The 117,259-nt window shown below is 44.4% G+C and overlaps 3 protein-coding genes and 2 long non-coding RNA genes across 6 annotated transcripts; 1 reads left to right on the top strand and 4 right to left on the bottom strand.

Moving 5' to 3' along the window:
* Nucleotides 1-11,643: 11,643 nt before the first annotated feature.
* On the top strand, nucleotides 11,644-13,743 carry LOC117586440 (segmentation protein fushi tarazu). Its single transcript, XM_034276478.1, has 2 exons — nucleotides 11,644-12,598; nucleotides 12,711-13,743. Exons 1-2 carry the CDS (start codon nucleotides 11,767-11,769, stop codon nucleotides 13,292-13,294), a joined length of 1,416 nt encoding a protein of 471 aa, XP_034132369.1. The 5' UTR covers nucleotides 11,644-11,766; the 3' UTR covers nucleotides 13,295-13,743.
* An 11,549-nt stretch (nucleotides 13,744-25,292) lies between these two features.
* Nucleotides 25,293-30,410, bottom strand: LOC117586351. The gene is made up of 3 exons (XR_004573993.1): nucleotides 30,374-30,410; nucleotides 25,588-26,012; nucleotides 25,293-25,521 (listed from the first exon to the last, which is right to left on the bottom strand). It is a non-coding gene; the product is annotated as an uncharacterized LOC117586351 (long non-coding RNA).
* Nucleotides 30,411-34,006: 3,596 nt separating this feature from the next.
* On the bottom strand, nucleotides 34,007-40,842 carry LOC117585968. The gene is made up of 3 exons (XR_004573961.1): nucleotides 40,795-40,842; nucleotides 40,337-40,730; nucleotides 34,007-34,019 (listed from the first exon to the last, which is right to left on the bottom strand). It is a non-coding gene; the product is annotated as an uncharacterized LOC117585968 (long non-coding RNA).
* Nucleotides 40,843-41,456: 614 nt separating this feature from the next.
* LOC117585966 (homeotic protein antennapedia) lies at nucleotides 41,457-55,367 on the bottom strand. Of its 2 annotated transcripts, XM_034275774.1 has the most exons (5): nucleotides 55,246-55,367; nucleotides 54,233-55,182; nucleotides 54,046-54,084; nucleotides 53,699-53,918; nucleotides 41,457-43,272 (listed from the first exon to the last, which is right to left on the bottom strand). In XM_034275774.1, exons 2-5 carry the CDS (start codon nucleotides 54,896-54,898, stop codon nucleotides 43,022-43,024), a joined length of 1,176 nt encoding a protein of 391 aa, XP_034131665.1. In that variant the 5' UTR covers nucleotides 54,899-55,182; nucleotides 55,246-55,367; the 3' UTR covers nucleotides 41,457-43,021. The 2 variants fall into 2 exon arrangements, with proteins under 2 accessions (XP_034131665.1, XP_034131666.1); XM_034275775.1 differs by lacking the exons at nucleotides 54,046-54,084; nucleotides 55,246-55,367 and having other exon boundaries at nucleotides 54,233-54,898.
* Nucleotides 55,368-55,404: 37 nt separating this feature from the next.
* Nucleotides 55,405-106,574, bottom strand: LOC117585967. The gene is made up of 2 exons (XM_034275776.1): nucleotides 106,239-106,574; nucleotides 55,405-55,530 (listed from the first exon to the last, which is right to left on the bottom strand). The coding sequence occupies exon 1, from the start codon at nucleotides 106,414-106,416 to the stop codon at nucleotides 106,309-106,311; it is 108 nt and encodes a 35-aa protein (XP_034131667.1). The 5' UTR covers nucleotides 106,417-106,574; the 3' UTR covers nucleotides 55,405-55,530; nucleotides 106,239-106,308.
* Nucleotides 106,575-117,259: the final 10,685 nt, after the last annotated feature.

Here is a 117,259-nt window from a genome sequence, read left to right as displayed (position 1 = left end):
ATGGATGAAAGATGGGAGACTGAAGTTTCAGATGGGTATACCATGTCTACGAGGAGTTGATAAATACCCCCATTTAGGGACAACACACAAGTCGGAGTTAGTTGGGATAGTAAGCGATATGTGGAGCAGGAGCTGCTGCACTTGGCGATGCATTGAGAGATGCACTTCCATTAAAAGCCAATTTAAATTAATTTCCACTCTCTGCTTTTTGGCAGCTACCAGTTTTCCGTATTTTCCTCAACCTTCTACCCAAGAGCAGACCTGCAGCGCAGAGACCCTCTGTGTCTCCTTCTATGTCAGTGTCAGTGTCAGTCCATTCACATTTGATTATGACAAACGTGGCTCAGCTGTCAGGCAATGAGCTACTTAGTGCAAACAAGATGGCTGCCAGAGTGGCCAAGAGAGCGGAGAGGGGAGAGGGAGCAACTCCAAGACCGGGTGAAGTGGTTCTGTGTGGCAGGGCGGAGCAGTAGCCTGGGGACTGGAGGTCATTAGGAGCGAACAACAGCTGAGTATAAGCGAGGAATAAGAGCCGGAGATTGGGTTCTGGTTTGTAAACAGCATTTGGGAGGAGTGCCAACAAATTTGCATTTAAAAACAGATTTTAAAGCTTTGCTTTTCTATAAATAAATCTACGAAAAACCATCAATTATTTAGAAGGAGTCTCAAGTATTCTTCCCCTTTTAATTTTCAGATTTTTAAGCTTGATTTCAAATTGATTACAAATAATTCGCATCAATTTTATCTATAATTTGTAACTATAATTCTGTAATAAAAATTACTTGAAATGGTTGGCGTGTCTGCGAAATCTATTGAAATTCTATAATATGAAATATAAACTATACAATATGAGAATAAAACACAGTTTTAATTATGATCACATGTAAAACATCATTCCATTTCATAAAAACCTTTGTTTCTAATGCATCTTAAGTTCCATTGATGTTTGAATCCTCAAAGCCTCAAAGTAGCATTAAAAAACTGTGCAAATAAGTACTCGTAATGCTGCAGCTAACGCCAGGCCAAACGCCATTTTGATTGAATTTTTATACACATATATATCTCTCTCTATGTATACTACAAAGGACCATAAGGACACATTTGCCAGGCAGCAGCAGCCAGCCAGATAGCGAAGCTTTTTTTGTTGCGTTGTGCTGTGTGCGAAAAGCTTCAACTGTATATTGCTCTCGCTTTGCCCGCAGCTGCTGTGCAGAGATGGAGATGTGGAGAAGGATGGGAGGACGCAGGACGCAGGACTGGGAGGGGACTGTTGCGCATGTCCTGTGGCACAAGCTGCGTACTTATGCGATGATTAATACGCCAGGACAGTGGCAGCGGCGAAAGTTGCTCCACCTACGAGGATGGGTCGGGGACGACAGAGCCGACAAAGCCTTTAAAGATGCAGTAAGAATTGCCTTTAAGTATGAAAATTCCATTCCGTGCTACAAATTTAAAATGGCTGAAAACGAGAGGAAGAGGCAAAGACACAGCTGCTCCCGCTGCACAGACAGCAGCCCCTAGGACTCGTTCTCAGCAAATCCTGACAGCAATCAATCAGATTGCAACAAAAGATACGCAGTCGAAAAAAAAAGAATTTCTATAAATGCCTGAATGGCTGCCTGGATGGATGACTGGATGGAACGGAATGGATGAAATGGAGGGCCAGGGCCAGGGCCAGGTCTAGGGCTGCCTGCCTCCTCCTGGCTGCTCTTGAAATGCTGCGCCAAGGTCGAGCTTGCCATTCGGGTGTCCTTCCAACAGGTCCTCGCTGCCAGCATTGTTCGACATGTTCCAGTTGTAGTTTTTGGCAAATGTTTGCCAATTTCTTACCCTTAACTCCTTTCGCTCGGGCTCATTTGTGTTCATTATCGTCCTGCGGCGCGCCGCCAACAAAATCCTTCCATCCCATCCATCCTTTTGCCCACATTATGCGTGTGAACAATGCGGGCATTCACTTGCCTCGCCGGACAACTCTACATGTGCCTCCTACACTGACTCTGATTCCGACTCCGGCTCGGTCCTGCCACCTACCGCTGCAGCTAATCAGCGCCGCTTTAATTAGTTCAACTCATCAAGGTCACATTAAAGGCGCAGAAGGATGGTAATGGCAAAGGGAAGGTGGGAGAGATTCGCAAAAGGAATAAGTTGGTCACGGCTTGCATGCGGGCTGAAAGTTAATCCGGATAGGTAAACCCAAAAATCTACAACTGTTTTTGAGGCGTAAACAGGTTACGAACTACTGGACTTGGATAATATTTTATATTTTAAAACTTTGTCTAACTTTTTTAACTGACTTTTTGCACCTCACAACTCTGATCAAAGATCTCACAGGTAAAGGCAATTAATTATACTCCCTAAAATATCTAATAAATAAACTAAATAATTTATCTCACAATTAATTTAATCAACTTAATCTAGCCACGAAATCCTGCAATCCTTTGCAACAAATGCACTGGCAACATTTATTGAATTGTAGTCTGCAACATTTTCTGCATTGTCCGGCAGCATTGTTGCTCAAGGACAGCAGCAAGCAGTGCACACTGCATTACCATCCCCTGCAAGGAAACTGGTTTGAGTCCAGGCAAACAAGGGAAAGTGCATTTTCTTCCTGTGGCAGATGTAGAATTGCATTTCCCTTCGCAAATGTAAAGTTGCATTTTCCGTAGAGTAAAAATAGATTTACCCAATAAGCAGACTGGGAATCCTTTTCAACTGTCAATCCAACCAGAAATGGTTGCTTATCCTTGTTAGTTCTTTCCCATTCCTGTGCACAGAGGTCGCCCTTAATGAGTTTCCCAAATACATTTACTAGCACAGACATTAAAGTGCCCAAAATGAAGAAAATTCCTACATAAAACAGACTTTAAAGAGCTCCTCAGAGTCCACGTTCTCCCCCTCTTTGGAAGCTGTCAAACCGACCATCGACCTTGGCCATTAATCCTCGCATTCATGTCAAATTTGTACAATTCAAATGTCAATTGTGTGTCAGAAGTAGAAAGTTTCCAGCCAGCCTCCGTCAGAGTCGGCAGAGAAGAAAAATCAATAATTCGAAGCGCATGAATTTCCATTAACAATTTGTTTAGGCGCCGCGCCGCTCGCATTCGAACTTGAAACGTGAAACCCGAAACACGAAGAGCCTTGAACAGTTTGCTAAAAAATAAATTAGAAAATTCCTCCACACTGCGAGTGTGGCACATGTGCAGGGGTTTTGGGTTCTGGCAGCGGAAAGCCAGTGAAACTTTTGGCCCTTCCATCCACACCATGAGGCCAACGACTTTTCTGCTTAGAATTAGGGTTACAGGGGGAGATGGAAAGGGATGGGATGGGATAAGATGGGATGGGATGGGATGGGTGGTTGGCGCCCTGCCTAATTTGAATACATGCTTAAGGAAAATGCGTGCCGTGCCACTGCCACAGTTGATGTGTGGAGTGTCTGTAAATGGAAATTTTGTGTGTGCGATTCGCTCACTGACTGACTGACACATATTTGGGCATGATCAAAATTAATGACCCGGCACACATATAGGCACAGGAACACACACACGGAGACACCTTTGGGTTGATGCCACTGGAAAATGGGTCAAATTTGGCTTTTGCTTGATGTTTCTTTGGAAGAACTTTGGTTACGGTTTGGATTTTTCGAGTATTATTTTGTATTATCCATACATGAATCTTTCTCTATGATGCACTCTGAGGCGCACTTTCCATAAGCTAACTATAATTCCTGCTGGCATTTTCCACAATTTCCCTGACCACAATTAACACCGGTATGAGGAATTTGCTTCATTTGAATAATTCCTACAAACAAACCGAACCATGATTCGTGGCGGAGACGGCCCTCCCCTGAACAAACCCACTTTATGATCACATCCCCACCCTTGGGTAAATATTATTTCTGCGATTCTTTTTTGCCGCCTTTTGGCGTCACATGCAATTTGCTTTCATTTTGAGTTAAACATTTTCCTTTTTGACCCGAGCTGTCTGTTATTAAAAGTCATAATTGAATTTCTTGTAAACAGTTGTTGGTTGGTTGGTTGGTTGGTTGGTTGGTTGGTGAACGATGTGGCCGGAACATGCAAAAAGCCACTGAAATAAGGAGAACGGGATGGTGGATCCAGCCTGGCGCTGAAAATTTCGAAAGTATGAAAAAAGCAATTAAAACTGAAATAATGAATTCTTTCTTTTGCCTGCCATGTTTGCCACTGTCTCGGCGTGAGGTTCGAGGTTGGAGTTGAAGTTGGAGTCAAAGCCCAAGCCCGTGCTTGGTTGGCTGTTTCGGTGCCTCAGTTCCTCGGCTGAGTGAAGGGATTGCCCCTCCCCCCGAGACCCTGCTCTGGCCTGGGCTGATTAGCATGAGGCGTAACAGTTTTTAATTGCAGCCACATTTGGCTGTGCCTCGCAATGTGCAGCAATGCCAACAACAGCCACAGAAACACTTATCTTGCCATCAGAAAGTTGAAAAAGTTATTTTCTGGGTTGTTTTTTTTTCCTTAATAACAATAATAAAAGTTTTGTCTTTTTTCGGCGGCTCACAAATGTTTTCCCATTTTGGTTGTCGCCTGGTGATTAACATAAAAAATATCTATTTTGCATGTAGAAAATATAATTTTGAGGTGGCTTCAACGAAATGTAGAGGCCATAAATATTAACGGGTATATTTTTTAATGCATAAACCTTTGACGTGAAAGTCTGGGATAATCTTTCTAAATATAATATTGAAATATTTGAATGACAGAATGTGTTGGTAAACGTTTCGTTTTGCCAAGTTAATACCATTTAATAGTTAACGTTCTGCTATCATGCTCTGCTCTACAGCTAATTTAAGGACACCCATCGGGTGTTGACATTATGGCCCTCAGCGTAGTCAAGTTATCTACGCCGCTTGAGGCCTTTGTCGGCGCTGCCTTCGCTGGAACACGGCCAAGGCTCTGCTGAAAAATATATGAAAAAATTGTGACAATTTCCACTGATTGCTTGGGACTAGACCTTGACCGGCATACAGTCAGAGACCAGACCCAGTTCTGGTGAGGGTTCCTATAAAAATCCTCATAAAAATGCTGCTGGCGAAACAAAAAATAAAGCATACAAAAAATGTGCCTCAGTTCTAGTTTAGTTTTGAGAAATTCTCTGTTTATGCCAGGGAAAAAATGGAAACTAGAATACGCGGGACAATAAAAAAAAAAACAAAAAAAACGAGGCGCTGTAAAAACGTTTTAGAGCGAATCCGCTTTTGTATTTTGCGCATTTTGTTGGCCATTGTTAAAAAATGCGAGCATTTTTTTGGGCCGCGGAAGAGAATTTTTATTCGAAATTTGTCTTCCACTTGGCATGGACTTGTCCTGGACTCTCGTCTCTGGTCGCATTTTCCATTTAAAATGCGAAACGCACAAAAGTTTTTCACGAATTTATGATTTTATCGCTTTACGACTCACCGGTCTCAATAAAACTTTATTAAGGCTGCTGACGGTTGTCTCAGTGCCCGAACTGAACTGTCTCCGTGCTCGAGTTTCACCTCCGTCGACCTTATTTGGTAGCCTCAAAACTGTAGCAGGGTCAGAGCCGTTTTCCTCTGGCTCGGCTGGGTTTGGTTTGGTTCCGATCTGCTCTGTCCATGGCATGGATGGGAGAATGAGGATGAGGACTATGGCTCTGCGAATTAAGCCAGGTCCAAGGCCGTGCCCGGTTATGCAAGTCTATGCAACGGATGGGCTTGCATAATAAAGGAAAATATTTGTTTAACTGGGAACTGCTCTAGTTAGCCATTGTCCGCATTGTTGTCCAGGCATCACCCAGGCACCGCCCACGAGCCGAGGGCCAGGATCCGTACGGAGAGTCAATAAAGCACGGCGTAGCCATCACCTTTCACCTCTTGCACAATATTTCACAACAAACTCTTAAATCCGGGGATTAGGCGCACCATCCTCGCGGGCCACAATGAACTCAGGGCATCATGCCCGTCGCGGCCGTCGTCTTTTGCTCTAATTTAAATTACCAATTGCTTTGTCTTCTGGCCATGGTTCCTAAAAACTGACCTAATTTACGCACCACACACCCACACCTTTCTTTACACGTTTTCTCGTGTAAGTCTTTCGTTTTTACGATCATCCTCAAAACGGTGAAAAGTTCTGCGAATTTTGGCTATGTTTTTGTGATCATTTTGTCAGAGTTTTTGAAAAGGTTTTCGAGTTGCAGCGGAGATTATTCAATATGGAAATGAGAAATGGGTTTCGGGGAATGAAGGGGAAATAATGGAAAAGATTTTTAGTTTAAATATCTATGTGAGGCAGAAGGTAAGGTAAGGGGATACAAAAGGTTGCTTAATTTATTTCTAAAAACTATCTAGAAATCAATATCCATTTTTGTTTGATCAGAATATCTTCGTTGAAATGTTATTTTGGAATTGAAAGTTTTCATGCTCAGCTTTCCAAGTTGTGCCTGAATTGCATCGCCAATCAGTGGGACTCTCAATGGCACTTCTATGTAAAAATAAGAGGTGGACTTTGCAACTTAACTGGAACTCCCATTACAAATCAATTTCCTAGTCCATAGACGTGGGCGTTATCTAAAGTAAAGTATGTTTTGGGTAAACATAGATGAAAACCCCTTTGCCCGATGCTCTGTGATTCCCATTTCCACCTCTGATTTCCACGGACGAATCAAGGACTACCTGAGGGTGGAGTTGGCAGGACGACGACGAAGCGTGTGTCTCGCATTAGAATGATGTCTTGTTGACGGACAGGGACAGGGACAGGGACAAGGACAAGGACACTCAGCTCTGCTCAGCTCGCTCGCGCGACTCGAGACGCGACTTGAGACGAGTCGACTGTTTATGGATGGTAAATGCACCGTGTCATGGGTCCTTAGACGTCTTAATTGCCCGCGTATCCTTCGCCAGAGCAGCGCAATTGGTTTCCAAGGCGGAAATATTATTGGCACATCATAAAACTATAAAACAGTCCGCAGGGGGCCCACACAAATATCCTTCGCACTGCCCCGTTCAGCTCCGTCCAGTCCTTCCAGTCCTTGCTGAGCTTCTACTGAGAGACGATCCATTGCCATCAGCGAATTCGACGAACTGCGATTGTCGCGCACGCGCGCGACTCCGATTCCACGGCGTACGACTCGTCAATATCCTACGCCGAACTCCACGGTGTCCTCTGTTCCGATCATTGTTAACAGACACTATCCTTATTAGCTGCTGATATCCCATGAAGTAAAATAGTTACGGGATAAAGTGAGCGTACGAAGGTGACTTGGATAGTGGAAATATTTAGTGCTAAAGATGGATCTACGTATAGAAAGTGCACAAAGATAAGTAAGGCTGACTAAATCTTCCATTTCTACATTCAAAATTGTCCTTAAAATCAGGTGAAGAAACTGCATGAGAATAATACCCTACAGCTCTCTGAGATCCCGACCGATTTTCTTGGGAAAAGTCATTCTGTGCTCTGCAGTAACAGGAGATAAAACAAGCATTAAAAACTGATAAACAAATGTATATAAATCCTAAATAATTAACTAACGAATGGCAGCTAGTATCAGGAAGCTCTTCTTACCATTAGGAGTCCCTGCATGGCCATGAGCTAGAATCGAAATACTTATCGACAGATTGACAGACACTTGGCTCTATTTCCATGAGCCGTAATTGCGATCTAAAAAGCCATCAATCTTGGAATGAGCTCTGCTGGATCGGCTGACACGGAAGGTGTTAACAAGGCCCTCACACCGAGTGTGGAACGTTGAACAATTCACAATTTATATCTCAGGGCCATAAACAGACAGACGCTACAAAGTCAATGCATAATTCCCATTTCATTCAGCTTACGAGGTCATCATGGGCTCAACAATGCGAATAAGTGTGACAGGAGCAATTATTGCCTGATCCTGATGTGATGTCAACACAAATACTAGGAGAAGCAGAGGCTGAGACGGCTCGAAGGCGACGTTGGCAGGCAGTTGACATTGAGAGCTGAGAGGACAGAACAGCCAACAGAAGCCAAGGACGAAGGCGACGCGTGACGCATTGGGAAAATATTTGTACAAAAACATTGAGGAAACACTGTAAAGGAGCACAGCGTCAGAGCAGCCTTGACTTTGATTGGTGCCGACTGTCGACTGTCGACTGTCGACATCGACTGTGGACTATCGTGACTGCCCAAGGCCGGAACGTATGAGGTGACCTCGAGAGGAGTCTGAAGCAGCTTGTCTGTGGGACCAGGCTCTTGAACCAAGGCCAGTGAAAATGTCCTGCACTGACTTGTCCTTCCATTACGCATTCGAATGAGCCATGGAAAATGATTTGCAGCCTCGTTGAGTGAGCAGTACACTGGTAGCCAAAGCTGAAAATTGCTTCATCGCTGCAGGTCTTCAACAACATCTGCCAGATTGATGCCTCCCTCGGCAGAACTCGGCACTAGAGAGAGAGAGAGAGAGAGAGATAACTAACGACTTGATCTGTGCACTTTAATGGGTAAATCAAACAAATCGCATAACGCACACGGAAAATTTTGAATAATTCCCAAATGTTTCTCACTAATTAGCCGCCGATTGAAGCAATCAAATTGATTGCACTCCCGATCCGCGATCCATCGATGATGCTCCAAAGAAAACCTCCTGCTGGGTCCCGGCCTCCTCTTCTCTCTCAGACCCTCTGGGGCGATACTCTCTCACTCGTGTTAGACGGATTGACGCTGATACTATATATAGAGATATCGGAATTGTGGGGGAATTTACACCACTCGAAGTTGTTTGTTTTGTTTGTTGATAATTTCTCTCGGCCCTTTACCATTTTATACGCAGCGGGCAGTCGACTGTTTCACTCTGATAATGAGTGTCGATCTAGTCGATTGTCTCCCCCTCGACTCTCTGTTTACCCTCTTGGATGCCGCACAATTAGCATTTGGCATCGGCGTAATGAGCAATACTATCTAACGATTCTCCCCACTAGGAGGAGCAGGAGGCAGATTCAGCATCGACATCAAAGACAAACCCCACAGCGTGTGACCGACCATCGGCAGCCCCACACACAAACCACGAAAACAAACAAAACTCTGGAGTAGGAACTGAAACTGGAGTATCCCAGTGGAGTGTCTTATGTAATGGTCTAGCTCTAGGGCATCCATTTCCATGGGCAAATCCTTTGAAGTCTCAAATATTAATGGGATCTCAAGCAGCAGGCTCTGCAATTGATAAACCAATTCGGGCACTAGATACTGTAATTATCGTGTAAACTATACAATTTTAATTGGGATTCTGGTTTGGTTTACGTTAATTGGGAATCAAAAAACATTTCCTTAGGCAAACTTCTGCAATTTTGGTGGAAGAATAAATGTGGAAAAATCTGTATGGTTTCTGCAACTGATTTCAATCAGCATTTTTGCTTTACTTGGTTTATCTTGTGCCACTAATGATTATTCTGCCTTGACCAAAAGCAGCAGCTGATGATGCTAAATGATGATGATGGCAGCCGAGAGAGAGATTGAGACTGTGACAATGCCAACGCTGGGAATTAACACACTCGCCTCCTCCAGGCGCGTGCCTGTTCTACCTTCCCGTGCATTGATCAATAATATCTGACCGACCCACTGGCTCTATAGCTGTCTCTCGGGCGAGGTTTACCCTCATGAAAGTGCCAAAAATGTGCAACGCCGCCTGCGGAAGGAAGGAAGGAGGCAGCAGGGCAGCAGGGCAGGGAGAGCGTGGTCCAGGGACAGGGACACACTGCAGCCACTTCGACACAATGGGATGGTCCCGATTCACTGTCAAGGTAATTTATTAATTCGACAATAAAAACGCACGAATTCTTGGGTTGAGATACGAGTCGCCGTGCTGGCTTCGGGCTTGGGGTGTGTTGTGGTCGGACACTCGCATGTGGGCCTTGGGCCTTACAACTCAATTAAAGTTGCCTTGATCCTGGTCCTGGTTCTGAATCCTAGTCGTCTGTCCCCTGGCACTGCTGCATTTCTTTTGGAGAGCATTTTATGGCCATGTGTGTTGGGTTGGGTTGGGTTGGGTTAGGGTTAATCTGTGATGTTGAGCGAATGGCAGCCAATCAGCCGTAAGTGAGAAAGTTAAGTGGTCTACGGGCAGTAAAATAAATGCTCAATTAAATTTAATAAAAGTTAGATACATATTATGGTGGGAATATCAAATGATTTATGGCTAGAGAACCTGTGAAATCAATCAAATACAGATAAAGATGTGGCTGAATGAAACTGTGGAATGCAATTACTTTAAGAATTATTCGTTGCTTTCTTTGCAACAATTTCGATTAATATGTAGAACTCTCAGTGTTAAATCTACTCTTAAACCAGAAACCAAACTCATATCCGTTACCAATGGAGCAATCACAGGAGTATGAGGAGAGTGTGGGCTGCTGTTTGGCCCTATTCGGGGTCCGATTCCTCTGCTGTCAAGCTGAAAAACGCCATAAATTTAGTCCAACAATGGAAGCTGTCGCAATGCACATGGGGGATGGGATGGGATGAGATGGTACGGGAGTACGACTGTGGCAGGGGTAATATTCGCACATGCACCAACTGCACACATATGTTAGGACTACGACTGTATATTGTGCATCCTAGGGGATGGCTGGCCTACGGGGGTGGCTGTGAGTCTGCTGCCATGATACCACTGCCCTGCCACGTAAGCCGATCAGAAAGTCATGTAAACACAAAAAGTAGGCGAGAATTGGCTTGCTATATCCGTGGGTTATTGTTTTTTTTAGCAGTCAATTTAGCTGAGCGGCTTTTGGGTCGACTTGCGAGGGCTATGCAAATACAAGTGCTTCTGAAGCAGGAGGAGTACTGCAGTGGGAGATGGCAGGGAGTTGCGCACTTGCTGAAGGACTGTGTGCCGGTGGCCGCGAGAGCAAACAAAAAGCGCAAACACGCGACCCCTGGCCCAGGAGCACGCGCAATCCTCGCAAGAATAAACGTAATGTTATCCTTTTGGCAGCCCATTTCAGGACGAGGCCCGAATCGATGCTGAAACTACATGCGTGGATTCTGAGAACAACTGGCATCAGCTTCCCGGTTCAGCTATGGAAAAAATCCAGAGAAATTTTTACGAACGGCCAGAACGAACCATAAATCGGGCCGAAGGGAAAAAGCCCATTGTTCCTACAGAGTTTCAGCAACAGTTTACAGTTCCTTTTTATGTCTTTATGATTATTGCAATTAGAGAGAGGAATGCGAAAGCAGCCGTCCCGCTCGCCCACCCATCTATCTGTAGCTCATCTACCTATCGATGGCCATAATTACGACAAGGTCCTGCGCACGACAAGCGTCTCAAGGCTCAAGGCTGGAACCGATGCGATCCGATCTCTGCTCTGCTCTGGAGGGGAAATGTTCTCGGCTCTCGGTTCGGATAAGTTCGGAGCGCTTCGCGATGATAATGGGCGCGATGGGTAGGTAATAAGCAGCACAGCAGGTAGGCTCCTCAGCGGATAACTTGCTGGAACTCACGAACGGATAAACTCTGCCCTGCTACCCCTCTGTCGCAGCAGCAGCAGCAGCAGCAGCAGCAATAAACTCCAGCAAGGACACAGGGGAGGGGTAGTTCTCGGGCCCAGCATGTGTCAAAGTGCATGCGCAGGGATATTTATGCGCTATGACGACGAGCGTGTGCCGGGCATCAGTGGAAGCTGAGCAGCTCAGTTTGCTATATTAGGCAGGATCTGTGGCAGGAGTAGCTCATTCGCAAACGCATCAGCGTCGCGCACACATCGCACACACCCAGAGCAGAACAGAACAGAGTCCAGCAGCCATGGCCACCACCAACAGTCAGAGCCACTATTACGCCGATAACATGTACAACATGTATCACCATCACAGCCTGCCGCCCACGTACTACGACAACAGCTACTATCAGAGTGCTGCCACACAGAGTGTGGCCGCCAGCCAGTGGCAGCCCGCGGCAAGCAGCTATCAGAGCAACTACGGAGGAGCAGCCTATGGCCAGGAGAGCTACTCCGACAGCAGCTGCTACTACGCCCAGAGCAGCTACAGTCCCATAGATGCCACAGTGCCACAGATGCCGCCAGCACTCCAGCAGCCAGAGATCCCTGTCGCCTCGCCCGTCAAGTCACTGAAGCGCAAGGCGGAGGACACAGCCGCAGTCATTGCCGCCGTCGAGGAGCGACCGAGCACACTCCGTGCGCTGCTGACCAATCCCGTGAAGAAGCTGAAGTACACCCCCGACTACTTCTACACCACCTTCGAGACGGTGAAGAAGAGCCCAGCCCAGGCCCAGATTAAGGCCAGCTGCAGTCCCGCTCCCAGCTACGAGCAGGAGTACGTGGCAGCTCCCACGCCCAGCGCCTCCGAGGATGTCGACTATCTCGACGTGTACTCGCCACAGTCCCAGAAGAATCACAAGAATGGCGAATACGTGGCAGCCACACCACCACCAGCCTCTACACCAGCCACGCCCACGTCCATAGTGGAGGGCATCAGCACGCCACCCCAATCGCCCGGCGTAAAGTCCGCCACGGCATCGAGTGTCAGTCATGAGATCAATCATCGAATTGTGACAGCTGCCAGCAACGGAGTCGCCGCCGAATTCAATTGGTCGCACATCGAAGAGAGTCTCTCATCAGGTAGGCATCGTTTCACAACAGCAAATCCATACCCATGCCTCCATCCCCCATAGAATCATCCAATGAATCGTTGACTAACCAAGCATTTTTCTTTATTTTTTGTACCCTTCAGATTGCAAAGACTCGAAACGCACGCGCCAGACCTACACCCGCTACCAGACCCTGGAGCTGGAGAAGGAGTTCCACTTCAATCGGTACATCACGAGGCGGCGGCGCGTCGACATTGCCAGTGCCCTCTGCCTGACGGAGCGACAGATCAAGATCTGGTTCCAGAACCGACGCATGAAGTCCAAGAAGGACCGCTCGCTGGAGGGTTCACCCGAACACTGCAGCACGGCCTACGGTGCTCTGCTGGCACCGCTTGAAGCCACCTCCGCCGTAGCCCTGCCCATGCCCGCTCAGCCACAGGCCATGCCACAGACGATGCCCTACCATGCCACCGCTCCGTATCCCGCTTATTTGGCCAGCAGCCACAGCCACAGCCACAGCCATAGCCAAAGCCAAAGCCATAGCCATGGTCTTGGACACAGTCACGGACAGGGCTATGATTACACGCAGCAGCAGCAGCAGTACGAGCAGTACGCCGCACCGCAATATCATCAACAGACCCAGCAGCAGTGCAGTCTCAGCAGTGCCTACCACCAACAGCAGGAGCTGACCGCCTCCAACCAGGCGCTGTACCACCATCTGCCCTAGGCCCAACCCACACACACAAACACACAAACATCTATCTGCCACAGAGCGGAACCGAGACGCACACAAGCACTTCTCTCGACCATTTGCCGGTGACACGCAAATGCCGAAGCCGAGACCGAAGCTGCAACCGCGCTGCAAGGCGCGCACACAGAGGAGAGCGCACTCCCTACGGTGCCCATCATTCGGGCACAGCACAGGACGAGTGCGCTGTGCGCCTGCGCAGGGACACTGCCAGCGAGGGGCAGAGGCTCCTTGCCGGGCCGTACTGCCGCGAGCCGAACCCAGTGGCTGGCCATGATGGGTTCTCAGCGATCGATTATCTGCGGGCCACAACCAACCAACAACCAACCGATGATAATGATTCAAGATCTTGGAGACTGACACACACACACACACACACATGTTTTTTGTTAAGCAAACGAAAGTGCTTCACTGTACATTTACTCTTAGTTGTATTAGCAATATTAATATTTATTTAAATATAATATATTTTTGCAAATAATCGAATTTACAAGAGAACAAAAGAAAGGAAATAATGAATTTTTATTGCAAAGAAAGGATATAAGGATATTGGAGGGTTTGAAGCATCCTCCTCGCTTATGGGAAAATAAAGTCAAATGAATATTCAGTTCAAAATAAATCAATTGACTAGGAAAACTCATCGAACTTTAACATCATCTGACTGAAAGTATTTCTTTTACCATGTCACCTCCAACATTTTGAAATACTACCAAATATTCCATGCACAGACCTACAAAAGGTCCACAAATGATAGATAAATATATACGTTACGAATTCTATATCCCTGACTCTGACTCTGGCAACCACCCGAAAAATCGATGCTCAATAAATACGAAAAACAAACGCTTCGATTTAAGCACGAATCGTGCAAATTCGAGCAGCTGCATTTTCTTGCTCTCATCGAAATCGCCCCTTCCCCTTCCAGGCGAACGTTCGCCCTATCTCTCAGATTTTCTATAAAATGCACTCTTTTTGGCTGGAGGAAAATGTCACATTTTGGTCGGAAAAACGGGGTCTATCTACCACCGCATCCCCCCGGTGCGACCGGCAGCCCTACGCTGTTTACCCATCTATTCAAGTGAGACATTGATTGGTCATTTTTCATTGCACACCCATGACAGTTATGGGTAACGCAACGTAGAGTCGAAGCCGTTGCCAGATACAGATACAAAGAAAGCGGCAGAGGCACAGCAGTCACAGTCAAAGGAGCCATGTGCACGCGCATTTTCCTGGGGCATCATTTATACGACTCATTAGATAAGAGTGGACTGTGGCACAGGATAGAGGATAGAGAGCAGGGAAACACCATCTGTGGGTGCCGAATAGATTTCGATAGAGGTTGAAAAAATGGGCCAAATTCTATCTAAAGTAATAAGGTTGAATTAATTGATCATTTCTGCAATTCTTACAGAACTTTTCCTACTTTTTGGAAGGATACTGAAGGCCGTATTGCTTAAGCATGTAAAATTCTCAAAGGCTTTCCGATGAATTCCCAATTCAATTCTCCCCTTCCAAAGTATTTCCCACAAATCTCTGGCCATTTCTAATCTATACCTAAACCTCTAGCTAACATTAAGCAAGCATACTACAAAGGACTTTATGATTTTTCCAAGAGTCAACTTTCAACAGGGAAAGAGTCAAAAATGTTCCCTGCAATATTTTTACAATTCTCGGGGAGTAGTAAATGTTTTACGTGTAAATTGCGAAAGAGTTACGTTAACTCTTCTAACGTCCTTCTGCGAATCGAAGCCTTTGCCGACCGTTTTTTATCCTTTTTATTCGAATTTCGCTTTAGTGGAAAGACTAAGGACACTGCTTAGGCCACAGGCGAGGATCAGATTCGCGGAAAGTGTCTTTGTGGGCGGATTCGTCTGCAGACGGGGAATGGGATGAGTCAAGGCTGCAAAGTCAATCCTTTAGCGTAATCCTTTAAATAGCCAAAATAAAGCCCGCCTTTGTCAACACAGTCCGCAGGGCCGAACTCTCTCTCTCTCTCTCTGTCTCTCTCTCTCGCAGAATTCGCATTCGCGAATAGGCGTTCTATTGTGTCCACTTAGCCGGACACGGTACCTGCCTCCTACCCTCATACTCCTACCCCTACCCTTGCTCCGGCCTCAACCATAACGATCGTAAAGTTATCCTTTCGCAAACACGAGCAGAGCTACTCAGATGCTCGTAGGTGTACAGCCTTAAGCCTGGCGAAGGAGTTACAAAGTCATAAAAACAAAACACCTTTGTCCGCGCTGCATTGTCGGTTGGCGAATTATCCTTTCTGTCGCCGCTGCCGTATCCTTAATCCACACCGTGTGTTTATAGCCAACTGAGAGACAGAGCTAGAGATTCGCAAATTACTGCTCGACCCTGGGCCTGGTGCTCGTGCTGGTCCTGGCCCAGACGAAAGGGGAAGGGAATGGCATGGAAGGGTACGGCATGGCATGGCTGGAAATAGCTGAGTAAGCCTTTAGCTGGAAGGGATTACATTACATTATCCTTATGTTAAAGATAAACACGGGAGAAGTTAAGCCAAAACATTGGATCAAAGCGTGATATTCGCATTAACTAGACTTCGCAGGAGAACTGAAAGGAAGTTTCCATCCATCCGAGGAAGCTGATTGTTGAAGGACAAAATGCAGCTAATTTCTACAGAAATTAAGAGTGTTTCATAAAGTACATAAAGTACATTCTGTACATATTTTATTCCTGTCATAACACAGCCACAGATGAAATCATACTCATGCTGACACAATGATGTGATATGATACCCATCGGGAATCAGCAAGTCATCATAGAGGTCAGCACTTATGTTGTCGCCGCGCCCTTTGTTGTGATGGCCACTTCTGGCCATATATTTATGGCGCTCAAAAAGCAATTAATTGTGACCCAAATCAACAGTTTCCGAATGGCTGGCAACACCACCACACGGGCCTGATCTAATGGCCCGGCAAATGCCACCGATCTCCATAGACCAAGACGTGGCGCTGGCAATTGGAAATGGGTTCGAGCATTTTTGGATATGCTATGCTCTGGTCTGGTATGCTGGATGAGTTATGGATGTTCAGATGTCGCCTCTAAATGCCTCATTTCTATGCATAAACCTTGTTGATTGTTGCTTGTACTCTTTCCATGAACCCTGATGAAATCAGCGCCAAAAACCAAACCTGACCGACTAGTGGCGGCTAGATCAGTGCTGTGCCCCGAACCAGAGGTTAACATCAATATGTTAATGTGCCACCGCCACTGAGAACCACCGTAAAGGCATCCCATCCCCATACCCATACCCACCCTCATGTGAGGCTATGGGGATTTATGAGTCCACCGAATGCTTTATGGCGTGTCGCTTTGACTAATTTATCTGCAAAAGGCGACGGCGCTGGCCACGAATTTTATTGTTAATTTATGATTAAGTTGATTATGCCTGAATCGGTTTTGTTTTTTGGTTTCTGGGTCTCTTTGCTTTCGTACATAAGGTCCAACAAAGGGAAATGTATGGTTGCCAATACCAAAAATATAATCCTAAAAATAAAAAGCAATCGATTTTTGTTATGCAAATTTTGTTATATTTTTATCTGTATTAAGAAGCCGCCAAATCTCGTCTTGATTTTTGCTAATCAACCCTTGAATCTCTGCAGAGACTTGTTCGGCTAATCAACTCTATTGAAAATCTCTTACAATCTAAAAGACAAAAGTGAATACAATGTTTGAGTTATTGTTGTTGCGGGACACAAGCAGCTAATGAAAAAATGCCTGTGTATCAAAATTCTGAAAATGAGAGCGAAATGCGAAAAAATCTTTGGTCGGTTTGGTTTAAATGGGCCGTAAATGATAATTTTAATTTTTAATCAAACATATGTACGGCCAGAACGGAAAAGAGGAGATCCGACCCTACCCAACCACCAACCACAACGACCGAGTCAGAAAGCCCCGGCATCCACCGCGGATTTTTGTGTCAAAGAGACCGCCAAAAAGGCATGTGAGGAGGAGGCATGGCATCCACGGACGACACACAAAACGTTGCACCGCTCGACGTAGCACATCTTGAGTGCGGTGGCGTTGCCGGTGCTTCTGCCTCCGCCTCTGCCAGTGCACTGTACTGCAGTGTTCACGGTCATGGAATGGATAGCCATACGTGATTTCATTTTGTGTAGTAGAAAAATTGCACAAAGAAACTTATGATTCCATTATTTATGGGAGCACTATGAAGACCAGAGTAGTAACTCTATCTAGGATGGAAACTCCTCAAAACTATCCAAATCTCACTGGAAAATGATCTCCAACCAGAACAGCGTTCCAGCATTTTCAAAATATTGCTAACTGTGTTGCATGTAGATGTATCTACATGAGCCTGTAGTTGTGATGCATGCCTACCACATTCCTGCTACATTTTTTAGTGGCGCCACCAGGCCTAATTCCACTAAACCCTTTATATTTAATCTGCCTACAGCAAACAAACAAACAAATAATCACATTTTTTGTTTTAAATTTTAATAGTGTTTAGGCTTCAAGTGTTAAAACGTTTAACAAGTATATTGACCAAACAAAATATAAATTCTAGCCAAGAACACAACCAAAAGCAGTGCATGGGCATGTACAGAAAAAAAAGCAGTTCAAGAACTGCTTGCAGACACTTTTCTGCTGAAATGTTGCTGGGGACTATGTTTCGCGACATTCGTCCGTGTTCTGAGACATTTGCATAGATACATGCAGCCGCATTTTTAAAATAAACAAAAACTGCACTTAATAAAGGTCTACAAATAATTAAAAACTTACAAAAGTGTAATTTTGCACACCTTTAATTCTACCATTCGTACTGTTTACGTTACGCATAAAATACATTTTTGTATGAATTAATTCAATTCGTAAGCCGTCGCTGATGATGATGGTGTATATTTGTATCCATTAGCTAGATCTAAGCTTAGATACTACACGGAGTTAGATATGTACATAAATATGTAAATATGTTGTACATACATATGTCTCTGCTCTGTTCTTCTTTTGTAATCAGATTTCATATCAGTTTCCCTACTTTGTTCTCCTAATTACAGACTCACGAATCAGTTTTCACAGTCCCAGACAATACAGAGCATACATGAAGAAGTACCTATGTAGGTACACACGTATGCATTCATATGTACAGATATACAGATGAAATAAACTTCAAAGACATCCGACATTTTCTTGTCTGTTGCGTGAGTCGTGAGCGTGAACCGGCAAAGGTTTTGTATGGCGGCGGCGGCGGCGCCTATCTACAGCTGTTCCTCAATTAAAGTTTTGTATGGCAGAGACGAGCGGTCGCGTCTCCCTTTCCCGTTGGAGTTCCTTCTTTCCCTTTGGGTTCCCCCCATTTATGCGGAGTGCCGTACAAATATGGCGCAAGTAAACAAAAATATCTGGAAGATACAATTATACGCACGCAATTCGTCAATCAGAACGACATTTTTCTTTTATTTGCTCGCCGGTCATTAAGAGTCCCCCCCCCCCAGCCCGCAGTCCTCCCAACAAGATAAACCTGCGCCTGGGAATGGGCGAACGAGTAATAAAAGTGCCGCAAGGCAGTATTTTCTTGCTTCCATTTTTGTTTTGGTTTGGGTCTGGGGTAATTATTGTTTGTGTTTGGGCTTTGGTTTTGGGGGGACTGGAGCTGCATATCTGGGGATTCCTTGAGCAATTATACGAGTAGTTCTGTTAGATTATGTTGCTCTCTCCTTCTCAGACGGAACTTACCCCTCTCTCTCTCTCTCTCTCGTGCATTGTCAAGAGAGTCGCACAAAAGGTAAACTAATTAATTGATTAATGGCCGCGATCACACGCTTTATCACGCAAATTAATATTATTCAATTTAAAACTGACTTAAAGTCGTTTTCACCACAACTAAGAGTTGTCGCACCATAATGGCGCCCATTTGTTTGTCCCACGGAGACAGAGACAGAGAAAGAAGCGAAGAGATCGGAGGAGAGAGCAGGACAGGGAGAAACCAAAACAGTCAGCAAGATCCTTTTGAGATCTTTATCGCCTCCAGCCGCTCCGACCATCGATAGTCGCTGGGCATGGGCCTGGACTTGGGTCTGGATCCGCTCCGATCCGAGCCGATCCCCCGAATGAATCAGTTGCCGCTTGTCACATGCGACCAGGCCGCAGATAATGCCAATGGATCGCATAACTCAAATCTGCCTTTCGGGGCTCTTTCGCTCTCTAAGCGCTCGGCTCGGCTCGCTGGCTTGGGCTTGGGCTCGGGTGCACATGAGACACACAACACACACAATTAATTGAGCTGTTAAATGTAAGTCTCCAAGAAATGAAAGGGAAAAATTTAAATTGACATCCCAATTAATATTTGGCTCGTTTGCATGTCGCGACGTTCTGCAGGTCCCGAATACCCACAATACTTGGAACACATTTACAGGTTCTACAGGTTTTCCGCTCTGTGAAATCCCCCCGAGAAGTGACCCAAGAAATCGTATCGATTTCAATCAGCTAGGTGTGGATATTTCAATTTCATTTTCAATTTCTTGCTTGATATTTTAAAATGGTTTACGTTGAAGACGCTTTGAGAAGAAATGGAACACTGCTGCTCCATCATCAGATATTAAAGTTTTCAAATTGAAATTACTCAACTCTCCCCACAACTACAATGAGAATTAAAACCAATTAGATGATGGTATTCCTCCATAGATTAATACATTTTAATTACACGCTTCGGTTGGGTTCAGTCGGGCCTGCTCTGCGATATGGATTGGTTCCACGCAACGTTTCGGGAATCAAATATGTATAATGAAAACTTCAACGCCGTTGAGCAGGAGGAGGGTTTTGTGCAGCTCTGACGGAATGCTGTCTAGGGCAGTCGTCATCGTAGTCATCCACCAAGTTGGTAGGCATTTAAGGCACTGCATACACGCACAACACACACACACAATACAACGACAGGCACACACACAGATACGGCGAGTCCGAGAGTATCCTTTTCGCTTCTTTCACTGGCTTTGGCCTCCCTTCAGGGGCGTAGTACATGATAAATGTCGACGAATTCGTCAATGTCAAAATCAGACTGTTACAAAGCAGCAACGGCTACAGTCCACAATGTTGCAAAGAAGGGAACGGAATGGGTCGAGAACGGGAAGGAATCGGGAACAGGAGCGGCAACGGGAGCGTAAAATGAGAACGCGTCCAGGATGCGAGCAGGAGCATCCCAAATAACAATAACCAGAGAGAGAGAGAGAGACGCTTCACATGACCGGCCTGTACCGAATCCCATTTCAATACGAACCAATATTCACTTCATATTTTGAGCGATATTTACCCCGGTTCCGGGTCTGCAATTTTGGCCAAAAACCAATCCAGAGACAATTCCGTGTGCAGTCCATGCAAATGCAAAATCATCGAGCGGAAATTATGTTGACTAATTGCGTAGCATTAATTCTGCTCCTGGCCTCATTCCTTGCTCAAGGAATATGAGTCGATGTGTGTGAGCAAAGGCACTGGCTAGAATTGAATTTGATATGCTCCATTGGCACCTTCCACACACACACACACACACGCACGCAGCCAGCAGCTCCTTCCTGCCTGACTCCGGGATAAAGTAATTAAATAAGTCGGTGGGTGCTGCTGCAGCAGTTTATTCTATTAGTGGCTCAAATTCGATCTGCCAAAAGGTGGCAGAAGAGCGGCAGTGCCAGTGGATTATCGAGGATAAAAAGGGGGTAGAAGATGTTGCAAGATGTTGGCTTTTAATCACTTTTACTTAAAGCCGAAAGATTTAATGTTGCACTTGCATTATAGCCACAGCTTTAGCTACTTGTAAATATTTTATTTGTCTTCAAAATAATACAATAAAAGCACTTTAAAGGTTTATCTACATTAAACAAATACCAATCTCAAATAAGCACAAAAAAGTATGACAATTTGATCGTAGACAGAGAGCCCCAGCAAAAAACGAACAAAATACATACGAGTGTCCTGTGTGTCCTGTCCATTGGTGAGTATTTTGACAAATGGCCCGATTGGACATTGAAACATTTTATCTGCCATGTCGTCGATGGGGCCAATGGGCGTGGGACGGCATGTGGCATGTGGCATGGGGGTGGTGGGCCCTGGGCTATGCGTTGGGTCAGTGCGTGGCATTTTGGTCATTTATATGGACACTCGTCCTTTTTCACAGCCAGTTGGTGTCGCTCCCTCTCTCTTGCTCTCCCTCACTCGCTCCTTCTCTGTCTCTTTCCGCACACATGTGTGTGAGGGGCAACAGCCCCACATCCGTAGCGAACCAGAACCCAACCAGAAGGGCCTCCGCCTTCGGGAGCACATCATGGCGAATGACAGATTAGCAAAGTCCCAATGGACATTTGTAACCGAACTGCAGAATGCCGGCCCCACTCGAACTGGCAGCCCATGTGGGCGGTCAGAGCAGCTCGAGGGTTGGATTCGAGTGTAATTTAAATGGCCTGTCCTGTCCGGCTACCAGAACGCAGCATTTTTGACCGCTGCCCACCTTCGGGTGGGTGTGCGGATGGGAGGAAGTCCCTGGAGACGAGACGCCGCTCGCCTGGACGCTTCTTATCGGCCGTGATTACTTTCTAATCCGTGGCAGCATCAGGAGCGGTCCACGCGTTGACACAAACAAATGACCAACAGGCAGGACAGGGCAGGAGTCTGTAGCTTGGAGCAGGCGCAGGAGCCGGAGCCGGAGCCGGAGTCGGAATGACAGGGCACATCAAACGGGTCAGAGTGAAAGGTATTAATTGCTATCGCCATCGACCAGGTAGGCTGGACCAGCACTAGTCCATCCTCTCTGTGGTGGGTGAGAGTGTTTTTAATGTGAAAGCAATTTCAGCAAATCCCTCGTCAAACGAAAAAGCCGCTCAGGCAGGTCCTGCTGCTGGCAGGTACTCTTCGTCCTAGTCGTACATGTGGAAATTCTTTAGTTATTATGACCAAAGTGGCCATAATTATTTTGATGTTGCTTCGTAATTAGTGTTCGATCAGCCACCACCCCGGGCGTCGAAATGGAGAGTGAATGAAGAGCGGGGAAGTTGGAAAATGGGAAAAGGGAAAGTGAAAAATGGCATTTCATGCGTGGCTGCCTCAACAGGGGAAATTACGCACTTACACTCGTACTTTGGGCTGTTGTTAATCGAAAAGTGAAATTCGTTTGGGAGAAACTAATTGCAGTCATTCGCTGCAATGCAACAAAATGGCCTGCCACCAAATGGATTGGACAACGGGAGGGAGTGGCAACAAATTACAATATGCTGCAGATGATCTATGTGGCAACAGGAGATACATTTACAGGCGGTGCCAATGGGGCTTTCGTTTCAAATTACAATCAGCTCGAGATGATTCTTTTAAGCTTCATAATCACCTCAAACTCTCGTACATTTCCATATTTTAGCAACTTAAATGTCTCTCAAGGCTGCAGGGTATCGTTTCCACGGCCACTCTGATCTTTTGCCATTTGAATGCGTAACTCTGTCGGCATTTGAATAATGGCCGCAACTCCCGTTGACGAGCACAACAAATTTCATTGCATCGTCTCATACTATCAATGTCGGCAATATGTCAAATATAACAGCAGCAGCCGTGGCAGCCGTGGCAGCAGCGGCAGCCATTGGGTGCACAGGGGGGCATGTGGCAGACAACGGGAGTGGCTGCAGAAGCTGCCTCAAAACGTTGCACCAGGCACCGGCAGAGGCGCATAAAAATTCATTTTGAAAACTTCTCCCCCCTGTGTGTACGCCTGCCCCGATGGCGCTCCCGCATGTGAAGCAGAAATTAATAATGACGCGAACAGCGACGACGGCGCGACGAGGCTATATAGCTATATATCTAGATGCTGTCGGGTGGGCAGAGGCATCATCCAGCCAGAGATGACAACGTGTTGGGAGTCTGGAGCCAGACCAGAGATGACTGGCAATACTCCCGTGACAAGTTCGTGCCACGCTGCCATCTGCGGCCTTGGTTGCCATTGCAATTGCAGACATCAAAGACAGACCCCAACGCGTTTTGCCTTTCGCCATTGGCTTGTTTGAGTGACAGATCGTTCTGCTGGCAGCTTTGAAGTGGAACTGAACCCCTGACATGTCTGAGGCAACCGTTTAAGATATAATTAACTCGGAATTGGCAAGGCATAAATGTCGCATCGAAAGACTTTCAATATTCAAAATAAAACAAATGACAAACACACTTTCCCAATATGTAAGAATTGTGTTAACAGCAAAAAACTAATGACAGATGAATCAAAAAACTTTGTCCACTGACAAACCACTCAACTCATTGACATTGAAAAGAAACAAAGAGCCAGAGCCCAGAGCCCAGAGAGCCACACACAAATTAGATTAATTTGGGCAATTTGAAGTTTCGTTGTAATGAGTTTTGTCGGTCGGTCACTCATTTAGACCTCTGCCCAGCTCTGACATTTTTCGTTCATATCATTTCACTTTGTTGTCTTAATTTCGAGGGTCTGTCGGCCACTTCTTTTCCTCCATTATTATTGACATTTGTGTCCGAGTGTGTGTGTGTGGGGCCCATAAAGGAAAACTCAACTCAAACACAAATTTTTATTCAGCTTAGAATTATAATATTCTCTTCCCCTTGTTCTGTTTTGGTTGCTTTATTTATTTGACTGCCCGAAATGTTGAAGTTGCCCATTTTTTGAGTGCCAGTGCTCCGAGGCGACATCAGTTCCGCATTCACAGATTCCGACTCCGTTGCAGTTGCATCTCCCCGAAGATCCCATGCCATACAAGAAGGGGCGGGTGGGGGTGAGCATGTTTCTTATTATTTTTCGCTGATTAATCGATTGTCGGCTGCGTGTCGCTGGCTCTCCCTGCCGCCATATGTCATCCCCAGTGCGCTGCAGCGTGATTCAGACACTTGTCACTGGAAAAATGTAAACACGAAATGCATTTATGTAGAAAAGAAATGTAAAAAAACGTATCTGAGCAAAATGCAAATATCTCGCATTCAGCAGTAGTCTGTGTGTGTGTGTGTGGGAGAGGGGAGGCGGGTGGCTGCAAATAAAAAATTGTTTGACATGGAGCGTTTCAGTTGAGAGACACCCGCTCGGATTTGGAGAGCCATTGCATAACAGTATGTTGAATATTTTAAACTTTTGGCTGTGCTGCAGAAACGATTGCAAATTATGCTTCTTGAGTGTAACTAATGGATGATGGTGTCTAAGTAACACGAAAGTACCTAGAGGAAACGACTGCTTCCGAAGCTCCTAAAATTGGATCTAATTTACATAAATAATTCTGGAAACTATGACAAAAAATAGAACTTTAAACATTTGCAAATTATTTAAAATATATCAAAAGTTTTCTTAGTTCCCATCTTTTTCCATTAGACTTTACTTTTCGTGGCTCCTGTACTCGTGGTTGCTGCACGCGCCGGTCCATGGGCCCGAGGCCAAAAGCTTCAAATTGGAAAATGAAAGCGAAATCTTGCGCAATTCCCAAATGCTACATTTTTAGTGAAAAAGTCGAGGCTGGGACCACGGGCATGGCACAACCACACGACGAGTCAGCTCAGCGCCATCATCCCAGCTCGGATTGGGTTGCCGTTGCCTCTGCCCCTGCCCCTGCCTCTGCCTCTGCCTTGCGCATTGTTTTCCCAGTGCTGCCCTTGCCCGTGTCTCGGGCTCAGGCTGTTTCCCTGCGGGCTGTGCTGCTCCGTTCCCCCCCTTGGTTTCAGATCCCGGCTGCTGCTGCTGCTGCTGCTGCTGCTGGCTCGGTCTGTGCTGCTTTTGATGATGATGGCATTTCCTTTGGTAGTTGCGTACGTCATAGATTAATGACAGCAATTCATCAAAATCACTCGATGGACATGACGAACAGCCGAAAATTCAGGAGAAGAAACCGAGGCCAGCAGTCCCTAAAGAGAGCAACAGAGAGAGCAGCAACTTTTTTGTTCTCTATTTATTTCTGCCTTGTGAACATTTTTTTGCGTTGCAGCTTCTGGAGTTTTGCTGTGAAATTTTATCAGCAACCACCACAAAAAATAAATGAAGAGTAAGCCAATATTGCGGGATTACTTAAAGCCATCTGTGCTGAAGAAGTGGGGATATCGGAGAGGAAACACTGTCTGGATACTTTTGCTATCGGCTCAGATTCAGGGGCGTCAAAGTGCATCGCATCGACGTGTCGTGCTGCAGACTCAATGATTAATCAATTGCCGGAAGAGATGGCAACTCACGGCAAGGTCCAATGACAGCGTTTCTATGAATAGAAAAGAAGAACTCTTCACATACTTACACTTACACTTACACTTACACTTACACTTACCAACCAGATCGTTTGCCATACCACTTAGCATGAATCCGGCATTAGTGTGGATGCCACTTGAGCTGTGGGCAGGGGCATGCATGCCACGTTCAATTAACAACAAAAGTGTGACTGTGACACATCCTCGGGGCACGGCACACAGTGCCACACACACCTCTTCGTCTGCATCTTTGAGTTTTTATTCAAAACTCTTGTCTGCCGCTCGACGGACGGACAGCATTATCGGCAATTGATTAATATCCATTGTCTCACAGCCCCCTCACGAGCATTCCCAAAGTATATGTTCGTGTTCTCCGATCTCCGATCTCCGATCTCCAACTCCCCTTTACTCTCTCTTTGGGCGAAGATCTTATTCTGAATTGTGTATTTTGTCTTGTTCTTTGAGAGGTTTCGGTTTCAGTTTCGATTGTTTCCTGAGCATATTCCTGAAAATAAATGAGAGAGATTTGTGTTAAAAATTTCAATATTTTTCAACTATTTTTAGTAGCTGCGAATTAATCAAACGAATATTTCCCTGACAAGGGATTTCTGCCTGTTGTGTAATGCAATCCTTTGAGTACAATATAATTGTTTTTTAAGTACCGCACAAATTACTTAATCACGTTTCGCTGTAGCTCTGAAAAAAGCCCTGGGCCTAAGACTCGAGACTCCGCCTGAGATTCCCACTTCCTGGGGGACGGCTGACTGGGGTCCTGGTCCTGGCGATTATTCGTCTTTTTTGTTTGATAAATGTTTTTATCACCGCATCGAGTTCATTCATTGCCGGCAGCGCTTAATCTGAATGCCATCGTCAACTGATGGCAGCGCATTAGTTTGCCACGGGCCACGGGAGATTGGGGTTGGGGTTGGGGCTGGGCTTCGCTAGCGGAAGTTTCATTACAGTTTGTCCTGGAAGGAAATGAAACGAATGCCTGCCCGGAACAGCCCCCGTCCCGTGTCCACGTTGGAGGCGCTGAAATCGATGCGTATCTTGAAGGATGATTTGCGGCGTGCGAGGAGCGGAGCCCGACGCAACCGACGAAACTTTCAGTTGAAACTTTTTGAAAACCATAAAATAATTAACACTTGATTATTATTCGGGGAGCTCTCTCCACGCTCTCTGTCTGTCTCTGTGTCCAAAGTTTTGTACAACTTTGCTTAAGTGTCAACATGGGTGACATCGATTTAATTACCTCCCCGCCCCAGCCGAAACTTTCGCCAAAAATAAAAAAAAACAATTTCGTTGCAATCTAAAAACCGATTTAGACTTTTGTCGCTGTCAGCAGCAAGTGGGGATTGTGCAGCGATGGAAGATGCAAAATTGTTGCAGTGGAATGGAATGGAATGGAATGGAATGCAAATCTCAATTTATCAAATTTCAACACTCTTAATGGCGCTTCCCCTTGCCGCTCCCTGCTGTAGCGCCTTTGTTCTTTCTAATAAACTTAAGTGCAAGTTGCATGCCCCAACGACAAAGGGAAGTGGAAGCCAAGACAAAAGACAAAGCAACAAGAATAAAAAATTAACGTCAAACAAAAGAAAATCCACCATTATTATGTGCCACGCACACACACAAATGGAAATAAAGGAAAGGAAAGCGGTCGACTTCGATGGGGGGTTTGAAAAGTTCTGGAAGAGAGGTGACAATGGAAGAGAAGCAGAGTAGAGTAAAATAGTTGTGGATACTTTTACAGTCCTTCAGAATCGATTTCGTAACTGAAACCCTTAATCTTTCTTCCATTATACTCCCATTTATATACGAACAGATGCCTCCCAGACTCCCCTTTCAATAAGAGCTTTTCCTTTTCGAATACTGGCTTCAACTCAACCATATGAACCACTTATAATTCCTAACTTTGTGTGCAGATCACCACAATTTTGCATTATGCAGAATTCTCACAACTCTTTGTACCACCCAGGGGCCAGGACAAAGCGTGAAAAATTCAGCTTTTCATCCCCGCCAGGGAAATTCTTTTCGGGCAACCATAGTTCTTCTGTGTTCTTGCTTCTTTTTGGCTGCGGAGAAACAAGGGTGACATGATGGACAGACGTCGACGTTTTTCATCAGCGCTCGTCATCTTGTGTCATCGTCAGACCGGGACCGGGACCGGGACCGGGACTGGGACTTCGACTTTGACTTCGACTCTGAGCCATGCCTTGCCACGCCACGCCACGCACAATTGTGCGTATGGCTGCCTTTTCCCCTGGCCGCCATTCTTTCTTTCTGTGGCACTGTGGCAGTGGCAGTGGCAGTGGTGGTGTGGTGCCTGAGTGGTTGTTGCTCCGAGGGCTGCCATGGTGGTGGTGGTGGTGGTGGTGGTGGAAGTTGTGCGTATTTTTGTGTCACATTCCAATCTATATCAATCTTGTGTTCGCAATGACGGATGACATTTGTCAATGTCAGACATTTTCGTTTTCCATTTGAGCCTCTAATGGCAGACAGGCAGGAGCACACACACACAGGAAGCAGGATGGCAGGACTACAGCACAGGGCATGGCACACAGGAGCACAGGGTCCCTGGGCCAGCCTTAAAGTCAGCCTTGCCACTTGCTAAACTCAGAACAGGGCCCACTCCCACGCCTCCCCTTCGAGGACGCATGAGTTTGACGAATCTGATGTCAAATATTTTCCTTGTTTCCCTCATTTTTTTATGAAAAGCATTTGCTGGGAATTAGAATTGGCTTTCTCCCCTCAGGAGCATAGCTTTTCGGGGTGGCAGCTAACTTCCCCCCTCTGCAGCGTGTTGGGTTGGTGTTTGCCAGGAATCTGTGTGGCAGGAATCAGTAAATGTGTTTGCACTAAGTGTTTTCGATTCACAAATATTTGCATTCCTGTCGGGGTCTCAGCACTGCTATGATTTGGGGAAAGTCTGGGGGTTCCAGGGAGTGTTATTAGCTTGTATTTTGATAGATGGGAGAGTCACTTACTATTGCAGGAAAAATACTCCTTCACATTGACCCATCAACCCATGAACTCATGCGACTGATCCCTCCTCCAGCGTTTATCCAACCCGAAATCTATATTACACATCACCTCTTGGAGCGGGATTGAGTAATCATTAATCACTCAATGCTAAATGTTTAATTCCGCAGACGGGCTCCATGTCAAAACAAACACTCGACATCATTCAACATTAAGTAATGATAAGACCAGAAACCTGCGTGTTTCCCTGACCACTTCGAACGCCGGACTGTGGAATATGACGAAGGACTGAAACAATGATCAGCAGCTCAAAGGGAAGAGGAGGACTCGAGAGTAAACAGGAACCACCCGCAAATCAACGGCAAGAGGCGACAAACAGAAAACTGTCCAAACCGAAAACAGAACCAAAACCATAACCAGAACTGAAAAAGAGCCGCCGTTTTGTTGAACATCATTAATAACAAAATACAACGACGAGCCAAAGGAGAGACTGGGAATCGTTTTGGGATTAATGAATACTCACGAGAAGGAGAGAGAGAGAGGTGCCCCCGCCAAAGATGTGCTAAACGCACGTCCAGCCCAAGTCCAAGGATCCTGCTGCTGCTGCTCGAGGCGGAAATTAATGAACTTTTGTTGAAACGCATGCCCCGAAATTCAAACCCAAACACACAAACACACAAACATGGAAATAATGAAAACAAAGCAACCAAAATGCATAAACAATTGAGTAAGTGTGATGATTGGGAGGCATTTCCCCATTCCCCCCAAAATCGAAGCTGGAACCACATAGTCTGCCTTGTTGGAGACTTTGTGTATCCTTTGACAGCATTTTAGTAGACTTGATGTCGACGTGGCCTCTTGCTAGATCGATTCGAATGGGCAGGGCGAAGAGACTTTGATGATTGATGAAGCCCAAAGGTGAATTTCACACCCAGCGGATATCGCACCGCACACAAATCGAATTAAAGAGACACAGCCCCAAAACGATTGTAAATTAATTGTTCCAACAAATTCTGATAAATGATTCACGCAGTAATGCAAATTTAGACTCGAATAAAACACAGACTCGGGGACTCTTAGACTTTTCTCTTTGTGTAGTTTCGGATGTGTTGCTCTCCGCTAAAAATAGATCCACACGTGATAAATGATGTGCCGAAGAACGGCTTCAAGTGACGGTGGCAATTATGCGAGGAGCCAACTGAGGCCCAAATGACAGGTCGATTGAGTTAACGTTAACGCTAAACGCTAACGCCTGCTGCAAAGGGAGGATGGGGACTCGGATTGGGACTGGGATTGGGATTGGGAGGAGTTGCTGCACCACCACCAGCTACCAGCTAATTTTAGTGGCTATTTCTGTAGGAGCTTGTAGACCGCCGATCGGCGAACGATCGATCGCCAATCATTAATAATCCATTGGAACAAGCTCTGCCGAGCAGCAGCACCAGCAGCAGACCAGCTCTTAGGTCTTTTAGGTCTTTTAGGTCTTTTGTGGAGCGGAGCACGAGTGTGCCAGGGCCAAACAGGTGTGCCTTGATGGGGTCTCCTCTCCTGCTGCTACGCTCATCAGCTCGGGCATCCAGCCATCCAGCCATCCAGCCAGCCGTCTCTGTCTCTTGCTGTGTCTCTGGGGCTTTCAGAGAAAATCGATCATCGTCACGCCGCTGCCAGAGTCGATTAAAGTGAGCGAATTTTCATTACCAGAATTCATTTAATTTTTTTTGTTCGTTGAGAAAAGTTATAATTAAATATCCCGTTGATTGGGTTGAAGGAATTCAGTACAAAAAATATACGTCCAGACCACACAGAAAATTGGTAATAGAAATTGTTAATAGAAGGGGCAGAAAATGATGTCTAAAGTTAATGGAAACTGAAACTAAAACTTACAGGAGCAGGAGACAGGAGCCACCGATTGTGTCAAGAGTGAAATGGAAACTGATCTACGGCTGTACGGCCGCACATTTCCATTCGCATCTGTCGCTGACTTGGTCTCTGATGCCATAAATCACTCACACACAAAAGGATAAAGTCAAAACACAAAACAAACAGACACCCATCCATCGCATCCATCGAGTCCATGTCCCTGTCCATCCATCGCATCCATCGCATCCTTCCACCCACGCGGCGAAAGGATGTGTGCGTATGCAGAGTGAAGTTTTATGACGGTCATTGCCTGGCGATTGACATTTTGAAGGACATCGACTACCTACGGAGCAAGGATTACAAAGGATTGCCGAACAATTGTATGGCCAATATTTGCATATCAATTCGATACGCCATTCCGAGCATGTCAAGGACATTCCTACTGCTCAACACACACAATGGACAACGCAAAAGTCCTGGGTGAAAAGTCAACAGAGAAAGGGCAAGGGGAAGGGTGTCTTTCAGCATTGTTCTGCTGCAATTGAAGGCCATGTGTTGAATACCTTCGAGTTAAGGGGAAATTGTCAATGCCTGACTCCTCTTCAAAAATGCAACTGGATGGATGGGAACGAGAGGCTCTTGGCCTTCGTGCCGCATGAAATGGTTGCACATTTGCATAATTATTGTAATTATCAATAAATATTCATTAGTGTGAGGCAGATGCTTAAATTTAATTCGCTTTTAATTAGCCCCATAATAATTACACTCTCAACCAGCCAGCAGCAAGCAGCAAGCAGCAACAAGTTGCCCGCATTGTACGAGGATGGGGTCATAATGGATACTTTTTGATAGCTAATGGGGAGAGAGGTGTATGCCATCATACTTTGTACTCATTGCGCTGATAATTTGTTTAATAAAATACTTATACTTTATTGAATATTTATACTGAAAGAGTCAGAGCTCTACAGAGTTCTTCAAACATGAAAAATCGATTTCAAAATGCTATCTCTGCAGACCAGTAGCCTTTGTTTTAGGCCACCAACTTACTGCATTTGAAATGACCAAACGACCAAAACTTAACCTTTATTTAAATCATTTCTTACCCCGAAAATGTTGTAATTAAAATGGAAACAGTAGTGGGGGGGAGAACCCTAGGCGAGGGAGCCCCAGAACCAGCCATTGACCTCAGGCAGCTGAGATGGAAAACAGGTTTTTCCGAATCATTTGTGACCCGTATAGGGTGGGAGAATGCAGGCGATAAATATTCTACCTGTCAATGGATGAGTATGAGCGCTACCTTAATGGCATCCGAGAGATAAACCGACATTTGCCGCTGCTGCTGCTGCTGCTGCCTTTTGATTGTGCATTGGGTGCCGGTGGAAAGACCTTTCTTTCCCTTTCCAAAATGGTCGGTCGATGGACGCTGACCAGAAAAGAAAGGCGAACAAAAGCCAACAAATTCAATTCAGTTCAATGGTTTTTTCATACACATTTTGGCTCGGCTTCACTTAAAACGCCGTTTTCTATAATAACATGAATTATTTAGCGAAAAAAATAAAAATTACTCGATGAGTGCTGGAGCAGGAGAACGGAGAGAGAGAGAGAGCTCCCAAAAACACGCACTAAATGGGGCACAGGAAGTGTTTGTTGTTTGTTGTTCGTGTGTGAGTGGAGCAGTCTGGGGGTAATGGCTGTGTCAACAGGGTGGCCCCTGGCCAGTCGCTGGTGGCTCCAGGCTGCGGACCTGGCAATGAAGTCATTAAAATTTCACCCTTATTATGGCTTTTAAAGTGATTGCAAAATGAGTAGCAGCAGCAGCAGCAGCAGGATAGGGTATGAAATGTCTTCATTAAGCATGCATCAAATTTACGATTAAGTAAAAAGTGCACGCACATTTTCCTTGTGAAATAATCAAGCCAACTCCTCTCTCGTGCTCTCTCTCTCTCTCTCTTTCTCTTTATGTGGAAGGTGCAATGAAGCAATTTCCTGTAATTGCCACCATTCTTGTTAATCACACTCCACATGTGGAGGCAGAAGGTACCCAGCACACATCCAGTAGCCAGTAGCCACCGAGAGAGAGAGAGGCATCCAAGTGCAACAGGCGCAATCTGTTTCTGTTTTTGCGGCTGCCTTCTAAATACGCGATGAAATATTTATGAGATGCACACCATCTCGTGCTCCGTACTGAGGTTCCAGTGGGTTATCTTCACTGCTACTGGAGCCATCCATTCATAATTGAGGTCCTGTCTGCTGACTGGCGTCCAGGGAACTTCCGCTTTGCGCCACAAATCGATCGATTTAGCAACTCTTAATAATATGCCATTAAGTTTTCATTTCATCACAAAGGAAATTAATTTTTTTTGCACTCAAATTATTCAAATTGTTTTTCGGGATTTTTGCCAGAAATTTAATGCTACAATTAAGCCAAAGCCAAAGCCAAAGCCAAAGCTGGACAGGGGGATCATCTAGACGCCATATTTGGCACACAAAAGCGTCGCCATTAATTACTTTAATCAAAAGAGAGCTTTTTCCTTTTTCTTTTCGAGTTTTCAGCTTTATTTTTGTCTCTGGCTAATCTCTGTGGCACTCTCTCTGTCTCTGGCTGTACCCGTAATTTGCCACAATTAACGACTGATCAGCAATTAAAGTTGCATTACCACAGAGAGCCACAGAGACGGAGAGGCTTAATCGGCACCTGGCGGATCAGCGGATCAGCGGATGATGCCGCAAAAGTGCGTGGATAATAAATACGCCGCTTCATGCGATCCATCAGTTTGGTTGGCCAGCCACGAGTACGGTGGGCCGCTGATTGCCGCTCTCTGGCGGGGACATTGCAGCGTGCCACATCAAAAACGAGTTAAGGCCTCCACCGCACGGCCGCACGGCGGCCACTCGCATTTGGTGGATATTTCGTGGCAGTTTCTAATGATGATGATGGCGCAGAGTAGATGCCTCTGGCACATCCACAACCACTTATGGAGTGCAGGTCAAATGCGGCTCTAAGCAAAGCTTTAAATTCCTATCCTTAAACCACATGTTGCTCCACTTAGGATATTACAAAAATGTACACATCCTTCTAGCCGGCTGGCTGGGCGCGCTGCTTTGCTTACGGGTGTAGTAACTAGTCAAGATTTATGGAATTTAATTTCCTGATGCTGCTTTTTCTGCGCTGCCAGCCATGGCCGTGTGCCGCAGGATGTAAACCAGGATGCAACGGATGCGTGGCCATGTGGAGAGTGACATGTAATATTCGCAGATGCCACAGAGAGTGGGCGAGGCTGCTGTCAGCACATGTGCAGTACTGTGGAGGGAAGTACTGTGGAATATGGAAAATGGAAAACTGCAGAAATGAGGAATGGCTTTCTGTGTGCAGAGGAGGACCTAATAACATTAGAGGCCAACACCAGCAGCCGCAACTGTTACCTAAGCAAGGAGCAGCAGGAGCAGCAACAGTAGCAAGGGCAGGGAGAGAGAGAAAGTGAAAGTGCGCCTAGGGCTGGGTCGGAACGCGATGGCAGGCAAATTTCATGCACCATTGCGTGACGTGGAGGAGGCAAAAGTGTGCCGTCTAGCGGCAGGACACCAATGCTTGTCGTTGTCGTTGTCCTTGCTGTTTTGTTGTCCTCTCTGCCTAACAGCGAATGCCACACGCAGGCGGAGGCTAAGGAGGCTAAGGAGGCAAGGCAGGAGCCCAAAAAGCAAACGAATAATATATGAGTGCACTCACTCAAACTGACTAAATTCCCTCCCATCTGGAGCCACTACTCCCTCCCCCGCAAAAACCGAACCAAACCGAACTGAACCGAAAAATGTTTGCTCTTGATCGATTGCCGTTGAACCGTAGCGGAGGCAACGCACGCGTAACAAATGCAATCCTCCTTAAAAGCAGAAATGTGTCACACGGCGGCAATACACTCCCCTAGCCCCTTGCCCCATGACCCCTTCCCCGTGCACCTCTTCCCACTCTAATGGCTGAATCCTTTCAGTGCAGCTCCTTGGGCTCCGCTTCCTTTTGTTGGTTGTTCTCTTGGTTGTTTTCGATTTTTTTTTTGTTGCCTTTGTCGTCGTCATTGTCGCCATTGTTGATGTATCCTTGCAGATCCTTTTGTTGTTGCTCTCCTGCGTTTTTTTATTGTGTGTAAACTTTTTCTGTTTTTATTTTCCATCTTCTGCTTCAGCTTTTCTGCTCCTTTTCTCCTTTTTCCTTTTTCTGGTTCTTGTTCTTGTTCTTGTTGTGCAGCAAACAAAGATAAATTGGTTAATTTCCCTCACCCTCCCCCACCAGTCAGACATCAATCGATGTTCCTGTCTCTTTCCTGACTCCGCTTGCCATCTCCTTCGCTCTGGTAATGGACTTGAGTGAGCTTACGCATTATTCTATTTCCTTGTCTTACAGTTTTTGCCTTAGTTTCTTTGCGTTCTTTTGTAGCCATTAAAATTGAACAGGACATTGAATTAGTTGGGCAATTGACAGTTCGATGGGAGGGCATCTGAAGCATAAAGATATGGATGAAAATATAATAATAAATAATGAAATAGTACCACTAATTCAAGTGCGGAAAGGAGCAAAGAATACCCAGATATATCTCTCAAGTAAATTCCTAACGTATATTCCACCAGCAAAATTCTCCTCCTTCTATGCCCTCCAAGGTCTTCTTACCTTTTTTGATGCTTTGACTGGCAAATGGGCAAAGTCGCGTCTGTGATAATTAAAAGTCAATGTAGGGCCACACTCTTCAGCTCTCCGGCTGATAAGTATCAATGAGGTGCAACCTGCTAGATGTATTACAATCCATAATCGTTGCCAGCTTTGTTGGCAATTCGTCACTCAGCTCCAGCACGAGCAGCAACCGGAGGCACAGCAATAGGAAGCACAACAAGCGACAGGCAGACAGGCAGACAGACAGACTGAAAGACTGAAAGACACTTCATCAGAGTCGAAGGCCACAAGTGGAATATGGATAACTTTCGGAATAGAAATTCCGAGCTGACAACTGAGGCAGCAAGCAGCCTCATCACATCACATCACATCACATTCAGAGTACTTCAATTTCTACGTCTCCCAATCCCTAAATGAAGTTTTCCTGAAATCAGCTACCGGGGTTCCTGCATCCTCGCTCCTGGATCCTTTTTCCACGTTTCCTAGAACAAAAACGGGGCAAAGAAAAACACGGAAAGCGAAACGAAAACTGAAATACGGCTGCATCATTAAATTTAATATGATACTCATTTAATGAAATTGTTGCCGATTTGTTTTGAAATACACGCGCTGGCTCCCCACTCCCCCAACCCTATCACGGAACCACTCTCCCGCACTCTCGTACTCCTCCACATCCACCTCCTGCTGCTGCTCCTTCGAGTCTGACGCCTCTGCCAATGCGAAACAGTGAGGGAGGTAAGTCCCTGCCCCGGCTCAAGCCACGGCTTCAGCTTCAGTTTTCAGTTCTCCTGCCAAATGCGGGCGGACGGACTGTTGGATGCTTGTGGGCGGGACTGGTGATGGGGCTGGGGCTGGGGCTGTGGCTGGAGTGCAATATTGCGAACATGGCCGGATAATGACGACAACGCCATCGACGTGGCTGGCCTCCGCTGACGACTCGGAAGGAAATATGCACTGGCCGCAGGCTGTGAGGAATAACCACGAGAGAACAAACCAAAAGGGAGAAAAGGACAGTGTACACTGCAACGAATTGTGGAATCGATTGGGAAATAATCTAAATTCTTCTGATTGTTGAGAAAACAGTCTAGATTTGGCATTATTGGTTTTGTCATCAGTTCAGATAATTTTAATCGTATTTTATGAATATTTCATAATTCGAATTTGAAGATTCCTGATGCTAGATTGGTAAACATGATTTCTCCTCCGCTATTTCTCTCAGTGTAATTCCTGGCATCGTAGTTAGTGGCAAAAATCAGTCTAATGACAGCAAAACGTAAAAAGCTCTGAAAGTGTTAAGTGGTTCCTCATTAAACTTTATGTACTGCTCGGTTCCGTCTGTTCTGTTTGGTTCAGACCGTTCCTGGGACCCCGCACCCGCACCCGCACCCGCACCCGAACCCTTCCCAGCTCCTCCTGTAGTTTGTTCTTGTGTGTGGGCGGAGAATGAGGATGGGGATGGCATGGATGAGGCTTAAACGATTGCCCGACCAGCGTCATTAGCACTTTTAACCGCATATTAAATTTAGTAAAGCTCTGATTAATGGCCACGCACTTCATTTTTGTGCATTTGAGCGGCTCCAGGTCTTTCAGGTGGTCCCGCTCCTAACCTTCGGTATTGTATCCCATGTAGTGCCTGTTTGCTACCGAAAATCTTATCTTTCAATGAGTCGCGCAGACAAATGACACGTGATTTTATTTGATTTACTTACATCTGCAGCTCAATTTTCAGTTGACTTTCGGTGTTTCTTCTCTGCTCTGCTCTCCTCTCCTCTCCTCTCTCTCGCTTGCTTTTCTGTTGTTGCCATTGGCCTTTCTTATGGCCAACAGTTACAGATACAGTTTCAGATACAGTTCTCGGTGCTCTTCACCGAATGTCTGCTTCGGTTTGGGCCATTATTCGAAATGATTCGATCATTAGCGACATCGTCATCGGAGCAGTCGTGGCAGTCGTCGGTCTCCGGGACTGGGATTGGGATTGGGATTGGGATTGTTGTGTTCTTTGGGCATTACGGGTAATTACTGGAATGTTGTGACAACATTTCCCTCTGCCTTGTCTTCAAATTACTTAATTTTAATGGCCAGCAATATCGCACAAAAAGATTGAGATGTACGGGGTAGACTCGTACTCATAAGGAAATTTATGTGCACGATGTAGGTGTCTGTTCCCACTCTTTACCGACTGATTATCCCCCCAACAGACATCAACAGTTGGTGGCGTTAATTGAAATCGAATGCACAATCAGTTGTCTTTTGTCTCAAAATGGAGGGTTTTCTTTCATTTAAATTGGATGAGTCGGGATCCAGATGGAGTCATTAAGTTATTTATTCTGAGTTCGGAATTTTTCTCCTATTTGAAATCTCCTAAATATGAAATTCTTCCATCGAACGATCCCTTGTCCACTGATGGAAGAAGTTAATTCTGTGCAAGAAAGCAACAAATTGCAAAGAAAGTGCAAAATGGACACAACCATTAAATCCCTCCTATAATTGAAATATTTGATATAATTTAATAATGTTAGCCATCATAAAGATCATCAAATATAAAGAGTTTATTTGACTTCCTAAATGGTTTCAGAAATATATCAGCACATAATTATCCTCCTATTAGTAGTGAATATTCTCCAACCGTAGGAATTTTTCCCTTTTTGTAGTCAGTAATTTGTATAGAAGAATACCTCTAAAGTCGCTAGATATCCATTTAAATGGCACAAACCACTTGAAATGAGAAAATCCAGAACAGTTTTTCAATTTTTATAAACATTTTTATTATGCATTAAATATCAAATCAAATCACAGATGGCTTTCCATAAAATTAAGCATTTAAATAATTTGTTCATTTAAATTCGCATTTCGATCTCGAATCATTTCGTTTCGTTTCGTCGCACTGGCGGCACCGGCGGCACCGGCGGCAAGTGGTCTCCTCCGCTGCGTCGAAAATCATCCAAAATCGTCGGCAAATGTCTGCCTCAGCGCGCGGCATGGCGCATCTGGGCATCGGCAACAACAGCAACAACAACAACAAACAGCAATTGGAGCTGTCAAAACGGCGGCCATATTGAAAATCATTCAAGTATTTCGAAACTCGAGGGCGGGGCCACACGACGCGCATGCGGGTGCGGGTGCGAGCAGGCCGACAAGTGTATGCCACGCAAGTGAGTGCGTAGAGTGCACCTCTATAGAGCGGCCATGCCTGCCACATTCAGAGGCAACATTATGTTGCCTGTTCCGTTTGCTGCGCGATGCGCATGCGGTGTGCGTGGAAGAAGTACTGCTGTGCCGGTCCGAGCCAGCGACCAGGTCCGGGTCCAGGCACTTCGAAAACCATCGAAAACTTCGATGTCGAAATCGAAACCCTTGCGGCAGTGGCAGCGAGAGAGCGAACCCTAGAAATGGTTCTGTCATGGTATGGGTGTGCTCTCAGGTAGTTTGCGAGTGTATTGGTGCGCTGCGCTGCACTAGTGTGGGTGCGATCTTCGAATGTTCGAACATCGAATTCAGTTTCGACTCAAAACCGGACTTCGATTCGGGTCTCGGAACTGCTGGCTGCTCGCCGCCTGCTGCTTGCTGGTTTTCCAGAACTGGTTTGGTCTTGGGCCAGGTTTACCTGCTGCTCGAGAGTCTCTCTCCATCTCCATCTCCATCTGCAGTTCTCCCTTCTCCCAGCCATAATCATTCCTGGAGCCAGCGACAGCGACAGGGACAGGGACAGCGACAGCCATAACCACTGCATTTGGTTGGGCGGTTGCCCGAATCGCTTTTTGGGAGTTAATATTCTATTAGAGGCTCATTTGTGTGATTGCCAGCGCAGGATATGTGTAATGCTCCTGCTCCAGCATGTGAGCTCCATCCTTGTAATTGCCCGACGATTGTCGGGTTTCAACTTTTTTTTGCACTTTTGCACTCGCCAGGCAATTGAATTGGCAACTGGCAATTGGGCAAACATTTGATTTTGGCCCTTCTCTTGCAGTGTTTAACAACTCAATTGAAGTTTGGTTCTTCGTTTCTTATTATCGCTTCTCTCTCACACACTCATGATTTATGTGCCTCAAGCGGACTGCCTTGGACGCTCAATATCGCCCTGATGGATCACCGATCGATTGATGGATTGTGTGAACCCGGTCCCAGACACAGACACGCACTTGTCCGTCCGCCCGCTCGCTGATACAAACATACATAGATACATATGTACAGATGTATCTCGTAGTCATCATTATTGGCTCGAGTGGATTTCTGACATCTTGCTTTGTTTCCTACAATCATTCTCAGCCAGTTTCCAGCTTGCTTTCGAGTAATTAATGATTTATTTCAGTTTTTTTGAAGTGTTGTCTTAATTCCAGCGAAGTGATTATTGATAGTTTTGCTCTCACTCTATATATCTATCTATCTATCGCTCTCGGGCAAAGTGTGAGATGTTTGCAGTGTAGATACAGTTGCGATTGGCCAAAGAGTCAGATGGTTGTTGCATATTCCCAAATGAAAATGGCGATGTGTTACGGGAAGGTAACAATTCAGTTTTTAAAGAAATTTGATGCTAAAAGGTGAAATTCTTTAGGCGATTGTCTGTTAATCTATTTACTTTTATGCGGGAATAGTTGGTTGTAGTTATATTTAAATTAGGATTCGCTTTTGCTCTGCTTGTCAAACAAAAAGAAAAAATATAAAAACTCATAATAAATTGTGTGTTTAAGGCACCCAAAATGGTACCCATTTATATATAGAACTCAAACAATATGTATGAACAATGTCAGGTTGTTATAACAAATAATTCTATACATAATAATCTACGTAAAAACATTTCTCGCATGACTTTCTCTCATAATAATACAATATTTATCGCTTAATACAAAAATTGATGGATAATTTACATGAAATTGCAAAAGTTGTCTCCCACAGAATTAGGCATCTTGGTAATAACCCATACAACTCATTATCACACCCCAGCGAATATACAATTTGCATATCTAGATACTGCACATATAGATTAGCATACAGATATATTCCACCTCTAGGTAGAAATCTTGGGTTGGGCGTGAGGATTCTATTTGGGGGCAAACAAGGAACCATTTTTAATTAACTTCAGCAGACCGAAAACCAAATAGGAAACTCAGAAAACTTGGCAGAAAATCTTGTGGGAATAGCCATGGAATTGCAATATTTACATTCGCATCCGTGAGTACAAATTGGCAGCTGCTCAAGATCCACGAGACTATTTATGACAACTAGGGATGGGATGAGATGGGATGGGGTTTCGGTTTAGTGTACACTTTATGCAAGATCTTCATTTGAATCCACCTCAAAAATGGCATTAGCAGAGGGAATGTATGTACATACGCTCTCTGTGAATTCTGCTAAAATTATTCATTTCGATTCTGCGACATAAACGTGAGCACAGTCACTCGAATTCACTCGGTTTACAAATGGCCAGCAATTATGCAAACAATGCGAATTCAATTTGTTTGAGCTCCTGACTCGCTCGCTCGAGAGAGATGTGTATAGTATGTCCAATGCGGGTTACAGTGCGGGTGGATTGGAGCAGCTGCCGATCGTGCTGGCTGGGGTGCCTTAGCCTCAGTCTCAGTCTCAGCCTCAGCCTCAGCCTCAGGTGTCTGCTGCGTTGTGGCCATTGGTCAGGGGCTTTGTTAATGCCACTTGATTAATCGCTTATTATGATGTCAGATTAATAAGATCGTTTCATAAATGGAGCTCTCGACTTCGAAAGGCCTGCAAAAGAAACGAAAACTTTAGTTCTTTTTTATTATACAGAAATTGTCATTTTGCGGCTTACCCTCTGACATAATCATTGGCCTAGAGTATGGAGATCATTGTTTTCAACTGCAAAAACAAGAAACATATAATAATTAATACAAATTTTTCTTTGGAATAATAATTCAATGGACAGATTCACTTACTTCAACAAATATTCCAGATATTCAAATAAATAGATAACTGAAATCTCCCAAGAAACCCCCTTGTTTTGTAGAAGCAATAGAGGAGTTAAATTTAAATTTTTAAATACTATATTTTTATTATAAATATTACAAATAAAAACAAAATCTCATTTGTAATTTAATTATAGTTTTTCTTTATGCTTTTCCTGCGTTGCCGCTTTCGCAGCACTTCTCCATCCTTCACCTTCTCCTTTTGCTTCTCTTTGTTTACACTAAAATTTAATTTTTATTTACAACAAATTATTTAGCTTCCACATTTCATTTCATTTCCCTTTCAATTTCGCATAAATGTTTGAGTATATATATTTTTAAATCAACGCATTCGAATTTTGTTTCTTGTGAATTTCTACATTCTATTTTCCAATTATCTTTTCTTTTATTTTTGAATTGAAACTTAGTTTAGTTTCTTACAGAATGAGGCCGAAAGTTACGTATCTGGATTGTGTGGAATTCCCGCCTCGCATGGCTCCATATGGTACCTCCACTGTTTTGACTGGGCTCTGGGCTTTTTTTGTTATTGTTTTTTTTTTTTCTTTTGGGATTTACAAAACGAAACTCTTTCTCTACAAAGTTACATGCTTTTTGCTTAGGTGTGTTTTGTGTTTAATTATATATATCTACATATAAACATATGATGCTTTATATTTTTCCCTTGCTATCCATTCATTTTCCTTTCATTTTGCTTTGGTATATGGATTTCCACAGCTGTGGAAATTGAGTTTGAGTTACGTACATACATTCATATAGTGTGGTTTGTTAGGCGTATATCTATATAGAAATCGTTCTGCATTCAAATGGGACTCTCCCTCTCGTTATCATCCTCTAATATTGGTCTACTTTACATGGGGGTTTTTTTTTTATTAATTTATACATACTCTTTGCTTTGTGTTGTCTTCGTTTCTGTTAACAATATCAATTTCATTTTCATGTTTGCCAATATTCTTCGCGTTTTGTTTTGTTTTTATGCATTTCGGTATACTTTATATCCTTTACGACCTAACTCGAGTTTTATTTTTTGCAAGAACTAAAAAATTGCACAAGAAATTAAAAAGAAAACATACATAAAAACGAAATTAAAAGGTCTCTAAAATATCCATTGGGAGAGACTTCCAAAGGTTCAAAAGTTGCCGAAAATATTGTGTACAAATTTTGTTTGTTTTTTTTATGTTTTTTTGTTTTTGTTTTTATTTTTATAATAGTTTTTATTGTATATGTAAAACGTTTTTGTTTACTTTAAGCAACGTCTTTCCATTGGTTTTGGTATTTCTTTGTCTACCTTTGCAGACCCTCCTCACTTAGGGGCAAAAGATCTGTATTATAGTTTTTCTGTCATCTAATTTATTGTGGGGAAAATGGATTTTGACGCCATTTTGGTGTTATTTTTATACGTTTTCCTTTTCTTTTGTAATATTTATTTTGCGCTAAGATTGCTACAAACATTGATTTAGTTTTAGGGTTTTAAAGGGGTTCTTGGGTTGGGTTTATGGGGGTGTATATATAAGTTAATCGTACAGTTACTTATGACGCATAGAACTAGTGTTATCGTGTATATAGTAGTACGTATATATGCTTCATATATAGATTTATTTTCATATATGTAACTCCTTGCCTTTAGCTTTAGTTGGTATCATGTATAGTATCCATAGGTATATGCATTATATTTAAATATAGCTTATTTAGATCTGAGGTCACATGAGTTGGTTTTGTTTGAGTTTTACGCTTTACTTGTATCTTTTATCTTTACTCTTTATCTTCTATCTCTATCTTTACGGCTATCCTTTCTCCATTTGCAATTCGTGTAAAATTAAATAATAAGTAGAAAATAATAACAATTAACTAAGTTGTAGGTATAGTTTTCTCTTCTATTCTTTTTTCCATTTTCTTTTAGGTTTAGTTTCAACGGATTGGATTTTATAGATTGGATACATGGGGTAGTAGATAGATAGTCCTCTGGGATCGAAGTAAATTCTGTTGTTACGCTCTCCAAAAAAAAACATAAATTGTATTTAGGATAGAAATTCATTTAATAGTGTGTGTGTCTCCGATCTTTCGCTCTCGCTCTGTCTACTGCGGACTATTGGGTGGCGTGATCTCATCGCCCTCGCCTCCCGATCCCGGTTCGCCCTTCGTCTTGTTCTCCTTCTTCCACTTCATGCGGCGATTCTGGAACCAGATCTTAATCTGGCGCTCCGTCAGGCAGAGAGCGTGCGCGATCTCGATCCTTCGCCGACGCGTCAAGTACCGATTGAAATGAAACTCCTTCTCCAGCTCCAAGGTCTGGTAGCGTGTGTACGTCTGCCTGCCACGTTTGCGTTCTGTTGGTTCCAACAAAGAAAATGGAAAAATATTCACAATTAAAATCAATGCAACGCTTCACTGGCCACCAAATTAACAACATCTACTATATTTCTACAGATCCACAATCCAACTACAATGCATACGAGTACGCGTACAACAACAAGAGCAGGGATATATACACATACATAATATACACATTTTTTGTTGCTGTATCTTTTTGTTCTTTTCTGTGCCCCAGAACGAGGGGGAACGGAATCCGAAACCACATGAAGCAAGGCGCTCAGCGCTCGGGCCCAGGCGAAGGCTGATTAAAAGACAACCTTACCGAATTCGGATATTTGTACTTGTCAAAAAAACGAACCAAAGAGGCCCGAGAGATGAGGGGCTGCCCTGCGTCGCGGCGGCCATCCCGATAGGAACTCTGGATTTAATTCTTTAGGTTTTACACTTCCTTCGGGTAGTGGGAATTTGGGAAAGATCTCAGAACTTGACCGAGAAGGTGACTTGGAAGGTGTTACTCTGAATCTTGCAGTAGTGAAACTTGAATTTCTTGGAGTTACGACAAACTCTCATTAAAACTCTCTGCCCTTAAAATTATTCCCCTTTCTGCCTTTATTCCTTGTTAGGGCATCCATCTTTCGTTCTGTTTCAATTCCTGTTTCTCTGTTGGATTAAACCCTGGTGGAGATTTCATGGACATCAAGCGGCGAGCGGACAAGGTAACTAATTATGCCCCGATGCGGTCTCCCCTCCGCCTGTCTGTCTGTCTGTCCCGCCGTCTGTCGGGTATCGCTGTCGGTAAACCAGAGAGGAGATATCATGGCAGTGATTCAGTCAAGTGCAGTTTCACCTTCGAACTTCCCTGCAGCCCTCAATCCACTTCGCCCACCTCACTCTCTCTCTCTCTCTCTGTGTACGGTAGCCAGGGCACAACTGTAAAATAATTCGGCATAATTATGGGAGTTGCCCCCGATCTGTGGCCCCCACGAAAACCACTTGGAAAGCAACCAACCAAATGAGTTCGGCGCCTAATGACACTTACTATAATTATAATTTTGGTAATGACAAAAAAGAGCTACTGCAGGGAGCAGGGAAAAATCATGAAAATGTGTAGTGGTGGGAAGGGAAAAATATGTCAAATATATACGCAGCAAATATTATAATTGTCAATGGCCATTGCCATAGTCTGGACAACCCCTCCCACTGCTCCCCTTCCCCCACTCTTTGAAATGGTTTGGTAGCGTGTGAAGCCATTTTTTTTTTTGTTCGGGGTGGAGTGTAGGTTTTTCCTGAAAATGTTCGACCGGAAATTGAAAGGCGGCCACAGCAGCATTGGCATTGCGGTCAACCCAAAAGACGTTGCCACGCCAAGCGGCAATCAGTGGATAGACTTTTTGGACTGCCTGTTGCCTCCCCCGTTCCCCGCCTAACCATTCCGCCTGGGAGGGGAGCATGGGGCCGGGGACAATGCCTTAACTATTTTTTAATAACATCTTCAGCATTTGTCTTGCTCAACTCGCTCGACCAATGTTTTTTCTTCTTCTTACGAATGTCCATCTCTGGCTCGAGGTCATTACATCATAAGCTCTTTTATATATATATATTTTTTTTATTTTTTTTGCCCCACACCGTCCCCTCCCTCTGTTTTTTGTGCGGCATCCATTAAGGCGCGCGAATCCAAATCGCATAGAACCCGGGGGGGGTGGTGGCGGCCGAGCGGGAGCCTGTGGACCGACACAGCGGTGGTCAGAGCGCGCTGCTACCTTCTTTTAAATGACACGACTGATGCCATGTCTATAACCCGAGGCGTTCGCATTTAATCATCATCAGTTAGACGAGTCGCGGCTGTGGCAGCGGCAAAAAGCTACAGAAAAAAAATCTTGAAAGATTTGCGGCAAAAAGCGTGCGTGGTCATCCCCCGCCACACCCCTTCATCCGAACCACATTGCAGTTGGCGTAGAATCCACGGGGGGAACTCCAAAGCGTATTAGGAGCGGATTAAGAGTGGAATAAATGTGCTGGACTTTCACCCAGATGATGACTAAAAACGAGGGAGGGTTTTTCCATGTGTTACTACGACGAGATACTAAAGAGGAACCTATGGTACACATGGAAAGATCTTGATGGAGCTTTTCCTCGCACTTTTCCTATGAAATAAATTTGTTCTTCATGCTATGCACCACTACCCAAGCCCATTTCCATTTACATCTCCACACCTATTTTGCCCTTCCCCTTTCACGTAACAGAAGAAGCTTTCGCAGATAATTAGCGGTGCACCCCCTCGCTGCACCCTGCCTCCACCATGCTGATGCGGATGGTTGCAAAGGACGGGCATGGCATGCATTGCAAATAAATGATTATTTTAATTGATGAAAACACCTACAAACATGTCTCAGAAGTCTGGATCTATCTGCAGACTATGGGGTGTGGGGGAAGGCGTTCTTTGGCAATTTATGAGCGGGCGCTCTCTGAAATTTGTTTTTAATGATGCCTTTGCACATTTCATGCAGCCATCACTCAGAAACCCAAGAGGAAGAGGAGAAGAAAGAACAGTAGAAGGAGGAGGCAGAAGAGAACACAATGAAGAAATGATTGTTTTCCTTAGATACATTGAGGCGAGTTCGCTCTTGATCGCGAGCCGGGCACAGAAGCTTCGGGGATTGAGCGCTGAGAAATTATTATAAACGCATTAATGGCGCTGGCGCTTTGGCGTGAGGAGCCAAGAGGGGGCTGTGGAGTATCAGCAACAGAAATATAATAAAGGTGAAACAATTAATATGAAAAAATAGTGGCGATACATGTGGAGTGTACCGGTGGTACCCCTTGGCAGCCTACCCCGTGCCACGCCTCCTTCTCCTAGTCCTATGGTTGAGTGGCGGTTGGGAAGGGGGGGCATTAATGCTTTTTGATATGAAAGCCGTATTGTAATTAAATTGCGATTAGGCCACCATTTTAACCATTTTACTCGTTTATTACACTCTGCTCTTGGGGCTCCATAATGGATTTTATTCCATTTCTTCCATCCCTCTCGAACTCACTCACTCCATAGGTGCTCTCTCTCTCTCTCTCTCGCGCACACACAATTACATTAGAGTGCTAGAGTTTGTGTGTGTGTCGGTTAACGTTTAAAGGAAATCATTAAAATAATTGCCAACAACATTTTATGAAATTCGTTGAAGCAGGGGAAAAAGAATTACAAAAGCATTATTATTATTTAATAGCCGAGAAAAAATTCTATTTTATAATGCTTGCCATAAATTATTATATTGGCTGCGGCTGAGTTTGCCGCTTTTTTCGCATCCAACCAGAACTAAAACAATGGACGGGAACGTACCTGAAAAAGGTTTAATTCCGTAATAAAATGAAGCCCCTTGAGGAGAGGCGTAGAATCTATTAATAGAATTTGGAGTAAGCACGAGAATAAGCTTCGACAATTCTCTGAACGCAATAAGCATTGCATTTTTGTGCTTAAGTACTGGCTAAACGAGGCTGCAGCTATCTCATTTGCATACACATATACATATTTACCTATGTATGTAAAAGAGTACTCAAAAAAGGAATACAAATATTTGCGTAATGCTTTATAGACCTGGAAATGATCTTAAAGGTTGAGAGCTATAGGATTATCTCAGTTGTTTTGCACTGCAACGAAGCAAGTAACTCGTTTAGCCAGTACTTACTTTTGCTCGCTCACCCTCTCTTCTTTTGCCTTATTTGCAAAACGAATCCGATACCTTTGATGATTTTTGCCTGCACGCTGTCGCTCTCTCTCTCTTTGGGCTCTTCTCTTACTGCACTTGCGCCGCTTGCGGCTTGCTGTCTCTCTCCTCCTTCGCTCGTAGTACAACAACTGCTATTCCTTGTCATGCAAGTGCTTAATACAATGAGGTATTCTTGAAGTTATTTCTAGGTAACTTTTAATTGCACATTTATCAGCGAGGTTAAGGCTTCCCCCAGCCACGCCTCAAGCGGCTGCTCTTCCCGCTGCACCTGGGTGGTCCCCTCCCCTCCGCTCATGACCCAGCCATCCACCGTTCGTTTCTCGCTTTGCCAAAAAGCTGCATGTCATGGATGCAAAAATGCATTTAGCTGTAAACAAAACGAAAAGCCAACGAGCAAGCAAGCACCAAGCACAAAAAAAGCTCACATCAAATGCGAGTAAATGTTTTTTTAATTGCGGAAATTACAGACAAACGCGAGCCGCCGCTGGAAAATGATTATTATTTATGATCGTAAGTTGATAAATTTTTCACCCCACTGAAGAGTGTTCGTGTGTGGCATGACAGTAAGAGACAGAGAGAGGGCAGGGTGAGGTGCGGCGGCAGTGGCTGTGGCAGTGGACGTTGATGTCACTCGTTGTTCTAAAGCTTCGCGTGGTGTTAAAATGCAAACTCATTCGATGACTAGCGGCTGATGCAGGAGGGGAGTGAAGAGGATGGTAAGGTCTGGAAGTGGGTGAGCTTTTTTCTGGCCAACAGAAAACTTCTCTCCCCCTATTCCTTTTTTGTTTTTTGTTTTTTTGTTTGATTGTTTTGCATATTTGACGTATTTTTCCCGTCGCAAAACTTTTCTGTGGTCCCTTTTGACCTTTGGGGAAATAACGAAACAAAAAAAGACAGAGACAACCGGAATAAATATCCCAAAAAATCCTTCCGAGGTTTGATGTCCCGAACAATTTCTCTCTTTTTGGGTTTTATTTTTAATTAAGTCAACGAATTTAGCATAGAGGTAAGAGTTAGAGCCACAATTAAATATTGCCATTGACCAGTGGATCATTTGTTACCAGTTCTTTTTTTTTTTTAATTTTCCTTTTTTCTCCATCATAATCTCAGGAGACTCTGGGTACAATTTTAATTTGGGACTTGTTAAGCACTTAAGAGGGTTAAAAATCGACAAAAGTTGACACCAAAAAATAAAAAATAAACCAAAAGAAAGGATCGCAGAGCAGTCGGTTTTTGGGGCTTATGAATGCATTCATTAGGACGCGGGGCAAACCCAATGGACATGTGGATGGCAGAGTAAAGGGGACTCTTAAGGGGACTTTATTTAGTTATCGCTTAAACAAAAGCAAACCCAGAAAGACAGAACGAAGGAGAATAACTATGCGTAGTCATTGGATTGTTCGTTTCGTTGTCTTCTCCCGCATTCTCTATGTTCCATTCCCCCATTTTGGATGCCACATCCATGGCTGCTACCCATGTCAAAATATTTGACAGCTGACTAAAACATGCTATGCCCGAGACTTTGGTAGAGAGCAGCAGGCGGCAGAAGGCAGGGTAGCAGCAGGCCTTCACTCAAGCGGCAGCTCCTATCATATCCCTAAGCGAAACCCGAAATTTCTTTCCCTCGCGAGCTCTACTCTATCTCTCTCGCGCTCTCTCTCCCTCACATACACTAAATCTCTCTCTCTATCTCTCTCCCCCGCTCTAGCATCGATTCCATCATGGTAGTGGTAGGCGGCGGCGTGCGTGGCAGCCATTGAAACATGTGGCCCGACATTGATGACGACGACGGGGGAGGGAGAAGGACAGGTTTCAGGATGATGTTGGGGAATCATCCGCTGGGTGGCAAGGGTAATGACAAATATAATGAAAGGATATTATGGAAAACACTTGTGGTCTTGCAGATAACTCACAGAATATTGAAAACTAATAGTTAATAAATACTTGTTGAGAAAAGTTAAACTTGATGAAGGATTTTATCAGATGTTCTCCCCCTCACAACTGTCAGAGATATTAAGTTTTCTGTTCATTTCAGGAACTGGAAACAGAAAACCGTTTTAATTCCATTGCGGCAAGCCAAGGCTCAAGATGATGCTTGGACCACAAGAGACAGAGCGAGAAAAAACAACAAAAAGAGGGGGAGGCTGACTGCCCAGGAGGTAGGGCAAGCAAAGGGAGCTTCCTCACTTCATTGCTGCATGAATAATATTCGTAATTTGTCAAAAAGGTTGGCCAAATCCCAAAATACAAATACAGAAAGAGAAACCCAGAAACAGAAACAGAAGATGCGAAAAAAATGGAATGGAAACCGAAAAATACAGAGAGCGCTGCGATTGAGCCACAAGCAACATCCCCCGGACAAAACTGACCCGGCCCCAAAGGAGGCACCCCTCAAAGGACCTTTGGCGAGCTGTTGCCATTATTTCACGCTTCTCAGCTGCTGGCCACAAAGCAGAGGAAAAGCGAAATAAAACCGAAATTTCCTCTTCGCATTTGCAGCGCTTTATTAAACTTTTTTCGCCTCCCTCTCTCTTGCTGCTTGTGTGTGCGGAGCTGGAGCGGGAAATCCCCAAAGTTCCTGTGTCATTTTTTCTCGGTCTTCACGTTGCTCAAATTTTTTGACAGAAACTGTCAGACGATGGGGGGGGGGCCGGACTGAGGAATGACGGTTTTATTCTAGAAGTTTTTTCCTCACTTATTTTTGGAAAAAATCTTCACGCATTTGGCAAATTATCTTTTGATCCGACTGCTTAAATTGGCCCCCCAGAAAAATATATGTATACCGAGGAAAATGCGTTAACACAATTTCACTTTTGGAAAGCTGAAAAGGAAGGCGGCTTCGTGGGCTGAAGCTGAAGCCCCAGCGTGGACACATCCTAAGCCATGGCAATCGTCTGCCTAAGTAGTTGTCCACCTCTCCACCCCTCACTCAAAGCTGTCTCTTTCCTTTTCTCTAAACCTGTCCCCTGTCTCCTCTCTTCCCCGCTCTTATAGCTGTCTTTACTCTCTCTCTCTCTTTGCTGCCATCGAAAAGTAGTTTGCGCGCAAATCCTCAAGTTAAGCAAAACTCTTCAGGACATTAAGTGCAGCGCCAACAGACAACAAAGTCCAGAAGTTTTTTTTTTGCTCCCACACTCTCGCTGTCTTCCTGTCTCTCTCTCTCTCTCTCTCTCTCTCTCTTTTGCTCCTCTTTAATTCTGCTGCTGCTGCTGCTGCTGGCAACTGCCAAACGGTTGATGGGCCGGGATCAACGTTTTACCCAAAAGCCAGGGCGAGAAAACTTTTCTACAGCCATCCAGCGGCAGCATCAGCATCAGCAGCGGTAGCTAGCGAACGTGCAACTTTTTGGCTACGAAGGAAGTTCTTTTCATTGTCTTAGCCCCACTGACAGGTTGAAGGTCCTTCCCTGCCCCCCTACACCCTTCACTTTAGGCGGGGGCAACTGTCGCTTATAATGCGCACAATGAAGTGCACTTTTCATACTCGAAAGGAATTGAAAAGTTCTTGGCGGAAAAGTCTGCCCTTTTTCTCTGTGTTTCTTTTCTTTCCTCTACGAAAGTGGCATTTCTATTTTGTATTTTGGTAAATACATTTGAGAAGACAGAGAGAGAGAGAGAGAGAGAGAGAGAGAGATTTACCAATGAATAACTGTGAATAACAATGAATAAATGTTTCAATTTGAATCATAAATTCAGCAACCAAAAGGCGCAACAAATAAAACTCTTTCCCTGAAAATGGAGAAACACTTGTTGCAAATATTTGCTGACTGTCGCTTAAATTTATGACCCCCAAAAACGTTTGGGCCACAAAAAGAGTCGACGGCAGTCGGCGGTCGGCAGGCAGCTGCCAGGCATCATCCATGGGGCCAGAACACAGGATTACGTGGTAGAGGGGGGGGCAAGCAGACTGCAGCAAGTTTTCCTTCAGCAAATTATCAAATAGAAGAGGGACAAAAAGCAAGAGCGGGAATCGGTTTGAAACTTGGTAAGTATCAAAACAACATTAACGCAAACGCAACATCCTGAGGAGAGTGTCGGGGGGGGGGGCATGGTCAGAGAGGTGGCACTCCATTGTGGCACCCGGCACCGTGGACTCCGGGCCCTGAGTAACAACTTAATTGAAACCGAGTTTCGTTTTTCCTTCTCTCTGTCTTTTTTTTTTTTGCTTTCCATTGTGGACATTGTCTGTGGGGTTCTCTTTTCTTTGGGTTCGCCTCTGCTTCGCCTTGCCCCGTCACGATCGGAACCTTTATGCTGCTTTTTTCTGTTTTTATGTTTGTTGCAACCTAATGCAACGTCTGAAATATGTCCAGGCGTTAAGTGGTTACAATCGGTGTGTGGGTACAGTGGGAACCAAGAACATGCCAAGATTTGTTTGATAAATAACTTATGGATCCCACAAAATAATGGGGAAGAGGGTTATGTATTTACAAGTTTTTGGCACAGATAAATACGTAGTCAGTAATCAAGAATATGTGGCAATTGAATATATAGAAATATAGGTTGAATGTATAGGAATTTAAGTGTGCCACTAATTAGTCCCTAAATCAGCAAAAACTAACTACAACTTGGGGCTGGTCTATTCTGATAAAGGATCTTCCAAGGATCTGATATTTATTCATGACTGAAAATTTCAGAAATTCCTGCAAATCCCTGCAATCGCATTCCTTAATTTTCCACAATTTCGAATCACTTCCCAGCTCTTGAATTATTTGCCCCACTGTCTCCTCTATTTATGGGCTATGCAAAATGCAGGGACACTGAGCTGCAGAGGCCAGGGACACTGTCGAGCAAAAAGAAACCTAAGCAGAAATAAACTCGTATGCATTTAATCATCGTAACTTAAGCTTCGGGGATCATGTTGTGGCACAGTGAGAATGCCCCAGCCGCTGCCGCCGCCGCGGGAGACGCCGCCGCGACCAGGGCCCAAAAAAAAAAACAGCTTGAGAGTCGGACTCCAAGCTGCAACTCCAGGCTTTAGTTATTCCCCTCAAGCCATGCCTCCTCCGGCTGCTGCTTCATTTTTAATAAAGAAAATAAGCAAAAGAAACGGAGAGGAAAAACTTCATGTCACCGTGGCTGTGGTTTTTTTTTTTAGGCGCGTTCTTTTTATTTATTCTCTGGCTGCCGCCACAAAAGGAGGAGTGGTGTTGCAAGGAGCAGGGAGGCTGCAGCAGGAGCGGGGGGATTAAGAAGCGTGGACGGAGTGGCCAGGTCGGGTGCTGCGATTGCGACTGCGACCACTGAGATGGCGGTGCTATGAATGGGGCAGCCGAAGCCGAAGCCGAAGCTGGAGCTCTCTGGATGGAGCCTCGGCGTGTTCTGGAGATTAATAAATTGATGGCATCCATTGCACATAACGTGTAACTAATGGCGCTCATCAATTCTGCTTTACATCTCAATCTGGCTTTGGCGCAAAAAAAAAAACACAACAACAACAACGCAACGAAAGAACCACAACAACAGCATCGAAACACACACCAAGGAGCAGCAGCAGGCCGCAAAAGCTCCACCAGATTCCAGTAATGACACGCGGCCAGGGTCCAGTCCCCGGGGATAAGGATAGAGCGAAGGAAAGGACCAAACACTTGAGAGACAGCGCGAGGACTGCTGTTCACTTTCACCCAGGGAAAGTGAAAATGGTATTCTATACTTAGAAAGGACTCTGCTGCTACCAAGAAATCCCCCACTTATGCAACGCTTCGCATCCTTTGAAACTGAAACTAAAACTAAAACCGAACCACATGGTTTCCTCCTCCTACTTCCTCCTTCCTCCCGTCTGCTCTATTTTCGGGGATTAGCTACGGATCTCTGGCATCTTTTGGCACAAACCTTTTTCTTTCGCTTTCTATTGTCAATTTGCATTAGGCGACGGGACCGCCTTCTGTGTTCGGATCGCATGAACCCCGGTCCTGTCCTGTGTGTGCATGCACCTCTTCCGCAAAAACCTCTTTTCACATTCATCGATTTTGGGATTTGGGAAATTTGCACAAATTGAGGCGAATGTCAGGTATCGAAGTGCCAGCAGGCGACGCGGCTCGTCTCCTCTCTGCAGATGGATTACGCCTAATGCCGAGCAATTGGCCAAGGCAATAAAGTGAAATCACCCGGACGTGTCAAGGTCGTCGCAACGTGAATACACAAGCAGACACACAACACAGAGAGGACACGCAAGGCGGCGAAAGAGGGTTGAGATTTGGTTTCTAATACAAGTAGACGGAAATTTGCATTGAACTATCTGTTTTAGAGGCTTATGTTAATTTTGAAGATTATTAGAATATAAATTATAGTTGAAAATAATTTTAAAGATTTTTTCCACATTTTCATGGAGGAGGCATTTCAAGAGTTCTCCATTCGCAGAAATTCAAATTTGCCGCGTCAACTGCTTCCTGATATTGCTCAGCAGACAAGCAGTACAGGCAGTTTAACATTTCCGTTGCGCACTGCTTGCCGTCTTGGAGCAACAATCGAGCAGCACAAGCAGTTCCCTCAAGCAGTGCTCGCTGTTAAGCTTCTGGGCTGAAAACTGATATTAATTAGTATAAAATCGAATTGAATCCCTTTGCTCTTGTTGTTGTACGCACGACTACTACTAATTGGAGCTACTAAAATCTAGTACAACGGGGGATGACTAAACTACATTCAACCCACTACTATAAGAAGAAGAAAAATTCCACTTAATACGTTTCGTGGAATTATCGATCACTTTCCTTGACACTTACCAAACTGACTTCGCATCCAGGGATACAGTGGTGACGGCATCCCCGAGGATTGCGAATTCGGGTTTTGGGATGGCGGCGTATGTTGGCCCGGTAAATGGCCCTGGTGCATCTGCGGCGGCCCCTGGCCCTGGTGCATCATTGCCTGTGGTGGTGCCCCCACAGGTGGCACACCCGTCTGCTGTTGTCCGTACATTCCCATGTTGTGGTGGTTTTGATGGACCTAAATGAACGATCCGAAAAGAGAATGTAAATATTTCATTGCCTACAGTTAGAGGGTGCATTTAACCAGCCACCATATTGGGAGAGGGGATGGGTAATGAGAGATGGCGGGATGACGGGCGTCTTACCTCTGTAACATCGGGAACTCCAACGTCCGTGTACCCCAACTGTTATTTGGTTGATAGAAAGCAGCATGAGAAAGATGGGAAAAGCATTGAGTATTGGGTTATAAGCAGCGGATTTCAAAGCAATTAGAACCCCTAAAATCGAACCCCAACTACCCCCAATCTACCCTTAAGATAGCTTCAATCTCACCTGCGCCTGCGGATGTCCCATGTGATGTGGCAGCGACATTTGTGCATTCATATGATGCCCCGTCATCTGATCCACCAGTGGGGGAGAGCCACCCTCGGGAACCATGCCCAGACCCACGCCCACGGCCGCCTGCAGCTTGCAGCTGGCATAGACGACAGGCTGTTGCTGCTGTTGCTGCTGCTGCTGCTGTTGGGGATGTGTCACCTGTTGCGTCACTTGTGGCAGTTGCTGTAGCTGCTGCTGCTGCTGCTGCTGCGGTTGTTGCGCCTGCTGCTGCTGTGGGGTCTGTGACTGCTGTTGGGGCTGCTGCTGCTGCTGCTGCTGGGCCACCAGCTGCCCGCCGGTGGGCAGGCCGTTGGTCTGTGCCTGCGGCATCACGCCACCCACCTGACTGGAGGGACTGTCGGGGCGGGAGTAGCCCTGGTGCTGCTGCTGCTGCTGGTCCATGCCCTGGCCGTTGTAGTAGGGCATGCGGTCGTAGGGCGGGAAGCGCGGGTAGGGCATGTTGCCCTGGTGATTTGGATTCTGGCTGTAGTGATGCATCTGCTGGGCATCGAGATCGGTGACGCCGTTGCCCGGATAGTGCCCATGGTGCATGTCGGCGCCCATGTACGAGTTGGTGAAGTACGACGTCATGCTTTCACAGTTATTTGTACTCATCGTCATTGTGGAGGCGGCGGTGGCGTTGGCGTTGGCGGCGGCAACTGCGGCTGCTTCTGCTTCTGCTGCTGCTGCTGCTATTTCTGCTGCTTCCGTGGTGAAACGTGACTGCGAACGTGCGAACGTTCGGATGATCGGTTATCGGTGATCGGTTGTTTTATCGCTTCCTATCGCTACTCCTGCTTAGTGGCTAGTGACTAATCCTTCTCCTCTTCTCGATCTCTCTCTCTCTCTCTCTTTACTGTTACTTCCTTGTGCTTTTAGCTACTTTTCCTTATATACAAAGTAAACTGAAATGAAGCGAAAGCATGATTTAGCATTTATCGATAATTATCGCCGGTTCGATTACTCACCTAAATAACTCTTCCCTTTTTGAACACTTAAGTACAATGTACAGTTGCGTCTCTCTTAATCGTTTCGTTACGTTACGTGACGTGACGTGACGTTACGTGTGTAGTGGTGTGAGGTATAAAATGATTTCCCGCGATTTGTTTTTCCGCTCTCTGTTCCTCTGTTTGTTGCTGTCTTGGCCAAAATAACCGTCTATTGATTTGGTGTTTTTTGTTTGTTTGTTTGTTTGTTGATCCTTAAGTAGCCTTATCCTCTAATTGGTATTCCTCAATTTTGATTTTGAAACTCTGGAAAAAAGAGAACAAAATTGAGTTTTCGTTATAGTTCGTATTCGTGTTGTGCTCTGTTCAAAGCTTTGGCTTAAAATGAAGATCGAAGAGGCTTCTCTTCGCGCTCTGCTTACATATGTTCCCCAAACATGTGCGCTGCTTCCGCGCTTCTCTTTCGCTGACAAATTGTTTATTGCATGCTTCGACAATGTTCTCAAAAATATGTCACCGAAGCCCCACATGTCCCCCTTTCAGTTCAAAAGGGACCATAATGGGGCCATAATGGAGCGGGTGTGTGTGCCTCAAATTCTGCTTTAAAGTTTCCGACTAGTTTGTGTTTGTGCTGATTATCGCAAAATATATCTATCTATGTCGAAAGAACAAATTTCTGTTGGTAGAGTTGCCACTCTCATGTTTATCATTCACAGGGTTGCCACACTACATTAATACTCTCTTTGAATTCTGTTCTGACAGTGGAGTGGCACACATTTCGATTAATAGCAGACTTGGGCAAGTTTCAACTAAAATTTCAGAGTTGCCACACTAATGAAACACACTTCCAATTTGATGAAACTCCTCTGGCAACTCTGTTCACCCCTGTTCATTTGTATTGCCCTCAAATCACACACAAACCAAACTTAAGCTGACATTTCTGCAATTCCCCATCCAATGCTGAACTTTGGTAATCCTCAAACAGTGAGAAAGCCTGCCAGCCCCCTTCCCAACCATCATCGCCCTGTTATGTAACTCCCACTCTTGGGCTTGACAAGCTGACAACATTCATTGAATTTATGAATATGAAATCAATTGTGTTATCCCCTTTTGACCTGACATCCTTCCGGTCAAAGTGATTTAATTTCCGGGCTCATTATCACGAGCCTCTGACCTCATAAATCAAACATAAAAACCCCTCCCACACACACGCAGAGCAAAGGCAGAGCAGAGTCATGCAAACATTGCAGAGACAGAGAAAGAGACAGAGAAAGAGAAAGGGACACACGTTACATGCCAAGTCATGCATATGCAATGCATGTCTCTGGTCACTGTCCTCTCTGTGCTCTGTCTCTGGATGATGGTGACAACCCTGCCGAAAAACCAAACTAACTAACGGTAACTTGTTGTCGGAAATGAAACTTTCCCCAACTTTCACCCGACAACGGGGGGAGAAGCGACAGCAGCAACAACACGAAGGAAGTGCAAATAAAAAGAAGGCAAGAAAACTCTAAAATATTTCGTTCTTGCATTATTCTATATTCCATATCCCCTCCCTTCTTTTGCCTTTTTCCGTTCACCATTTGCATTGTGTGCGTTTCCCTTTCTCTGGTGTCCTCTCTGCCTTTGGCATTTCCCTTTGTTAACGAAATAATTTTCTTTGCCGCTCTCCGACGCTGCCAAAGCCAAAAGCTTCCCTTTCAATTACACATTTCCCAATGATGGCGATTGAAGTTGCCAGGGGGATGAGCAGTGGCAGGAAATGGAGGAGGACCTGAAACAGAAGCAAAAGGAGCAGGAGGCGCAGGAGGAGGCCATGGCGCGAAAGGACAATGGCAGCCAGCGGAAGGAAGCGTGTGTCTGTCTGTGTGTGTCGAGAGGGGGCCAAAACGGAAGCTGGCAAATCGCTGGACTGTGCCCCCGATCTCTCCACTGCCTACGCGGAATCATGCCATATAATCAGACATGGTCGCCGGTGGAGGAGGGAGGAGGCAGTGCCAAAGGGGAGCTTTTGGGGTAGGCAAAGAAACTCACTCAAGCACAAGCGAGATGATAATAATGTCTGATGTGTGTTTTGTCTGTTCTTCCTGTCGCTGTTTGCTTTTTGTTGTTGTTCCTGCCTTTGGTTTTGTTGTTTTGTGGCATGCAGCAGCAGGGGGTGGGGTGGGTGTACGATATATATATGATTTATGTTTGTCTGATGTGATTTATTCAAGCGAAGAAAATGCTCAAAATTGATTTGCAATAAAAGATTTCACACCCAGCACTTTAATTGCAAAATGTGCTTCGGTCATTGAAGCTAGACAGAGTATTGATTTTTGATTTCAGGCAGAGATTTTTCTATTATTTATGCTTCAAGCCATGGCACTCTCCGATCGCCCACCATTAACGTAGCCAACAACACTTGCTGGAGTGCTCATTTGAACAGAGCGCCTTCAGTGGCGCCCTTTGTGTCCGTTGTCGGAACTACACTACTCAATGTCAAATACATGTCAATCAACTGTCATTTCTACACACACAAAACACGGGCAGCCCGAAAGTATGCAGCAACTGTTTGATAGCACCACTGCGCCATCTAGTTGATAATCAGAGAACTGTCAGCGTGTACAGTGGGCACAATCTGTTGGTAATGGCATGCCATTGAAATGGAGTTATGTACTTAGACACTTGGAAATATTAAAATTTGGTTTTGTCCGACTTCTGTAATTCCCTTAATTCACTTAATTAGAGGGTTATAAATACTCTAGATGGATGAAAATATAGATGTTATTTTTGTAATCTTATTAGATTGTAATAAAATAAAAAAATTATATATAAATTCCTCAAATTGTATTCATTGGTTTACATTTCGGAATACTTTTGTCCAATTGCTTCGCTCCATTGTGCATGGGAACTGCTCGTGCAGTTAGCGGGGACAACAACCATAGTTTTAAGCCCAGCCCACTTACGCACACACCCAACGCACACACACACACACACACAGACGGCGCATGGCATATGGGGCGTCAGTCCCGTTACCAGTTTTAAGCCACACACAGCGGCAGACAGCTGAATTGCAAAAAAAAAAGAACGCAAACCGGACTAAAAGTAGGAAAGAATAATAATCTACTACCCGCTTAACGCTCTCTCCCTTACCAAACATTTAATGTGAAATTAAAGTTAATGAAAACATCATTCCGTCGTTCTACTCCCACGCATGCGCTGACTCTGTCTCGCCCACAGAGCGGTGTGTGAAGTGAAATGAAATGAATGACTTCTTTCTTCAGCCATCAACTGCAGCCATTTTGATTTACGACTGCGACTGCGTTGCGCTGTCATTGTCGACGCTGACGCTGACGCCGACGCCGCTTTAGCTACCACTGCTTCCTCTAGCTGTTTCCCGCATCATGGGCATGGCCGCAGCCGACGCTGCTGCGCTGCTGTTGGAAGAAGGCGTCGCTTGTCAACTGTCAGTTCTACTTCTTGTTTGATACCCCTTAAAGAGGGTTGCATGGCTCTATTATTATTAGATGATTGCAATTCCCGATGGTCTCTCATTTAGTTTTCATGTAAAATATCGCCAAGAAAAACACTTTTTGTGGCAGAAAAACTCACTGAGCTGGTCCACCGATACTCGGGAAGCTATAGTTTCCTGGTAGAAATGGCTTTTCAAGGGTATCTGAACTCCGACACCCAAGGCTGGTCTTCCATTTCCTATGCCCATTGTTGGTCGGCATCATCAGAAGAAGGGCGGCAGGCAGCCGCAGCAAAGAAGTAGAAGACGCTGAGGACTGGCTTCAACGGTAAACCAAAACCCAGTTAGTGCGTCTTATCGCCAGGTGGGAAAGAGAGGTGGGGGTTGGGTTTCGTCTCTTTCTCCTGCTCTCGGCGTGTCTCTCAATTAAACCCAAGTTGGAGAAAAACGTTCTGCTCGGCTGCTCGCCGCGGCCGACCGCCGCAGGCAGCTTAAATTGCTGTTTTGCATTTTATTTAAATAATAATTGGCTTGACTAACTTTTCAAAGAGACTGGTGGGGCGGAGGGTGGGGCTTGCGAGAGTAGGAAGAAGGCGTACCTTGAACAAGGTGGAAGGTGTTCCAGAATACCAAATCAAGGGAAATCACTCACACACACAGACACCAGATGCCAGACTTTGTAATGGAAATGTGGAAATTTAATTAGAGGAACGGCTTAAAAATAAGCTACAGCAAATTACCCAAGATATAATTGGAAAGAATTCTCGGAAAATAAAGATACTACATATGTACAAGAAAATTACTATAATTTATTGCTACAACAAACGGCTCACAGCACATGCATTTCAGCCACAAAGTTATATCACCTTTATATCACTAATGTTATACGTAAACCCATATGATCCGGAGAATTTCCATTAATTTCCTATATTTTCAGCATAACCACTATCCAAATGAGCTTGAAAAGCATTGCTGACTCAGTCTTCTCTCTCTCGTATCTGTCTCTTTCCGCAGAATATTACAATAATCACAAAACTGAAGAACAAGTAAATGCCGAAGAAGTGGCTAAAGCACGTGCTTAAGGGGGGAATCCCGAAAAATGCCAGAAGAGTTTATTGTGCCATCAACTAAAAGAGCAAATAAAATTTTATTACCACTATAAATTTCCAGGGCACTTGAAGAAGCGCACCAAAAACAGAGGCCAACACAAAAACGTAAAAAAAGAAACCCTTGGCAGAGGCGTGGGCAATATATTTTCTAGAGGGTATACTTCACAGCAGAGAAGGCCACCGATTTGTTTCGGTTATTCTTCCCCCTTTATTAATTCTCATCTCTGGGTAGCACGCCACTGGCCTGCAGGTTCTCTCTTTGCAGCTTTGCCGTGAGGATAAGCCCACGCAAGACAGAGATGCCACTACGACGAAGAGGCAGCCAAAGAGAAGAGCAGCAAAGGGACGAAACGATGAGAAGAGCGAGCGGTAAACGGGCCATGCATTTTTCTCACATTTATCTTGCGTTCGAGTGCTGCGTTTTATTGCGATTGGAAATTGAGCTTGTCAACGCGGCAGCGCGGGCACGCCACGCTTGGCTAGTCACTTGCCTCAATAACGAACAGAGGGGCAGGGGGGCAGGCTTAAGGAATGAGAAGACAGCTGGTCCGCTGGTTTTTGGGCGCGGACTTGGACTCTGTTTCCCTCCAGATAATAAAAATGTCAGGCACAGGCCCAGGGCACAGGGCACAGGGCACACGGGGCCTTGCCTTTGCTTCCCTTCGTTGTACCCAAACTTCATTTGTATTCCTTCGAACTTTTTGCATTTGAATTTTTGGGCATATGATCCTTGAAAAAGGAATTTTCCTGATGCATTTAATTGGCGCAAATTTAGCATTTACTAATGGACATGAGGCACAGTGTGAAGGCAGGTGCCTGCCCCCAGACAGACCAAAAGGCAGTCCAAAGACTGACTCCTCACTCAATCCAATGGGAATACAAACAGAAGGAGGGACACATCAGGGGGGGTTGGGAATGGGTGGCAGTACTTGTGGCAGCAGCAGACAGTAAACACACACAGAAATGGACAATGACAAGAGCCTGATAATAAATCTAATTGACACATTTGCAATGGTTGACTCCCCGTCTCGGCCAATCCCCAATGGGGAATACGACATCGACTCTGAGATGGAAAAGATCTTCAGGCGATGTGAGTGCTTCTTGCAATTAAAAACTAAAATGAGGCAGAGCCAGGGATACTTATTATGCCACAAATAAACAAACATCAACAAAAAAAGAGCAGTTGAACAACAAACATTGACAATCTACACGCACACACAATACATAAATTGTTTTGTCGATCATATCGAATCATCGATCAATCGTTTGTGCCCCCAACCATCGATCCATCGATCGGTGGATGGATGGTTGGTTGATCGGGCAACCTGCCGTGATAACACCACAGGACCTCGAACCACTGCTGTCTGCTGCTGTCCACACTCCACTCCACTCCACTACCGATGCTGTACTCTGAGACTCTGAGATGCTGCCACATCCATCCATGTTGGACTTCATCTGTTGCCATTGATTGGCAGGCAGCCGGAGAGCTTTGCTTTGGGGCAAAAACGGAGCACACACACACACACACTCACATGTACACACACATTTGCTAGTGGAAATTGATTGGCAAAATGAAACATGGCCAACACATTGGGGTTCATGTTTGTAATGGGGAAAAATGCCTTCATTACAAGGCGAAATGCGTAAAACGCAAGCCACGCATGCGCATTGAATGCGCAGACCAGTTGTTGCAACTTGCAACCAGATGCAGCGACACAGACAGCCTCCTCTTCTCTCACGCACCATCCAGTGGCACGCAATCCTCCTGTTGCAAGAACATCCACAACATTATCTACGTTTGTCACTTGCTTTCTTGTTAAGTGCAAATGCAGCTCAGGCTCAGGCTCAGGCTCAGGCTCTTTCTTGTATATCGTACCATATATTGTGCCACAATTGAATTGTTAAGTGGCCTCTGCCTTCCTCGTTGACTTCGCTGTGCCTTTGGGTTGCGTGTGAAAATTATAATTTCCTGACCAGGTTCCACGGCGACCCCATCAACAGCAGCAGCCAGCAGCAAGAAACAGAAAAAAAGCAAAAAGAAAACCCCCGAACGGAGCCGCAGAAATGTTGTCAACAATTTGCAAAGGTTTTTATGTGTGTTTCGCTGGCAATCAACGACGCGTAGAAACATTCAGACTGGAAGGTAATTAAATTTCATTTAATGGCCCAAACAAACAACCTTCCAAAAGGAAGGGAAATTTGTTGCGCTTTGAGAGCCATAAATAATGTTTTTTGGTAGTTAAAACCAACATGGCTAAAAGTGAAATTAGCGAGTTTTGGATTGGAGCCAAGTGGAGCTCAAGAGGCTAATTGTTGTCCACTAAAATTCAGTTTCTCTTGAGCTCATTTTCCAGTGAAATCCTGTCCAGAACCTGTCTCAAGACTGCCCTCTGTGACCGTCTCTTGGGTTCAGCTGAATGTCAACGGGTGGTCAAAGAGGTGAAAGTTGTTGGCAATTGTTGCATAAGAAAAACGCATAGCGATATCCTGCAACGTCCTGATGATGCAACGCAGGTACTAACCATAAAACGTAGACAATTGCTGGTACCGACCTCTACCTCCCGTTTAGGAACAGCACCAGAAATAGAGCAATTAACCTTGCCTACGTGCTCGGAGTTTTGGACTCACTTTGGCTCACTCAGGTCCTCTGGCAAACGCGTTTGTCATTTGCTTAATTGCCAGTTAGTGCCCACGATTATCAGGGCTAGATTCAAAGGGAATGAAGAGCGGGAAATAGGGGTTTCCCTTTCATCAATTGCCTGCTCCAAATGTCATTGGAGTCAACACGTAATTGTGATTCAACTTTAATTGAAGGCCAAAACAAGCGTTAATTAATTTATTATCCAGCAATCGAAGGAACGTTTTATCGATTTTAGGCAGAGACGTGTGATAAAAGTTATCCATCAAAAGACGTTTAACTAAAGGGAATTTACAATTAGAAATGGAAAGTCTTATGTAAGAAGTTATCGCCATAAATGTGACAAAAATCGATCAATCTTGGGTTAAGTTTGATTACTGCTGGTAAATCGATAAACTGTTAACCTCAAAACAGAGATGAAGAGTTGTCTTTCATTTCTGTATCATTTTATCTCTCAGTTGTAGTCTCCTCTCGATTATCTTCTGTCGCATTAGCAATGTCATCTTCATCTGCCACCGCCATGTGCTGCCCATTTTCCTGGCTTTATTTACTTATTCAAATCGTTGGAACTACCCTCGACACACTCCCGCTCCTCCATTTCCTTGGGACAGCATTCAACTTTGCCGCCTGACACTTTTCTGACAGCGACAAAAACTTTTGTTCTATTTTCCGCAACAGAAACAGAAGCCAGCGACACAGAGAGAGCAAAACCCTCCGCAATGGAGGAGAGCCACCCGAAAGGCAACATTGCAAAAATGCTAAAACAAAAGGCTGAAAAAAAATCTATATTTGTATATGTATTCATACATATTCGTACAATATAGTATGCTTAAGAGATCTCTCTCTCTCTCTCTTTCTCTCTCTCTGGTTGAGGGAGCCACCACCCTCCTCTTTCGTGGCGAATGTCATGACAGGCTCAGTGACTTCGGGAGACCCTGGGACGGGACCAACTGAATTGCTGACTAACAGCCTGTCGCGAAATATGAGTCCATTTCAGCAAAAGAGATACCCAGAGAAGCAGCAACTGGAAGCAACAGTGGGGACTCGATACATGAAGCAGAGGCTGTAGACTGTAGAGGAAATTTTCTTTTAGGAAACAGTAAAATATGTAGGTACCCAGGGAGGGGTTCTTTGATGAGACATTTGTGTTCCCAGCTAAGTTTCCACTCTAATGTGGGTCCACTGTACCTGCTGAAAGGGCTATGGGGCTTTCTCTCGCTTTGCAGTGACAATGATGATGTTGGCCCCAGGGCCTGGGGTAATCCCCGTCTTACTGTTCTGCTGCCAGCCTGGCCCTGGGCTGCTCCACTGTGCTGCGCACGTGCTTAAATACTTTTGGCATTACCATCCAACGCCCACCAACGTCTCTTCCCCCCCCCCCCCCCCCCCCCCTTTTCCCCCCAAAAAACTTTAAACAACTTGAAAAAAAATCCACCGGACCCCCAGGCACTGGGGGCGCACGCCGCCAAACTGTTCCTTCAAAANGCGCCAACGTCCGTGGGGCTGCTGCTGTCATCATTGTCTGCTTTAAAGATTACACAAAATATTTGTAAAAATACAAAACAGAACAAGCCACCGCCGAGCGGAGAGGCGGCGGGCCAAATGTGGGTGGATGGGGATGTGGGCTGTGGAAAAGAAATAAACTCTTAGCTTTACAAAAATAACAACTGCCAGAGGGACAGACGGAGAGAAGAATCAAAGAAATAAAAGCAAAAGGAAAAAAGCGAGCAGAGAAATACACAAAAATATTTACAAAATATTTTCCACTTCAACGAAATGGAAAACGCGACCGCCCGAGCGCTGCTTTCCCCCACAACACACCACACCGCCCCGTACCCAGGGACAGTGGCACCTTCCGAGGCGCCCGCTGTGGAGCCCCTCACACTCTCATTTACGGTGCGCCACTGCATTCCCCTGTCGATCTGCCTCTTACGGTGCATTCCCTTGTAGAATTCCCCCGCCTACTGCATTCCCCTCTATTTCCCACCATCTGCTGTGTCTGTGTCTCTCTCTCCCTCTTTCTCTGCTGCATAGCGGCTGTCTCGCTATATCCCTCTACCTTCCTCTCACTGCTTCAGTTGCGTTGGCTTTTGTCTGCTCCTCCTACTCCTCCACCCATTCTCTTCCGCTTTCCCCCTGCGCACCTCTTGGAATATCGTTGGGCCTGGCAATGGCTCGTTGGCGCTGCCTTCACTCCCTCTCCTATTCGCTCCCTGCTTCCTTCCCTCTCTCAAAGTTTCTGTTTCTGTCTTTAGCGCGTCGACGTTGACTTCGGCGCCGGCTGCCAACAAGCGTAAAATGCCTTTGGGAGCAACAACAACAACAGCAGCAGCAGCAAATGCAACTTGAACTGCACATGGCAACAACAAAGCCAAGGAGAGAGGGCGAGCAAAGAACATCGGCACAGAGCAACAACTACAAAAGCTAACTGAACTTGACTGAGAAATCAACGGAAGCAGAAGCAGCAGCAGCCGAAGCGACCAATTCGGAAGAGCCGAAGCTCTGGAAGCACTTCTCTCTCTCCCTGACGAACTTATTCTTAAAATCAAACAGCTCTCTTAGGGGAGAAGAGTATACAGAAGGAAGCAAGAAGATTTTTTTGTTCGCACGAAATTTGACAAAATGCTGCTTCAAACAAACGAAAGTTGAGCAAATTATATAAAAGATGGATCACACTACGAGTGCATATATACTTGTGTGTGTGTGTGTGTGTGTTTGAAAGTGAACAATTTTTGTTCGCTTTTTTTCTTAATTGGCGAAACGAGTTTTTAATTGATTTTCTTCTATTTTCACGTAAAGGAGAATGCTCTGCGCTGTGACCCACAAAAGTGAAAATAAAAATTGTTTAAGCTTGCGAGAGTGTGGAGTGAAAAATCAAGCAAAAACTCAAGAAAATTTCTAGGAAACTAAAAAATGTTTCAAGAAAAGTGCTCTCAAGCTAACTGGTTTCAAGATCTATTTATTTTCCGAAGGAATGAAATTAGATCATCCAAAAACTGAACTACGAACATTAAAAGCCAACTATCCTTAACGTTCTGAACTTTTTGTTAGTGCGGAAAAACTTCAACAAACAACAGTTAAAAAAGTAATTTTTCCCTTAACCAAAACGTAATGCTCATCCAACGTTAATCCTTCCACTCATTGGACCCCCGGGAGGTGACTCCTGTGTCCTGTGAGCTCCATGATATGATAATTATATGGCGCCGCACACAAACTGGGGAAATGGGAAATTCATTTTCATTTGCGGTGGCGAAACTTCAACGCGACGGCGGCGGCGGCGACCACTCAAAATATGAAATGGAAAATGTGTGAATATTTCAGAGCTCCCATTCTCCTGGCGGCGGCACATGTGGCAGGCAGCAGAGGCAACAACAACAAAAACAACAGCGAGGCATGTCAATGTTAATTTAGTCACACAACAAAAAGAAGAAAGGGAAGGAAAATGAAACAATTCCATTGGGTATTGTTAGGGCCAAAAAGCAACCACCTACTCAGCCAGAAACCACCTCCCACTCCCTGCCACCACCCCTCCTTTCCCGCACCTCCTGTTAGCCTGATTTCCACATGTGGCTCTGTGTCAACTTTTCATGAAATTAGTTGGCAACATGACGAGCTGCCAGGGAAATGTCGCCAAAGCCGCTGCTGCCAGCAACGAGCACACACGCCCATTAGAGTGATGGCGGGAGGAGGAGGCGGGCTGCGGTAGAATGGAGTTTTTTGAGGGTGGGGCTCACTCTGGTGCAGCTGACACCTTGGTCCCAAAGTAGTTTTCGCTGTTTGTTTGGGAACCAGAGAGACCCCAAAAACCGAGGTCCATTGGGGATTACGAGTACGACTGTTCCTGCCTCTTACACGTGTTGCAACGCCACCGCAACGCAGCGCAACGCACCACAGCAGAGCAGAGCTGCGTTGGCGTAGGGCTCTGTCTGCTAATTAAAAAATTTCCCTCATTTCATCAAGCCTGCCCTGCCACCCAGTCCTTTTAGTCGTCTAATTATTACAAATGGGCGAAAAGCAGCAAAAAACAACAGCCGAAAGGTGCGCACAGAGGGAGTATTCATGAAAGTGCACTCACAAATTAATTTAAGTAATTAAATGGTCACTCCGAAAGTGTGGAAAAACATCTTCAATCCAATGAAAATTTAGCCATGAAACAGTGGGAGACAGAGCCGGGTTTGGCTTCTTAGAAAGTATGCAAAAGTAATAAGAATTAAATAAAAATTAATTTGATTAATTTAAAATTCAAAATAATAGATTTAAAATTGTAAAAGTGATAAAAAATCTAAAATTTCAAAGGAAATCTAACCAAAATACTTACTACAATTCTATTCGGAATTTATAAAAGTTCCACCGCCTTGAGATTTTTATGGTTTACATTTCGGGTTTATAAAACTATTCCAAAATCATCTCTAAGTATTTTAAATTCTCTCATGCTTTCCCACCGATCTTAAATATTCCTCGAGCATTTTTCATACACATTTCCTAATTTTCGTGCACCACTGTGTGTCGCCAATCACTTTGTTTCCATTGAGGAACTTTGGCCGTGTTGTTGTCTCGAGAAAATCTGTTTTTGCTGCCGTGACAAACACTAACTACTTTGGCCCCCGCCCCCTTCACTCCCCTATTGGTATCCCTCAATTTCCTGGCAATCCAAAAACACTACCGAAGTATTTCTGTTTAATCGATAAAAACATTTCAACTGCAATTTGGCTATCGCTTAGTGCTAACATTTGGCCAGGAAGTGGAAGTGGAGGCAAAACTACTTTTAGACACAAAATTCAGCCCCCGCACACAGATACTGCTACAACCCAATGGAGGGAAAAGATACGCAGATACGGCTAACAGAGGGGAAAATGATACGCCAACAGTAGCACAGATTTCTCTTCCATTCTGTCCGCTGTTTCCTCTAGGGAAATACACACACACACACATACAAGTCGAAGGGAAAATCGAATATTAGATGGATTTAAACACGTGTGTGTGTGTGTGTTCCCAGAGTTTCCATCTCTGAAACGACGCAACAAGCTACGATTTGAGGCATAAAACGCAGCCGCCACAAAAAGAGGCACACATGTTGTGCAGAATGAGAATTCGAGCCTGCATGACCAGGATAAGGTTAGTCCAGTTTTAGCTTCAGGTCGATGCCTCCTGTTCCATCTCATGTCCAGCTGTCCATTCGAAAAAAGCAGTGGCAGGAGCAGAAGCACCAAAAATGGCATTAGACCATCGTAATCGCAGGAGGCACGACCGACCAAAAACCGGGTTGATTTTTCCTCAATTTTTCGTTACATGGCGGCGCAACGAAAAACCATCCCCCGACCAGAAAATACCCCCATTACAATGTATGTATGATTGTGTCTGAGTGTGTGTGTGGCTATGGGGTGGTTTTTCATTTGCCTTGGAAATTTATCCCACATCTCACACACAGTTAGTTATTGAAGTTTTCCCTCCTGGCGCTTACCCGAAAAAGGCGAAAATTGTGCACTCATTTAATTAGATTTTGAGCCGGAGGAAGTTATTCCATGAATTACCATGAAAAGCGCCTTGGAATGACTCCTTACCTGAAATAAAAGAAAGCAGAATTTAAGATTAGTTAGGGCCACATATTAGTGAACAAATTAATTTAATTAAATGTAGTTTTCCCGCTCAATTGAACCTGCGTTTCCGAATTCCAATTAAATCTTTTTGGGGGCCAGAACTAATTAAGAGTAAAGTCAATAGCAGACCATCGCCAGAGAATCGAACGTGTTGATTAAAAGACCATAAAAATAATAAGCAGGCGAAGAAATAAAAACACATCAAGAACAGTCGTGAAAGAGGGAAAAAAATTACTTAATTAGTTGGCCAAAAGAGCAGCCCGGGCGACAGGAGCGGGCCAAAAGCATCAGCGGCCGCAGCAAGGAAAAAACAGCAGTCCAGGCCTCACCAAAGTGTAAATTGAATGAAATATTCATGCACAGATTTCTACAGACCGCAAAGACCGCAGTCCACAGACGCATCCTCCCATCCCACTTCCAAAATTGGCAACATTCAACGTGTCTCCGTTCTCTGTCTCCTGGAGGCAAGTGCGAATGCCACAGTCTGATGTTTTATTGAATTTGAAATCTCATTATCACCTCCAAGCATTCTTTGAATGCATTCGCAAAGGGGCTTGGGGCTCGGTGCATGAAGGGGGGACTGTGTGGACCGGGTTTTGGGCAGCAGCAGCAGTCATGGCCAACGCATTTGGCAGATACTCGCAGCTAATTATCGTAATTATTGCAAATTTACAAATTGATATGAAATTGATTAGTGCCCTGGCCCGGTCGAACGTTGGACGTTGCGTACGATGTGGATGCTGTGGATACAGGTTGCGCCGCTGCTCCTTTTTTGATGGAAAGAGAAACCTGTTTTTGTTATGGGTCTGAATGGGAGGGGGAGTGGGAATACATTATGGCCAAAGTGTTGAGACTTAATGAAGATGCCAAAATGGAGAGTACGGTAAAAAAAAAGTCGCCAAAAGTGTACTGCAAATGGAGAACAAACGAAGAGACAGAGGAATGCTGTGAATATCCTCTGGAAAATCAGAGAAGATTTGCCGACCTTTCTACAAATGATTTTATTATTTATTTGGATTTAATCAGCGCCTGTTCAAGCAAATCAAAGCAAGTCTTCAAAATTCATCCAAAGTAAAGCCTCACTCCGCTCACTTAAGCTCTTCTCTCTCCCGCTCATCAAACTGTAAATGCAAAGCTTGTTTTTGCATTCACAAAACCAAAAGCAAAGCAAAACGAAGAACAACAACAAGAACAATGGACAAAGAGACAAAGAGACAGACAGACGACAGACGACAGTCAAGGAGAGAGAGAGCTTCAGCCGCTCCCTCCAGTGGGAATGCAGAGAGGGACAGACAAAGGGCAAACATGAATAAAATTTGCGTAAAAACTGGACAACAAGTAAAATGTGCAGCAGGCAGAGGTAGGAGGAAGAGGCGGAGGATCCGAAGACGGTGGAGTACGACGAAGAGGTCGGCATTTCAATTGGAAGCGAGAGATAAATAGAAAGAGATGGAGCGACAGGCAGACTGCAGCGCGTTGCTTAATAAAATAATGCGACAGAAGGAACGCAAACGATCCGGAATGATGATGATGATGCTGATGCTTTGATGATCAAAGCTGTTGATAATAATGATGATGATGATTGCGGCTTGCTGTGTGAATGATTGAGTGTGTGTTTGTGTGTGTGTGGCTTTTGTGTTTGTATTTGTGTGTGGCGCGAAGTGAATTAATGGCTTAATTGAAAAATTTGTTCTCACCATGAGAACTTTACACTCTCACTAGCTCTCTCTGTGTGCGACTTTCTTTCTCGCTTGCTCGCTCTGTTTGTGCCTTCCTCTCGCTCCCTCACTCGCTCTCTCTCTTACTCTCTCTGTCTGTTTCCGCATGAAAGCAAACAACATGACAGTCGAAATGCGACAAATTGTGAGCTTGTTTTTGCAGCAGTACCGTTATGTGTAGTTGATACAGTGAAGACTCCAAGTTTGAGGAGGAAAACAGAAAGAAAGAATCTTCATATTTATAGGACACTAGGGAGTTTCTTGTTGTAGTATTCATCCCTTCTATGTTTTATTACTTAAGTAATGTTCTAGTTCTAGAATACACTGCGAATCCATTGTGGTGTATTCCATCTACAATCCATGGTGCGGAGAATATTACATCAATTTTACCTTCCTCACATCATACACACAGCCGCCGACGACCGCCGACAGTTACAAATTTTCAACACCCTCTGCCACAACTGCTTCCCGTTCTCCAATAGCTATTCTCTCTCTCTTACTCTCTCTATCTGTGCTTGGCTCTGCGGGTTGCCTTCATCGTCATCGTCATCGTCCGCGTCATACGCCCCGTGGGTGTTCATGCAAATGGTATACTTTTCACCTGCTTCCTTTCGGTTGCCCGTGCCTGCGCCCCACCACAACCCACCTTCGTCCACACCTGGGGGTCCGGCATTGGCCCAAGGAAAAACTATATGGCATGCGTGCTGCTGCTCGTACGAGTACCGGTGGAAATTGCATGTTATTAGCCGCATACACGATCCCTTCCACTGATAACAAACCCATATTTTATTTATACTCTTTGTTTTGCTTTTGTTTTTATTCACTAAATTTTGCGCGCTTAGACATTTTATTTACCAATAACCAAAACGACCGACGGCAGTCGGAGCCATGGCCAAAAACAGAGAACAGAGTCAGAGGGAGAGACGGAGGCGAAGGTGGGCACCAGTTGTTGCAGCAGTGTCGCAGCATAATAAGAAGACATTACACCAACAACAGTGGCAACACAACAGCCACCAGCAGCAGCAGCAGCAGCCACAGCAGCAGCAGCGGCGGCAGCAGAACAGGAGCAGCAGGCAGGAAGCGAGGAGAGTGGGTGGAGTGCGGGGTAGAGCCTTGCGTGCTAACATGCAATTTCAATGTAACCAACCAGAAAGCGGACACAGGGAGGGGCAGGTAGAAGTGGGTACAGTGTACAGGGGTCACACCGTGAGCGAGAGGAGGAGGCAGGAGGGAGAACGGTAACACGTCTATAAAGAATTGTGAATAAATTTCCAAATAGCAAAAGGCAAATGATTGGAGCAGGAACAGTAGAGCCCAAACTGAATCAAGATATTTGAATAGAAATATGCGATATAAACAATATACAAGTTTAAAATTACAACGGGAGAAAAGATTATCTGAAGAAGGAATAAAAATCATTAAAATTTCAATCGTGTTTCGTCATTGAATCAATTATAAGTCAATTTATAAAATATGAAGAAAATAAATATAAATTTCGAAATAAATCATAAGCTCATGTATTTTAATTACAAAATTCATAAATGTCAATCGAATTCCAATGAACACTTTTCTGCACACTTTTCCATTCGACTTCGTTCCACTGTTTCGGATAAAAAAATAAACAAAAATATAAAGTATACGCCACGTGTACGCCACAAAACGCATGAGAGAAGGCTTTTGTAGAACGATGTTTTTTCCGAGGTTTCAAGAACCCCACTCTGGCCACCCCTTACCCACCCATCAATATTTATACGCGTGTGTGTGTGTGTGTGTGTTTTGTGGGGTGGGGAGAGGCAAATATCCTCTCTAACAATCCTAAACCCGGACGAACAGGGAACAACTTTTCTGTTTGTTTATCATTAAGACATTTTACACTTTTACACGGGCTGGTTGTTGCCCCTTCGTATAATCTGCTCCCACTCTGATGCTGCTGCTGCTCCTGTCATATGTGGGTGCCACATACACACACATACACCCATGCCTGTACATATATCCTGTAGAATATGGTTGTATATTTGTGTGGCAGGATATTGGCGTCGCCTGTCGCCATGGGCTTGTTTGTGGAAAGGATTACAACGTAGCCACAAACAACTGCGACTCCCAACAGCCACAGGCCACAGCCAGTGCTAACCAAACTCCCACAGCCACTTCCTTCTCATATTTGCCCTCTCTTTCTCATGTAATATGCGCCTCTTTCTCTCTCTCTCTCTCTCTCTCTCTCTCTCTTCCTGTTGTGCTCTTGCTAATTACAATAATTTTTCTAATGTCGCAGCATAAATTTGTAACGTGACATGCCCGATAAGCGATCTCTCGCTCTCGCTCTGCGCCAGAGTTTAAGCCACACACAAAACAACAAACTGACATGACAATTTGCAGAGGCAGAAACCACAGCCAAAGCCTTGGAACACGAACATGGAACATGGAAGACCCCAACAATCGACATGAAGTCAAACACTGGACAAGGTAAGAGAGAAGCGATAGAGCCATAAGAGCCGTAGAGCCATAGAGCCAGAAACGTGTGCCGCGATAGACATCAGAGCGGATCGTACGGATTCGCTTGGATCATTGTCAATCAGAAGGGGGCACTCAATGGCACTGGCATACACTTGAAGAAAAAGTTAGCAAAGAGCTGAAAAATAATAAAATATAATCTATCAAAATTTCCCCCAGTGCATAGACGTGCTTCTGCTTCTGCCTCATTGAAAATGCGCAATAGACGCCGCCAATGGAACGCCGTTTGCCCCCCAAAGACAGACCCAAGCGACGGGCGGACGGACATGGACCGCCCGATAGAGTGTTGGGGCAATGTGCGCCAGCGGCGGGGTTTGGGGTCTGGGGTCTGGGTATGGTTGCGGTGCCGCCGCCGGTGGCATTTAACCGCTGTAAATGAGTTTATCTGGCGCAATCGGGCAATCGGTTAATCGACAATCAGCAATCGGGCAATTTTCGGCATCCGCTTTTGTGATGTCGCATCGCGTAGCTGCGCGCATGTGCAGTGCCTACAGTGGCTGCCTGCCTGCCTGCCTGCCTGCCTGCCTGCCTGCCTGCCTGCCTGCCTGCCTGCTTGAATGTTGAATGTTAATTAATTGAAATGTACGAAGACGACAGCGCCACAGCAGGCAGGCAACAACAATGCATGTCTCTCTGTGCCCCCCGTTTTGGTGGGGTGCTTCTCCCCACCCCATTGGCAATTGTGATCGCTGGGCGATAAGCAAATTGCAGGCGCTGCAGTTCAAAGGAAAACGACAATTATGCGCCAGGCACTCAGGTCTCTCTGGTTTTCGTTTCTCTTCTTCTTGGGGCTTAATGTCGCGAAAAAACATGGCGCTATGACGCGGCAGTAGAAGGAGGCAGCTAATGCCAAGGATATTCAAAATAGGGTCAAGAGAGAAGTGAAGATAAGGGCCATGCATCCTTAATTTCCACAGCTGTTTTTCCGCCATTTGCCACTCCTTTCTATAGATCTTTCAACGTATCATCGTGCCCCCCACTTACATGCTCTTAAGAGTCCCTTTCTAACTACCTTTTCGAGGCGCCTCCAGCTCCAGTTGCTGCCTCTCCCCTTAGTTTTTGGGTCAAGTAGCAACTGTCGTTGCTTCTCCTTCTTTTCCTTCGATCTTTTTCTTTTTCCCTGTTTTCCTTATCCTTTATCTTGCGGCATTTGTTGTTGCCGCGGGTGTTAGCCTTTCCATTGTTGCAAGATGCACATGCGGCAGGAACAATGTGAAAGGGCAGCTAGGGAGACTCCCAGGGGGCAACAACAATAGGCAACATGGTCGAAAAGAGGGAGAAAGAGTGGATGTTAGCCACGTTAATGATGACACGCGCCCAACTAGACGCTGCCCGACGGCCGCTGGCTGGGCGCTTTCCGCATGGCGAGTGGATCCCGAAACAAATTAACATACAAGGCAGGAGACAGGCAGCGAGGCAAAACCAGAGGCAGAGCCATGAGGATGGGGCATGCTGCAACTGGCGTCAACCGCCAACGCAGTCGTCGGCAGTCGGCCAAGTGGATGCCTGGATCCGCTTGTGTTTCCATGTTGCTGCTGCCCCTGGATGTTGTTGCTTCTGATACTGATGCTGATGCTGATGCTGCGGCTGCTGTTGCTGTTGTCGGTACAAATAAGGCGAGTGCACAATAGTGCACCTTTGGGGCAGCCACAACACAGTTGCTGCAGTGTTGCAGCTGCAACACAGAGTCCACTGTCGTCCGGACAACAGCTTACTGGGGATTAAGTCAATTGCACTCGAATGTCAACCCAAATGCCGCAACAAGTTGCCAGCAACGGCAGCCGCAGCAGCCAATAACTTAATTAGCCATGGACGTAGGCTCCATGTGGCACGTTGCACGTTGCATCGGGGCTTTCAGTGTGTGTGGGAGTAGGACATGGATTAAGGGGCATTATGTTGCTGAATATTTTAACATTTGAACAGTTTTTCCAGGCAGTAGCTTGCAGGTATTTACAATAGAGAAGGGAGTTTCATCGTGAGGCGGTAAAAGTCGATCATTAATGGGTCATTCGATACCCCAAAGAAGTTATTGATTAGTCAACAGTTAAGTCGAACAAGAACATGTTCTCCTTTATTCCCCATACTTTACAAAAATAATCTCTAAAAAGTATCTTTAATCCACAAATCAAACACCACAACACTATATCTTTCATTCGACTGCATTTCTCTCAAGAGCTCTTCTTAATCATCTTCCAAATAAGTAATTGAAACGCTTTCAAGAGTCTTCTTTTTCTTTGCAAAATGTATGTTAAACAATTCCATGGCACCTCCTCCCTATTGATTCATGGATCTGCATTAAAACCTCTCCCACATTTGACAACAGCTTTAAATTAAAGCAAATTAATGACTATTCATGGAGCACACCACAAAAAAAAGTGAATCCAAAATCAATGGGAACTAGATTTTGGCTAAACAACACACACCGAAAACTGGGCCAAGAGGGACACACAAAAATCAGCGCAAAAATCGCATACAAAATATCACCGCAAATCGAAGCAAAAATCTTCCCAAGCTGCCGCCGGCGGGGCTTTGGGGCTTTGATTAAGCGCCTTGTGACATTTCTATCGCAAAAGAGTTTGGAAAAAAAAGCATAGAAATCGAAATTGAAATTGAAATTCATGCCAGATTGATGGCAATCTTTGGGACTGGACGATGTCACTTGTCGTCTTATATTAATGGAGGAGACTGTCACAGGGAGAGACCAGAGCGATTATATCTTTCGGATGCATGCAAATGATGGCTCGAATTGAAGCGAATAAAATGCTGTAAACTAATTGCAATGACTGCCAATGGAAGATACTTTGGCTCGAGATACTTTTCCTACAGATACTTCTGTTGGAGAGACAGAAGCAGAGATTATCTGGCTGGACAGGTGACAATGACAGCTTCATTATAAAGTAATTTACATAAATCAAGGCATCAACAAAAACCCCCCCATCCCTAATTGCTAAGCCACACTGGAAGAGAGGGATGGGAGTGTGGGAGAGAGACAGCAATTAGTAAGTGCGGCTGCTGGTGCTGCTGTGTAAAATTAATTTTTAATACATCGAGCAGGAAAAGTGCAACTGACAGGAGTCACATGAGAGAGAGAGGATAAAGGACACCCACATGGCTGTGCCAGGCAACTCCTCCTGCTGCCACAGCTGCCAGACTCAACTTTGGCTGACAGGTTGCAGCACTTGCACCCAGACTCCGCTGTCCCTCTCTGTTTCTGTGTCTGTTCTGACTTATAGTTTGAAGTAGAGGCTAAAGCTGTGTAGTCTGTAGTCTGATGCTGAAGGAGTGGAGTGCGTGTGTTATTCAATATAACAGCATGTTGAACAGCACAGAAAACAACAGCAGCAGCAGCAAGAAGTGCAACGTTGGCTTGGAAAATCTAACGAATATGTAAACGATATGCTAGAAAAATGTCAGTCAAACTGTCGCTTCCAACACACGCGCATAACAGCAGCAGAAACGGCAACAGCAGCAGCAGCAACAACAGCAACAGCAACAAATACAACATTTAGTCACTTGATGCTTATATTGAAAATTGTTTCTCGCTGCAGAGAGAGGCATTTTGCATCCAAGAGTTGCATCTGACAATGCAGTGGAAGAAAGCAGAACGAAAAATATTAAAATAGAGAAAGGTTTTTAAATGAAAACAACTTAAGGAAAGTCGGGTTTAAATGTGTAATAAAAGGCATAAAATTGGGCTTAGTTTTCCATAAGGAACATAACATAAGGAATTATCCTGTGATCTCTACTTAACATTGTTTCACGCTATTAATTCACACAAAATAAATAATTTGCCAAAAACATTTTCGCAAGCCAAGAACCTGCTGAAAATTTGCATATTTCTCAGTCAAACCTTCTCTTTATTTCTCTCACCATTTCCCACATTTCCTGTGGACATTTCTCATCTAAAAGCCTCTCAGTGTATGCCATAGTTTCACCTCAGAATACTGTTTTATTCACAGTACAAGCCAGAACCAGCTGTAGAACAGCCACTGCCGCCGCTGTGGGGCAGACTAGCGTTGAAAAAAATCAACACATTTATGGAAATTTATTCATAGAACTTATGAAACCGATAGACAACGGACAGCCCAGCAGCAGCACAAAAAAAAATAAAAATAAAAAAAAACGCCTGTCTGACGGCAGTCCCCCACAAGTCTACGGGGCTTTTGCTCCCCTGCCTACCACCAGAGTCAGAGTCAGAGCCCCCCACAGCACCGTTGGTGGCTGACTTTCAAGCCTGGTTTAGTTTTTAGCCAAACAGTTGTCAGTTTTTGTACCTTTTTTTTTAGTATGTGCCCCACAGAACACAGCCTTGAGGGAAAGAGAGAGCGAGCGCTTTGTGCAACGGGGAGGCGTTGAAATGATTGCCACAGCACTGTATAAATATATGCGAGAGATCTGTCTGGGTGCAACAAAGAGATTCGAATTCGCTTGCAACAAATAAAGAGCATACGACTGCAATTTGTTGATGGTTTCATACAAAGGGGGAAAATGTAAAAAATATGCCACAAAAATATGATGGTAAATAAGAGCAAATTGTTTTCAGAGGGGGCTGCGACTGTCAAAAGGGTTTTGTAGGAAATCATTAAATTCGAAAGGGGAAATGCTCCCCCAGAAGCTCTCTGTATCTCTTTTCCAGTGAAGCTGAGCAGCTGAGAATGATTTATGCGATCAGCAACCTTTCGCAACATATTCCTCTACAAAAATCACGTAAAACGATCACAAAAACTAATAGATTCCATTCGGAGAATTCACCGCTTCTCATTACACAAGAAAATTCTTGTAATATTTCATGTTTTTTCCATGTTTTTTTCCGCCGGTTTTTCCTTTACGTTTGTATTTGCAAATAGCAATTAAATTAATTGTTGACTTGAGTACTTTTGACGCCATTCAGCAGCATGGAGTGGCACATCATTATTACGAATACAAACAGCTAAACGACCGAGTGAGTATGAGTGTAGTGTGTGTAAATATATTCAGGCACTCAATCTGCAGAGAGAAAGAGAGAAAACTAAAAAATGTGCGCGAAAATATGAGCAGAGAAAATATGATTTATGGCCATTTTGCAAATGCAACAGCGCAGAGTGGGAAAGAGAGGGGTGGTGCAGGAGGGAGGGAGATAAGCACAAACACAAATTGGAGCCTCGCGCGCTCTCTCTCTCTTATCTGCCATCGCTCTCCGCATGCATCTGTTGCCTGCATGCATCCATCGCTAATTATTTCATATGTTTTTCTGTGCATCTCTTTCTCGTCCGCGCTGTTCATCTCTTTTGGAGGGATTTCCCACCATTAATTAAGCTGCATTTTCCATTTAGAGTAAAACAACTTGTTTGATTATTGAACCGCGCAAATGTTTAACCCGCGATTTGCCGCCGCGATTTGCTGACTAATTTGTTTCTGTAAAACGTGCTGTCGCCTCTCTACAGATCCTCTCTCTCTCGTAGAAAAGATTTATGAACTGCTTTAATGATCTAATTAAATTGCAACTATAGCCATGAATACACTCGCTATCATTCGATTCACAGACGATTCACTCAGTCGCTACTCCTCCTCCTCCTCTCATGTATTTGCATTATTTTTAGTCATAAATCATTCAGGCAGTCGCGCGCGCTTCCATGGGAAGTACAACTCGTAGATGTGTTCTGTATCTGAATCTCACGAGAATCTATTGAGTACATGGATCGATTGACATTCGTTTATTCAAATTAATTTGATTACTGAGTATTATCGACTGAACGTTTTACCCTATCATTGTTTTAGGCGCTTCAAAATGGTCTTTAAATGCGGCTTTAAACTGGATTTTAATTGAATTTTAATCAGAGAATTCGTGGAATGATAACAGCAAACTGGAATACTGGAAAGTAACGACAATTGCAAGCTATTTTTGGCAGGAAGGTGATAAATTCGTAGATATATTCTGGAGTGTTTTATGTTTTAAGTTAACTATGGAATCTAGTGAACAAATCATAATCTAGGCAATAGGAAAGTTCATTAACTAAATTCATAAATTCGTTTATTTACCTTAGTTTTTACTTGTGATTGTTTTCGTGTCTTTTTTATATCGATATATATCTATATAATTGTTGTTGTTGTGTAAAAATCGGTGCCCAAAATATATATATATTGATGTATACGTTTAGATATTTATTTGGTGTGTAAATATTTATTGGATTGATACACACAAATATTAGTTTTATTCATATATTTAATATCACAAATTTCTTTTTTAAAAACGTTGACGTTTTGCAGAATTTACACTTAAGACTTTTACGATTATTCCTTTTACTTTTTAGGGGATTATTTGTATGTGTATTTTATGCATATTTACAATCACAATATCGCGCGCGACTTAATCATAGATTATTTATTAGAATCGTACTCATATTTGTATTATTATGTGGAATTGCGAATGTTTTGAGTGTTGCTTTCGGGTTTGTGTTGTTGATATATTTGAATCTTTTGAAATGTTGTTGCAAACGATACAGAAGCAAAATCAATAGAAAGCGCGCCACAACGATGGCAATCAGGAGCAGGACTACGACGACGACAATAAACGAAAGGACGACAAGATGCAAACGCAAATAATTTCGATGTTGGCGCGACGATTTGCGTTTTCTACCCATAAAAACACACGACGATTTCGATTTCCTTTTTTCACCCTGTGATTGATGATCGAGGAGAGAGTCAGTCTCCTTATCAGCATACGATGGATGCGCCACTTCTTATCGGTGGACTCCAAAAAAATCACAATCGCGATGGCCTCCTCCTACCCAGAGGCACAGTCGCCGCCGAATAAGTTCAATGTTTTGGCGATAAGAAAAGTCTTGAAATCAAAATTCAAAATTTCTTCAGTAATTGAATAATGATTGATGATGATGCTCTTGTTGCCATCCGTACGATGAGATTTTCTGCGAATTTTCCATGTCATTTTCGCATAGAATTTTCCATTTCATTTCATGGTAAACCATGCCACAAACGGCGGCTCTTTCATTTTTGCGCCAAAAATATATACGAAAAGAAGGTTGCTTATGTCACGGAATCGCAAAGTTCTGGTGTCTGGGGGTCCCAGGGTCTGGTCTTGTTTTTGTTTTGGAGAGACTCCTTCTGGACCACAGGAAATTCCCTTGAAAACTTTCAAGGGAAAGACGAAACGCGCGAGGGGAAACGATGAAGCGAAAACCGAAGTATTTTTATATTTATTTCGATTTTGTTTTTTTATTTGTGTTTTATTTGTGCGATTGGGGTTCTGGTTCTCTGTTCTCTGTTCTCTGTTCTCTGGAGTGGTACGAGTATTTTTGGGGAATGAACCGAAACGACGACGACGACGACGGCAGACGGCGGCGAACGAACAATACGTATACGATATACGGCGGCACGAACGGCGAACGGCAGCACGTCTATTTGGCACGTTCATTCATTCACAAGTAAAAACAGTGTGCGGCCAGTGGGTTCCCAACGAGCCCGGCTCGTAACTCGTAAATACTTCGAATAAACCAGGCAACAATGTTGCCGGCTGAGCTCTGGCAGCCGCTGCCGCAACATGTTTCCCGTGCGATTGCATTGATTCGCATGTTGCCCGAGAGAATGTTGCCAGAGACACATGCTCCTGGTGTTTGGGTGATTTATGTATGGGAACGAACGTTCTCCCGCTGCTGATGATGTTTTGGGACATTACAATTTATGATCTATGGTTTTGGCACTCATTTTTTGGAACTACTAAATCGAAAGTTATGTTTCCTACATCATGTTGTGGGTTTGATTTGAAAGGTTTCTGGTTTTAGATAGGATTTTTTGGGGGTTTTTGTATAATTGATTATTATATGAATATAATTATATATTTCGTTTTCTGCAGTTTTGGTGTAAATAGTTTGAAGATAAAGTTTTGAACGTTTTAAGGAAACGAGAAACCTCTTATTTTGAACCGTCTTCTCAAGCTCTTCTTGCAGACCTTAATAGGACACACATGTTGCTGGCTAGTAAATGTTGCGCGCGCTTTTGGCCAGACTGGTGCCCAGACACATGCTGCTGCCTGCGAATGTTGCCAATGGTAATAGTTTCAATATTAAAGAAAATAAATTCCAACAGCCAGGCAATTAAACTATTAAAAGTGAATAAATTAACCAACAAAATTAATCAAAAACAATAAATTATATAAAAATAAATGTATACATACAATAACTCAGTTATTGGAGAGCTTTTCGTTCACTAGGGAACATTTTACACACATTTTAGTTGGCGCTTTTTGATTTCCAACCGATAATGGTCTGTCATGAATAAATAATATTTCTACAGGCACAGATCTATGTATGTTGAAGGGTCGGGAGTGTGTGTGGGGGGTGGGTAGATATTTGTTCAGGAAACCCCTTTTTTCCATGAGAGAACAGAACAGGCTTTGAACTTGAATTTCGGCAAACGAATGAACGAACAACATAATCACAAAAATTACCGCCATGCATATGAAATACAAATATCCCCCCTCTTATACCCATCTACACACCCTTTCCAGCCGACTCCTTTCCCCTTGTTCCTCCCATCGTAGCACGCAACAAAAACTTGAAAAAACAACAAGAAAAAAAGATTTATGACTTTTTGGCGGCGCAATTGTTGTTGCCGCTAAAAGAAAGAGAGAGGTCTAGACCAGAAGGAGAGTGCGATGCTAGACCAGAAAGAGAGGCAAATATCTCAACAAAAAGAGAGGCAGATACCAGTAAAAAGTTGTGCCACAATTGAAAGTGAAAAGCGTGGAAACGTGGAAGTCATCGAGAGTGTCGTCCGCGTCGTCGTCCGTTCGGTCAGCAAACGCCGGCGGCGGCTAAGGATTGCTCCGACTCCTCCTTCTGCTTTCCCTTCCTCCTCTGTCTTCTCCTCCTTCACCCTCTTGCTCTGGACTACAGCTTCATTATGCCCCCGAGGACCTGGTCCTGGTCCTGCTCTGCTTCTTTCGTATTTAAATTCTATATCAGATGTTTTTTTTTTCAATATCCCTTTGCATATATTTTCCAGCGCTAATTGCGTGAAGCCATAAATTTTAAATTCCATTTTTTAGAGAGCGAGAAACGCAGAGTGGGAGAGGGAGTCCACGTTGACATTGATAACTTTATTTAAATGCATTTGCAACGCTCCATGGAGGCAACTACTTCATGTGGCAACAGTTTGTGGCAGGCATAGGAATAGAAAGGCCGTTGGAATTCTCAGATGTTGCTCTTGGGCAATGCTAGAATCGTTTACTTCAAGGAACAAATAGGATACGGTACACACTGGAACCGATTGGGGTGAAAGAGTGCAGATAAAGCCAGAACTATTTGTGGATATTTAAAAATCAGTTTAAATTCCTTACGCTACAAAAATCTGAAAAATGTTCCAAAAATCTCAAACACTTTTCCTACAAAAGATCTCTTCTCTCAGCCATTTCGCTGGCTAATTTAATTTATTTGTGCATCTGTTTCGAGCACATTTAACATCCATTAAGCGCGGCAATTCTGTTGATTGCACTCACATCCCTTCGCTAATGCACATGGCCCTGCCGCTGACGTACACCCTCATCTTGCAACACACTACTCCGCCTCCTGCTCCTCCCTTACTTAACAGCAATCCGTGCAATCAAGAGCGACATTGAAGCGGCGGTGGTGGTGGTGGTGCATCATTAGAAGGAAGTCAGAGCAGAACGGGTGGCAGGACAATGACCAACATATCAAAAACAATTCCCGACCGACAAAATCCATGGAATTGAAATTTCAACTTACGGATGCCCGCAGCCAGCACTCTTGGCCCCCCGCCCGCTTCAGCATGTCAGTGGCAAAAGCTGACAAAGACGAAAATCAAAAACGTTACGTGGCGTGGCAGCATCCCAGCAGCATTCAGGACTCTTGAAATTAGAGCCTCCCCACTGCTAATGGGCATGCCATGCCATGCCACAGACACGCACACTGCTAAAACATATACTAGCACAGCTACTAGAGCAGGCACAGGACCTTCCTCTCATCTAGTCCACACACAAACACACAAACACACATCCTTCCATATCCACTCGCTGTGAAACAGAAACAGAGCCCAGAGCCCACGAGAGTTGACTGGCAAAAGATATTCCAAAACTTCCATATCCGATCCGCAAACACACACAGGGATACAGCACACACACAGATACATTCCTCGCTTCGCATATGAGTATTGAACGACGAAATGAAACGCACATAAATCAAAATGGCCGGACAGCGGACCCAGCGAAGGACGACGACGCCCGTCGCTGCTGCCGTCTCCGTCGCTGCTGCCGTCGCCGTCGCCGTCGCCGCTCACTCGCTCTCCCTCTCAGAGTTTTAGAATGACAGGCGGACCTCTGCGGGGACTAACGGGAAACCAGAGTGAGAGAGAGGGGTTGGGGTAGAGGAGGCTGAGGCTGAGGCTGAGACCGAGGCATCAACTGAAGGGCTTTTTCGGGCAGCGCACACGGGAAATGAGGAAACGAGGAAAAAGGGAAAGGAAACGGCGTTTTGCTGCCGCTGCTGCTGCTGCGGCTGCTAACGGGTGTGCCGCTTGCCGCTTGCCGATTGCCGCTTGCTGGCTCTGGAAAGAGGGGGTTAGGGTGTGAGGGTGACGCTCTATCGGGGGTGGGGGGGTGAAATGCTGGCCTGGTGGTTCAGGCCTGAGTGCGCGCTGCTGAACAAATGAAATGACGACGGGTTGACTGCCTGTCAAAAGAACAAACATGGGCGCACAGAGAGGCAGAGCGTCGTCCGCTGCCACACAGTCGCTGGTTGCTGCCACACAGTCACTTCTGCTGCTGCTGCTGCTGCTGTTGCTGCCACCATAGGAAATCAAATGAAATGAAATGCACACATGACGAAACAAAAGCCAAAGCCAAAAAAACACACAAAAAAGAAGGCCTCTTTCTCCCTCCCTCTCTTTCTGTCTCTCTCTGGCTGCTGCCAAAATACGAAATACGAAAACCAAAAACCAAAAGCAAAACAAAAGCTTGAAAACAAGCAAAAAGGAAGCGGACAGAAGAGCAGAGAAGAAGCGAAACCATCATTGTAATCATCACCAGCAAAAGGGCAGCCAGAGGCAGGCAGCAGCAGGCAGAAGGATGAGGCGGCAGTCAGCGGGTGAGTCCCAGCAGGAGCACCAAGGGGGTTACGGTGGAGAAGGCAGCAACAGGAACCAGCGGGCAGCAGCAGCAGCAGCCCCAACAATCCCTGACAGCAGCCTCCGCAGACAGCCACTGAGGCAAAGCTCTCTCTCCGTACACTCGTGTGTGTGTTTGTGTGGGTGGCACAGAAGGGGGTCGGCCGGGCAGATAGGAAAATTCTGGTGACTGTTGTGGAGGCCCAGTGGCTGGTCACATTTGTGGCTTGTCCTCCTAACCGCTGGAATATTAATTAACGCTAATAGAAATGCTACAAAGTTCGATGGATGGGAAATGATTGATATTCGTACCAGAAAGACCCACTTTATTCCGGAAGAGATACCGAAAAGGTACCTGAAAAATACCCAATATTTATTCAAAAATGTATTCTTACTTTAATTTATTTCTTCATGAAACATCTTTTATCTTCTCCTCCTCTGAAGCACCGAATAAATGAGAACAAAAGCCAATCATCCATCCGATGATTACAACGTATTACAGGCCGCACCTGTCATCGCCGGCAATTGATATTCCCACTACCCTGCACCACACCACAACTAATTTTCAGCTGAAAACTGAAACAGAAAAAAAGGAGAGACAAACACGCCCCCAGACAACGTCAAGTGGAAATTGAAATGTTTTCCCTTGTAACGAATATCAATTTCGACATATCCCGAGGAGGCCTAAGGACACGCGGACAGGACATAGTCCTTGCAGCCCAAAAAAAAAAACACAAACAAAAAATAGTAGAGCACAAAAAGGAAAACGAAGGGAGAAGGGTGAGGGCCAGTACATGGACACGGCGTTGCAACATTGTGTCCTTTGTGTCGCTGTGTTCTGGTTCTTGTTCCTCCAGTGTCCTTTCGCGACGCACATGTTCCAATCGAAGCGGCACAAAAACTGTACATGAAATGATTACAGAAAACGCCAGGGAAAAGCCGGAGCAAAAAATAGAATAGAGTTTCAATTTTAGAAACGTGTTTCGGCCATCGCCGCCCCAAAAAGGAGGCCTGGCCCGGCCAGGGTTGACTTTCGACTTGTCTTTTGGGTGCATTTTTGGACACTTTTCTCTATCCGATGTGTGTGTGTGTGTGTGTGCGTGTGCAACCCCCGAAAAAAAAGAGCAGCAACTCTGTGTGGCATGGACAATGACGGATGAGTGCTGTCATTATGGCGGCAATGACGAGGCCGAGGGCTGAAGTGTGTCTAAAATCGAGCTGACGAACTGTCACTCACTCCCTCACTCGCACACGCACTCTCTCTTACTCTCTCTCTCTCTCTCTCCCTCTCCCTCTCTCTCTGTGGCAGCAAGCGAGATGGAGAGATTTTCTGGTGGCATGTGGCATGGCGTTTGTCCATCTGGAAGGGAGGATTCTTCTCGCCCTTGATTGATTGCTCTCAAAAATCAGCAAAAAAGAAACATGGCTGCAAGAAGGAAACTCCTTCGGCATCCCCCTTCCGCTCTTCCTTTCCCATTAATATTCATAAATATTCCGAGGTGCAAAAGCAAAACCTGGCATGGCGGAAAATGGAAAATGTTAATGGCACGCACTCATGTCGAAAGCGCACGCGGCAGTAGCAGCAGCAGCAGCAGCAGCAGCAGCAGCAATGGAAATGGAAAATCTCTGATGAGGAAATGGAAATGCGTTTTGTCTACAATTTATTCATGGCGTATTTCTGCTTGTGTGGAGTATTTTTTTCGGTTTGGAATTGGGTTTGGTTTGGTTTTTGGGGTCTCTAAAAAAAAACCAAAAACCGAAAACTTAATTGGTTGCGCTTGAGAGACGAGAGACATTTTGGTTGGGGTTTTGCCTAATGGGTTATTCTTCTCATGGGAATGAGAATTGGGCAATGTCTTGGTCTTCGGGGCTATCTGATCCACTCCAAAAATAAGATCAAGATCATACAAATCTCACCCGAGGAAGCGACCAAAAAGCAGGAAAGTGAAAGCCAGAATAAAGTCGGAAACGTACCTGTAACGAAATCAAATAGAGAAATATTTGTTTAGTTGGCAGTAGAAGAAGTAGTAGAAGTATAGAAGGATATTTCCCCTGGGGCGCCACTTAAAGTGTGGGAAACAAACATTTCGTGTTCATTTGAACAAGTAGTAAAATGCACTTAAAAATTCGTCACACGGCCTACACGTGACCCACGAAAATTGAACGGGAAAATGTGTAACCCCCATTGCAAAAACCGTTTCACAGCAACATCAACCCTCTCTCTCTTTCTCCTCTCCTAATGAATCATTGAGTGGTGCTACGCGCGCGGACCGCCCAAACATCAGTTCAAGAAAATGTAATAGAAAATGGTCAAACTTTCAGGCGAACGAGTACGAGTGCTGTGGGCGTCGTCCTTTGTCTAGGATGGTGGCGCAGCCCACCCAAAACCCCCGTCTCAGCTCATGGCCATACATGAGTTACAATATTTTTCAATTAGAAATTATTCTGTTGAAAGTAATTCGATTATTTTCACTCCGAAGGCGACACGACTGCCAACGGACTCTGCCTTGCGGACGCAGGACGAAGTACACGGGCGAGCCAAAGACCTGCCAAACTTCCCACAGAAATGGGAAAATACGAGTGAAAAAATGCAGTCAAAAATGTTTGCAAACAATTTTCGATTGCCGGCGGCGCCGGCCCAAGAGGTAACGGATATATATCTATACGTAGTATATATTTCCCCGTTGAGTTTTCATTTTCTTTTCGCGCTTTTTCCGCTCTGTAGCGCCTCTCCCTCAAATAAATTATTTCGCTGAAAATGTGAAAATCTGTTGCTGACAAAGTCAACATTTTGCTGGTGGTTGGATGATGGTGTTCCTCTCAATGGCAGGAAGCGAAAAGGGTAGTTAAAGGTGATTGGAATTGGGTACTAAAATTCATTTTTATGGACTACATAAATGGTATTGGTGGGTAGGTGGTAGGTAATTCCAAAAGCTTAAGCTACGCAAATTTGTTAAATTTCATGCAAACAAATATTTATAAAATACCCAAAAAATACTACAACAGTGCCATTCTTTCTCCCTTCCTTCTTAACCATCAACAAATTGATAGGCTCCCTCTTTTCCTCCTTTTAACACCGCTCAAAGACATCAGTCAACCCCTCGTTCATGGCCACAAAACGACACACAAAAGACTCTTCAAGACGACATTCAATCCCACAGTTAACAACAATCGTAATCGTAATCGTAATCTTTCATCGTTCATTCGTTCATCGTTACAAATGTCGTCTGGCACTTCATAAAACAAATTTATGAACTCTCCGCGCGGCGCACTCGACCGCCGATCATTGATCTCGACATCTTCATCATCAGGTGGCTTGAAGTTGAAATCGAATTGAATGCTGAATGCTGAATGCTGAAAGTGTGTGGTGTGTGGTGTGGTGTGGTGTCCCCGAAGCGTAGGCCTCGTTATAACTCAATCGTTTGATCCAAATTCCATGCAATTGCTCCCCTGGTTACCCCCATTGTTGGGCTGGGGGATCTCCTCTCGGATCTCCTTCTGGCCTCAGTTTCAGTTTTGCAGCAGCAGAGGCAGCATCGTGTGCCTCACATCATTGTCGTTGGAACGTGTGTCGCTCATTCGTTATTGCAACTACCAGCAGCCAGCAGCCAGCAGCCTGCTCTCGACTCTCGACTCTGGACTCTGGACTCCTTCTTTGACTTGCAACCCGACTCTTGCCTCCTTCTTTCTTGGGCTAATGAATTTAATGCAACTTTTGGCTGCCTCTGGCCTCCTCCTCCTCCTCCTCCTCCTCAGCTGCCTCTGTGCGCATTGTTGCATGGCATTGCAGGCCACTCTGCACCCCTCTCCTGTTCGCTCCGTGTCTCTGTGGATCTTTTTGTTTACTCTACCTTTAACCATTTCTGTCTTGACGTTTTTGCGCACGAGTTATGCGTATTTATGATATACGTACACATTGTAGGAACGTTTTTCTTCCCAGCGACCAGAGACCAGAGACAGTGCCAGAGTCTGGTCTGGGGTCTGTGCTGCGCATGCCACAGGATGCCAAAGGCAATGGCTCTGTGGCTCTGTTTGGTTAACCTGTTGCGTTATGTTGTCGGTCTTTTTTGCGCCTCTCTGATTGTCTGGTCCTCTCATTGTTAGCCCCGTTTTCTGGTTGTCTTGAGGACCGGTTCTTGCTGGCTCTGTCTCTGGATCTCTGGGTACTCTGGGTGCTGGGTGCTGGGTGCTCGGTGCTCCGTTTATGACATTTTCTTGTAAGCCACGCACCTACAAGAGTCAAATTTATCTCTCGCTTATTGCAGAATGAAGTTGTTACAGTTTTTCCTCGCCTTCGATTCGATTTCTGTTGATTTCTGCTGCTCGAAGTTGAGTTGATTTTTGATTGTCACACAATTGTGACACGAAATGACGCAATGCCAGCGATAGTCACCCGACCCCCTGCGATGGTCATCGATTGAGATACACGATATCCAAGGTTTTGACTGCTTACCTTTCAGATTTAAAGAGGGAGAGATATCTGAGGAATGGACAGTGGAATTAGAAGGGTTCTTGTGTGCTATCGTTTATTTATCGATTCATACTCTCAATTATCGATAACAAAACGTTCTCTCTGCCTTTCAACAATCAATAAAGCGCTGACCAATCAAACAATTTCCCATCTAAACCCATAATTCCCCACCCCTCCGGCACACTCCCTCTGTGGCTGTCAATGGAGAGGAACTTTATGAATTGTCGTCTGGCCCCTGGACCCTGGAGACCCTTTCCCTTGGCTCCCAACATGGTAATCCAATTTGGCAGGGCAATCGCAGGCTTCCCGGAAATACCAAAAAGTTCCCAAATCGATTCATTAAAAGGGATCGATTTTGGGGCCCCACAAAAGAGAGAGAGAATAGAAATAAAGGCAAGACAGACGTAAACCCATAATCAAATCACAAACACACATTGCCAGCATACAGTGAGTCAGAAAAGTTTCGCAGCTTGTGGTACGAAAGTAATTTTGTGGGCGTTTTTCCTGAAGATTAGAGTCTGGGGCAAAGGCACAACGACGTGCCTTGAATAGATCTTAGACTTCTCTCTGCCGCACTCAACTCTTCTGCTCTAAGACGATGAGACGACGAGCATCTAAGCCAAATCAGAATCGATGTTGTGTGTGCTGTAGCTGTCCTTCTTCCTGTGTGCGTGCGAAAGGAGATTTGAAACGGTACGGAGCGGCGAGCAGACTGCCTGCCACTTGGGGGCACCTTTCACATCGCCTGCTGGTCGCACAACACCACCAGCAACAACACACGGGATACGGGACACGGGACATGGACACATGGCTCCACATCACATCTCTCTCTCTCTCTCTCTGTCTCTCTTGTAGTGTCTTGTGTTGTGGCCCAATATATGCATGAGGCGCACATAAATCAATGTCAACCATAATCATTTAAAATCAATCAAAATGCGAACGCTTTGACTGCAGAATTGCCTGGAATTGGTCGAACGTGGCCCCGGTGCCTCGCGAGGATGGAGTCTCGGACTCTCCGAGTACTCCTAAGCCCATTCCCCAACTACATCCTCCTCTGCACACATACGATGTGCATTAGCACGGTAGGTCCCCCTCTCTCTGGTTACCCTTCTGCTCCTGCCGTATCAAACGTCTATGATCTCTTCGTGCAGTTGGTCAGAGGTTCTCTGGCTGGCTGGCTGGCTGGCTGTCTGCGTGTCCTGTGTGTTGCCTGAAGTTTGAAGCGATTAGTGGCCCACAGCAAGCTCTCGCTCACTCGCTCACTCGCTCACTCTCACACCCCCGCCCTGTTTCTGTTGCCTTTGCTGTTTGCCCGTCAATTTTGTGCAGTTTTTACGCGTGTGTCTCAACCTGTCCGAAACGGCCTCAGTCTCTGGCGGCGACTGTTAGAAAATCGCACACACGCGCATTACCATATCGAAAACCTCACTGGCCAAAAGCCCCTCTGCCCCTTCTGCCTCATTCCATTGGGTTGTGTGTCTGGCTTTGGTTCGGGCTTTGGTCTGTGTGCGTCATGCATCCATCTAATGGTTGAGAGGTTGCACGAACAGTGGGCGGAATGTGCTTCTATTTTGGAAAGAGATAAATGAGGAATTCGAAAGTAGTGATACAAATGCAGCTATCGATTGTGATGCAGGCTCCAATTACTCTATTTAATTAAATAGAACTTCTGTTGCTCTTCCAAGCAAGAAAGTGAAGGCTTAAACCATCTTCAATCAATCTTTTGCATTCTTATCCTCTAATATTATTTGAATGATTATTTTCTGCCTAAAACGTATCAGATTTGCTACCATCTGTGGCAACAAGCAATCATTTGCATCTCATTTAACGTTGCATATCGGTAAAGCAATTTCTTTTGCCCCAAAAGTGAAAGTTCGTTGGGTTTGCTGCAGGAACATCTACAGATGAAATCTCTTTATGGTATCCATTAGTATCCACTCTTGTTCCACTGTAAATCATTGCTGGAGTCGTTTTATCCAGCGGGCATTTGCAATTTTTTGAAGTTTGTGCCGTTTTTCAGAGACGGATGGGGTGGCTGCCACATGGCATAGAGTGGTGTGTTTTTTGGGTGGGCTTTAAACTATCAGTAAATTGGCTTATCGACCCGATGACGCCATTCGTAAACGAACTCAATGCAGGCCAATGGCATTACTCACACAACGAGGCGTAAATTGTTACTAAATTATCGATAGATTCAGCGATAGCGATGGCCCCGCCAGCAAATTAGAACTGCCTCACAATCGCTTATATAAGTGCGCGCACTCGACTCCTTATCGATATTCCCCCATCTGCAGAGGTGGTTCTGGTTTCTGGTTTCTCGTTTCTGGTCTTGCCTCCCAAAGCATCTGCCAGTCAATGTTCAATGCTGTGGCACCTGTCGACCTGTAAGTGAGTGTGTGAATGTGTGTTCCAGTGAGTGTCTCAGTGTGTGTGTGTGGGTGTATATCGTGTGAACTGCTGCATATGTTAATGTTTTGGTTCGGTTCCCTCTCTGGCTCGACGCCATCTTCTACTATTTCGTTTTCTCCCTTCTTTAGGTTGGTTTTTCGTATTTTTGGAGGGTTCTTCCACCATCAATCTGCGATTAAATTTGCGCTTGATTCTTTGAGGCTCCATTGTATGTTCCACAATGTTTCTCCCGCCGCTTAGTTTGATTTCGGCTCCACGTTTTCTTTCTTTTTTTTTTGGCTTAGAAAATTACAGTGCCGACTAACGTACTCCACCATAAGTTATCACTATTTTTCTCTCACTGCTTTGAATAATTTAACTCTAAGAAATTCTTGGAGTTTGCCTTTTATTTCCTCCCGTTTACTCCCGTTGAGTCCCGACAGAAACCTTTGTGGCTTTGTTTTGGTTTTGGTTTTGCGTTGGTTTCATGGCGGGGCGGCTTTCATAATAATAATGCCAATAAATCATAAGAAATTGCACCTTTCATTCAAGAGTTGGAGGTGGAGTTTTTGGCGTTTTAGCCCTTTGCTGCTGCCCCTCGCTTCCTGCTTCTTGCTGCAATTTTTTGAAGCTCTCCAATTATTGGAAATACCTCTAAAAATATAATATTTTCAAGCATTGTTTCGTGGCGCTTAAAGCGTATCGCCTTCCCAATTCTATTTTTGTGGCATTCCCCATACAAGTTTTTGTTCCCTCCAAAAATTTTGGTTTTGGTCTCCAATAATTTTTGGTTAACGCGTGTTTTGAGCGGGGGGGGGGGCCCTCCGTTCACTGAGCTCTGTGATGGTATTCCTTTTGTATTTTTGCGTGTTTTGAATACAATTTTATGCGTTGTGCAGTTGACATGACATGTGCGTGCCAAATTTTTTCATTCCTATATTTCGTATTCGTATGCCATGTTTGTATTTCAAAATAAACTCGTAATTAAATACACAAACAAACGGAACAGCGAACGAGCGAAACGAACGACAAAATTTCAGGCAGCAGCAACGCCGGGCCGAATTATTATGCTCCAAATTGAGTTTTATTTCCGTGGCTCATATGTTGGCCCACCACCAACAAGAGGATAAGGATCTTGCAGCACTAATTACAGGACTCTCTGCGTTCATTCATAATCAGGATACAGGATACGGAGCGCATGCCTGGCACAATAATTTCATTGCGTGAGGGAATGTCGCCTTTTGGTTTTTGCTTTAATTGCGGTAGAATTTAGATGAAAGTTCAGACAGGAGGCAGGCATGATGTATGGGTGTTGGAGGCATTTTTCAGTTGCTTTTCAGAATACTTTTCCCAACTTATTTGATAATGCAAAAAGCTTTTCAAAAATTGTACTGTATTCCACAAGATAATTCCCAGATTTCACAGACACTTGACAAATAATCTCCAGGGTGGGGCTTATTTATGAATATCTTATGCCAAATATATAGAAAATATATGGAATATTGTCAGGTTTATTAGCCTCGAAAGAAATCTTCACAATCTGCCGCCAAGTCAGCCATCAGCGCCTTTTAGACCGCTGCCAAATGGTTTCTATTTTATTTTAATAACAAAAAAAGAAGCCCACTTTTAATTATGACAAGAGCCACCGTTCGGTTGACAGTTTTAGCGCTTAAAAACTGTCACTTCTGGGTGAAAAAAACTGATGTTTATTTGAAAGAAAAGATATAGGGAAATCTACTGAAATATTTTAAGTGTTTTGCAACATGTTTACGAGACAGCAGACAGCGGACAGCAGAGATACAGCGGCACATATTTATAAAGAATTTTTGGTTGGAAAGCTTCCTCTAAAGAAAGGGACTGCTGGGGGATTGATTTATGGCCACAAATTGAGGAGCAACCCCCACGAAGAGAGCCCGAAAACAAAAATGATTGGAAAGGTACCCCGGTCGACGCCAGTCTGCAACTTGATTTCCATTCCTTGCAACTTATTCGGGGCAGCTGCAGGAAGCGGCAACACATGGAACTAATTTTTAATAATTATTTCATTTAAAAATTGTTTTCAAATGCCGCGAGGCTTAACCCTACAAAGCCTCTGGCGGCACCACCACAAAAACCCTGAACCCCTGAACCTTGAAATATGTATACAATTTTTTTGGCTGTTGCTTGAATTAATTAAACAAAAATTATTCATTAAAAATGTTGTGTAGATCTGACCTTCTCTTCCCCTTTCCTGCTTCTCCTTGGTTTTTTATGGGGTTTTTTCTATAGTCTAAAGTTTTTCTTTTGTTTTATTTTCTGTGCTAATTAGTTGAAAATTTCTATTGTTTGCTAATTAATTATTTGACACGCTTATCTGGAGCTGAAGACCTACATAAATGGTAACCATTCAACTTCCGATCTTTTGAGCCCCACGGGCCACGCCTTCTCCTTTTGGGGGACAATTAAAATCGAATAAGCAGCCAATTCTCATGTAATTCACTTAGCCAAAAGAAGGAAAGGCCGCAGCACCAGCAGCAGCACCAGCAGCAGCAGCAGAGAGAGGCAGAGGTTTTAGGCCATAAAATCCATTTAACTGCCGCTTAAAGAACGACGGCATGTGGCATGGGGTTCGGTTCTTGTGGGCCGTGCCTCCAAAAGCCATCTGTGGTGCGATGCGGTGCGGCATGATGGCAAAATGATTGCCTTTTTATGACCTCATAAAATTAGATACAAATCGCTTTGTCGACGTTTATCTTTTGGTCGTCTGCCATTGCTCCATCTCCGTCTCCCCTTTTCTGAAGATACTTCTACCATTTCTCGGGTCGAAGGAAGGCCCTGCCAACTCTGCTTTTATGCGCCCTGGCCCTGCCAACTGGTTAAGTAAATAATTTAACGCCTTTTCATGTTTTACGATGAATGAGTGGATGAATGGGGGGTCTCTGTGGTGTGTGTGGCAATTATCAAGTGTTCACTGTGGTTAGTTTTATGACCTTGACGACTCCGGCTGCGGATGGCTCTCCCTAAATTTATGTGTGGAGTGTGGAGTGGTTCTCTCTCTCTCTCTCTTATCCGTTTAGACAGGGATTTAAGGATTGAATTTGGTTCTGGTTTTTGGGTTTTTCTGGCATTTTTATTGTTCCATGATGTCTCGTCTTAGGGGAGGAGTTTGGGCGATGATGGGGGAGATGTTCCATCGTTAAGTAAAACAGTCTGATGGAAGATAATGGGTACTGTGATTGTTTTCATGGCTTGTTAGTTAGTCATAAAATAAATAAATCAGTTGCTTATTGAGTAGCAATGGTTCACAATGAAATCATTATTATAATTTCACTTAATTTGATTTAATATTTTATTTCTCATTTTTTATAGCTACACCAAAAAATGCTCTATCGCAGCTCGCAGCCAACGGAGCAGGATGAGGCACCAGCCGCAGCACTTAGGGACACAAATCCTTTGTGCCAGTAAAGGTAGCCACCACAAGGGGGGAAAAGGAGAGAGTTCACCGGTGGCTTGCCATTTTGAAATGGAAACTTCCACTAAAATCCCCCAGCACAATGCAAAAAATCAACAAAAATCCACGAAAATGCAAAAATAAAAAATCAAGACATGAAAAATAAAGCATTTCCTGTCGGGTTCTTGAGCGGATCCCGTGAGAAGGATATCCAGGGTTTTTTCTTTGGTTAAAGGTGTCAGAACTTTAATTTCCGCCATGAATGCAGGAGATCTCCTCCTCAGCACCGTCGAACGGCAGGAGGCAGCCCACGGAACGGCAGGATTTTCCAGCGAAAGCAGGCGACAGGCGACAGGCGAAGGAGGACCAATCCCCTCCCCCACTCAAAAACAGGACGGAAAAAAACCCCTTACATGTTCACTTTGTATGTAAATCATCGCAGCGCGAGAGAAAGAGCAACAAGAACAGGATGCGGACGCTGCAGGAGCATGCACGACCAGCAAGGAGGATGGCAGGAGAAGCATTCGCTGTCCACGGAAGCGCCACGCCATAGGTGGGCCCAAACGGAGCGACCGCAGAGGGCGCCCCGTAAAAGCTTTTTGTGTCAACGCCATCAACACGCTGAAATCAATTCAAATGCCAGGAGGACGAAGGACTTCCAGCTCTCCGGCTCCCCACTTCTCCCCCCCAGCCACGAAGCGAACGTCTGCTGCTGGCATTGTTGTTGATGTCCTCTCGATGGTGTCTCTGGCCCTGGTGCTTGAAGAGGTCCTGTGGACAACGAGATCGTGGCAGGGGAGGAAGGCCATTCTGTTGTACGCTGCAGCTTCCACACCAGAAGCAGAAGCAAACTTTCACCTACGCGTCTGACTGCACAGCAGGAGAGCAGCGCCACAGCGCCCAGTGCCACAACAAGGGGCACAGCCAGGCAGACAGGCAGGCAGGCTGAGAGAGAGAGAGAGAGAGAGATGCATATAGAATGAGAGGGAGGGAATGTGCCATCGAGCAAGTTTCAATAGCAAAAGCATCGCTGGGGAATTATGAAATATTTTATTAAAACCGAAAGGCAAATGAAGGAAAGGGAGGGCCACATGCCACAATGCCACAAAGGAAGACCGAAGGAAGGGGCAGTGTAAAAGCGAGAAGAAAGCACAGGAGGTGGCAAGGGGAAGGCAAAAGGATGTGACTGAGAGCTGGGGGAAGAGGAAAAGAGTGCAAATGGTAGAGGGAAATGAGAGATGAATGTGGAAAGGGAATACATGAATGAAGGAAGGAATCTCTGCTTTTGGACTTGGAGAAGAAAATGACACCTCTATGGGGGGTGTTGCATCCCTTTTCCTTCAAGAGGGTTGCAAATCTCTCTAGTAATTATTTCATAAATGGCAGCACACATGAAAAAAGTTCGAAAATCGCAGATATTTCGAGCAAAAGAGAAACATTTTTGAACACAGCTTTTGATGTGTTTTACTTTCCCTTTCTCAGGGTTTATTTTCAAGGATTTAGTTCTCTTTGAGATGGAACCTGCATCTATGTATAATTAAACTTTATGTATAGGAAAACTTTAATTTGCTTAAATGTTTGCCCAATTTAATTTTTGCTTTCAATTTTCATTTTCATTTAGCAAGTTCTCAGCGGTTTCCCCTCGCGCGCTCTCTCTCTCTCTCTCTCGCTCTGTCAAACTGTAATCTGTATGGAAATTTCAAGTAATTTTCCCTTTTAGCAAAAATTTGATTAAATTCCATTGGACAAGGACCTGCTTCGGGCAGTCGTTGGGTGTAGGGGGACAGCGCATTTCCATGTCATTTTCATTTTCCTGCTTCTGCAATTTACACAGAATTAAATTCGAAAAATGTCCTCTGTTGTCTTTTGCACATCGAAGGAGGTCCTTCAATGGCAGCAAGGAAGAATGGAAGGAGGATGGGTGGAGGGTACAAGTGTTGCTACAACAGGCAATAAATGAAAAAATTCCAATGCAACGTTTGAAGTTTATTGGCCATAAATAAGGGGTCCTCAATCCTCCGGCACCCCAACACCCCAAAGGACACTCGAACTGCACGGAAAGCAACAACGGGACGACAGAGGCGACAGCGATTGACACTTTGATTAAAAAACAGAGCGAGAATTGCATGCAGCAAAACAGAGTGGGAGGATGCGCTTTACAGGGGGATCCCCATGCCGATCCTTACCTCTGCATTTTTCACACTTTTGCAGCCATTTTCCCCTGGATTCTCGACTCATTAAAGTGAAGGTTTTCATCGTGAATTTAACGTCAGAATAACAGTCAAAAAGCATTCATCCGCTTGGAGTAATTGTTGCTAATGAATGAAGACTGAGCGATGGAGAGGGGAGGGTATGTTGCAGCAGGGTTGGGGCATAGCTGGGGGGGGCAGCTTATTTAAGTGGCTAATTTCAATGGCTGGAAATGTCCCGCTGGAATGTCCTGCGTCGAGCAGAGGGAGGCCAATGTCCAAATGACAAATGAAATTGCAGCCGCTGCACAAAATGCAAATGAAATGTGAAATGCAATGCCACACAGAGGGAGAGCGGGATGGTGGCTGCCACAGGGGATGGCACACGTTGCAAGGACAATGTGTGAACACAAATGCAACGTCTGTCCGTGTGTGTGTGGGTGTTGCATGTGCTGTTGCATGTGCGCTTGTTGCATGAGTGAAATGTCTGTCCTGTCGTTTTCTGTTTTACAAATTTCCGCATTTATTGCCACTGACAAAATATGATACGAATACTCCGAGCACTCGTCGCACATGTGGGAGAACGAGAAATTAATATTATTGATTAAATAATTGAATTTGGCATTTGGCCAACATGAATTATTACTGCAACAGACTCCCTGCCTCCATCCAGTCAGAGTTTACCCATATTTCCCCGTCCACCCTCTATTTCTATCTGACATTTCGGGTTTTGCATATTGTGAAAATTGGCGTTGACATTCGTTCAGGGGAGCAGGGCTTGTTGTTTGGCTTTTAGCTAGAGTTTTGAATGAATGCACGATTGTCAATCAATGGGCATTAAATCGTGGATACTTTTGGGATATTTTATGGATTCATTGCTGGATTTCAGCGAGTCGAAAAATATGAGATATGAACGATAGATAGACTTTGGCGATTGGCAATTCATAAAAGGCAAAAGTGTGGATGAAATTATTCATAAAAATTGTATATGGAAAATATATTGATATTCCATCTAAAGAAAGTTCGCAGAATTAGTTAAATTTCTGTCATTCTTTACATGCAAAAATCATGCACATTCTTTTGGGTTCGAGAATCACATTTCCTAATTTTCCAGCCCAAAGAAACCACATATTTCCATATTTCCCCAAAAAATAAAGAAAAACCAAAAATATTCATACAGAAAAACTGCTTCCATGTGCACAACAAATGATCAAGAGGAAGGAAGGAAAAATATTAATTTGCATAACGAATTGGCCAAATTTCTCAGCCAAAAAGATACTTTAAGAAGTCATAAAGATGATCATTAACCTAATTACCATAAGTATAAGGCGTTTAACGATAATGAGGCGCATGAACCATTGACCTTGCAACAGTTTAGCGACCGCACACACAGGACTACACGCCTCTTTCTCTGAGGATGGCCTTTCTGTGAGGATTAAGGCTCATAAATCGCGGGTATGGAAATCGCTTGCACTTTCCGTTGACCTTCTACCCTTGGCATTGCATAAGATTACAGACTACTAAGCCGAAGAACAAAAGTCAGGCCCGAATTCATCGAATGACCCACGAATGTCCTTCGTTTTGGCCTTGTTTTTATGCGCTGCTTGAGAGTGGAACTAAAGCGAAAGGATCCCGAAGCTATTCGTGTGCGCATTGCATAAGGATATTGTCCTGGTGCATTCTTCCTCTCCGTGAGGATCGAAATGTTTTGCCTATTCAAAATGTTTGCTTCACTTTTCGTGCAGGAACACAAAGCGAAAAACTTTCTCTTTTTTTTTGCAGCAGGAGTCCATTTGTCTCAGGGCCCCGACTTTCGCCTGTTGTTGATCCTTTTGTGCAGCATCCTTTTGGTACAAACAGGTTGCTCTTGTCCTGCTGCTCAAAGGGCAGTGGAAAAGAGTGAGCTACAGCGAGAGAGAGCTCTCAGTGAGTGTCCTACGAAGATGGATTGTGTGTGAAAATCCTTTCAAATGATTTGTTTACCAACACACAAGGCACTGCCACTGCGCTCTGTCCATGTGGATTTTCCTTTGCGTCTCTGGTGTTTCTGGTGTGTTTTTCTTTCGCTTGTTTCTTGCTTGATTTTCTTTTCGCTTTTCCTTGACTGCTGCCTGCTGGTGGTGCCTCATGCCGCATGCCTCTTGGTGTGGTGCCTCTGCTGCCTCCTGCTTCTTATCCACTTCTGGCAGCTGTTGCATTTTCCACGCATTTATCAGTCGAATGTCCATGTCCTCCAACATCCACATCCTCATCAACACGGATGGCTCTCCCTCTCCCTCTTCCTCTCTATCTTTCTCCCTCTTTCTCTAGATTTTCTGTGGCACCATATTTCAATGTTCGTGACTCCGATATTTCCCCCGCTTTCGTCTTCATTTCGCACGCTTTTATTTGTTATTTTTCTTGCGATTTAATTTTTATTACAGTATGCGGTCTTTGGTCAATCGTTTGCCCCCTCTTCATCCTCATCACCCCGTCTGCACAAACCATACTGCTTCCTTGAACATCACCTTCGCTCTTTCGGTTTATCGACAAACACTTTGGCCACGAAGAAAATGGACACAAAAAAACAACACCAAGAAACACACCAGACGCCCAGCCCTGTCCATGGACTTAGACGATGCTCCCCACAACAAGGGCGTAGTGTGGCGCAAGGGAACCCTTTTTCAGCAGGGGTTAGTTTGCAGAACAAATTGAACTATATGAATAATATTTAATTGGAATAAGAAAGCATTAAGTACATAATTTTCATATTTTTAGTTACCCAAAGAAAACATTTCCCCATTGTCAATCCCCACTGTTCTACACCACTGCTCCTGTCTGCTGCCCCGCATATGGTGTTTACTTCTTTTGGTCGCTGTTATTTATTTTTTGGGGTCTGCAGAGTGAAAACATGTTTGTGCCGCCAGCCACTCCACTCGCTGGATCCACCATGGAGCTCTACTCTCGTACGGAGTACCCGTTAGTTATTCGGTGGATGGATATTGTCGCTACGTGTGGACTGGTTTTCGTCTCGGATGAGGTGGGGATTCCCGGACCAAAAGGTTCAATCAACATTTGTGTTAAGAGGAGTCTCTTTTTGCTCTTCAGCCACGAGGTTGCACTCGGGGCACCTGCCTGTCGTTGCTTATTAAAATCGGAGCCGATACGAGTACAGAGAGATGCAGATGCTGAGGCTGGAAGAAGAGCCGTGCCCCATGATCCACACCTAATCGCTCCACTTGTCACTCGTGTGTACGTTTTGTACAGCTCCTTCCTCTTGCCTCATCCACCTGTGCCCCTGCCAGTGCATTCTCCTCCCTCTGCTCTTCCCTGAAGCCCAATTGCAGCCACCAAGCCATGGCCTCCTCCATAGCTCATAATGCTGCTGCTGTGGCGGCACAATCTTCAATTCATTTACATTTTTATTCACGCAGATTAGGCGGCCAGGTATCGAGGCAATGTCATCTGCTTTGTGCCCTGCTAAGAGCTGGCTCTGGCCTCCTCCCAGCCACAAGGATGGGGCATTGTGGCATCACCTTCGTACCGCAAAAAACTGTTTGCAATGTCGCAAATTTTTATCGCACGTCTACAAGAAATTCAACGCGTGCAACATTCCGACGGGGCGCATTCAAGATGTGCAGGCATCACAGTGCAGCCAAAATAAAGGCTGAGAAACAGTGGTAAGGAAAACCCAGACAGCAAGCAAAAGGAATGAGCAAAGAAATTAGTCAGTAAATATAATTCATATAACTCCGATGCGATAAGCTTTAAATGTGATAAAATGTCTTAGACATCGTCAAACATCTTTAGAGAAGATCAACTTTTATGGGAAATCCATGGAAGAAAGAGTTTACAAAACTTTATTCTCTTCTACACATTTTCACCCACATTTTCTGTACTTTTTCCCATGGTAAAGGCACTCGCTTGCACACCGTACATCTGTCTGTCTATTTGTTGGTCCTCCCCCCGCCTGTGCCACAGTGCCACAGGGAACCAATGCCAATGCCAGACGGAGTTCCTCTTGGCAGCATGCCCTGGAAGATGCTTTGGAGGCTGCTGGCTGCCTCCTGCCTGCTGCTGCTAGTTCGAAGCATCGACATTTCTTGCTGTTTGATTGCATTCGAAGAAGAGAAGCAGAGAAGTTGCACCTTCGACTGGGACTCCATCTGTGGCTGCCACATTGCCAATGCGAGATTGCAACGTTTCGTTTCGATTCGTGGCTCTCTGTGTCTGGGCATTTCTTTTGCAGCAGCAGAGGGAAAATAAAGATGTTAAACGTTTGCTGATTCGTGTTTTATGAACTCAATTTCAATTTATAATCTGCGTTGCCACTCAATGGACGAAGCTGTGGCAGGACAGACTCTGTTTGTGGCAGGAACTCTGACTATAAATGTGGCTCTGACTCTAACTCTGCCTCAGAGTCCCTCCTCCAAGTGGAGTTTTGCTGCGTTTTATCGCCTAGAAATACACGTTCAATTGGCGGACAAACCCTATCCCTCATTTGCCCCGATCCCCCGTCTGTCCCGTCTGTCCCGGGCTGCTGTCACTCTATCTTTTGGGGGTTACTTAAGTTAGCTCTCAGCTACGATTCTGCTGCAATTTTAATGTTGACAGAAATCAGATATAGCCACAGCTTCGGTGGAATGCCTGCTGCCTGCATTTAAGGTATTTGAAATGTATCCCCACCACATGCCTCCGTTCTCCTACCTCTTCTTGTGGCATGAACAGAGACAGAGGCAGAGCGAGAAGATGCCATCACACAGGTGTCTCCTCGTGCTCCTCGGGCTGTGTGTCGCCTCTTCCTACTCCTCCGTGGCTCTGTGGCTGTGGAAAATGTCTGTTTGCGTGTTTACCTGCAATGACACAAGAGGTGAGCATAGAGAGGAAATTAGTTCAATTTGTTAGATGCATAACTAAGAGAGATTCTCATATTTGTAATGGTTGGGGGAATCATAGTAAGAGAGGGGTGAGATCAAGCCGGAAATGTGGGTCAAATTAAGGCTTAAAAGGGGGTTTTGGTCAGTGGATTTAGGAATAGTTTTCCATAGAGCAAATATGAAGAGAGATTGCTGGGCAATCCCATAAGGAAAACTTTAAAATGGTTATATTTGTTTTCTTGTATTTTCCCCTTTAAATATCCCACACATTCACTGTCAGCATTGGTTTTACTGCTCCCTTCATTCCATAATTTCTTTTATAATTCTCCCAATTAAAATTATAATATTTCAAACCCCAAAAATATACAAATGTTCCCCTAAAGAAAAGCCACAAAATGTTGCCTCAATTTCCCTTTACTAAATCATATTTCACAGACGAGAAATCATTCCAATTAAGTGCAACATGTATTTTAGTGGCGCCAACAGTGGACGCCCTCTCAGGGGACGACCTTTGACTTCCCTTTCCGACTCTTTCTCTCCCAAGGAAGAGTGTCTGGCCACAAGGAAGAGTCTGATGTGCATAGAGGCATCGGTTAGAAGATCTAATTTCCCCCATAAGAAGCCATGTAATATCCTGTTAAAGGAAACTGAGGCACACACATATGCATAGAAGGAACAGTACATACACATCTGTATTTATATCTGTATTCCTTTGACACTTGGCAACAATCTGCAGACAGCTCTCACTTCTCTCATGCCGCTGCAAAAACCATGATTACATTTTCCTCATAATGGAGTCATCTTTCATAATCGGTAATCGGAAGAGGAGTTTTTCGGGATGCAGTGCTAGGGTTCGTGGGAGGCGTGGCCCTGGATTAAAATGATTATAGGCCACTGCCTACACTTTCTGGCGCTCTTTTGGTGGTTGTTTTCTAACGTAGTCTCTTTCTCTCTCTCTCTCTCACTGTCAGCTCTCTCCCACTGCGGTGCTTTCCTATTGACGCCATTGACGCCGCTTGACATTTACATTGATTTATGCTCTCCTTTTTTTGTGTAATTTTTTTTCTTTCTGAAATCTTATCCATCAAATTGGTTGGACCTTTTTACTCTTGGGTGGGGCAGGGGATTTTCCTTTTAATGCATATTATTTGTAAGCGCAATTAGTTAATTGAGTTGCTTATCCAAAGGACATTTTCAGTTGTCCCCCTTTTCTTTTTAATTACGAGTGTTTTCAATTTCCCAGGGTGCGTATTGGGGGTGTGAAAATCCTTGTCTTATCAATGGAGACATTTACGTTTCATTCTAGGGGGAAAACATTTACCTTTTTCTGTGGCAAATGCTCTACGCAAAAGCTCTCTTTCCTCTGTTCCACTGTATTCCACTTCTTTCCTATGTTGACCACTGACCGATCCCGTTTTTTTCGCCTACACGCACCCCCTTACACATATGCAGCCCCGTTCCCCATTTCCATTCCATTTACAATCCCGTTTTGGCTCATCGAAGGAGGAGAGAGGAAGAGAGAGAGAGAGAGTATGTCGATTGCGGTAAATGCAGCACATCCGATGCCCGCTGACGCTTCCAGAACCTGAAGAGGGGGAATGTGATTCAGTGGGGTGGGAGCGAGTATGTTACAGGGAGTAGGAGTGGGAGGAATGGGACTCCTCTGCCGATGAGGAAAAGTGTGTAATGAATTATTACCCTCTGATAAAAGTGCATGTTGTGTTTTTTTTTCTCTCACTCTCTCTTATTTTGTTGTTTGTTTCTGACTGCCATTTCACTGAATGTTGGAAATGGTCTTTAAAAAAAAGGGCATTTTTGTAAAGTGTTTCCTACATGAAGGTATAATTCAAGGTAGAATTGACTAAGAATAGAGGCAATAGAAATATCAAAAAGGGGTTAGAATCAATTTTAGCATCTTCTTTAACAAAATCCCCATAATCTATTTCTCTCTCTTTCAGTGATCAGGCTCATTTCTCAAATATCTTTTGCTTTTTCCCATCAATAGTACTCCCCTTACCAACTCCCATTCTATTTCTCAGACTCCTCTTCCTGCGTTTCCTCCTCCTCTTCCGTTTGTCCTTCATTTGCTAATCACTTGCAACATTCACCGCTTCAGGGTCTAGACAAACACTTCAATTAGAATCGAAACCCAAACCGAATAAGCCCCCAACCCCAATCACAGACCCCCTGCCATCCATGGCTAGCCTTTGGCTCTTTTTTGTGGCACACAAATGAATTCATTTTGTTGCTGCTGCGGAATCATCATCGATGAATCAGAAAAAACAGCAAATGGGAGGCGTGGCTGCTGCAACAAATGTAAAAAATAAAACAAAATAAAAGGCGGCCGGGCAGGGCAGGGCAGGGCAGACGTTAAATAAAAATGTGAACAGAAAGAGAGAAACGCAGCAAAGCAAATGGACAAACGATGCTGCACCTACAACAGATGGGGAGATGGGATGTTGAATGTGTTGCATGCAGCTGAGAACCGGCTACAAGTTTTTCGGGATTAAGTTGTGAATCGTGATCTTCGATGTGGCAAGGTGGCAAAGAGCGAATGCGCGTGGAGCTGCGGCTACGGCTGCGAGGCTGCAACAGTCGAAGCTAAAGTCTTTAGAGTCTCATCTTTGGGGTTTGCCCCCTCTTCACTGAGCTCGCCTGCGGTGATTAATCCAATGGAAGGTGCACTTCCAAGTGCAACTCCTACAACGCCAGGGCGAAACCCTCTTCTGCATGAAGGATACCCCTCTACCTCCTCTTCCATGAATATCCTCTTCAAGAAACTACTCTTCCATGAAGCTTCTCTGCTTTCATGATCTTCACTCCATGGAACACCTCTCTGCCTCTCCTCCATAAGCTTTCAAAGCAGATTCTCCTCTACAGATACTTTTCTGTGGATGGATCTTCGTGGAGCAGCTGGGTCTCTGGCTTTGTCTTTGGCTTTGGCTTTAGCTTTGGCGATATTTAACCCATGATTACAATGTTTGTACATATTTTAGCCTTCGTTCTGGCCTTCGTACTGGCCTTGCGGGCCAATTTGTTCGCCAGAGAAGAGACCTCTGGTCTGGTTGCCCCAAAATGAAGCTAAATTGGTGGAGCAGCAGCAGCAGAGCAGATCCAATGGGGATCCTCCTGGTAGTTGAGCAATTTATTATTGCCGCAAATTGATTTTTATCTAGGCTTAATCGATTGTAGCTCTAGGAAAGGCAGTCAAGTGCAGCAGAAAGCAGGGAAAAACTACAGGAAAAAGCGGGTACACGGAACGCTTAGCAGAGGAGGGCTGCAGGCGGTTTTGTATGGCAGATGAGCCTGAAAATTATTTATGTTATTTCACACATTGTTTTACACGTAATTTATTAACTCCCGAGTGCGCTCGTTTTCCCTTCTCTTGTGCCCAGGTTTTAGGCAAATCAGTTTTTCGCCCGCTCTACTGACATTTTCAGTGTGAAGGTGATTTATTCCACCCACACTGCCTTCCACCTTCCCCTCTCTTCACCACTCAGCAAGAGTCGATAATTTGCTGGCAAAAAACAAAATGTGAGAGATATTTATGACAGAGAAATGAGCGCCAATTGGCTGCAATTACCGCAGCGCGTGTTTGGCCGTCGGCAAAACGGGTTTTTGGTTTTTAGCTTTTTCGGTGCTTAAAGAGCAGAGAGAGGTGGGAGAGAAATTGTGGGAGAATGTTAAGCAAGGAATTTGAGGAAAACAAAATAAAGGAAGGCATTATCTTAAGCGTTTTTTAATCATTTAGTATGCATACATTTTATGTACATATCATGTACATATGAATATACAATATGTAAGTTACATTTTTAGACTTCACATCCCATATTTTTCCATTCAACCTTATTTATTTTACAAACCTATTTGAAAATGTTCCTTCATTCATTACATTTTTCATTCAATTTGCAGTTACATTTTCCTAGTTTTGTTCTGTCACTACATTTTCCAGTTGATCTGCGCTATTCTCGTTGCTATTTTCCAGTTGCATTTCTAAAATCTGTTCAATTTACCACAAAAATGTTCCTTTAGTCAGTACCTGGCTGCCACCCCTTCCACGTACCTCGTGGTGGTGTGGCGGCACCCCGCATTTTCAGAATTTCATTGAAAATGTAATGCATTTCCACCGCCACAGCCACAGGGAAAACTGCATGGAATTTTGCAACAACAACAATGGAAAGAATAAAAGTGTGTAACGCATGAGAGGAAATGCAACACGCGCGTGCAAAAAATAAAAAGGGAAAAATAAAAAGCGGAGAATGAAGAATTTTTAAAAAACATGGCGCGAACATAATGTCCTGTGTCCTTGCCTGTCCTCTTTCCCTCTCTCCCGCTTTTCCTGTCTCTTTTTTTTTGCGAATGCGAATTTCCCTTTTGGAAAATCGAACATTGATTTATGGCCCTGTGCGAAAAAATGGGGGGTTGTAGGGCCTCTGGCCATGAGACAACGATGATGCTGATGAGCGGGAATTGTTTTTGATATGTTACCAAAAAGAGCAGAAAGAGCGACAAAGAGAGAAAGGGAAAACAAGGAGAGACAGGAAGGCAGGCAGCGACAGACAACGACAGGCAGATGCAGGTCTCGGTTTTACATTGATATATCCGTACTTCGTATATTCCGCATATTACGAATGAGGATTCTACGGGCTCCCTTTCCCTTTGGTTATTACAGCCTGCTTCCCTTCTCCGCTTTCGATGATGTTGCACCCTCATTTTGCATTCATCGATGTGGCAGCCGCAGCCGCAGCCGCAGAAACAGAAACAGCAACAGAAATGCAATTCGTAATGCATAAATTTGTATGCGAAAAAAAGGAAGAAAAGGGAATCGAACGCGTGTCACATGTCGATTTTTCGATTGTTTCGCAAATTAATATATAAAACACAAACGTAGCTGCGGCCTCTCCTCTGCGGTTTCTCTTTTACGTTTTACATGTTGCAATGTTGCAGCATCATCAGCGGATATTGAAAATGTATCGATTTGGTTGGTAAGGTGAGAGTATGCTTTGGCATTACTGTACTGAGGATACATTAAAACAAAACAGGACAAAAATGTTCAAGATAAACCATCAGGCGATTGGACAATGATTATGATTAACATATTAACAGGTTCATTTAATCCATCGAGTACATCAACATCCATCAATCTTAATTCAATAGAAACACTCTCCATGCGCGAACTCTACCCCCAAAACATCCACAAGTTACCAACAACAAAATCAAAATAGAAGCCAGAACTTTTCCCTCAAGCAAACATCAACAAAATATATGCACTTTGAACCCAGAGAAAAGCCACATAAACACACACACACATAAGAAAATCCACAGAAAACAAAACGCAAGCCACATGAAAATATTTACACAAAACATTTATCAACACTTTGCCATTGAGTGCTGGAATCGAAAAGGAAAAACTTATGCCCGTCGTAGTCGATACAACAGCTGGTTCCAAAAAGTTTTAATAAACTAAAGAAAATATAGAAAATAAAGCAACAACCAAAAGGAAAACAAAAGAAGGCAAAGAATCTCCCAAAGTATTACCTTGCAATCGAAGACCGAAAGCGTCACAAACTATAAATTTCCTTTCTGTGGGGTTTTTTCCGCGCGCTTTTTATTTGCGATACTTTTTCCGCTTTGTTGGTGGGGCCTTGGCTATACGAAGTTTCCTTTTCTCAAGGATAATGGTGCAGAGCAATTCGATTTGCGTTACGGGGCACATTGTGGGGTCCGAGGGGCAAGGAACGGACGCCGCCTCACATCCATTAGCCGGACATTAGGCCTCAAGAATTTTCATTAAATCACACGGCACTTTTACGAATTTCTGCAGGAAAATGCTACAATTTTCTACTGATTTGCCGACGGCAATATGCTTGCAGATTTTTCTCGTTTTTCTACCGGAAAATTTGTTGCCGCTTAAATCTCTCCACGACGCTGCGGAATTGCCAACTAGGGGCGCCTCTCCTCCAGTCGGCACGGCACACTGCTGCTACTGGCCTTAGGAGCCAAACAAAATAAATGTATATATATCATTCTTGCCTCTTCTTCGTGCCCCATCTTCATCATCGCCTCGTTCTGCTGCTGCTGCTGTTTCCTTGGGAGCGTTTTCTGGCCCGAAAAATGATAACAACAAGAAAAAGCTTAAGGAAAAGAGGGGAAAACCAACGGCCAAGGAATTCTATAAATTATAGCGCCTGCAGGGGGTCGCTCTCTTAAGTGGCGCCCCCGAGGGTCAACACACACCGATAGAGATAAAGAGAGACATAATAATAACGCAATTTTCAAGTAGCATCCAAAAGTTTTGTGGCACACGCAAATGACTTCATTGCCACCCAAGTTCATGGCTCTTAGTGGCAGGAGAATTAAGGAATCCTCCAATCCGAAAATTCTCTTAGAAATTCTCAGCATGCGCAGTGACGTTCTCTCTCTCTCTCTCTCTGCACAGCACTTGCCAGCCACTCGATGAGGCTGCCATCGAAAAGTGGGGCTGCCGCACTGTGGGAACCAATTGCATTGATTATGGAAAAACCTTCTCAAGAAGAGGGTTAATCCAACTCATAAATTAAGAATTAGAAGCATAAGAAAGAAATAATTGAAAAACCATCGATACGACAAAAGGAATATTAAATATAATTCTTTATTCTATTTATACAAAAATTCCAATTAATCCATCTAAAAACTTTTCTAAAATTTATGAACACATTAGCGGAGAGAAGACGTTAAGAAAGCTTCTGTATCCATGGAGATAATTATCGCATAAGTAAGTATTCGAAAACGATTGATTAGTCAGTAATAGAATTTTGCGTTAAATTAATTTGCAACTCTGAAAAGATCCCATGCGCACCAACATTGTGTTCCTATAAACAATCCCATATCTTTAAATCTTTAAGTGCATTTTAAAAACAGATTTAAGCCCATTGTCCTATGGGATTGTCATCGTCATCGCCATCATCATCATCTGCACATTTACGAGCACTCGTACTCGCCAAAGAGTGTGCTGCATGTAAAGGCAGCTAATAAAATTAAAATGCCATATTTCAGCCGTTGATAACAATAAGTGCGCTCAAGTTGCCCCATCGGATGGTGGTGCCACAGATCCCCCCCTGGCGCTTCTCCACTCCCTGATGCTTCTTCTCTCCTTGTACGCCGTGGACTGCTTTTCCTGCTGCGTCTGGTTCAAAGTAGGAAATTATTTTTTGGCACGAACGCACAAACGTGCGGCCTTGCCTCACAAGGCACGCGGCACGGCAAGTAGTCTGTGCCTCGGCTGGGAGTCGTCTGTTCATATGACAAAAGCATCAGACCCCCACCAACAAAAACAAGGCTTACAAAAATACCTGTGGAAAAAAGTTTTTTGAAAGGTATTTTTTGTACGTTTCTTTTTTGTGGGCAGGGAAAAGATATTGATTTTGGTGTCAACGGTGCCGTGGGCGTCAAAAATTATGAAAATTGAAAATGAATTTGAATTTTTTGAGAGGCTGGGGGCTGCGCGAGTTTTTTCTAATTTTCCACGTCAGAAAAGATACAAATCTTGGAGCAGAATGATTTATGTGGAGTTGATTTTTATTATTGATTATCAATTGCGGGGGTGCTTTTGTGGAAGGGAAATGAAAGGCAGCTAGAAAAGCTGTGGAAAAGCTAATCTATTAATGTGCAATATTTATTTTTGTCCCCATAACAAAATGTCAAAAAGGGAACCCCTCTCCATGCCTCTCTCTATACTTCCTCAAGGATTGTAATTAAATTAAAATTCCTGTTACATGACAGGCCCCACAAACCCCTACACACACAGTGGAGGCCATGTCCTGGCAATTTAATATCTGTGTGTGCGGGGGTTTTCCTGTCTCTGTGTGCATGTTTGTGTGTGTTGACTGCATCTCTTGAGCTCGTTTTGTGCAAGCTAAGACACGTTGTCAGCATTCATGTCACCTACAACCAACGGGGAAGAGACGTGAAGTAGCAGCATCAGGCTTTTGGCCAATAGAGGCGAAAGAAAGGGAGTCCGGGGGAGAAAATGGAAAATTGGCTGGAAAATGAGTGGAAGAGCAGACAAAATTGGCCATAGAGGAGACGGCAGAGCAGAGATCTAGGGAAAGAAAGGGTCTGTCTCCCTTTCAAGTGGCTTTTCTCTGCCCAAAAGAAAGATTTTTCATTAAAATTTGTACACTCCTTCCATCGCCCAATAGTTTTATGCAAGGGAACATTTTCCTAGCTGTTGGAGAGGGGGTTTTTCAGTGCAGGAAAATGTGTCAAAATGTCGCATTTGAGAAGCAATTTTATTTTTATTAATTAAATTGCATTTATTTTAATATTCAAAATTAGTTTAAGAATATGACTGATTTAGAATATTTAGTCAAATATATTTCCTTATATTTCTCTATTTTTCTTTCCTTATTGCATTACAAACGAGAAGGGACGTGTGAGACGCTTCTTACGCGTCACAACTTGTATACCCGGCACTCAATACTACATCTGCACCTTAGCGGTGTTTGCGGGACGGGGTGGGATAAAAGTCGGCAGAGGCAGATCCAGAGGCAGGGGGACGGCAGAGGCAGGGGCCGAGTGAAGCAGAAGCAGAGTGTGAATGGGAGAATGTGAAAAGAACAACAAAAGCTGCGGGACAGGGTGGGTTTAGCCACTGCAAATTAATTTCTTCATTCTGGCTATAATAATGATCCATTCGGATCCCAATTTGGTGATCTGATAGATATGGCCATTCCTTACGGAATCTTTTATCTTCAAAATTGGTGGAAGTAGGCGGGGCTCATTTTTGAAATACACTTGTAACAGTGTGAGCATACAGAAGTCTGGATGCAACATTTGGTGGCTCTAGCTTTTATAGTCTCTGAGATCCAGGCGATCAACAAGACGGACGGACAGACGTACAGACGGACGGACAGACAGACATGGCTTAATCGACTCGGCTATTCATGCTGGTCAAGAACATATACCTTATGGGGTCGGGAACGATTCCTTCTGTGTGTTACATACATTCACTTTGTGCACAAATACAATATACCCTATTTACTCTTCGAGTACCGGGTATAAAAAAGAAAAACGCATTAAAAATGATACAAAATTTAATTAAATTTCCCCCGTTCATTTCATTCTGAAACACCAGTCAAGGAGAGGAGCAGGAGTCCGTCCCCCAATCAGCATTCAAACACGTAAAACTGTTTTCGTTTTCCACACGCTTTTCCCATAATGGACTTCTGAGTCGCGGACAACATTTAAAGATTGGGGAGCACTTCATGATGGGGGCCTTCAATCCGGAACCGAATCCATAGCCCAGACGCCATCCCCCCAGAAGTCCCAGAGGGGTAACAAGGGGTATGGGGACTTTTTCGGGGGAAAACACACAAAAATCTTTTTACGTCAGTTCTGCTTGTCTTGTTGCCTGGCATTTTCTTGCGTTGTTACCTTCGGTGCGAGAAGAGAAGAGAACCCTGCGAAATGCTTCGTTGCGTTGCCCTCTCTCAAACTTCCTCACACCCCTCACACTTTTGCCTAGCCCCCCCTAACGATATTCGACTTCCTTAAGAGAAAGCAGAAGAGAACCACAAGAGTTACGACAATGCAATACCTGAAGTGCAGTACTTGAAAAATGTTAAGGATGCAAATTCCTGAAGCACAAAAATCCTAAAAACAATAAAGTAAATTCCAATAACATTAATCCAAACTCTTCAGTGGCCTCTGACGAGTACGAATATTACCTTCAATAACCTGTACAGGGTATCCCCAATATACACGAAAAACGAAGCGAAAACTTTTTGCGAAAAACGTTAAACGCAACTGTCCGTCCCCATGTCCGTCCGCCCCCTTTGTGTCTGTCTGCCTGTCTGTCCCGCTGTCTCGCTGTCTCTGTCTCACTCTCATGCAGCCCCTCACTCCCTCACTCTTTCTGTCTGTCTGTCTGGGTCTGGTTCATCCTTCCGTTTGCCTGTTCTCCTGCTTCTCTCTCACTCCGCCCCTCAGGCAGTTTAGTATATAACAAGTCAGCGTCAGCTGCTCCTGCCGCTCCCGCTCAGCCTGCTGCTGCTCCCGCGCTTCGGCGTTTCTGCTGCTGCTGCTGCTGCCACTTTGTCGGCTGCCTCGAATACTTCCATGTTCATTTTACAAGTAAAACGGAAATGACAGTTCCGCAGCGAACATCTTTTGCTCCTCTGCCTCGCTCGCAGTCTCTCTCTCTCTCTCTCTCTCTCGCTCTCTGTGGCAGCCCCCCATGAAAAGTGAAAGAAACCTTTCTTGCATAATAGTCTGTCAAAGTGCTCAAGTTGCTCCTCCCGCTCCTGGCTGCTGGAGAGATAGAGAGAGCACTTAGCACTTGACAATGGAGATGAGGCACCGACACCGCGTGTGGATCCTGAGAGGAAATAAATAGTGAATGAGAGTCTCCCAGATACGCAGGAAGTTACCTAAAAAAATAAAAACTGTTTTAATTACTACTAAATTTAGTTTTCTACCATAGCTGCTGATCTTATAAATTGCCTTAAATCTACCCCACCCTCATTACTTATCGTGCGTATCTTCAAAGTTTTTGGAATAATAATGACAGGCAAAGAATCAAAAAACTTGGTATCGAAGCCAACAAACGGAAAATTACGCTAATCAGTCGCTCCACTGGCGATTAGTGGAAAGCAAGAGGGCCCCAACAATAAATATATAAATCAAATTCAGTTCAAACAATAGGAAGAAGGAGGGAGAATGGGAACAACGCAAACAATGAAAGAAGGCCAAAAAGTTTTGGCCAAGTGATTTGGATAAGTTCGATATTGCGTAGGCAAGTCTATAGTCATAGCCACTGGAAGGGAAAAACGCTCTCTATAAGGAGGAGTGGAAAGAGGGGTGAAGTAGCTGTTGGAGAGCCTGCCATGGGAGACTGGCCAACAAATATTTTGACATTTTTCCCCAGCCAAGCAGCCAGCCCATAAATCACTCAGTAAGCGAATGAGAGGAGAATAAGGCACTCCAACGCTTGACATGATTTCTCTGCGCTCTCGTCTCGGACTCATAATTAGAAAATTAGTTTCGAGTAGCTTTTCGTTGTACATTTTGGAAGGGGTTGCAGAAGTCGGAGATGCTTCGAAAGTTTTTGGTTTAGGTTCAAGTTAAGCCGACTAAGAGGCGAAAGTAATACCAACAAACCAAATGATGTATCTAGGGACTGTTTAGTAATTTGTTCTGTAAATGTTGTTGTTTTTTGTGGTTTGGTATTTTTCCAGAATTCTAGAATGGCATTCGCAATATTTTGAATCTTTTTCTAGAACTGTCAAATATTTTATATAAGCATTTTTGGCTTTACAAACTCTTCTGTGATCAGTCATCAGCCGTTCTCTTCATTGAGTGTCCACTGTATTTATCCTCATCTTAAGAACACACACTCATGAGATTTCTGCAGCTGTAGTGTGAATATTTGTTCAATTGTTCCATGGGGCGGCGGCAGTGGCGTCACTGAAAGACACCCACACATGTTGCTCCACTTTGCTTAGCCTCCGCACCACAACAGCCTCTTTTGCAAGTTGAAGAAAGACAGCAAGTTAGTGCATGAGAGGAAGCGGGAGAGAACTACGCTAAGCAATTCCCAGAGGCGAGGCTGGCGCTGCCGCTGTAGCTGTCCCGCGTCTTCTCGGGTTCGGGGGCAATGGCGCGATGTCAACGTCGGACGTTTGCTCTTGTGCTTCCAAGTAATTTGCAAAACTCTGACACTTTTCTCTGTTTCTCTCTCCCTCTCTCGTTCTCTGTAGTTTGGCGACTTTGATTTATGGGCGTGTGTGTGTGTGGCATGAGTTGGGGGAATGAATGGGGGGTATGTGGTTGGTACAACTCAATAGTAGGCGTGGCATGGCCCATCATAGTAGTGTGAAGGTCAAACTAGTTCCCGTTTCAAAAGGTTTGTACCTTCAAAGCCACAAAAACTATGAATAAAATGTCATCTCTACCTCACCATCACCCATTCACCCCTTCCTCTCTAGCTGTCTTAACGAATTTCGTAGCCAAGAAAGAGATGAACAAAAGTCCCCACCATGTTATTCCACAGAAAAAAGTCACAAAAGTCAACTTCACATGCCCCAAAAAGAGTCTCGCACAAATAATCCCAAAAAACTTTTGCGCTCAAAAACATGAAAACGTTCAACACAATGACAGCAGGGAGGGAGGGGGGTGCTCAGGATGAGGCTTACTAGGAAGGGATGTGTGATGAAGGCTAGGCAGGGGGTGTGCAGAGGGGCAGAGTGGAGACCCAGAGTCAGATCAAACAAAAAAAAAGGAAAATGTCAAAGTTCTTCTCTTTGTGGTCTTCGGGAGTCTCCTCGGGAGGTTCTTTAAATGTTCTTTCGACGTAACAATTTTTTGTTCTCTGTTCTACGGTTTTTGTTCTGTGTTTTCGTTTCTTGGAATAGCCGTCAAGGGAATTTTTGGCACGGAATTAGAGATGGGAGCAACATTCCCGCCACGAGAGGCACGAAATCTGTGATGGAAATAGCTGATGAATTATAAGAAAATACGAAAACTTCACTGTTAACTATTTCTTTTTGATTCATCTCTAGCACAGGAGCAGATTCTTTTATGAATAATGTTTTTCTTTTCCTGTTGGTAGTTCTTTGAGCTTAATTTCTTGTTTTTGGCATACAATTTCATGTTTTGATGGTTTATGTTACAGAAACGCCGAGCAGAGGGTCGGAGGAGCATGCGTAGAGCCGGCAAGAGGTCGTCATTTTGGTGCGGGTATTGTGGAAGCAGAAAACGGAAGGTAGGCCCGCATACAGGAAATGTCAATGAAAGTTTCAAATGTTTCTGTCTGCGGATGAGCTCAGGTATACCTTTTTGACAGTTTTGGCAGAGAAAGTTAAAGGTACAGAGTATGGAATTAAAGTTAATAAACCCCTTAAGATACGTGTAGATCTAGAAACCCAAGAGAGTCCCTTTATTCACTGATTTTCCACCTTTGATTGCTTTGATTTTTATGATTTTTAAATGGTTTAAGATTCTGTATTGTGTGCCTAAAAGTTAAGCTTTTGAACCTTTAACCTTTCAAGCTTTAAAAACTCTACCATTTTGTTTATGTTTCATTCAGCTTCCCTCTGTTATTTCTCTCTTGTTTTCGCTTATTTTTATGGCTGTCACGCTTCCGTTAACATGAAAAGGAAGTGCGCGTCAAAGCTTAGACACAAACCACGAAGCGTAAAGGTGCAAGTGAAGCCAAAAGTAACAACATTCATTGCAATTGCCGCCTCACACAAAGCACAGAAAAAAGAGCAGGAGAAATACCAAAAACAGAAACAAAAACAAGTATAAATACCAACAAAATCTAAAAAAAAAGAGAGCAGTCAGTGGAAGGGGAGGGTCGGGTGGAACAATGGATTAAAGGGCATCCGTATCCAGCAATGCGTGCGAGCGAGAATTTGTTGAGCAATTTTGCTTAATTTTAAGGAGATGGAGGAGCTGAGAGTGCCACAGACGTAACGGCAGTGAAGCAATAAGAGAAACGACAACAACAACAAAAACCTCAAGCTTGCATAAATGAATAAATGACTCGCAAATAAAAAGGGAAAACTAAGCAACAATAAGAGAGAAAAAGGGGGGGAAAAGATGTTCAAAGCAATGGGCAGTGAGTAATAAAGAGAGGAAAAGAGTGGCCGAGGGGGGATTATCACAAATTACTAACAATTAAATGGCAAACAAAGTAAGCCAAAAGCCAAATCCAAAGACGCAATTATCACATCACTGGCCAACACAGCAGAGTGCCTCCCAGCCGCCTTACACTCCCATGCACCATGGCTCCATGCCCACCACCAGCAACATCAGCAGGGGGGAGAGGAGAAGACAACTCTAATTTATGAACTGCTCTGCTGCGCTCTGTCGTAGAAGGAGGACCAGATACAGTGGGGCTAAGAGACTAAAAAGAAAGAAAGAAAGAAATACTGTAGAGCATGATAATTACTCTAGCCGAAGTCAAAACTGAGTATAGTCAGGAAAATTACAGGAAAGATAGATAAACCATCGACGGACATTTTTATTGAAGCTAAAGTACGACTCCAATCATGAGGATATTGCGTACAAATGCCCACAAATGCCCCACTGTGCATTAGTGGAAGCAGGAGCGGAACGGAACGGTTCCTCCTGGTATGTGTGCGAGCATTTTTTCGCTAGCATTTTTCACAGTCTCCTTCTCTCTCTCTCTCTCTCTGTCCTATACTTTCGAGCAACGTCTTCAAGGTGAACAGCGATTTGTAAAGATGCAGGCGATAAGCAGGTAAAAAAGAGGCAGGCAGAGAGGGAGGCAGAGAAAAGCAGCAGCAACAGCCAGCAACAACAAAAAAGAGCGTCATGCCTAACAGGTGCTAACAATCAACGGAGCAATTTGCAGGCTAGTCAAAGTAATAACCGTAATAACCACGCTCCCTCCCGCAACGCTCTTGCACACTCTATGTTCCTTCCACTCTTGCCCTGCCCTTTCCTTTGCGTTTCATCTTCCTCCTCATCCTCTTTCTATCAACTAAATTGACAAGGATCCAATTTCATAATGAAAATTTTTGTTGCTGTCAGGCCTTCAATTGAATTGGCAAAAAAATAAAACGCAGAAACAAAAGCGATACTACAACAACACAAAAAATAACTGAAAAGAGAGTAATCTGCAGAGAGTATCAAATATGGTACCCATGAAAAGCCAAGGTGCTTGTGGTTCCGATATCCAACTGCTTGCATCAATCGGAATCTAAGGAAGTGTTTATTGTACAAGTTTTTTCTACATTATGTCAAATTAATATTCCCTCTTCCTACAGGGTATCACCAGAACAGCAGGCAAAACTTTGGCAAAAGCAAAAAAATAATCTCAAGACATGAGAAAAGGAGAGCATCATGAGAGTGAAGCTTCAGGAGTGAGAAGAGCAGAGAGTAGCACCCCCATGAAGAAATCCAGCTGACAGGCCAAAAGAGTGACAGAGAGACGCACAGACAAGGAGTCATGGTGAGGGTAGAGGAGAAGCGAGACGACCCCAAAAACAGTTCAGAACAGAGGATAGCATGTGTTTGGACGTCTGTGTGTGTGTGAAGTGCGTATTTTGTTTTTGTTTCTTTTAGTATAGTTGTAACGGGAAAACAAAAACTTTTTTCCACTTGAGTAACTTAAGTGCCAATTCGTCCCCCACAGAACAAAATCGATGGAACTGGGGGAAATTCGACTATGAAAATCCAATACTCGGCTAAAGTTAAAGGAAATTCTTCATTTCTTCGAAAATAAGATAGCATTTAAAATATTTTTACATATTTATTTATAAGGAATTTAGAAAAACACTACTAATAATCCCTTCTAAAATAATCTACCATTAAGCTATGGTGCACACAAATGCTTGTACATATTAACTCTAAAGCATATTCCGTGAGAATCAATCAAATATATCCTTGAAGTATTGGAAGTGTTAAAAGGTTTCTGACACAGTATTAGTTTGCCGTCGGTAAATGCACCACCAAAAATTATTCAAAAACCTACTATTCCGCAACAATTCTAAATCGAAGACATCATCAGTTTCCAGTTACAAAATTCAAATGGGTCTGACGTCGTTTCTCTTTTCCTCGCTCTCTTTCTCGGCTGAACTTGAAAAACTTTTGCAGAATGAATGCACAGTGGGAGGCGGGGGCTCTGTGGCGTTGATTGTTTCAAAGGAAAAATGAATAATGGCCGCACACAGCACCACCTCAATTCCCATTGATCACACACACACATAGGCAAACAGTCACACAGGCAAACACAAAGAGAGAAACACATGGAACAATAGAGGGAAACAAAAACAGGAAGGCGGCCATGATTTGCCGACGGCAAATGGTCCCAAAAAAACCACCACAGCAGAAGCAGAGCTAAGAGAGCACGGCCTTAAGAGAGCTCGTTTGCACCCTGAATGAAGAAACAGATGCTTTAAGAGAATTTTCTCTTATTCTGTTTTACTCTTAAAATCATTGCCATCTCTGTCGCGCACAGCTGTTCCGTTTCTGCTGTTTTGGCGCCAAAACTTAAACTGTGCTCACTGGAAGGAAGAGAGGAATGTTTTGCTCTCTTGATGATGAGAAATGTGCTTCGTTGCGTGTTTAGGTCAGGAGCAAAAGGAATAGGAAGGTATTTGTGTTTGCTTTTGTATTTGCTTCGGCTTATTCTTCACTTTTTGTGGCTGGACTTTGTCTGTTTCCTTGTTTTCCCTATATCTCGGAATTTGCTTTTTCCTTTGTTTTTGCGTTGTATTTTTAATCAAAATTAAATTCCATTGTCATTTGGAAAGATAACGATAACTACCGGCTGGCAGACTTGCATATTGATTAATTTTAAACGTTCGATTAACATAAATTCTTCTCCTGCTGCCTCCCGCATTTGTGTGGCACCACAACTTTCGATCTTTTAAGGCATTCAAGACAAGATTCAACATGTTGTTGTTGCTGCTGTGGCACACACACAACATTCATCCGTCGTGTGGCACATTAGCACGTCTGACCCCCATTCAAGGCAATTGGTTTTTTGGCCCCAACACCCATCGGCGGGTAATGGGGCGTCTTCTCTTTTGGAAACAAATTATGCTAGC

The sequence above is a fragment of the Drosophila guanche genome, unplaced genomic scaffold (genome assembly GCF_900245975.1).
Source record: "Drosophila guanche unplaced genomic scaffold, DGUA_6, whole genome shotgun sequence".
Lineage (NCBI taxonomy): Eukaryota > Metazoa > Arthropoda > Insecta > Diptera > Drosophilidae > Drosophila > Drosophila guanche.
Note: the sequence above shows the minus strand (reverse complement) of the source record. Positions and strands in the feature narration are given on the sequence as shown.

Coding starts and splice junctions, on each gene's coding strand:
- LOC117586440 (XM_034276478.1), top strand. CDS start 11,767: ATGGCCACCACCAACAGTCAGAGCCACTATTACGCCGATAACATGTAC. Junction 12,599..12,710: donor CGAAGAGAGTCTCTCATCAG/GTAGGCATCGTT, acceptor TGTACCCTTCAG/ATTGCAAAGACTCGAAACGC.
- LOC117585966 (XM_034275774.1), bottom strand. CDS start 54,898: ATGACGATGAGTACAAATAACTGTGAAAGCATGACGTCGTACTTCACC. Junction 54,085..54,232: donor TGGGACATCCGCAGGCGCAG/GTGAGATTGAAG, acceptor ACCAAATAACAG/TTGGGGTACACGGACGTTGG. Junction 43,273..53,698: donor CTGGATGCGAAGTCAGTTTG/GTAAGTGTCAAG, acceptor TGGAACCAACAG/AACGCAAACGTGGCAGGCAG.
- LOC117585967 (XM_034275776.1), bottom strand. CDS start 106,416: ATGTGCCCCGTAACGCAAATCGAATTGCTCTGCACCATTATCCTTGAG.